General features: G+C 39.7%; 7 protein-coding genes and 1 long non-coding RNA gene across 20 annotated transcripts in view; 1 reads left to right on the top strand and 7 right to left on the bottom strand.

The window, feature by feature from the left end:
- Positions 1–5,865, bottom strand: part of tmem131l (transmembrane 131 like) — a 30,649-nt gene extending 24,784 nt beyond the window's left edge. The window contains exons 1-3 of one of the 2 annotated variants that reach the window (XM_079687691.1): positions 5,665–5,865; positions 4,866–4,930; positions 1,355–1,398 (exon numbers count right to left, since the gene is read on the bottom strand). In XM_079687691.1, coding sequence (XP_079543817.1) covers positions 1,355–1,398; positions 4,866–4,930; positions 5,665–5,788 — 233 coding nt within the window. In that variant the 5' untranslated portion in view covers positions 5,789–5,865. The remainder of the gene's footprint in view (positions 1–1,354; positions 1,399–4,865; positions 4,931–5,664) is intronic. The other variant, XM_079687690.1, reaches the window with a different exon arrangement.
- A 1,944-nt stretch (positions 5,866–7,809) lies between these two features.
- mnd1 (meiotic nuclear divisions 1 homolog) lies at positions 7,810–27,868 on the bottom strand. The gene is made up of 8 exons (XM_079687829.1): positions 27,710–27,868; positions 26,476–26,541; positions 20,353–20,410; positions 18,508–18,656; positions 16,564–16,638; positions 16,323–16,437; positions 10,779–10,823; positions 7,810–8,570 (listed from the first exon to the last, which is right to left on the bottom strand). Exons 1-8 carry the CDS (start codon positions 27,710–27,712, stop codon positions 8,464–8,466), a joined length of 618 nt encoding a protein of 205 aa, XP_079543955.1. The 5' UTR covers positions 27,713–27,868; the 3' UTR covers positions 7,810–8,463.
- A 510-nt stretch (positions 27,869–28,378) lies between these two features.
- On the bottom strand, positions 28,379–46,171 carry trim2a (tripartite motif containing 2a). Of its 4 annotated transcripts, none has more exons than XM_079687746.1 (12): positions 46,016–46,171; positions 36,941–37,119; positions 35,596–35,833; positions 35,159–35,310; positions 34,817–34,997; positions 32,379–33,102; positions 32,201–32,304; positions 31,817–31,984; positions 31,282–31,462; positions 30,863–30,933; positions 30,458–30,598; positions 28,379–29,854 (listed from the first exon to the last, which is right to left on the bottom strand). In XM_079687746.1, exons 2-12 carry the CDS (start codon positions 37,072–37,074, stop codon positions 29,702–29,704), a joined length of 2,247 nt encoding a protein of 748 aa, XP_079543872.1. In that variant the 5' UTR covers positions 37,075–37,119; positions 46,016–46,171; the 3' UTR covers positions 28,379–29,701. The 4 variants fall into 4 exon arrangements, with proteins under 4 accessions (XP_079543872.1, XP_079543875.1, XP_079543874.1 ...); XM_079687749.1 differs by having other exon boundaries at positions 31,294–31,462; XM_079687748.1 differs by lacking the exon at positions 46,016–46,171 and adding an exon at positions 42,815–42,956.
- Positions 46,172–57,890: 11,719 nt separating this feature from the next.
- Positions 57,891–92,931, bottom strand: fhdc1 (FH2 domain containing 1). Of its 2 annotated transcripts, none has more exons than XM_079687705.1 (12): positions 92,628–92,931; positions 74,114–74,916; positions 73,241–73,302; positions 69,569–69,671; positions 69,350–69,435; positions 68,646–68,842; positions 67,341–67,411; positions 66,986–67,093; positions 66,438–66,508; positions 64,847–64,964; positions 64,382–64,546; positions 57,891–63,917 (listed from the first exon to the last, which is right to left on the bottom strand). In XM_079687705.1, exons 2-12 carry the CDS (start codon positions 74,609–74,611, stop codon positions 61,770–61,772), a joined length of 3,627 nt encoding a protein of 1,208 aa, XP_079543831.1. In that variant the 5' UTR covers positions 74,612–74,916; positions 92,628–92,931; the 3' UTR covers positions 57,891–61,769. The 2 variants fall into 2 exon arrangements, with proteins under 2 accessions (XP_079543831.1, XP_079543832.1); XM_079687706.1 differs by having other exon boundaries at positions 57,892–63,917; positions 68,646–68,746.
- Positions 92,932–94,929: 1,998 nt separating this feature from the next.
- On the bottom strand, positions 94,930–108,753 carry arfip1 (ADP-ribosylation factor interacting protein 1 (arfaptin 1)). 3 transcript variants are annotated; one of them, XM_079675463.1, is made up of 10 exons: positions 108,444–108,753; positions 107,293–107,678; positions 101,882–101,977; positions 100,526–100,634; positions 99,856–99,957; positions 98,748–98,860; positions 98,258–98,479; positions 97,387–97,544; positions 97,017–97,191; positions 94,930–96,910 (listed from the first exon to the last, which is right to left on the bottom strand). In XM_079675463.1, the coding sequence occupies exons 2-10, from the start codon at positions 107,674–107,676 to the stop codon at positions 96,755–96,757; spliced, it is 1,515 nt and encodes a 504-aa protein (XP_079531589.1). In that variant the 5' UTR covers positions 107,677–107,678; positions 108,444–108,753; the 3' UTR covers positions 94,930–96,754. The 3 variants fall into 3 exon arrangements, with proteins under 3 accessions (XP_079531589.1, XP_079531590.1, XP_079531591.1); XM_079675464.1 differs by lacking the exon at positions 99,856–99,957 and having other exon boundaries at positions 108,444–108,750; XM_079675465.1 differs by lacking the exon at positions 107,293–107,678 and having other exon boundaries at positions 108,444–108,748.
- Positions 108,754–109,321: 568 nt separating this feature from the next.
- fam193a (family with sequence similarity 193 member A) lies at positions 109,322–128,572 on the top strand. Of its 2 annotated transcripts, none has more exons than XM_079675444.1 (23): positions 109,322–109,765; positions 111,002–111,076; positions 113,115–113,357; positions 116,470–116,645; positions 116,741–116,908; positions 117,380–117,626; positions 117,726–117,850; positions 118,004–118,151; positions 118,261–118,335; positions 118,446–118,520; positions 118,614–118,726; positions 119,077–119,319; positions 119,449–119,605; positions 119,786–119,929; positions 120,193–120,468; positions 121,333–121,555; positions 121,638–122,000; positions 122,438–122,720; positions 122,864–123,050; positions 123,499–123,738; positions 125,652–126,555; positions 127,150–127,231; positions 127,559–128,572. In XM_079675444.1, the coding sequence occupies exons 1-23, from the start codon at positions 109,544–109,546 to the stop codon at positions 127,650–127,652; spliced, it is 4,863 nt and encodes a 1,620-aa protein (XP_079531570.1). In that variant the 5' UTR covers positions 109,322–109,543; the 3' UTR covers positions 127,653–128,572. The 2 variants fall into 2 exon arrangements, with proteins under 2 accessions (XP_079531570.1, XP_079531571.1); XM_079675445.1 differs by having other exon boundaries at positions 109,323–109,765; positions 121,638–121,952.
- On the bottom strand, positions 113,263–115,010 carry LOC307035785. The gene is made up of 3 exons (XR_013807200.1): positions 114,649–115,010; positions 113,495–113,590; positions 113,263–113,373 (listed from the first exon to the last, which is right to left on the bottom strand). It is a non-coding gene; the product is annotated as an uncharacterized lncRNA (long non-coding RNA).
- Positions 128,573–133,789: 5,217 nt separating the features above from the next.
- sfrp2 (secreted frizzled-related protein 2) lies at positions 133,790–143,793 on the bottom strand. 5 transcript variants are annotated; one of them, XM_079683761.1, is made up of 7 exons: positions 141,541–142,256; positions 139,583–139,653; positions 136,107–136,409; positions 135,896–135,985; positions 135,467–135,730; positions 135,236–135,352; positions 133,790–134,864 (listed from the first exon to the last, which is right to left on the bottom strand). In XM_079683761.1, the coding sequence occupies exons 1-7, from the start codon at positions 141,569–141,571 to the stop codon at positions 134,580–134,582; spliced, it is 1,161 nt and encodes a 386-aa protein (XP_079539887.1). In that variant the 5' UTR covers positions 141,572–142,256; the 3' UTR covers positions 133,790–134,579. The 5 variants fall into 5 exon arrangements, 4 of the variants coding, with proteins under 4 accessions (XP_079539887.1, XP_079539886.1, XP_079539885.1 ...); XM_079683760.1 differs by lacking the exons at positions 139,583–139,653; positions 141,541–142,256 and adding an exon at positions 136,964–137,626 and having other exon boundaries at positions 133,790–134,861; XM_079683759.1 differs by lacking the exons at positions 139,583–139,653; positions 141,541–142,256 and adding an exon at positions 136,964–137,622.
- Positions 143,794–144,179: the final 386 nt, after the last annotated feature.

Genomic DNA, 144,179 nt, shown 5'->3' with positions numbered 1-144,179 from the left:
ATATCCTAAGACTGGTAAACAACACATTTTTTAGATGTGCACCCCAAGTTTGAAATGCATTCTTTCTGTTAAATGTGTAGTCTCAAAGCTAAAGTAAAGATAATGTATTATTTCCTTCAGGCTTGTTATGACAGGATGTGTGTGAGGCTCATGTTGTCTTGTTGTTGCCACACCTGCTACATACTATCATGCTGGATTATGCACTATAAAAAAGGCATTGCAATCACCCAGTAATAAAAAAGGTATCATTAAAATCCTGCAGGGCAATACAAACCACTTGCACAGACAAGTTAGCCAAACTTTGTGTATTTTTTCCAGGTAAAAACTTCTATGCAAGGAGCAAATGTAGGACGGGCTGGGCTCTTTACGTTACTGTCATTGCTTCTCTCAAAACATAATCAAGAGGCAGAAGCAAGCACACATGAGTATATAGGACTTTATAAAACTGTTCGCTCAGTATCGATAAGAAGGATAAACAAGCCAATCCATCACTGTTTCTTGATACTGAATTGGTGTTTTTCCATTATTTTCCAGGCCATTTTCTGGGAGAGGAAATACAGCTGGGAAAGACAGACCTACCCTGCCTTTTCTTTCAAGGAGTTCTAAAATTAATCAGGAATTTGGTTCTGTGCCTCTGTAACACACGCCCCCAAAAACTCTCTCCGTCACACACCCCCTCACTCACCAATATAAACAACACTGCCTGCATACAGGGGGAGACCTTTAAAAGCCTTTTAGGAAAACGGCAGTGCTATTAAACTGAAACCACACCTCATCATTTGTCCGTGTGAATGCAAAAACCTGTCGCCCTACAATTACAGTTTAATTCTGCGTATCAAATAAACCATTTTAAAAGAGCTTTACTTTAATTTGTAGTTTGTTGAATGCGTTCACATCTCTATACATACCAAACCATGTTTCTCTGGTGATGGAAGGTTTGTTTTTCCATTTGGTTGATCACAAACCCAACCCACGCTGTTGCCCTGCTTTCATTCTGTGTCTTACAGTATAATTCTACTCTATACTATAAACAGAAAAACACTCCAGTATGATGCAATCTGTAAGCTGTATGGTTTGAGCGGAGGTTTGTTGGTCATTATGTGGCTTGGTGGAAAGTCTCTACATATTCCCAAGTGGCATTCATGAACAGGTGGAAACCTTTCATTATCTCCATACAGCAGATTCTTTTAAAACAGCTGAGAGAAATTGTGTCTTTGTCTGACCGATGTTTGAACTAGCAAAGTGAGATGGTTTAAAGGTCTACTACACCTTGTCATCTAGAGCTGCTGTCATGAATGTGTTTAGTGTACTGCATTTCAAGAGGGTGAAAAACCATAGAAGAAAACCAGCTAACCTGTCTTCCAATGGAAAACCGTCTTTTAGTCGTTCCTTCTCCACCTGAAATAAAAATAAAAATACACTTTAGTCAATATGGTCAAAACAGCAAACTGCAACCTATTTATTCCACATTGACACTGTGGCCTAGAAAGAACCGCATCAAGAGGCTCTGTGGGAGGCAAGATTGTGTGTATGCCAAACTGCCTTCTGGGTTCTATGATTTAAATAACCAAGGGGTTTGATGCCAGTAATACAACATCAATTCCTCTGGTACATTTCTATCTACATCTGTATTTCAGTTCATGTCAAATGTTATTTCACTGTAAAAAAAAAAAATGGTGTTGTAGCTACATACAGGATTACTGAATGAATACAGCCTCTCTGAAGATCAGCTAATTTAACAAAAAATAGTTGTAATGATAATCAGGCTAGATAATGTTGATATGAGTGGTAATTGTATCTTCTACATATTACGCCATTTCTATTCATTGTTGTGTGGTAGGATTGGAATAGTTATACTATCTGAACATCGATACTACATATGTTTAAAATGAGCAGAGGAAAGGGACAGGAGAAAATAAAAAAATGTCTTTTCCATTACTTTGTAGTACTAACAATGCTTTTGTCCAGAGTACAGAGCATCCATCCAGACACAAATTCACACAAATCATGAAGGCTTGAATTATTGGGGAAATCAAGTTACGCAGAACCGTGTGTACACATAAAACTATTGCCTAAACAGATTACACTGTGCATGTCAACATACTGCATGTACCAAGTTTAGGGACATTTGACCAGCAATGCACTCTGTAGTTTATTTACAACTGACTGGGCATTGGTACAACGGAGTGGCTTGGATAAAACCCAGATTTGTGTGATAAAAAGGGTGTAATCTTTTCTGCAGTTCCATGACTAAACAAAGCCAGCCTGCAAAATGAGACTCAATAGGCTACTGCATTAAAGCCATAAACAATGATCATAAACATAGGGTGTTCAATTCAATTTCTACTGATAAGGATTACTAAATAACTGAATTAAAATGACAACAAAGCAGTTCTAACAGCAAAACAAACCATGTTAAATACAGTGCAGTGGGTTATGTGCACCATGCATGGCCTACAGAGATAAGCTGTGGTCTCTAAAAAACGCAGAACATAGTTTCCATAGGAACAAGCGGGCGCAACATCAGGGCTTCGTGATGATACTGATTTGTCAACCAGTAAAAATTATGGATTGTTTCTACGGAGATAGCAGCGGACCCTTTATTGTTGCCGGTTATATTAAGCCATTGCTGGTAATTCTGTATATCAAAGATAATGGTTTATGCAGTATTGGATTTTTTTTCATAAATGTCAAATGGTAAAATCAGACATTCATTCACCTAATAAGACAGATCTAAATTACAGTTTCTCAAGCAGATCTAGTACACACGATAATTTATCCTATAATGGATAGTACGATTTAAAAAATAAACGTATTCTCGCTATAATCTGTTGATAACTTGGCCAAAGTCACAGGTTACAGCTTGAAAAGTCCCAACTGATGGTATGCTTGTGTTATTCTTTATCATATCCTGCAATGCCTCCAGCACCTTTAAAGCTTGGCTAGGTAATGGCTTAAGTGACTGAGACAAAACAGATTTTTCAGCTGATTAAGTACAACAATGACAGAACACATGTTGTTGGCAGGTGAACCATTACAGAACAAGGGGTATTCAAATGCATGCAGGGATTTAAAACATGTGATAATGTTCTGTATCCTAAACACAATAGGCAGTTGAAACCTTAAGTAATCTAACAATCACTAGGACTGGGGGGCACCTATTTATACATGCATTCAATACAAACACATGCTCCTTATATTAATCCAAAACACAAGTCACCGTTTACAAAATAGTAAGATGTATGAGGTGAAGATTGAAACAATTACAAGCTCTAGTTTTGCACACAATATCTGTTTGAGTATGATCTCTGCTTCCTACATTTTTACAACGTACTGTGGCACATGATGCTGTATTTCCTGCCCCAAGACTTCAATGTGCCTGTAGCAACATACATTACGCTACTTATCCAGCTGTCCACCAGCAGCACTGGGAAACAGATAAAAGACATCCATGTCATGCTCTATTTCACATGGCCTATGTAACTGAGACAGTCAGTCCATTCACTGCTGCCTATCTAAACATGACACCCAACAATGTCAACAACATCTGCCAATTGGTCTGCGATGTAGAGATGAATGGGAAAAAAACACTGACATACACTACCTATCCCCTTTATTAAATCCATCGTAAATCTTTAATCCATCCAACATACTCTCTAAGACATGTCTTCAACTCTGAATCATCGCCTTTGGGTTATCTCTCGTCTGGGCATGTCTATGGTAATTACGGCAGTGTACATATTGCACAATTTCAAATACTTTGCGAAACATACCAACAACATCAAAATATTATTTTTCTGAAAGGTTAACCTGCTTTCATTTAATTTATATAATTGTGTAATTTAACAAAAGGACCTCACATTCATCTTCAACAAAAACTTCACTAAATAGTCAACTCTTTGGTGTAAGTGTATATATTTTTTCCGTTATTGTCAAAGCAACCAAATGAGCAACTCTATTGCATTCTGTTTACCAAAGACTGCGGAAATGCCACACCCCCCTCAGGTAGAACTTTTTTTCTTTTTAAAAAAAAAAGGAAATCCTGCTTTTATTTAATTATCACATATAACAAAAGTGTGTACCATTCATCATTAACAAAACACACTCTACTAAATAGTCAAATCTATGGTGTGAATGCATCAGTTTTTGCTTATTTTCAACGCAACCAAATGATCAACTCCAAACGCCATCCGTTTACAAAAGACAGCCGTAAATGCCACACCCCCCTCAGGTAACATGACAGTCAGCTGGTGACCTCATGACAGGTTATCACTTATCACTCAACTCCTGCTGTTTTTGTTTGTTTGCTCAAATTACATAATCATCACACCAGTCATTTGAAAATCATAAGGAAATTGTAACACAGATCCTATAAAAAAAAAACTAAACTAAAAGCATCATATACAGACTACAAAGGTAGGAAGTAATATCTAAGTAGTGTGAAGGAAGTAACTGCCAAGTAGAACAAAGACTGTCTCGCTGCTAACATGCTCTCACAGTGTACTAGTGACTGAACTCCACAATGGACACTATGTACAAAAGAAAATAAGGAGGAGCCACATGGCAGGTGGCCTCCCGCTCTGGGTTGATTTTATAGTTAAACAGTGGATATTAGTTCGATAACTACCAAACTTGCACAATACTATAGCATTATAGTCGTTTAGTGTCAATTACAATTCCTCACATAACAAATGAATATGTACAACTCAAGTAGCTGCAAATTGGAGCCAAACACAATAGGGGTGCACTATCCACACGTGCTCATGAATCATGCTTCATTTTTTGGGGGTGATCTGTGTTTTGCATACAGATGCTCTCAATAATCTTCCACAGCAAACACACAGCAATAATAATAAGATGAGTACCTGAAGTTGGACGAAGGGGTCTGCTTCCTCTGGTTGCCAGACCTCGACCACGCTGGTGGACAGAGCTTTGTGGGAGCAAAGAAATAAAATCATCAGTGAGGTGTAGGTTTGAAAATGGGGCAACATGTACAATGCAAACCACTGCGGATGCATTATGTTTAAACAGTACAACCGCGAACTGGCAGACAACGTGATAAAATACTGATAAATAAAAACAACTGAAGAGTCGTGGATGATAACCCCACAGACAAGTGAAGAAATGACTTCGCCTCGGCAGGCTCACAAAGGCTGTTTGCTAGCTGTATCATTAGCAGAACGGTTAGCTCGGTTGCTAACGAACTTGGAAAACATCTCTGCTGCTGCTGCAGTACAGAAGGCTATTTACCCGTGTATGGTTATACAATTCAGCAATATGTAGCTTTATTGCAGAGTAACCATTACCCACTAAGTGCCCTGTTTAAGACCTGATAATAGGTGACTTCCCTGTCTGAACAAGTTATCATTTAGTTTAACCAAACAGCAACGGGAACTGGCAGCTAGCATGAACTAGCAGGCTGACAAAACATTAGCTCTGCCAGATCAAATAAAAATCATAATAAGCTTACTTAAAAAAAAAAAATTATAACATTTTATTATTACAAGATGTGTAGATAATAAAGCTTGTAATCCCTACCTAGTGTATTAGTTACTGACAAGTCAGTCTAGCTAAATTAACGATTTTACATTTTTTTTTTTCATTTTCTGCCACGGTCGCTTGAACGTTACACCCCCGAAGAGGAGAATAAAGGTGAGCACAAACCTTGCAGCTGAGCCCCTCCGTGCTGTACGCAGGGTAAAAGTAATTGTAGTATTCCTAATAGTATATTGATCCATGTTTTCCTGTGACAGTGGCTGCCTTGTCTGAAGTCCTGAAGCCCCGCCATGCTGCCCTCTCAGCTAGCAGCCTACTTGTGTGTTTCGCTGCGTTGGTCTTTCTTTCTCTTGCTGGAGAGCAGAAGCAGCAGCAGCAGCAGCAGCAGCAGAGCTCCCTCCCTCTGTCCCTCCCCGCTGCTCACACACACATTGAGCAGAGAAGACACACCACTGACACACCACTGACACCAGCAACAAGACTGTTTACGTGTCTGTTGCTAAAGGTAAAACGAAAGAAATTGTGAAGAAAATGCAAAGATATACATGTGCACAAACACGGAGTGATGAAAGGTTACTAAATAGCCACAAATGTGAGGTTCTTAGTATTTGTTTGTGCTACTTCATACTTCTAAAGCATGTTTCATATGCGAATAATGCACTTTTCACACTTGCAGGTGTACTTTAACACAATTAAATGAGTACATTTTGATACGTATAATGAACTTGTGTATTTGCTTCTCATGCTACTTCTTACTTCTACTCCACATTTTGGAGGGAAATGCTGCACTGTTGAAATTGTTGGTCACTTTTTACATTACAAAAGCAAGACATTATTTTATGATATGATTCAGCTCTAGAATAATAATGTAACTTAGTACTGTTATTCAAGCACTGCATTTAAGCACACTTGAGATTCTTACTTTAGTATTTCCATCTCATGCTTTATACTCCTACTCCACCACATTTTGGAGGGAGATTTTCTTTTTTAAAGTGAAAGTATAGCATTAGCTTCAAAATATATTCAAATTGACATTAATACAAGTACATGTTATTAAATGTATATAACGTTTTATATATATAATGTTTGAGGCTCAATATATACTTTTACTAAAGTAGGATTTTGAATGCAGTCCTTATACTTGTAGGACTTTTTCTACATTGTTGTACTGGTACTTTAATATTTATAGCATAACATTTACAAATCTGTATTTACCTTACAGTCAATAAAACCCATTAATTCATAGTGTTATTTAATGATGTCCTTTTACTAAGCCGATACAGCTAGGTTGAGTGAAGGCATTTAGTGGGTTTGCTATTGTATTGTTGGCCTTTTGTGATGATAATACATGTTTAACCAAAGAAGCTGCATTAAACAGTCGTCTTTAAGAGAGCGACAGTGAGGTAAAAACTATGCACATCCCTCCAGGAGAGCTTTGACATTCAGTGTTTTGGACTCGTGAATCAGTCGGGACAGGTTGGGCAGGTACACACATGAACACACACACTCAGGTTACTCTTCTGTGGGTGTGTCAGCTCCACCTTACCATGCTGCAACAAGGCATTTACAAGAATGATTTAGCTGGATCAGTGTTGCTCACCAGTGCACTTCTAAGTTGCTAAGGGTTGCCACAATAAATACACAACATGTGAGAGCAGACATTTAAATCTGCACATTGTTAAGTTTTAGATTATCTTTAGAATTGATAACTTTACTTATGCATTAGGAAGCATTAAACATAACATAAACAGGACACTCATTAGGCTATGGTGAGATTGCAAGGATAGATATATTGGGCACATAACATTTGTTAACAAATACTAACTTCTTCTTTAATGGCTTACAGATAACTTGAATTAAGCAACATATAAATAAAAAGCAAGTCACGATCAACAGATATCAATCATCTACTGGAAAGAAAACTAAACTGATGTATAAGACAGGAAGAGCACGAAGCACATTTAAAAATATTAAGTCAACAAACGCAGACACATTGGTTTCATCAGCTTGGTCACTGAGTGAACACAGAACTGACAACTACCTGTTTTGCATCTGGTTTGACAGAGGAAAGAGGGAGGAAATAAGCAGGGCAGCAGTCATTCTCGACATGTCATGACAACAGTGATCCTTTTTTGGTCATACAGAAAGTGATTGTGCAGCTCTGGAAAATTATGTGGTGCTTTTGTGATAAACATTTGAAATCCCAATGTTTCAGGTGAAATGTATTGAAAAAATTCAAGCAGAAAAATAGGAGGGTGCACATTTACTTGCACTGTGCACAATGTTTTAGAATGAATGTGACTGCCGAAAATGTCTTGTAAAACTCAAAAGGACATTTTATTTGCAGGAAGAGAAAAGAGGTCCTGGAAAAGTAAATGCACTTTAAATATTTACAGCACTTGTTAACATAACATATCCCAAACACATTCTCTGTAGTTTAAATCCCCTTCAGTCCCAGGGTGCTTTTTCTGAACAAATAGGACTGGATGTATAGCCAAAAGCTTTTATACTTTTTTTGTCCCAGCCGAACTAAAACATAAAGAAAAATCACAATCATTTGATTCCTCAACATCTGTTTAAACCATATACATTAGATCAGACGATACACAGATGAGTTAAGGGTTGATTCCTTTTCCATCATCAACTTAGGGCTCTCAGTTTCCATGCAAACAGGTGTCCCGAAAGTCAGGGGGCTAGATTGTGTTCATCACAGAACCCCTTCACCCTGCGGGCCACTAATGGTTGTGCTGCACTTCTCTGGTTTCACCAAAGCAACATATCAGCTGATAAAGTCCATCTGCCACAGCAAAACTACTGATATCCATCCTTCAAGCCCACACAAGGACTTTCATATAACTCTTATACACAGAACATAAACTAGAACTGCTGAGACCGGGGAAACTGCCTTCAAACTGAGGCCTTTGTTCCCTTTTTTGTGATTATGAACCCCTGTAGAAATACTGGCAGTCACTCCATGTAGTCAAAATCCTCTGGGATCCCAAAGGCTTTGTTCATGCGGCTGTCATCAAAGTTGAACTTCTTCTTCGTCCATGACTTAATTGCAAAAACATTGTCTGAAAACAAAAAATAAAATCTTAGTACAATGAGCTGAGAATATACTGTGTATTGTCCACAGTATTGATGTATTACATGTGTAATATATGTAATATAATGTAAAGCGCTTTGAGCACTAGGCATTTATTTGAGAGCTTTTCCAAGAATTATTATTATTATTATTATTATTATTACTGATGCAATGGCCCTTCCAGTGTTTTACATAGTATGTTAGATAGTTTGAATTATAATTAGATGACTGGATTGGAGAATGATGGTCGAGTCCAAGAACAAACCATCTGTAGCAGTAACTCTATGCTGTTTTGATAAAGGTTGAGGTATTTTGGCTGAAATGTGATTAATACCATCTGAACACTTCTGAAGACAGATTGTTTTCCCGGTTATTTGGGTAATTACAGAAGAATGAATGTGGTTGAAGCTGTTAACGTGAGAAGGGGCCCTCTTTGACAGAGCAGTTTTTGTGCTGATTTGATCCCTTTAATCTTTCCAGTAGAGTTATGCATGAATCATTGCCAAACATTTCAGCTACTTCTACTTCAGGGTCATTAAAAAGCGGCAGAGTGTGGATGTGTCACCGGTTGAATGAGGAAAACAAATAGCTCCCTTTAGATTAACACCAGTTTTATCAAGATCTTAAGTCAATAAACTCCTGCTATTAGTAATGCCTTTCGCTTGAGTCCTGAAGGATCACTGTACTCAGGATGTGTGAGTGGGGAAGTGTGTCAGGGCTTGTATGCGAGTCTCTTTGTGTGGGTGTGTCTCAGTGCGACGAGGCTACAGGTAAAGCTGCACAACACCGCTTGTGAAAAGTGGTATAGCCACAGGCACTTCAATACATGAAGGGGGAGTTGTTACATAACACTGCAGGAGTTTGTTGTAATAAGCAAAAATAACACCAGCTATATATTTTTTAAATAAGAGGCACACAAGGACACAGCCTCTTTTTCCAGCAAACGTTATAGACTTGGCTTTTCTGTTTGGATTTTGTTGAAAATGCAACAATAGAGTAAAACAATTGCTAACTACAATGGAATAGTGCAGACCTTCTGTTTAGTTTCCTGGGTTTTCAAAGCTGCTCTACTGACTTTGGTGTGCGCATGGGTTTTAAGTGGTAATGTAGAAAGAACAGGGTTTTACAACGTTTACAACAGACAAAAATCTGCGATTTAAAACACAATATCCTTGGTAGCGGTAAAATCCAGCTGATTGAAAGGACTAAGGAAATTGTGCTTGTAACAGGACAGCTGTGAACTTTACAGCTTGTAGTAAAGCTTGTACTTGTTCTCAGAAAGCTTCTGTGTGAACACTTCATGAATCTGTCTAGCTCTGTCCATGAGGGAAGAACAAATCATGGAAGAGGCACCAATGACTCACAGTGTCTTTAAAGGACTATAATTCTATGGAAGTAAAGACGAAATGTGCCAACAAAAACCGACACCGTGATTTGAAGACCGGTTACAGGCAATGTTGACCCTGAAGAGTCAAAACACCACAGGTCCCGCTGGTAACCATGATCCCTGTGGGTCAGCTGTCGCCAAGGTTACCCCTGAGGTCAATGAATGCACAAAGAGAGCATAAGTGTTGACTGCAGGGAGGTGACGCAAAGTGCCCTTACAGCTAGATGCTCTAAAGAGTAATCAATGGAAATAAACCACTTTCTGTGATAACTGTATTATTGTTGAGTTAAGCGGCAATTGATGATTAGAGGGGCAGAAAATGTATTGTTTTAGGTATTCCTTAAGCAATAATTAAAAAAATTGACAAGGTGCAGCTTCTCAAATGTGACGATTATTTTGGGGTATACAAGATTAACCTGAACACATTTTGATTTTGGACTGTTGGTTCGAACCCTTTGACATTTACCAATGTTTTAAAGAGCATAGGATGAGAAGAGTGTAATCAAACAAATACTCTGCTGATTTGTTTATAATCAGACCATAAATTGCATCCCTAAATATAATTCTGCATATCCATTAATCTGTTCTGAAAATTCAACCACTGGCTGCTGTAAAAAAAAAATCATCACAATTTCCTAAAACCCAAGGTGATGTTATCAAGTCCAAATTACTAATGTACTAATATGCAAGACAGTTAAACCAGCAGCTTTCAGAATCATTGCCAATGAATTGTTCTGAATAACTAATCAACTAATTGCTGCAGCTCAATTCTAGTTGATGTGCTTTTATTAAAAATGTAAAATAACTCACCTGTCCACCTGGAAACAGCATCTTTTGCGACACCATTTGACTTTCCTGCAAAACAAAATGTATGATCAACATGTGCGCTATTCCTTATTTATGCAATGTGTTTTAAGAGTTAATTATTATTTATACTGGACAGAAAATACTACATGCAATCAATTAAAATGTAATGAGACATTTCATGTTATTAGATTCATGTATCTGATTTATTATTATTATTAATATGAAGACTTTTTTTTGTTTTTTTGTTGAATATACAAATATTACCATGAATGTGGATAAATACTGTATTAACAATATGGTATTCTGTTTTTCACATTTGTTGTTTTTTATTTGTTATTTTTTAATCTGTTTGAAATAAAGAATGAAAATGAAAAAATGAAAAGAATAGATGAGAGAAGCAGTGTTCATTTTGGGTTGAAATTCCTTAAGGCATATGTTTGTTTTGTGGACACTGTGCCAATGTGAAAAAAAGCAATGTGGAGTGATTGCCTCATGAGAACACCCAGCTGACATGCTGTTGACCTCAGAGTAGAAAATGTTTTCTACAACAAATTTACTCCACTTCTAGTAAACTCAATTAAACTGCCACAAAACTCTGAACACAGGACAGAAAATACTGGGAACATAAAATGAAAGTTGGCACTAAACAATTCCCTTTATATAGGAACGTGTGGTCGGTGAAGTGATGGTTGGATTGCTACGGTCATACTGTATGAACAAGTTGTGGAGTACTATGAAATCAAAGTGGACAGCTGAGCCTAAACCTCCCCTGCAGCTGCAGCTAGAAAAAACCCATGGAGAAACCTGACGTAGGTCTGAGCAACGTGCTGGGATTGTGTTCAAGCTTTAAGGGAAATATTTAGTGACCAATAAAACTGAATCCTGAGACAACAGCAGGTAACATCATCGAGTGTCTAGGTTTTAAACCAACACTTTTGTGGCTGCTGTGCTATGAAGACTGCAGACGCGCTCAGATTACAGCAGGTTTTGGCTGATTTCTCCTTGATTTGTCTTTCAAGAAAAGCAGAGGAGTGATCTGCTTCAAGGCCTTGAACAGTAGCAGTGTCATTGACTGTCAGCAATGATCATGTCAGCATTCATTGAGATTGAAAGGATAAAAACAAACATTAATAGGAAGACAAATAAAAAGCAGCTGCAAGTGGGAGGGACTCAATTGCATAACTTCTGACTCATAGACCTGGGAATGGGCCTGCGTTTGGCTACATGACTAATGTTCTATTCTGCTTATCTGAACCCGATACATCACGGTAGTTTGCTACAACCTGGGAAGGACAACAAAGACGATCACCAACTATGTTTACCTTTGGTGACTAAGTAATTTAAGAACTCCAAAATCATCCATAAATCTATGTATTGTTGTTGTTCTCCTTCAAAATGGTTGTAAATAAGCTGTTTGAAATCATATCCAACTGTATCACTGCCTCTTCATAACGTGTCATACCCGACACGCCTGTGGCTGTGTTTTCTCTCACGTGTTTTTTGCCCTTCCCATGTTTGGTGTTTTTTTTTTTTAGCCCCACCTTTTGCCACATATGCCTATTGGTATCTGTGGGTGCGATCATCACTGTAAAACAATTTGACACGCCAAATGCAACTTGAATAAAAATGTTATTTGTCAACTTGTTGCCACTTATACTGTATGTTTTGTGGAGCCGACAGTGAGCATGTATGATGTTAAAGCTTTAAATAATACATTGAATAGGATAAGACACAGCGACTAAAGTCAAATACATTCAAATGTTGGACTTGCATATTTGTTTCTATCATTTTAGAAACTGCTGTCAAATCATTCAATCTTTGTCAAACATGCGCACAGTAGAGGTCATCTCAAATAAATCCAATAGCCAATAATTAGTACATAATACATATTTGGTTTTGGTTACATGTGCCGAAGGTGAAATTAAGGAATATTGTTTGTCAAATATTTTATTTATCATTCAAAATCTCAAATACCCATTCTATATATTAAAGGGGTAAGTAGTCAACATGTATGTGTATTATTGTTCGAACAGTGGTGGAAGAAATACTGCATATTAAAATGTCACTAAAATAAAAGTACAGAAGTATTATTTGCTAAATGTACTTTGACCACGGGTTCCAACAAGACATCTACTTCAAAATAGCCTCTGAACAAATGAGTATCACTTCTGGGGGAACAGGTATGAGCCCATCCTGCAAGACGAGTCCAAGCCTCCTCAGCAGCAGACAAAACATAAAGTCACACACAGAAATAGAATCTCTCTGAGCATAACTCAAGCTGCACTGACGGGAGATGTGTGTGTGTGTGTGTGTGTGTGTGTGTGTGTGTGTGTGTGTGTGTGTGTGTGTGTGTGTGTGTGTGTGTGTGTGTGTGTGTGTGTGTGTGTGTGTGTGTGTGTGTGTGTGTGTGTGTGTGTGTGTGTGTGTGTGTGTGTGTGTGTGTGTGTGTGTGTGTGTGTGTGTGTGTGTGTGTGTGTGTGTGTGTGGTGTAGTTATAAAAGAAGAACATATAAGAAAAGCAAAGAACACATGATTTAAAGTAAGAGGAAGTGTGTCTTCTCGCCAACTAATGGGTTTATCTGTTGAATCTCTGTGATTTATCTGTGCACACAGTAGAGCAGAACATTTAGAGAGGTATGTACAGAGAAAGATGAGAGACTGAACTTTCACAATAGCCTCAGCTTACACAGAAGATAAATGACAGGTAATAAATAAGAAGGCCCTGGATTCTACCCTCTGGATGTAAAGATAACATGAATATCTCTGCCCCATTTCCAAACAAGTTCATACCAAAGCCTCGACTTACAGAGGGGATACATTCAAGTTGAATAATATGAAGGCCCTGAAGTCTGTATATACCCTCTGGAAACAAAAAGACAATTCATATCTCTGCCTCCTTTTCTGTGATATGTAAGACTTGCATGTATTATACTTAGCCTAAATGTTTTATCAACGGTTCAATATTTCAAAATAAAAAAATGGCAGTTTTTCCTTTTCCCACTTTTCCTGAGGTTGGGATCTATTATCCAACAGCTGTTGCAGTGATTAAGCTCGGCAATGAATGTATCACAAGCACCAGAGGCCGAGCTCCTGCAGAGTCTCCAACAACGTGATCATGAAGTCATTTCTCTGGGCAGGGAAACAAATATAAATGGTAAAGGAATGGGTGTTTTTCTGGATTTTAGCACGTTTTGGCACCAACCTTAAAAACACATCTTTAATGTATCTACCATAAAGAATAGTTGGCAGACCACAGCTGTCGTAAAATATATCACATTGGCTTTTCTCCTTTTAAAGAGGTACTTTTATACAAATACAAGTACTGTGGTAAATGCTTACATTACTGGAACTTCATCTGAAACTTAGATACAAAACTATAACGGTATCTATGGTAGAACGTCTTCATAGACATTTTTGGTCATAAGTGAATCAAATTAATTGATTTGTAAGATTGCTACAAAAGTTATTTTAATTTGAACTACATTATCCAGGAATGATTTGCCTGCATGTCTCTTTTGTTGTCAGTAGAAGACATAATATTAATGTAATGCCGAAGTGGAAAGAAACAGCAGAAGCGTGTGTGCAGACTAAGTGCATGCTTGGTGAAACAAAGGGAGGTGCAGGCAAACCAAGCAGACATTTTTATGACAGCACACATCTCACATGTGTACATACGGTAACACCCCCCCCTTCTCCACAGGTCAGCTGTAACAAGAACTCAAGGTGGTGTAAGATGTTTGTAATACCACTAATGGCTGTGTGCATTGTGGGGATGTATTATAGAAGAGGTGTGTCAATAAGTCAGGGTCAGTGGCCTTGTCTTCGCCATAAAAAGCTTTTAACTACAAACCCTCAGAGCTGAGAGGTCAGAGGTCACACTGCTCATTTACTGTAGAGAGCAATTCAAACTGACATGCAAATTTAAGAGCTGACCAGAAAGCAGAGGTCTGTGTCTCAGCAGGAAGCTGCTCACCGTTCACACTCGTCGTCTCGTATCTGCATGACACCAGTTTGTGGTTCCAGCTGACGGTTAACTACTGACATCAGAGCGTATTTCAAATGTTGAGCAAAGACCACTTGCAATCAACTTTTCACTTCCTTGTTCTCATTTGATTCAAACCGTGAGAAACTGTGACCCTGCAGACCAAATACATGTTGGTTCTCAGCAGTACGACGTGACATCCTTTAATCAGACCCTGCACAACTAAATCATGTCTTTAGTTATGTCATATTATTATTCATACAACATATAACTGTGGTCCGTCTCTGTTCACAAACACAAGCTTTTCTTTATTTGGATACCTTGGTTAGAGCCTTCTCAACAGCCAGGAACAGCTACATGTTCAATGTAATGTGTGAGGAGAGAATGGTAACACTTCCTGCCTATGTTATTTTTAGCACAATGAGTCAAGGGTTTTTTCACTGGACTCCTTTGCAGTTCTTTTCTGGTACAGTTTTCATTAATGTGCCTACAGTAAGTCTATGTTGAAAAATGTACAAGCTTAACAAATGTCTTCCAACTGTATCATAGTCCTATTTTTATCACTGCTATTTGTGACAATTAGTGGGAGGCTGAACTGAAATCGTCCAGCACCTAAGGCTCAACTCAGGATTCATTATGGGGTGTGAAACCAGCTCCTCGAGTGGTTTGCTTCACTAACGTTGACCACCTTTGCCTCTCTTCTTATAGAGATCATAACTGAATGTAAAAAACACACCATCTGCCTTCATAAGCCACATCATGTTGGAATCAAGTCTCCATATTTGTTTAGAAAAACGTTTTTTTTTAGCATTATTTCACTAGATACAAGCTATATTGTCAGATATTTCTGGTGATTGTCAAAACCTCCACAAATATGTATAGAGATTACAGAATACATGCAGGCTTTTAAATCCAGTGGCAACCATTCATTTGACATTACATGCTCAGGAAAAATTCAACAATGAATTCCTTGTGAATGTGCTTTGCACTGAAGTGGCTGTTAAGCTACGCTGCCTATAGCATGAGTCTCTACATACACTCAACTGGAAGCTTTGTCTGATGCAATGCAGTCCAATGCAGCAGCTATGGTTGTTGTTGATTATATTAAATATAATCCATTCTCACATAACTTCACAACTCACTATTATTATTTATTAAATAATAGATTTGATTTTTATACCCCTGGAAATAATGACTGCACTTTATTCTTTATTCCTAAGTATCTATGCTGCGTGTATTTTTTGTCTTATGTTGTGATGTTTTTTGTTTTGATGGCACCTTTTGAAAGGGAGAAGCATTTATTTACCTCATTGTACATGTGTAATGACATTAAACGATTCTATTCTACTCAGTTCAGTTTCATAGAGGCGAATCACCAGCACTCTGACATGGTCTCACACCGTTAGAGTTTCACTGAGTCACCTTATGAAGCTGGATTGTATTACGTTTTACAGGAAGATATATTTCTCTGTTCAGTGATCAGAGGTGACTTGATTGAAGCGAAATGCTTTAAACAAACTCTTTGAAAATGAAAAAGAAAGCAGTCACGTTGCGTCTGTACTCACTCATCTCCTCGACGACCTCGGGGTCACATTCTCTGTACTTCTCGAGCTCGGCCTGCAGCTGCGTCCGCTCCTCTCTCAGAGCCTGCAGCTCCTTCAGCAGAGAGCCTCTCTCCTTCTACACACACACACATACATCATTTGGCTTTTTATAAGTGTAACTCTAATAGATTCATTATTATTTTTAGCACATTTCATTCACAGCACATCATGATTTTGGTACATTTTATGAAAAGGTTCTTACTGTGTCTTGACGTCCTACTTTCGCTTTTTCAACCGCTTTCTGAACAGACGCTTTTCGCTGTTTTGCTTCAGAAATCTGGAAAGTTAAATAGTCTAACATCAGGCAAATTTTCCACCAAGGAAAACCATGTAAACAGAACACATTTTCCTGTTTCTGGCATGAAATAATATTATGTTTCAACTTCAAAGTGTCAACAGTTGCTGAGGAAACACAATAATGTCCTGAACGATAACAAATCAACATTAGTTAGCGCATCTTTGACAAGAGAGCAGAAGATAATCTGGCTTTTGTAGCTTGTAGTTTGTAGTTTTGTAAACCTCCCAAAAATCTCAGTTTCCTATGATTGCTCACCAGTGCATTAGAGGCTAATGGTTTATTGAGGGTAGAAGCTAATTATGTTGTGCATTAGAGTGTCAAAGCATGCCCTAGTCTGAAAGAAAGGAAGCTGGGTTATTATTTGTTTGTAAATAAGACTTTTTCTAATGTACAATTTAGAGCCATCACTTCATTAGTCATGATATCATTCATACAATTTACATTGCTAGATAATATCACTTCAGTTTAATTCCACATGACCAGACCACACTTATTGTACTGATCATCTGCTGTGATGTCATCCATGTCTGTGTAATGTATAAATGATATGTTATTATTTAGTGACAGATTGCGGCTCGAGATCCTTTAACTTCTGTTGTAGAAATGTGGAGGCCATCGCTCTCTGAGGAGTCGCCACCCTCTCACCATCTGCCTGGCGAGATTACGAGGAGTGGTACTTCAGACACTACCAATCTCCCAGCAAAACCACCAAGTGCAACATGGGAGAATCTCAGTGCTGAGTTATTAATAGGGCTCATTCGTTGTATTGTGTTTATTATCAATAAAGAAATTGAGGAAATAATATGAAACCAAAACACTATGATGAAAGCAGATGTTGTGCTAGACTTTTTCGCTGCCCGTAATTTTGATGGGCAGGATCGTAACATTTCCGTCAAAATCCATTATTACCCGTCGGTCGGCCTGTACACAACTCTGCCGGGGGCCGGAGAGAGCACGTTCAACTGTCAACAGGGGACTGTTAGCGCCGTGTTATGCGTGTTCGCGGGACATTTCAATGATCTGTTCGGCAAAGTTAGGTTTGGAAACGGTATAATTTCCTTTTGGGCTGGCATGCATAACACGGCATAACACCGGAGCCTCGCTGCGGGGAAACAGTGGCGCTGTTTTAAATTTGTTCTAATCCATCAAAATGACGGACGGCTTTCAGATTTTTCCGTCATTGTTAAAAAATGTTCGTCATAGACGGAAAATATTCAGTTAACGCGACCTCTGGATGAAAGATATCCATTATCATTCATCCACTCCCTCTTCTTCCCATCATTCTATTACCAGAAGCACTACAGTAAACTAGGGCTGCTCGATTATGGCAAAAAATCATAATCTCGATTATTTGGGTCAATAATTGTAATTGCGATTATTAAATGTGATTATTCATTGACTTTGAAAACATCCATTTATTGGAGAAAAAAATGTGAACAGTATGTTTTTAACAGTTGATTACCCTGAACTTTAAGTATAATTCAACTGAAAAACCCCAAAAATATATTTTTTAAAATATTTTTTTTAAAAATCATTTTATTTCGATTACATTGTTTTCGTAATCATTGCAATCCATAATCGTAATCGCGATTAAAATACGATTAATTGAGCAGCCCTACGGTAAGCAGAGTCTTCTTGACACAGAGACCACAGCTGTGGTTCAAATCTACCTTATCCACTAATGGAAAACTTGTTTTGATGGAAAAATCTATCATCATCTCTTGTTATGCTATACATAACAGTCTCTGTTCTTTACAGCGCAAGATGTTCTTCATCCATTCTGTTTTGTTTGATATCATCTGCAGCTTTTGAGACATAAGGTTGTTTTTTAACACCGAGCGTCTTCACCTGGTTTTCCAGATCCTCCAGTTTGTTCTTGCGAGCGTGCAGGGCCTTGCTGGGAAAGGCCCAGTAGTAGTTGGATGTACCCACTCTCTCAGAGTCCACCATGTTGTCGTCCACCAGGCTCTGCAGCACGTCCTTCACACTCATGGGAGCTTAAAGCAGCAGAGAGAGGATAACACACCTCCTACATTACACATACACACTCACATTTTCCATCATTCCTCTGACTCTCCAGCAGCTATTTGTGGATTATTGATTTGTGCACGACTGATTCAAACAGGAGGTTTGATTGTTACACGCTGAGAAGACTTAAGGTGATGTTCGGATGTTAGGTTTAACATTGCATTTTACTGAGGATTTGAAAAATACAAGAAGGTCTAATTCTTCCTGTTGGCGAGGCGTACCACTCGAATGCTCGCACATCTTCACCCTCACATCTGCTGCCTATTGGGCCGTGTTATGCTTATCTGAGAGAACATTGCATGAGAGGATGTAACAGTAGAGGAGTTCCTTTTTGAACAGTGTCAGCGGTGAAATGTGATACTCCCACGCTTCACTGTGAAAACAGAAAGCGCCTATCTGCTGTGTTAAGGGCTGAGCTGGATGTTGAACAGGAGCACAAATAAAAACGAGATGCGAAAATGAAAGGCGCTCTGGATGGATCAAACAAGCTCTGTATGTGCCTGACTCCAGTCCTTGGTCTTGTTTCTATGACTCAGATAGCTTTTTGGCCTTTTTTCAACTTCTGCTTTTTAAGGGTTACCGGTATTTTATAACCACTATTTGTTTAGAGTAGCTGAGATTGCTTCCTTGGCCTCTTTTCTCACATGTTCCCCCCCTTCTACAGGAACATGTGCCCATAGTGCAGAACTCTTGTTGCCCCCTCCCCCATCACTTAGTAACTATATCATGCCCAAGTAAGGGGGACAAAAACATGTGCTTTTAATCACAGCAACATGATCGAGTTTCTCTGGATTAATGTTATGTCCACCCAAACATACACAACACAGCTTTGTTCCTCTGCAGCTCTTAAAAATGCAAGATCGTATTTTTCCCCCGCTTTAATCTAAGCTCAATTTTGACAATGAGGAAATGTGTTTCATTTCAAACTAAAAGCTTTCAATGGTTCTCTGCACTGTGAGATTGCTGCTGTCGATAAGGCTGGTTCTGCAGAATAAATACAGTTAAGATGGCAAAAACTAGTCCTGGTTGCCATGGCCATGTTGCAAGCATGTCACCACAACGTTTTCAAGAATGCATGAGGGTGAAGTGCCTGTTCACACTGACTTTGTTGTCTTTGGAGATAATCTGATAGAATGTTACTTATTAAAGACAAAAGTTGGTATCAATGCATCCATACCCCATGTATGACACTTTAAGAACACTACCGTTTTATTATCTATTGTTCACCTGTCGAGAACGTGTTGAAACAGAAAGAAATTCTCTGCTGATCTCACAAACATTGTAGATTAAAAGTCCTTAATGTTTTTTATTTAGATCATATTTGGTATTTACTTAAAATACTCCTTTAGGCTAAAATGCATATTCAAGTAAAGTGTACTGCAACAATTAACAGCTCTGTTCACTGTCAATTACCTCTTAAAAATCTGCAGACTGACTGGATGAAGAATTATGAAAATAAGAGAATAATCTGTTCCAACATGTTTATGCTTTGCCATTAGAAATCCCTCGAGTGTCTCCTGTTCAGACTCAGCTCTGAGAATCATGTTTTTCTTTTCTAAAAATATAGTAATGACTCCACAAACCTTTAAAAACCAGCAAGGGAAACACAAACACAGACAAGAGCAAACCAAAAAGCACCATACGAAGCGGTGGATCAATACTCACTTATGCCTTTTTGCTTGGGGGCGATCTTCTCAATGTCTTTCAGCTGAAACACATCTTTCTGAGAAGAGAATATATTCAAGATTTGTATTCACGGTACAGTCGAAAAAGGAACAATTTAGCATCTATCTGCAACCTTATTTAGTGCTAAAATGTTTTCAACTTTCCCTTTTCAAGCACATTAAAGCCATTGTTAGGCCAGTCCGTTTAGTTATGATATGTGTATGAAAGAGAGTAATCATTTGGTAGCAGTTTGCAAGTTGGCTTTCGTCTTCTTCACGATAAGACAGCCTAATCAATATGAGGGATAATGATTAAATACTTATTCAATTGTGTTAAATTCAATTAAAATGCATAATCATACTGTCCGGCCTGGTACGGCAGCTGCAACGCCCTCAACCGTAAGGCTTTACAGAGGGTGGAGAAAACTGCACAGCACATCACCAGGACGGAGCTGCCATCCATGGAGGACCTTTACTCCCAGCGGCTCAGGAAGAAAGCCCTCAGGATTATCAAAGACCCCCATCACCCCAGCCACAAACTGTACTGTCTGCTGCCGTCTGGCAGGCGCTACCGCAGCATCCGGACTAAAACCACTAGACTCAGGGACAGTTTCATCCCACAGGCAATAAGACTTTTAAACACCTGGGGCCTCATTTATAAAAGGGATATACGCTCAAAAAATGGCGTACGCCGGTTTCTACGCAATTCTTGCGATTTATAAAATACTAACTTGACGGGAAAACTTGTGGTCCTCCACGCAAACTCTAACCCATGCGTACGCACTAAGCACAAAAACGGGAGAGACGAGAAACTGCGACACCGTTGGCTGAAGGAAGAATGGAGAGAAATATGTGGAAATAATACTATAAATAAAATGTTACCTCTCATTTATCATATATGAAGAATTCATTTTTCAAACATTGATCAAAGCCAATCTTAAAATGATTTAACAAACGCCTGTTTGCGACTCCTCAGTGCACACAAAAACATAACTTGGAGAAATAAATAAATACGGATATGTTATTTAAAACTCTTGGAACCCCCCAAAGCCCCTTCACCCTCCTCCTTTCTGTCGAGCGACTTTGTTAACTACTTTGAAAAAAAGGTTGATGATATTCGCTCTTCTTTTTCTGACTCACCTTTACTCACCGCTGGGTCACCAGACCGTCCCTTCACCCTCACACTAACCTCCTTCTCCCCTCTCTCTCCAAGTGAGGTTCTTACCCTCATTACCTCTGCCCGTCCTACCACCTGTCCTCTGGACCCTATCCCCTCAAACCTCCTTCAGACTATCGCTCCTGATATTTTACCGTTTCTCACCCATTTAATCAACACTTCTCTAACTTCTGGTCACTTTCCAAACAGTCTCAAGGAGGCAAGAGTAAACCCTCTCCTTAAGAAACCCACTCTCAATCCGTCTGATGTTATAAACTACAGGCCTGTCTCTCTCCTCCCGTTCCTGTCTAAAACACTTGAACGCGCTGTCTTTAAACAACTCTCCTGTTATCTCCATCAGAACAAACTTCTGGATCCGCACCAGTCTGGTTTCAAGGCAGGTCACTCAACAGAAACTGTCCTCCTTGCTGTCACTGAGGAACTGCACACGGCTAAAGCAGCCTCCCTCTCCTCTGTCATCATCCTTCTGGACCTGTCTGCTGCATTCAATACGGTGAATCATCAGATCCTCCTTCGCACTCTCCAAGAACTTGGAGTTTCAGGCACTGCACTTTCCCTCCTCACCTCATACCTCAAACACCGCACCTACAGGGTAACTTGGAGAGGGTCCGAGTCCGACCCTTGTCAATTAACTACAGGGGTTCCTCAGGGCTCTGTTCTTGGTCCCCTCCTCTTCTCCTTGTACACAAACTCGCTCGGATCTGTCATTAGCCCGCATGGTTTTTCATACCACTGCTACGCTGACGAAACCCAATTAATTCTGTCCTTTCCCCGCTCAGAGACCCAGGTTGTCGCACGCATCTCTGCTTGTCTAGCTGACATTTCTCGGTGGATGTCTGCTCATCACCTCAAGCTCAACCTTGACAAGACTGAACTGCTTTTCCTTCCGGGAAAAGATTGTCCCACTCTTGACCTAACAATCAACATCGGCACCTCTGTTGTCTCCCCGACTCAGACTGCAAGGAATCTGGGTGTGACCCTAGATAACAACCTGTTCTTCACTGCAAACATTGCTGCTACAACCCGCTGCTGCAGATACACTCTTTACAACATCAGGAGGATACGTCCCCAGCTGACCCAGAAAACAGCGCATGTTCTGGTCCAGGCTCTCGTCATCTCACGCCTAGACTACTGCAACTCCCTCCTGGCTGGTCTACCTGCATGTGCCATCCGACTTCTGCAGCGGCTCGTCTGGTCTTCAACCTTCCTAAATTCTCCCACACCACTCCGCTCCTCCGCTCCCTTCACTGGCTTCCAGTAACTGCTAGAATCCACTTCAAGACACTGGTACTTGCGTACCATGCTGCGAATGGATCTGGCCCCTCTTACATCCAGGACATGGTTAAACCGTACACCCCAGCACGTGCACTCCCCTTTGCATCGGCCAAACAGCTCGCTGCACCCGCACTGCGAGGGGGGCCCAAGTTCCCATCAGCAAAAACTAGTGGGTTTGCTATCTTGGCTCCAAAATGGTGGAATGAGCTCCCCATTGAAATGAGGACAGCAGATAGCTTACACATCTTCCGGCGCAGACTGAAAACTCATCTCTTTCGACTCCACTTCGAGCGATAGAATTATTAACAAAGAAACTGCTAACAAAGCACTTATATACTAATAAAGGGCTGGCTTATCTAAAGCCAGTTGAGTAGCACTTGAAATGTTTGGCTCTATGAAACCTGATGTAATTATATGATTCTGTTTTCTTCAAGGTTGTATCTTCCTGGTCGAATGTACTTATTGTAAAGTCGCTTTGGATAAAGTGTCAGCTAAATGTAATGTTTCCTTTTTATTGCGAGATGCAGGGTGTACAGGAGGCTGTCCACTGTGCAAGTGTTTGTCATTGACAGTTTGCTGTCCAATTGTTCCCTCTCCTCCCCAATGTGGACAGCATCCCTTTTGCTTTTCCCTTGCATCTGTTTCAGACAGTTTATACTTTTTTCTCTGAGCAGTTGGAGTAGTGGGGCTGAAGTACGTCGACTTTCTTTTCTGCGCTTTACTTCGCTTCCTCCATGTCTCCTCTTGTGACAGAGGAAGTGTCTCTGGTCCCTCAGATTGTCTTTTGTCTTCAGCGTATGTTTTTGAAGGATGCACCTGTTTTTTTGTTTTTGCAACGCCCTTGAGTCTTCCAACCACAAACTCTTGCTGTAGCTGGAGAAAGTTTCCTGCTCTTCTGTGCAATTTTGATGAAAGGATCACTTTTTGTTGTTGTGCGGAACCAGTTCTCTACAACAGCATTACTGTCACAGGTTTTGCCAAGATCTTTAAGCATCAGACCTGTCCAAAGAGGCACAGTACCAGCGTAATGGAGAATTATTTCCACAAGTGTCTCACAATAATGAGGATTTGGCTGGCATGCTCCGTTTGCGTCATCCTCCATCCCTGCTTCCTCCTGTGCTTGTGTGACCACCTCTTTGATAGGAGCAAAGAAAGGGGATGATTTTGTGAGAGATCTGTGCATGTCTTCAAAATCAGCAGGTGTGTGGTCTTCATCTTCATTTTTGAAATTGATATTTTCTGACTTCTGTGTCCGTATGGCCGCCTGCAGTGCTGAGAGATGTTTCTTGCACCCATTAGTTTCAGTCTTTGATGAAAAAACATGTACCATACACCTTAAAATTGACAATACCTGGCCAAATACAGTAGCATTTTGAAGGAGGGCAAAACAGTACAAAAAAATGGTTGTGTCTCCTTTCTGCACTGAAGCATGGACAACTTCATACTGATCAACTTCAGCATGTGAGCAGCACAGAGGTGTATTACTGTCAGCTGCACTGACCGCTACCCTTGGAATTAAGATAAGGTTTTAAGGTATAAGGTATAAGGTTTTATAGAATAAAGGTTTCACAAATCTGAAACTGTGTTATAAAGAATGTTTAGACCCTCTGGGATAATCCAGTCCAGATTTGATGAGTCTAGGTCTAGTGGTTTTAGATCAGGACCTGGTCTAATGTGGTCTAGATTAAAAAAAAGCTGCAAAATCTCCCTTGTTTGTATTTTCACAAGTAGAATAAAGGTTTCACAAATAATCCAGTCCAGATTTGATGAGTCTAGGTCTAGTGGTTTTAGATCAGGACCTGGTCTAATGTGGTCTACATGTGAAAAAAGCACTGAAATCTCCCTTTTTTGTATTTTCACAAATAGAATAAAGGTTTCACAAATCTCAAACTGGCTTATAAATAATCTTTAGACTCTCTGGGATAATCCAGTCCAAATAAATCGGCTATGCAGCGATTTAAGAGGTTAAAACACGGAGGATTGTTCGCTCAGCGCTGTAAATTAAATTACCGGTACCCTTAACTTTCCCCTTAACTGCTGAATCGGATGCTCTGAATCGGAAGCCAACTTCAGCGTCAAAGTGCGTACAGCACTTCCTACGCCGGTTTTCCTTTATAAATCACAATCGACTCGAAATGCGGTGCAGCTTTTGCGGGCTTAACGCCCATATTTGCCTATAAATAGTCAAAGAAACGCCCATTCATTCATTCATTTTGACTGACTGCATGGAGAAGATCGCAGGAAATGACGACAGAACAGCTAAAAAAGACATCTCACATCGTGTCAGATTTTGGTTATTTTGGGGAGGTCGAGATAAATCATATTGTTTGGTGGATGCAGTTTGAACCAGAGTAGCAGCATGGAGGTCGGATCGTCACCAAAATAAATAAATAAGTGGTCCGAAAAAGGTTCATGACAAAATAAATACACATAGCCTTCCTCAGGCAGTGTGTTTGTACCGGGGACAGGAGACCCCCCCTTGATGAGAAACTGTAAGAAATGATCGGGGAATCCCTCCGGAGTGGAGTCATGACGACTCGATCTGAATTATGTTTTCGTATTTGGTGGTTTTTGTCCCAGCTGTCGATCAGCTGTGCGCAGCGTCTCCACTGCAGCAACTCTATATTCACCAGTTAAAGGAAATACAACTTATGTGTTGTGTTATATCAGCTGTACAATTTACCACATGGTGTTCTTAGTTTCCATGCCTCCTGTGTTTTATGAGCGACTTATCAAGTCTTAGCAAACGGCATGATTAAACATGGTAGTATATAAAACCGTGCTCGTATCTACAGCCTATAGAAATGCAAAACGGCGTCAGTTTAGACGTAATTTTGTCCTCCTGCTTACCGTATCATTTATGAGAAAAAATTTCATAACATTAACACAACATATTGGAGCTGGTTTTAAAAAACACATCCGTATTTATTTATTTCTCCAAGTTATGTTTTTGTGTGCACTGAGGAGTCGCAAACAGGCGTTTTTTTAATCATTTTAAGATTGGCTTTGATCAATGTTTGAAAAGTGAATTATTCATATATGATAAATGAGAGGTAACATTTTATTTATGGTATTATTTCAACATATTTCTCTCCATTCTTCCTTCTGCCAACGGTGTCGCAGTTTCTCGTCTCTCCCGTTTTTGTGGTTAGTGCGCACGCATGGGTTAGAGTTTGCGTGGAGGACCGCACGTTTTCCCGTCAAGTTAGTATTTTATAAATCGCAAACATTGCGTAGAAACTGGTGTACACCATTTTTTGAGCGTATATCCCTTTATAAATGAGGCCCCTGAACAGTTGAAATAACATCCCTAATATTCATCTGGCTGCTACTTAGAAATTATTTATCTATTTACCTATATATCCTATTTCAATAACTTGCATATAGACTCTTATTGCACTATTTAAAAAAAATTTTCTTTTTGTATTACTATTGACTATTTACTTGCACTATTTTTTCTGTGTATCTGTGTTTTTTGTTGCTCTGTTGGAGAAACCTGTGGCATCGGCATAACTACACTGTAGCTATGTTCGTATGACTAAATAAAGAACCTTGAACCTTGAAACTTGACAAGAAAGTCAAGGATCAGCGAGTTTTGTGTGCAAAGTGTATTTGACCAAAAAAGGGAATACTGAGGCCACATATTATGTTAATGTTGTTCTTATTTCTTACCGTTTCAAAGAAAATCTCCATCATGCGACTTCTCTTTTCATCCAAGCTTAGTCCTTTCTTCTTTGACTGTAACAGATAGTTTCATGTCACATCAGGGCAGGGTCATTTAAATAAGCAACTTATATGCAAATTTACTACACAGTCATTTAATAAGTGAAAGTGGCAGTAAAAACAGCATGAGGGACTGATAAACACCATTCAGCAAGGATCAAAACGTTACTATATAGTGAACCGTAAATAACATTAGCAGCACTTTAAAAAGTTCAGGTTTAATAAATGCTGTGTTGTGGGCTCATTAATGCACAGGTCAATGCATTATTATTATTATTATTATTATTATTATTATTATTATTATTCTACTTTGTATTTATTTCTTATTACTCTATCATTTCTCACTGCTATGAGAAAACAAAGGCTACTTTATTATGGGTTGTTTTAACCACTACAGTGCACTAGAATTATCTGCCAACAAATCTGACGTTTTCCTTTCCTTAATTACCATGCATCATATTATATTTTAATTTCAACTCTTAATGAACAATAAAGCATGTTGTCATAGCTAATCCAACACCTGCTTTTAATGTGTTTATAACAAGGGTTGCTTGCAGACCACAATGGACATAAAACTTCGGCGTGCTTTGACCATAGACTGTATATATTGTTTTGAAGTATGTAATGACAATAGTGCAGCGTTATTAGTGAGTTTATCAAATAAATCTTATCAATAAATTGTATCAAATAAAATCATTAAATAAAAGCTATCAGTGTTGTTGTGTTACAGCTTCCGGGCACCAAGGGCAGCACCGAGCCACAGTGTACTCTGCGAGGGAGAAGACATTATGGATTTTACAAGGTTTAAGTTTCTGTAAGCTAATGGACACGACCCAATAAGTCTTGTTTTGATTATTTTACACTTTATTTAATATAGTTTATTTAGTACACCCCATGGATGTATAAAGAGAACCTAATAAGGTCCTAAGTGTGATGGGTGAAGTGCTAGAAGTTAGCACTAAAACGTTAACGCTAAGGTTATTGTGCTAAGTTTATTCATTATAAGTATATGATCAGCTTTAAAACGTTAATGCTAACTCAAAAACATAATGTGATTAAATGTTGACAGGTTATTTCCGGTTGATGGCTGAAGCTGATGTTACCGTTAGCTGGCAGTTTGCTTGGTAATGGTACATTTAACGTCCCTATGAGCACTTGCAGGAAAAGGTAATCGTCTACTTACCATTTTGTAACGTTAGTCGAATCAGAAACAATCACTGACAACAGGATTTTCCGTTACAGGATGCTATAAAGCGCTGTTGTATGTTACTAAAGAAAGAAATCTTCCCAGTACTGAATTTCCCGCGGAACGTTGTCATGGGGCTTCTGCTGCCTTCGCTGATCGTCGTAAACTGGAAAATATACCGCGATGTACACCAGACAAATATATATATGTTGTTTTAACTTAATGTATTCTTTAAGATACAACATACATGTGATCTTTTCCATATTAACATGTTTGAGTGAAAGAAAACCTTGAGAAACGGTCAGGTTTGCCACCGTTTTGGATCATTTGTGTCGTGTTGTGATCAGTAATGGTTATTTCCAACTGCATAGAAGGCAGCATTATTTTAATGGGGAGGAGCGATGTTGTTTGACTTGAACTCGTGATTTTCTGACGCCATCTACGGTCTAATAAAAACATTGTTCAAATAAAAAATTACTTATGCCACTTATTACAACAAATATCACATGCCTCTTCTTTCCTTTCCCTATTTTGTGTTACTTGTTGTAAAATGTATTTGTATGCCAAGACATTTACTGCAACTTTTAAGATGAAAAATAAATACAACTGTCATTCCTGCCCTTACAGATACAGTAGTATACACAACAAAAAACATCAAACACAATATTATTTCTTATGGGCACTTTAATTCCATTTGGCATTACAAATAAAAACAAGACAAAATGACAACAAATAATTTAACAGGATTTTGTAGAAAATGGATGACCAAATTCAGGATAACAAGTACTGAAAACCGTGCTAGGGCTATAGGAGCACAGTGCATTTTGTACAACATACACCAAAACTGTTGGAATACATATTGCATCCTTTTTTGAGGATCAAATTGTTTTTACTACAACATGTTAGTGGTTTTAGAAATGTTTGTAAGACATGAGAGAACATGGATAGGAGTGAGATGATCGCAGCCCTGCTTAATGATGTTTTGATGTTTAATTAAAGCTGCCTATTGCAACATGATGAGCAAACCTTTACATTGATACATCTGAGGACTGAGTCTATCTAAACATGTTTTGTTATTTACTCAAATTCCGCAATAAACAAAATGATGTTTGCACATAATCACAGCATATTTGTAAGTCAATATGTCAAGTGGCTTTTGTTTTATACCTTAACTGATCACAACACAATCACACAAACACACTATAGTACTGTATGTGTCTTTGTTACCAGCATACTGTAATAACCACACGTGTGTTTTAAGTGATGACAAATTACATTGACTTAATTTTCACACATCAATAAAGTATTACAATTGAAACAATGATTCCACTCAAAGTTTGTTTAGGTGATTGTGTTGCCAGCTTGAAACATATGAATATATTGTGCACATTAGCTCTTCTGGTGTTTATTATTAAAAGCAGCATGCTCAACGATGTCTAATCATGCTTTAAATACCCTTCTACCTACAGTAGGTGAAATATTTCTCCTTTATAGCTAACAGGCAAAATGTGAGGACTGTTAAGAGCATTAGACAGAACACCACTATAAATAAAATTCCCATTTTCTGATGACTAAAATACACATTTACTTTAATTTCAATTGTACTAAACACAGTGTCCAACCAGTATGTTTAAGACTGAGTGCAATTGCATTATTTTCCAGTTTTTCTGCCATATCACAGCAAATCAAAGGTCTAACATAAAATACTAAAATGTGGTATCTTTATGAAGATGGAATGTGAAAAAGATTATGGATGACCCCTCAAAGCATCAATCAGTAGCAGACATCTGTGAATATTTTGGATCCTCTCACAAACAATTATGTTTCTTCAGCATTGGAGGTCAAACAGGATGTCACGTCACACAGATGGCACAACGACAGCATGATTCAGAGATGAATGGGTAAGTGCAAATCTGCCGGTCGCTCCACACGAATGAGTGCCTGTGTGTTTATGTACACTGTACAGTTTTGTGCGCTGAGAAAGGAAGGCTACTGCAGGTAGCGGTAGACTTTGAAGCAGTGGTTCCCCGAATCTGCAACCACAACATGTCCATCAGAGGTGAGAGCGAGTCCCTGAGGACCGTACAGAGGGTCGGCTGAGGTGTTGATGTAAGACAGGAAGGAACCGCTGCCGTCAAACACCTGAGAGAGAGAGAGAGAGAGAGAGAGAGAGAGAGAGAGAGAGAGAGAGAGAGAGAGAGAGAGAGAGAGAGAGAGAGAGAGAAAGGTAAACCCTGTGGTATCTTCTTAATGGCATTTGGAATAGCATACATTTTAACATAATAACTTCTATTTTAATCACAGTTTAGAGTAAAATGTTTTACACTGCTTAGGAAAAGGGTTTATTTTCCCCAATGCGTTATCAAGAAACGATTAGTCTTACTTTGTTTTGTTTTTAATCTATTTTATAGTGGAAAATACTAATATTTTATCAAATGGATAGTTTAATGAAGACAAAAATGATGATTCAAATTGGCTGAAGTGGTTGTTCGAAATTTGAAAATGATTGAATTTGGAAAAAAGTTTCACGTACTTACAGTATGTGTATATTTTACCTACATTTGTATGTGAGCTAGAAGACGTCATGGCACTTGAATAACAGATTATTATAATTTTTGACTCAGTGAATATAAACTAACTATGAAGACATACTGAAATTCAGGATGTGAATGCAGCAGTGGGTTTTAGGTTTACTATTACTTGTATTTTCTTAAGAGTTGTTCAGGTGAGCTTTTTTGGACTGACCTGTATCCTGCTGTTGCCCCAGTCTGCCACGATGATGTTTCCGTTGACATCCACTGCCACTCCTGTGGGCGCGTTGAACTGGCCGTTGCCCTCACCATTAGAACCAAACTTCAGCAAGAACTCTCCTTCAGTGTTGAACACCTACATTTGGAATTTCAAGGGTTGATAGTATAGAGACCTTAGAATATATATATTTTTAACAATGATGCCAATGAAAAAAACAACAAAAACAGTAAAACATCAAATAAAGAAAGATGTTAAGGGAGAAATAACTACAATTGAAGAGCAAAATAAAAAAATGTTCCAACATTATTCCTAGTATTAACAAAAGGACTGTTTGTTTTTTTATAGCAGAACATGTTGTTTGCTTGTAATACACTTTCACAGTTCTAGAATCGCACTGACCTTGACTGAGTGGTTGTGGAAATCTGTCACAATGATTTCATTTTTATTGTTGACAGCAGCAAAGTGTGGCCCTTAACAAAAAAAGACAAACAAAATTCAGGCAAGTGTCGTTTTACAAAATCAAATAGTGGTGGTACGGTTTTAGAAATGGACATGAAAATTAGTAAGTAGCCAAATGAATTCAATGATGATAGATACAAAATACTTTTTTTAAAATGACCATTTAAGTTTTTCACGTGTTGTTAATACAGATTATAGGTATTCTTTTCCCGGTTTTATCTTTTTATTGAAAAATAAAAACCTCAGAAGTCAGAGTTTAATGGGTACTTTATGGTTCCTGGTGCGGCATTCTTCTTCATTCCACATGCAGGTGTGAGCTGGTTGGAGAAAGACTGTGAGCGGGGCAGTGCACATATTACCGTTGAGTGTACCTGCAAACTGCCGGTCACCATTGCCACGGTTACCGAACTTTGTGACCAGCTTGCCGTTGACCTGAAAGATGAAGATGCAGCAGGCCTTGTTGTCGACCACGATGATGTGACCGTTCCTGTCCACCGACACGCCTTTAGGGCCCATCAGCTTCCCCGAGCCAATCTTGCTCTGAAGGAGTCAAAGGCTTCCTGTTAGAGGTTTTTAATTGACTAGTTCCTGATAGCACATTTCAGGAGGTATGGGCAAGGTAAATGTAACTGTTTATTAATGCCAGTATGTTTTAATGGGAGTATTATCCTCACAACTCTTTAAAAACTTTTTTTTTATAAATCCCCAAAATAAAAATAAAGGAATATAGAAGTAACTTATATGTTGCTATTACAAGCCTGCTTTAACGATAAGAAGAAAATTAAAACATTTACGCCATATTAATTAATCTTTTATCTGTATATGAGATCAGATTATAGTCTTTGGCCCCTGTCTTGTTATCAAGTTAAGATCACACTTTAGATCTTGACTTACCTTAAACTTGCCTTCACTTGAAAAGATGCTGACCCATTTGTTGTCGTAGTCTGCGATGATGATGTCACCGTTCGGGTGGATGGCCACTCCTGTCGGTCGCTGCAGTTGACCCGGAGTCCGGCCGCGGATACCAAAACGACTTTTGAACTGGCCGTCATTTGTGAAAATCTGCCTCACAAAAAAAAACACATTTAAGATTTTAAAATGAATGTTCTAAATGCAATCATTTGGTGTTTAGTACTTTAACAGTATATTTTCATAGAGATGGAAAAATGCATAGGCAGCATTTAAGGTAACTGAAGAAGTTGTTAAGTTGGTGTTCTCCACCATAACCTCTCCATACACACATACCGCTAAACCAGTAGGCCGAGAGCAGCATCTTACCTGCACACACTGGTTGTTGCTGTCTGCTATCAGCACCCTCCCCAGAGCAGAGGTAGACACTCCCTGCAGGTTAGTGAACTCCCCTTTGTTTCTTCCTTTTGTGCCTGTAAAAACATGATATGTATTAGTAAGTGTGTTTTTGACAGAAACACATCTTATCTTCTGTCAGCATCCCTACCTATTCTGAAGATGAGGTCGTCCTCGATGGGGTTTTCTTTCCTCCGCCCCGTGCTGTACATACTGGCCGGCCTCTTGATGGCCTTCTGCTTGATGTGGCTGCTGCCCGGAGACTTCAGCCTCTTCTTCATGCTGTCTGAACTTTGCGATACATCAATGGATTTGGTGGCCTTTATTTTAAAGGGGCTCCCTTTAATGTGTTGGTCGTACAAACGCAGTGATAGATTAAAAGTCCCCTCTTTAGGGGCTGAGAACAGGTACTCATAAGTGCCATTTTTGTTGTCCAGTATCTCCCCTTCACCTTTGCTTCCATCAGCTGAGGACATTTCAGCAGTGATGACGGCGTTGCCCATCTTACACAGCTCTCCGTCTTTGTCCTTAGTGGTGATGGTGATGGAGGTGGGGACGTCTACAACACAGTGGCGTAACCCTTCACCTGTCGCCACAGTCTCAGAGGCCACTGCATTTGTCGTCAAAATGGTGCCCATGTTGTGGATGGACTTCTTTAGCCCATCCGTCTCCACGATGAAGTCCAGCTGGTCGTTCTCCCCGGGCTGCAGGGGAAGCTCCTGGCTGGCCAGCTCCACGAGACGCTCGCTCATCTGCTTCTTCACCAGCAGCACCTCGGCCTCGGTGCCGTGGCTCAGCGCCTGCTCCGTGAAGTTACAGCTGCTGTTGATGCCGTCCTGGCCCTGCAGCAGAGTGTCCAGCTGGGCTTGGAGCACCTAATACACACACCAGGGGGCAGCAGAGTTAGCTAGAGATAGTGATCACTCCCATGAAAAACACAAGTGCAGTAAACACATATAAAAAGGGTTAAATCCAGTACATAAGAGAAAGCAGAATTCCCCTCAGAGATCAACAACTGCATGAAAATAAAGCATACTGCATACCTTTTCATTAACAAAGGGTTAGGATCTTGTCTTAATTCGGTTTAATGTTGACTTGAACATACCTTACTAACACCTAGCATTATCAACTATAAAAACAAATAAATACATTTCAGATATGGCTCTGTCATACTGTGTTGACTTGTTCTGCTTATCTGTTAATCCACTGTTTGTTGTTGATACACTTAATAATGTACAAGGTTACTTATTCATTGACGATCCATTAAGTGTTACTTTATCACAGAAACAGATGCTTGATTGTATTTTCCTAACAATAGGAATGTGATACATACTGCAGTAATTATTGCATTACATCATCATGACTCATGATAAAGGGGCATTTCTTAAAGTGGTACCACTTCAGCTAATAAAAAAAGCTAAAAACTCACATTCAGATCATTGAATCTTTAAGTATGCTTTACTTGCAATGTTAAAAAAGAGGTTATTAGGTTAAGACAAACTCACCAGCATCTGACCATCACACTGCTCTTCTTCTTCCACAAAAGAAGCCATTAAACCATAAATGTCACATTAAAGGAAAATGTTTCTTCAAAGCACCCTCTAGTATCGCTTTCCCTTTATGCTTACTCACTCTCTGAGCTTTAAAGTGTTCCCTCACTGCACATGACACACCCAAAGTGTAGATACAGTGCGCTGGCTCCATCTACAGTAGCTAGCAGCAACAACAGAACAAGCTACGTCACATATCTGACTTTCCCCTGGGCTCCACTGTTAGTTGGCACTCCACTCTGTGAATTGTAAATCATTAGCTACCAATGAGATGTAGCTCCCTGAGGGGGAGACAGCAGGCTCTTAGCCAGACTGTTGATTGGTGGTCCAGGGTGGGGTGGTGCACCAGCCCACCCGGTCCCCCCTTCCTTCGCCTTGCTAATCTCTTATCAGACCAGCTGAGCCCAGCGACACCAGCCTGATGAGCAGCCTGTGATAGGCTGAATACTTTCCAAATATAGATGATAAATTAGGTCATTGTTACTTTTAATCGTTTATTTTTCCTTTTGTCGAATACTTCAATAACTTTGTATAAGAATAAATATGAATACAGCCCCTTTAAAATGGAATCGACCACTAAGATGACCATTTGTATAAAAGTCACTCCCCTGTGATACCTTGACTTATTAAAGCACTTTTTTTTTTTCTGGCATAAAAAAAACAGAACAAAGTCTTAATAAATTGAGGTCAATTGGTGCCGTGTTTAAGGACACATCTAAACTATATTGAAACATCTGATTAAAATGTTCCCACAGCAGATGCAGTTTAATCAAGTCATATGTATACAGTAATGTGGTCACAACTTATGCGAGAAAAACACTTTTTTTCTTCAGGCATTTAGGGTTACACAGTGTGAGTAATTGATATACATATTCATTTCGTGGGTTAGGTATTCAGTTAGAAAATGACTGATATGTGCTTCAGGTTGATTAAAGAACAATTTATGATTCCAGCCAAAAGTCTAAACCAAACAACCGAGCACAACTCGTTATGGAAACGTTATGTATGTGTGAACTAAATAAAAGCTTTTTAGTTGTACCTTCTGCTTGAGGCCGTAGTTGACCTCCAGCTCCATCAGTAAAACGCTCTTGCGGACATTCAGAGTCTTCTGCAACTCATCAAAGGTAGTATGGATGTTGTCCTCAATAGAACTCTTTTGATTGGTCAGCTGCTGCAGGATCTCTGACAGCATCTGCAGTGCGGAGTCGATCTCTGGCAACCTGTGAGCAACCGAGGAACCGGAGGAATGAGGAGACATTCATACAATGAGCCAACAGTCACATGACAGAGCAAGAACATAAAAGACAAATGTTTTTATTTCATTTGAGCCATTGCGGTACAGTTTGTTGGGCAGTTTCTCTTCATATTGCTGCTGTTGTACCTCTTCTTGACGGAGTTTAGCTGGTCCTGTAATGATGCCTTGTGTTGCTCCACCACGTCTTTAAGAGGTACGGTTGGGTGTTCTCCATGTTCCCCACTCGTACACTCCTGACACATGGCCGTCTCACAAGGCGGACAGTAAAACTCCATGACCTAATCAGCAGGAAAAAAGTAGAGGTTGGACTTAAATATGTTATATAACACTTTAAGCTACACCTGTAGTTTGGTTGATGGCAATAATGGTTGGATCACCACTTTGTTCTACAGTAGATTGAAATATCGTAACAAGTACAAGATAAATTTCAATGACATTTGGTGCACATACTAATGGGCCCTTCAAGATGAATTCTGATAACTTTGGTGATGTGTGTGACAGAGAAGAGGTCAAATGAAAATACAGAAAGAGGCAGACCAAGCTAATGTGTGTGTGAGTCTTACGTTGCCTCCATGGTTGGGGCAGGAGAGCAGTTGTGCAGCAGCCACAGTGGTGATGTCGTTGAGAGCCGCGGCCTCCTGGCTGCAGCTGTCCGGCGCTCGCTGCAGCACGTCCATCAGGTTGGTGATGAAGAAGTTATTCTGTAATGCCGCCACACCTTTCTCCGGCAGGATGGAGGTCTGGCGGCACACGGGGCACGACAGAGTGAGGCTGTGGGCCGGGATGTAATTCTGCAGACACCTGGAGGAGGAAAGGGTGAGGATAAGTTTAGTTATCTACTAAATTGCTAAAGTTATTTACTTATATACAACTTGAGTTACTTTTATCATCTGTACTTGTAGAATCGGCAATACAATACATTAACTATTCCGCTTGCACAGCTTTATATTATGTGTGTGATATGTGGACACTGTCAGAGAAGGTGTTGTGTTGGACAGGATTATATTGAGATGCTTTGTATATTGTCTCCTCTTCCTTTATGTACATGAGGAAAAACATTAGGAACACCTCCAATATAATGCAACATCACCACTGCTATTATTAGAGATCTAATAAAAAAAAAGGTAGAGCAGCAATACATTAGTGAGCCAAGGGTCATAAGTGCACAGACCACACCTAGCATCCTGTTTTATGTGGTCAGAAGTACATTATAGCCAAGGAAGCTTCCGGTCAGAGCAGTAATGCTTTTATGCCATTAAGAATTTACAATATTATATTACACTTTAAACATCGTAAGGTGCCATAAGATAATATATAATAATATGTTTACATAAAGTTTTAGGTAGCTGCTATCTGGCAGATATGTGAAAAATAAATGCCATCAAAAGATGGACAACACTTTACAGAAAAAAACGTTTTCATTGTGTTATTTTTTATTAAAATGTGAGGTATTCTACTGTTCCTCCTAAAACTACAGTAGTTCAGAAAAGTGAACTTATACCACAGCAATATATTTGTGAAGTAGATGTACCAGAAGAGGATTTCTATGTTGTCCAATCTGACAGCGTAATGACTCTTTAGAAGCAACCAGAGTAAAATGGACAGACAGTCCACAGTTTCTCTTTTGTATCAGAAACAAAGGCTGCTTGTCAGAGGATGGCACCAACACACACAAGTTAACAGAAAAGATGCCTCTCATCTGAAACAATACTCAGATTGACAAAAGTCCTATTGATGAGGAGTATTGCTTTCTGCATCTCCAATGTACTGTGAAGCATCCTTCTCTCGAAGAACTTTGTACATTTGAATTTGAGATCTGATAAGTTGTGTTTGCCCACATATTCCTCTTCAGTTAATACAATTCACAGGATAAATACATAAAACACAACATATGTTAACAACACTCACCTCTCACAGAAGGTGTGTAGGCAGGGCAGTACTTTGGGGTTTTCGTAGCGGTCCAGACATATGCTGCAGATCAAGAACTGCTTGTCGATCTGGCGGACAACAGGACTGGGAAGAGTGGAGGCTTCACTGGCCATCCTACAACTCTGACATACAAGTCCTTCTTCCTCTTACCCAGCTCCCTGCAGAGAGACACAGAGGGAGGATGAGACACAGTGAGGACAAAGCTAAAGACACCACGTATGATCAAACACACAGCCCATGGAGGGTGGAAATCTGTGGGTGGTAAAGATCAAAGTTTAAAACAAAAAGCCTTCTTCCTTCCCTCCCCTCACTGAGAGAGGAAATGCCGAATGCACAAACAGACGCACCAATCAACACATGTGGCTACTGGCTTCAACTCAAACTCATAAACAGAACAATTAAAGATTGTATTGAGAGATGGTGTTGCATCCACTCAATCAGGAGGTCACTAACACCATACTGCTGTTCAGTAGATTAAACGCATCTCCATGTAATCTCTTTTTGTCTTTTCATTCATTCATTGGGACTAACAGCCTGGGAGCAGATGCAACATCTGGGAGGTTGTGATGTAAAGAGGGTGGGAGGTCAAGCTAAGGTCAGGGCTTCAAAATAAAATGTCTGCAAGCGCTTATGATCACAACATTCACAGTATTGTTTAATTTTGACAGAGAATGACCGTTGTTCCTAAAATGTTTGGTTCATGACCCACAAGGTCTGCATCCATAGTGAACTCTTGTTAGCGCTGCAGCCACTTAGTATTGCTGCCAACATAAAAATCACCTGCAGCCCAACAAGCATTTATCATAAACCACTCTCATAAAAGAATCGTCTGTAAGACTGTTAACAGGACACCTTCAAAATCATACTTTCTATCATGAAATCAGCACGGTGGTCAATTGACGATCAGGCAACTGCCTGGCGTGACTGATCAACGATAGTTTCTTAGTATATACATATATATATATAAATAAAAGTTTCAGCTATCACATGCATTCATTCAATAATGACTGGCTGCTAGAGCACACATTTTAGATTTGAGATGAACAAGAGCCTGGTATTGGACCAGTACTCGTTAGAATCAGATAATCTGAGTTGAATCAGAATTGGTGTTGGGAGAGAAAAGTATAATCATTACATGCTTACTTGTTAGTAACATAAAAAGGCATAACTATTGTACATGGATTTGAGAAAAATAAACAATTCAGAATATATCTTACTTGGTTCTAGACCACCATGTTTGGAACAAACGCAGTAGTAAAAAGTCAGAGAGAAGCTAGAATCAGAGCTGTGTCTGAAAAGGCACTTTGAGTGATACATATTTGATTAAAAAGGGGAAAGCAAGGTTCTGCGTGGTCAGCACTCAACACTGAATCTACTAAATAAACACTTTAAACCCACTATACATTATATTTACATGCCATACAGATTCTTCAGAACAGTTTCCTGTGAAACGCCCTCTTATTGCTTCCAGTATTTGCTTGTTTGGCTTCTCTGTAACGTTATCTGGCAGCTAACTTAGGCACAGAAAGTGTGTCAGTGCTTTTATTGTCTCTTCACATTCAAGACTGGCACAGAAACAGGCCACCTCTGCCACTGAGAGGAAACCCTCAGGGACGTTCTTCTTTCTACAGTACATGCTCTCCTTCTCCTCTCTTCTCTTAATCCTCTCTCATGCCAGCCTGCTCCTCTCTTTCCTCGCCCTGAAAGCAGATATGAAAGCCTGTAAATACAATGTGGTTTTTTCGATAAGCCTGAAAATGGAGAGCGGTGGATACAATTACTGTCATAAGAAAGCTATCATGCCATCAGTAGGTTATTACCAACCTTTCCAATGTGCGTTTGCTGTCTGCTGAGAAATAGTGATGTGTCGAGCATCTCAGTTCAGCCTGGCAAAGCTTGTCTTGCAAATTAAAAACAGAGTTGCTGTAGCAGCAGAACAATAACTTAGCAAAAACCTCTTAAAGATGATCACAATTCAGCACATTTCACCAACCAAGGAACTAAAACCACTTTAATGGGTATCCATATATGAAAGGGAGGATTTAAATGACAATATATGCCAGCACAGACATGCACAAACACATAAGCTCAGGTCTTAGGCTGGATGTTGATAACTCACCAGCTCCACAGAGGCCAGATTAATCAAATGAACAGAGCATGAGATATGGCAGGGATTAATAAAAGTCAGATTCCTAAATCCTGCAGACAGCCACAACAGAAGCAGCCTGAGCTGACGGTGCACTGAAGGTCGCAGCAGCCTCACATCGCTTCGCTCTTACATAACCAGATATGCACCAGCTAAGCGGAATAATGCCTTCTGGATCTCATACGCACATGAAAAACCCCAAACACTATCAGAGAGTTTCATACTTAAAGCTTGACATTTTTCCCTTTTGACTGTAGAATCTCATATGGAAGTATATGACCATGAAACACAAGCTTTTCAAAAAATAATTGTCTCATGACATTTTAGACAGAAAGACTTACAGTGCTGCATCCAAACGCTGATCAACAGGCGTCATCCACTCCAATACGCAGAATGAAACACTGACTCCATGTGTCTCCAGGCTCTGAACATGCCTTCACGTCAGCGCTGACATGAAACCATGCTTTACTCCAGGTCGCAGCAACCAGCCTAACAGGATGTGTGCTCCTGCGTGTGTTTTTGGGAGTGCACACACACGAAGTTGAGGAGGGATGATTCCGATTGCGTTTCAGTTTTTTTGCATCATCTCTTCCCCCTCCCTCTTTTACTCTCCCTCTCCACTTCCTCTCCTCCTCCCATCACTTGCATTCTTGGCTCAGACTGTCTCATCCATTCATCTCCCTCCTACCTTCCTCTCCCCCCCCCCCCCTCTCTCTCTCTCTCTCTCTCAAATAAATGCTGGCTCACTGCAGTGCCGAGCGTGTGCAGCATCAGGAGTATGTGAGCGAGTACTAGCTGATGGAAGGTGATCTAACAAATAAGGGGAATAAAGGGGGGCAGCAGATTTGGGTCCCCTGGGCCAAGAGTTGAATCAAAAGGCTATTTCTGTGAGGGGGGTGTATGCTGCTGACTCACTGTACATGTAGAGAAAGAGAATACGAACTACAAGTTGGAGGGTAAAATATTAAAGATGAAGTTTAAGGAAATGTTAGTTTCACAGAAAGTGAAGATTTGATCCGAGTGATAACAATCTGGGAAAACCAAATGCTCTCTTATGTGTGTATGTATGTATACATCCTTCATATACCCACACACTTTTCACCATGTCACTCTGATGAATGGCATAGCAAAAGTAGGTCAAGGCTTAATGATAGAGGATGTTGTTATTACTATCTATTCTCTTGACAAAACACTGAGGTCAAACTCATTTCCTTTCCTTTTTTTTGGAGACAAGATGAACAGATGAAGGTCACAGAAGACACATCAGAGACATGGATCTAAATCCCTGCAATGCACTGCTGTCTGTGCGATGAACTGAACTCTGTAAAGCGTTATATACATCTATAGGAATAGATCACTGAAACAAACGCTTTCATCTTCAGACAGCAGTAACACACTAAGCTTCTAAACCAAGCCAATACTTTTTATTTTACATATTGCAATCACACTATGTACTGTGTGACATTAGTATGGTGGAGGGGCTCAGAGGAGGAAGAAGAGATACGAGTCCGAACAAACAAAATGACCACTTTAAAAAATGTCTGGTTGTACAATTAAATGACCAAAACTAGTCCTGTTCCGTCTGAATTTCTCTCCACATCTACACGTTTCAATATTTGAATCAGGTCAAGTGATCATGCACAGCTGTTCCCACTGGTTGGAAAAGTAGATTTTAGAAGACAAGGATTAATAATTTGAACTTTTTTGTATTTAGTACACAACGAGATATACAACTCTTAACCCACTTAACCTAAGTTCTTATTGCAAGTACAAGGTGATCATCAGTAAAAGGGTAACACCAATGACACAAATCTAAACCCTCATATTTTTAAATAATACAATTAATGTAACAACATTTCTAAAGAGTTATCTGTTTCTGTGGCTGGGATTACATTTTTACATGCTGAGGAAATCCTTTTCTCCATCCAACAGCGGAAAACATTGGACTTAAATCCTTTTTAAATTGTATACCTTCTGATCGCAGTTGAACTTGACAGAGCAGTTTTAAACATGTTATTATGCCTGGCAGCTCTGAGGCCAGTACAATGATCTCATCTCTGCCTCTGCCAAACTATGAGTCAGTCAGTGGGAAAACAGAACAAAAGAAACTTATGCAACTCTGGAGGAAAAATGAAAACATCCCGATAGTCATTTGTGTGCCAGTTTCATTAACATGCAGAGGCACGACATGCAGAGGCACGACATGCTCAATCCATTTCAAAAGCATGGCAGTTAAGGATAATGCTGAACGCATATTGAGGGGATTTATCATTTGATAGTCTTTCCATGGGATTCGTCATCATTGGGAAATAAATTGAATATAACCAGCCTTAAGCATCAAACCCTTTTAAACTAAAAACTAAAACACTGTTTCATAGCCAACAAGATGCTCCAAAGCTCGACCTTTATTGAGTGGTCACAGTCTGCCTTCATTTGGATAATGCAAACTTTGTTCCTACACTCACATCAACACATGAACCAGCTTCTATGACAAACATCTCATTGCTTCATCGCTTTGTTTCTGATTTGTTAAAAGCTTAGTCTTCAATCTAAATGTAAACTAAATCATGAACCACTATAAAGCAAAACACAGGACTGGAACATGCTGTGACCTACAAACGGACTGATAGGCTTTTTACTGTTTGTAAACGCAGCAGGATAAAATATGTTATGATATTCTTTAGCTGAGTGCTAATGGTAGCATGCGAACATGCAAACAATTACAACATTCAAAGTATAAGGGATAAGGGAGGCGTGTGGCCCAGTGGATAGTGCGTTGGTGTTCGGATCAGGGGAACACAGGTTCAAACCCCACTGCAGTCAGCATGTCGTTGTCTCCCTGAGACACTTCACCTCAAATTGCTCCTGTGGGGATTGCCCAGAGTATTGAGTATGTAAGTCGCTTTGGATAAAAGTGTCTAACAAGTGACATGTAATGTAATGTGATGTATAATAATGACCTTGCTCACTGTGTTAACTTACTATTGCTAAATGGCTGATGGGAATGAAAGTTATGGCCAAAAACTAACTTTTAAGCAAGCACTTTCTCACATATCTCAAGAATGAGCGTTAATGGGCAGTTCTCAAAATATTCCGGGGCCAAGCTATCGCGCCATTTCAAAAAAGTGTGTGTTTGAAACCACCCTGCACTGCCCTAGTTATACAGCGAATGTGACCTGCCTATGGCTCTACATGAAGTTTCAACAGATCACCAAAGGTATTACTATTCATACTGGGGGAGAGGCAGAGATACTTCAATCAAAACCACAAATCTCAATCTTCCGGTGTAGATGGAAAGGTCATGGGATCCCCAAAGTCATTAGGATTCATCCCCTTGGAATCATGGGTTCTGAACGGATACAAATGAAAAGCTGGGGCTTTAAGTCATAGAGACTAGCAGAAGCATTACATCACCACAGCCAAAGAGACACTCATCGCTCAGGGCCACACACATATTGACACAAACTGAAGAGTAAACCTGTCATTTATTTTTGTTTTTTCAATATTCACGCCCACATAATAATCCCTGATGCTCTAAACACTGAAAAACAGTAATACCAACTGACTCAGATCAGATTAAAAAAACAGCTCTCTCTACTTATCCTCTAACAATGATTACACAACGTTAACCATTGTTAAACTGTACTTTAAGTAAGTAAAAAATCTAGGGCAATCTGTTATTATAAAACCAGCTTGTATCCACTCACCAGTATGAAGAGGAAACAGTTTTTCCAGCAGTTATTTTTGGTTACTTTTAGTTCACATAGTGGCTGTGTGGCTGTATGTGAATCTGGGTCTCCCTCTGGTGTCCGTCACACAGCTCTTTCCAGAGCACTGACCTCAGCTGTTTCACCGTGTCACTTTCACACACACTGTAAAGCCACGTCACACTGCACAATAATGACACTGTCCAGTCAGAACGACCGCCTTTTAAATGTCAACAACCAGGTTGAAGTCAAACCGGTGGATCTGTAACATGTTCATTATGATAATGACGTGTTGGCTTGGCAGCACTGATAGAGATCAGCTGGTTTCTCTCACTTCATCTGCTCTTTATTGAATGTTTTATGATATAATACACAACTTATTAGTTTGTTAGGTCAGAAGTTCAAGAGTCCAGTCACATGCAGGTTCATTGCGTTGCTGCCATGTTTAAAGAGTGACAGGACGGTTTATTGCTGCTCTTTTCCTGCATCCCACTTCATTTTAACACCAGCAAATTGAGATCGAATTGTTTTTGTGACAGTTCAATCATTTTTGATTGTTTTAATTGCCCTTTTATAGAAATAGCTAGTATTGTGTATATTATTTTGTTAGCATATTCTTTAACCAGAAATGTCAGGGAAATGTGCCACTTCCTGCTGCTTCAAGTCCTTATGCTTACATTATTTATATTTCTTTCTAATCACATTTGACATGCTGTGGAGAAAGTGTCTGTACTCTAAATAAAGTAGGATGTCAATACGTCACTTGACTGTACGCCTGCCCACAGTGCATTCTGGGGCCACAAGATAAGACTGACATTACATTTTCAGTCTGGCAGCAACTCAAAAATGTCCACTACACCTGAAATCACCATAATCAGGAGACTGAATGCTACCCTGACACCACTGTGTTGACTGTACACAGAAAATAAAACATATATTCATTATTACTCATGCGCAAGATGACAGCTGCAGTATGTTTGTTTTTAGCCTTGATTGTTTTTCAAATCCTCTCAGCACCTAAAGCCAGATGTCCGTCTAGAAGGCTTATGTCTGTGGCAATCGCACCATTTCACCAACTCTGCAACAGTTTCCTCACAAAATACTTTAATTCAGAGCTCTCCTTACTTCTGATTCTGTCGCGGTATAGCAGCACCTGCAGCTAAATATTTTTATATTCATCCTTATGAAAAACTGTGTATATATTCTGTGCTCTCCAGATTTCATTTTCAGGGGAATCAGGGGCTTTACATGCCTTTATTCTAATATAAAGCACCACTGCACAGGATGATGAGAGATTACAGCGGCAGAACATCCCCTCGTTCAACTCCACATCCCCCCCCCCCCCCCCCCTCCCTCAATTTGAAAGACTAACAGCAGCATCTTTGAAAACCTCCGATGAAAGTCTACTCATCAATGGGGTTTAAACCTCAAATGCGATGTTATAAATACTGTCTGAGGGGCTGTTTTGGTAGCTTTGAAAAAAATACCATAAAACTTTTGATTTTTTTGTGAGAATTGTGTGCCATTCCTGTTGAGAAAAATAATTCCCTACCATTTATTTGGCTTTCTTGGGTTTAATTTGCATGGTTTCAGAGAAAAAGGCGATTCTTCCAGTGAATAAGGACATAATATCACTGCGTCACAGGGATATATATCTGCCGACCGTTCCTTCTGGTGACACGAGATAAGAGGATGCCCTGTCTGGGTGAGTTAGAGCATGCATGTCAACTGACCTCTAATTAAGGCCTATAAATGTGCTAGTGGAGAGCCATTGGAAAACTGTCCATGCTGCACATCTGTCAACCAGAATTTAACCAAGCTAAAACATTGTGTCTCAAAGTCCTGACAAAGTGCACCAATAGAAAATAGTTTTTGTTTTTGCTTTGTTGACCGTTTATCCCTCTATGTTCTTGATGTAGTTATACTAGCAGATAAAGGTAAAAATGTACAAACCTGCAGCTAAAGATTTCATTTATTATTGACTAATCTGCAGATACATTTCTAGATTAAAAAGTAAAAAATTGAGGAAAACTTCTATCCCAGTTTGTCCCAGGTGATATTTTGTTGTGTCCAAAACCCAGAGATATTCAGTTGATATAATATAAAACAATTTAAAAAAGCAGGGAATCTCTACATTCAAGAGGCTGAAGACAGTATTTACTGACATTTTCACATACAAATAATACTTACCGGTAGTTGACTTTTTTTTACGTTTGGTAAAAAAAATTGAAATCTATGAATAGTTGTTTCAATCATATTGCAATAACAAATGGTTTTCTACTGTATGACCCAGCATCTCTTAAATTCACTTTTCATCTAGATGTATGCTTTTAAATGTTGTTACTTTTGTGTTTAGATGGGAACAGCATGAAACTTTGAACATTTTCTGCAGAGATAGCAGCTGTGCAGAGCCTCAGGTGAGAGGAGAAGAGACACATCATGTTTGTTAAGTTTGCTAATAGCTTAATAAAAAATCTGTAATGCAGTAATTTGTTAGTAGTATAAAAGTTACCAGTGTTACAATGTGATAACTCCGTTAACAATGCGTATTGCCTTGACAGGTTAATGATGCAGAGTCAGCTGATACACAGCCTTTTAATTGTTGTCTTATTTTTCTCCTAATATGTATTATATACTTTTTGATTATATGCAATGGATAAAATAGGACTTTTTAACCACATCAAAGGGGCCATATATTGTTTAGTAGACATTGCAAAGCCCTGCAGACAAACATTGGGTTATGTAATAAGTTGACTTAACTTTTTCTTGGGCTTAAGACTGAGGTCACAGAATATGAAGAACAGGAAATGAGAGTAAGGCAAATATTTTCTTTCAAGCGTACAGCACATGCACCTGCAGAGAAAAACATCTGCTGAGAGTGATTTTCCTCAGTGTGTGAACACCTGACACCATGTGAACCAACCTGTATTTCTAGTAGCTTGCAAGACCTCCGGGGTAATCACCGGGATTAACAGACGCATCTTTTAATAATAATAGTTTCCTGCAACAGTAGTCAATTGACTGACGCACAAACAATGCATCAACACTGTACCCTGCATGGGGACTTTCCCAAAACAACATCAGAACAGTTTCCCCCTTCCTTTAATCAGATACTTTCTCTTTCCTTATATACTTTTTCCATCTATTTCTCACTTATTAAAATGCTCCTCTACCTCTTTAAATCCCAAACATTCCACTTACTTCATCTCCATTGCTGCCCTCCTCTCATCCTCTCTTCTCTGTGGTGAAAACAAACGCTCCTCTCACCTAATCCTTTCATCTCTGATAAACAGCACTGTAGTGAGAGCAGTGGGAGACAGTTAGCTGTTACAATAATTCAAACAGACCGACAGAGAGCCACTGGGTGAGCTGAGGTGGAGGGGGAAGGCCCTTTGGTGGTGTAGTAGGGAAAGCACAGACCAATCAGAAGGTTAAGTGAGGCTGGAGGAGGCGGGGCTTAAAGCTTCTGCTGCTCTTTAACCCCAGTGAGTCCCAGAGACATGACGAGCATGGAGGAGAAACTGATAAGCATGAACAGAGGATCTGGCACGAAGACAAGAGCAACTTCAGAGACACATTCTGTTATTATTTGTCTAAGCGCTGACCCTGGTACCATACTGTAGGCATAACATGGTCCATACCTTTGTTTTACATGCCTATACTGTTTTGTCTTGTAAAATACTGCTGGATTAAGTTGAAAACTGAGGTCATGTGCACAATTTTATCTCAAATGCACAGGAGCTGTTCTCTTAAATCAAGCTGCAAATATATGCCATTTTAAAAGCTGAAATTGTCAAAGCCAAAACACATGTCAGCTAAATGCAATGTAATGTAATGTCCCTTAAGCGTTAAACATTGGCATAATCTACTGCACTGTGTTAAACAAACATTGTTTTGACATTGCTGTTCCCCAGAGTTAAAGTTGAAGTGAGAATTCAAGAAAACAACCGGCCACAGTCACTGATTGAAACAAAATGGTCCACAAATGAAAATCCACAATAACCATACCAATCCTCTGAATAATGATCACAGCAGTCATATACTGTACAGAACATGAAAGTTTAAAAGAGTGACATTGAAAATGCATTTATTTGAATGTTTCACCAGTTAACCAAGCATGTGAATATACTATCTGTCCTGTCTGCCCCCTGGGGACTTGGGGCACTGAAGCAGAGCTGGTAAACAAGGTTGAGATGATGCAACCGAACAGATCACCAAAGACTACACAATTCAGGAGACACAAGATGAAGGGAACTCAGGATTAACCAAAACAATACTTTCTTTACTTTGAGAAGCATTTAAGATAGGAGTCCGATGCTTCTGTCCAGACTGAAATATCTCATCAATAATCAGATGGATTGTTATTTCTCAACAGATTTTCAGTGTTCCCTGATCACGTTTCCAGAGATGAAGAGGATTCTTTAAAAAGAAATGTCCTCTGCAGGAGTTAAGCATCATCCAGCAGACTTTGACGGCAAATGAAAACATGAGCTTAGGAGAATGCCAACACAGAGGGAAGCCAAATATTGTTCATTTACCACGCAAAGTGCATCAATACAAAGCCTGCGAAGTATCCCTTCACTTTCTTCACTTTTTTTTTTTTTTGTATCAATAATCATTGTCAGGTCAACATATTAATTTGTCCAAGACTTTGGTTTATTACCAAATATCTGCAAAAATGAGATTCCCACGCAGCTCAGCAGTACTTTGTGTTAAGTGCCAATGATCAAACACAATAAACATTGCACCTGCTGTGTATAACCTCAATGTAACACAAAAAGATACATTGGCCCGTTTTCTAGTCTTACAAATTAGCCAAAATGAAAATTACAATCCAAAGAGCAGTCGTGCCAGAACTTTGCCTTAAAATAACTCTAAAACTGGTATGGCAAAAATGGTGTGTGTTAAAGTGAGTTCTTGACATTGCAGTTGAATTAACAATCTCACCACAGGGTGTGTGTAGTGTCTGTTTCTGAAACCTTTAAATAATATCACATTGTCTTTTGAGCAAACAAAGTGAGATTTGAACATCTATGTCTCATATCAACTGAGCAACAGTGTGGAACAGCTTTCCTCAACCAAATGTGCAATATGTACAATAGCTGATGTGTTAGAATCTCATTACCGAATGTTTCTAGATATTTGTATCAATACCCCAACACATGAAAGCAAAATAACTATTGTTCTGCCACCTGCTGCCATGGGGCCAGCTCTCCCCTTATTGTAACCACGAGTTCATACTTCCATCTAAACAGAGAAACATTGGTGGTTCCACAAAAACAAAAATCACTCATCTGTCTCTTCAGGCTGTACACACCCAACGCAGGCTTTCCTACAGACAGGAACCCATACATCAAACAGACATGTCTGCCCCTAGAGAGTTTCCCAATTTCTTGAAAGCTTCAATCTTATTGGCAGGCCATGAACAATGTTTGTAGTAATTATCTAAATGCATCCGTTTCCCTCTGTACATCCACTCCCACTTAACTGGATTACTGACAGAATAGAAAATGGCTCCGTGTGGACACAGGGATACCATGATTCAATGTATTTTCAACTTAGCTTCATTTAGTCACTAAAACATTCCAAAAAATGAAATCTACAAGCAACCTGGCATTTTGGAGCGTCAGCAATGCACTGTACTTACAATTTACTGGGAGTATGAATAAGAATAAAATAAAACATGGGAAAAGTCCACAGAAAGTGCACAGAAAGAAAAAAACAATGTGGCTAAATATGTTATGGCTTGAGGTTTTATGCTAAAAGAAAAACAAACCAGTTGCTCAGGATGAAGTGTATCAGTACAAGTTTGTCAAAAGCTAACTTAAGGGAGTCGAATGATAGGCGGCTGTGGCTCAGTGGGTAGTGTGCTGGACTGCGAATCAGGGGATAGCAACTTCGAGTCCCACTGCAGTCAGCATGTCGTTGTGTCCCTGAGACACTTCACCCCAAATTGCTCCTGTTGGGATTGTCCACAGTATGTATGTAAGTCGCTTTGGATAAAAGCATCTAACAAGTGACATGTAATGTAATGTAATTACCGGTAGCCATCTGTGTGGAATCAACGACATTGGACCAAGGAAGATTGAAAAAAACACCAGGTCTTTGCTGTTATTTTGACTATTTCTTATCTTTCAACCTTGAGCAAAGAACATAAAGACAAAATAATCAACGTAGATACAAAATAACAGAAATCCCAGAATAATGCAGTCAGTCTGAATAAAAAATAAAGATCGGTGTGGAAACACAATCACACAATTATTGAATGCTATGAGCTACCCGTTTCTTTTTTTTCCAGCATCATCAGCCCAGTTTTTAGGCTTTTGGTAATCATTTGGGTGAGTCATGTTCCTTTGGTGCAGCTCTGATATCCCCTGCTGGCTGGAGCATGACACACACTTTACATCATGATGATGCTTAGTACAGTATTTGTAGATACAGGAAAAAATACGTCTGATGGTTGTTTCAACTTAAAGCAAACTCATCACATCACTTCCAGACATTGTAAAGTTGGATATTTGTTGATTATCTTAGCATTATGACTTGAAAAGGGGACAGAGTTTAGCTGTCTACAGTGTTCAAAAATACAGTTATAGATACCTCTAAAGCTCACCAATAACAAATAGTGTCTTTTCATTTAACCCATCCAGAACCAGTCATGTGCTTTAACTATTTCTTGAGGAAGAAAGCAAACAGTAGCACTTAAAAAACTGTGGTTGACAAGTTGTCCAGTTTGTGTTAGGATTATTTTAAACCTTAGCTTTGAACCAACTAAATTAATTGCAGGCATGATGTCATTTAGTTTGACACCTGATTGTATCTACTAAGGTAATAGCTCAAAATAGCAATAAAGACAACAAGTATAATGTGATGCAAATGACGTTTTAGCCCACCAGATCAATCCCACATACAGTACGTTGTTGAACTTTTACAGTGTGCTCAGCATCCAACATTTATCTTAGTGATGAAGTGACACTCTCAAGTGTGGGAGGTTACTGTTGCTTTCAGTAAATGTTGATCTGTAACACACAAACACACTGTGATTTCTCATAATCCTCTACAGTGACACACTCAGAGATACTACTCTGTAGTAGAGTCACTAAGCTGCCGGACAACCAACAGTAATCACTCAGCTTCAACAGGACGCAGGTCGCTTTGGAGCTCACAGCAGCGAGCCACTGATCCTGGGAGGTTAAATGTTCATAGAGTACTGAGCCTGCAGGACCTTTGGTCATTGTACAAGCTGGAGAAAAATCATGCATACTGCCACCAGTAGACAATGAGCAATGGAAACAGACACTAGCCATTATCTGGGTAATCAATAGCTCACAGCGACCACATTTTTAGTAAGTTCATATACTGAGTTATCGGTTTATTTGCTACACCTTTACAATCTAAGAGGCCTAAATCTGACCTAGCAATTGCAGTGACACTGTGACACATGTGTTTTGATACCAAATCTTTACCTTACTGTGAGAAAGACATTTAAAAAAATGTTTCTAAATAAGCAAAAGTTCTCAGTTATGTCGTACACAAAAAAATCTGAAACTGCCTTATCAAAGAAGTAACAGAGAGTATGCACAGTAGGTATTACACCTATTTCAATACTCAATACTGCAAGTAAAATGTTGTACGTAAAAAAAGTATTGCGGTTTAATACACGCACAAATCCAACATTAGCTGAGCTTTTCCAGTCTTTCAGAAGTCTGTTGATACACCTCAAAGGTACTTTGAGAAAACACTTGAGGGTGATGTTATGTTGGACTGGAATAACAACTAAAAGTTGTTTGGAATATCAAATAACTCCATAAAATTGTGGATGTGAAAAACATCATCAAGTGTGCAATGAGTGAAAACTAATTTGGTTTCTCTTCACAAAGTGGTCTTGATGTATGACATAGGCCTATAAGGCAATGATAATAATTATTTTATGTAACAGAGAAGTGTACATTTTGCGTTGCTTCAGTGCACTGAGTCATCCACATGGCCTTGTTGATCAGCAGGAGAATACTCCCACAGCTGCAGCAACGTGTACTGCAGTGATGGGAGAGTTATGCAGCCTTTACTGCATTACTCTCTACTTCCTGTTCCCAGAATCACTTACTGCATTGGAGCACCTCTAATGTCACAATGACTAAAACAAACAGCTGGCGTAGACAAACTAGGGATCAGACTTCAAAGGAGGACACTCTCACACACAGAGAAAGAGAGGCACCCAGAGAGAGCAGGCAATCGTAATGAGGCGTTAATCCACTTTTTGTTTATGGGGAAGAATAGAGCCAGCTTACGAAATGAATATGGCTCTGTGCTGTTGACACAATTTAATGTAAAGACAAAGTGATGATAACAGCCCTGCAAGGATTGTTCCAATGAATGAATCACTACTATTGAATACTTTTTGGGTCTAATGTGGGTATGTAAACATTTATTTGAAATGCCCGTTACAGTATAGATATCATAGTTTGATAAATAGGTAGTCAAACAAACACTTTGAGAATGTGTTTATAGACTTTTGTGACAAAAATGTAAAGATAGGGTACCAATCTTATATCAAACGTTGGACTGAGACCACCTGTTGTACTTGGTATTAGAAATACCATGTACCTGGATGGCTTTAAGAAAAGAAAAGTGTTTGGGTTCAAAAAAGTATGTTATATTGGTACGTGAAGTAACCTCGCCTACGTCGGTCTAAATAAGTCGATGTTGACATTAAGTTTCACACAGTACACAAACAGCAGCCTCCAATGATAAAGTAATGTGTTTGTTTAGCCCATCCATCCACCCTTTGACGCTCTTTAAAACACATTTAGTTAACGTCCTCCATTGCTAATACCATAATTACAAAAACCGCCAGAGGCCTCTCCTACCATTCAAATCTCCCTCCAGTAATCCAGCTCACAAATGGAGGATGACTGCCTACCGAGCCAATTAGGAGGTACAGTAGAGCCTTATCACATCAAATCTATTGTCCTGGTTGAAGTGAAACGGTAAACGAATTGGCTGATATTATTCAAAGTGGGTGGTGAGAAACAGGATTTGATTAGCCTACCTAAGCAGAAAGATTTAAAGCAGAGAGAAACATCACCAAAAGCACACATTTTACATTTTAAAATGTATGTTTGTCTGCAAAATAAACTCATAAGGCACACAATGCTGTAGGGTTTGGAGTACAATTCTTCAATGTCATACATAGACAACCTTTTCCCCCTGGTAACAGTCTGCTGACTCCAGCTTTACTTATACAAGCCTGGTTCTCCCTAAAGTAAAAAAAAAGACAGTATATGCCCATCAGCTCCTTTCAAGTTCACTAAAGTTGTATATCTTGTCCGTACAGGTGTATGGGTATGAAAATTGTATTTATCTTTTCATTTAACCCTTGGCAAGCAAGAAAATGTGAATAATCCACATTTCAAATGATTTCTTTATACAGCTTTAGTAGTGGAAACTATGCTTTCTCTTATAGAAACAGAAAATAATTCATGTCTTGCTAATATGTAACTTAATATTGATGGACCAAAGAAGAAGCTGTATTCTACATTAGTAAAAAGTGTTGTTGCACTTACTCAAAGTCAACAATGGTTATGAAAATAATGACTAAGAAGTAAATACATTTAACACATACAATAGCAGCTACTTCCACCTCGATAAACCTCCTAAACTTAAAACATCTCTTGTGAATGAATCTATGCATATCGAACTTTAATCATTATGTCAAACCACCAAGCCATGTCACACACAAGATCCTGTTTGACTAATATCTCAGTAAGTGCATCAGCAGGCACAGATAATTTAAGTTTCAACAGATTTAAGATGCTGACACACATGAGCCAGCAACATGGAGGGCACGGGAAATTAACCTGCTGTTAATAGATTATTTAACTAATAAATTAGCAAACCACAGAGGCAGAGTAGAACTTTCAAAGTAAGTCATGAAATGCTATTCCGCATTTTGATAGCTTCTTCTAGCTTCTTCCAAAAGTCACACAAAAAATCAAGTTGGACAAAGTGGCGACATTCATTAAATCTCAGCTCGTTTTCCCCTGAGAACTACATGCAGTAAAATCCGATTCACTCACCAGATGTTATTTTATCTTCCGGTTAGAAAGCTACAGAGACGCATGAGGGTGTATCGCTGATCCTACTGGACTGTTCCCAGTTTGACTCGCTGTGGGGTCCTGCTGCTCTGCTAACACACTGAAGCTGATCTGAGAGCGGCTCGCTCCTACCTCCCTTATTGAAGGGATCCGCCGACAGTAAAAGGGAAAAAAGGGAAAGGCTCCAGCAGCCGTATGCAGTTAGAGCTAATCCAGTCCGAAACACTTCATCAATATAACATCCACGTATAAAAATAGCCTCCGAATCCATGCATCATTTCTGTTTCCCCTTCACTGGCTGCATGTCATGTGCGATGTAGCCCACGTAGGAAAATAATACATAAAACGGGTTATGTTTACAAGACATTCAGCCTACTTTTAAAGTGATATTTATTATTGATTTTTAAATGATTTGAAGTTAAACCGTTGTCCCTGGTATGTGTAGGCTATAGGTTGTTTAAACTGTGTTGTAAGATCAAGGGCTAGATGCGACCACTAAACAAAATGTTATGATGCAGACTAGGGGTAGGCTATAAGCAGTCAGATATTTCATATGAAATATTTGTTAATCTTAATTTATTTCATTTCATTTTTATTTCATATTTATTATTATATGCCATTCTTGTAAATAATATCCCACTTTTACATTACATGTCACTTGTTAGACGCTTTTATCCAAAGTGACTTACATACTCAATACAATTTGGGGTGCTGTGTCTTGCCCAGGGACACAACGACATGCTGACTGCAGTGGGGTTTGAACCTGTGCTCCCCTGATCTCAACACCAACCCACTAAGCCACTGCGCCACAGCCAAAAGCTTCCCCTTTTACATTGTGTTAGCTGTAATTCAGTCTTCCAATCGTTTTTTTTTCTTCTAGTTTACATATTTTTTCTCTTTTAGTTCAATTTTATCTTCTATTTTGAGATGCTTATATCGTATAATTGTTTATTTGTTACTCTTTTTTCATTATGTTCAATACATGTTTTACATGCTGCTGCATTGAAAAAATGTCATCTTATCTTATCTGATATAGATGTAGGCCTACTTCCCAAACGCTCAAACCTTCTAAGTAAACACATCTTCCTAATTACACACACCTCCGAGAAGTAAACAACAAAAAGGAAAGGAAATGATGATCAACCTCAGCACCTTATATAAACAAGAACAAACAAATAAATTCCCAAAAATTGTTTTAAATGACATAATTGGTAAAGACGTTGGCTCTACTCCTGATGGGACGTCCTGGTAAAGTAACTTTGTGTTTCCAGTCATGCCCCTCCCTTCTTATGAGGGAGGATGTTGCCATGACAACCCTACATTATGCAGGAGGCCTTGAAAGACTCTTTTCAGATAAAAAAAAAAGAAAAAGAGAAGAAAGACAGAAACAAGTTATTTGCATTCCTTTTCCATTAAAGATGTTGTGTGATAGAAAAAAGGCGGTATGTGGTGTATTGTCTGTATCTGTGGGGGGGGGGGGGGGGCCTCACAACTATTTTAGAAAACGAATGCGCTGTGTGTCACCGTCAAAGGGCGACTGCTTAGCATTCAGTGCACAAAACGCTGGCTTAGTGCAAAGATTCCTGTTTGTTTCAGCATCCCAACTCCGTTATTTAAATTATTTTACAGTAACTGCTTTAAAACTCAAATTCCTGGTCTATTAAAAATTAAGATACATACCAGTACTTTATGGTGAAATGATCATGCTTTTTCTTTAACTTTAAATGGGGTTTAATCAATAACATATGTTCTGCCTTGAGTAATGTAGACAGTCAATAAATCCTGCTCGAGACGTTTCACAAATGCCTTTTGATACTATATAAACCAAGCAACAACCTGTTCCCCAGTTTAAGGATAAAAACATAATATTCAGAGCAGAGTTTGACCATAATTCCCTCCGCTGTTTGGTCCCAGCTGCCGGCACCTGCTGCTGTTATTAGTCCAGTAGAGCATGGCGGGATTACAGCGAGGGACTGTCAATGGCTGCTGAATAATTGACCGGCTTCTTTTGTCTCATTCATGCTGTTTTGACATTTAACATGTGTTGGTTCCAAATTGCAATGAAAGTTTGATGTGGAAACGGTAATTATGGGGCAGCAGTTATTAGGAAGGATGCTTGCTGTACAATATCATCTCAGTGAAGAGACTGTACAGTAACAGAGAAACAGAAAAATATCACAATCCTCAAGGTCTATACTGTATGGTCTTTAATCTAAAATTGCAATTTCTAAGAATAGTTGGTAAGCCTTTTGTTATCCATTTTTTGTTGTGTTTTTTTTGCTGATCTTTGTCGTTTGCTTTTCTCCTTAAGTAGAGGGTCTGATGTTTAATGCTCTGGTTTCCTGGCCTCTCACATCTATTTTTAAAACTATTATTATTACAACTATTATAATTGGGGTTATCTGCAGTATTATGCGTGTGCAAAACAAGTGTTTAAAAGGCTTTAAAATATATAAACTGGGTCAGATACCCCTTGGGATGCAGTTAGTAATACTTTAGTATTTTATTTGACCTTAAATAGCAGCAATGATAAAACATGGCTAAATGATAGTTGGACTGTTAATGGCTTTTTCTCATCAAGAAGTAGTAAAGACAAACATGCCTTTAACATCTTCCCAAAGTACCTTGACACTTTTTAATATAAAACCCAAAGATATGACATAGAAAAATGCAGGATATCACAGTAAGAACCAGACATTTTTTGATAATCTGATCTAGAAAGAATTAAGTTGCACTACTAAATATTACTAATATGTAAAGAAAAAGACAAACTCTTCAGCATTGTAATCTATACGTAGGAAGCAGTGTGGAAACAGGAAAAGGAAGCACTTTATCACATGAACAGAGTCTGTATAATATGATGTGTCTCACCCCATGTTTACTCCAGTTTCTCCTCCTGTTCTCTCTCGGCTGTGGGGTCAGCACGGGGGCTCTCACGTGTTCATGTAAATCTGAAGACAGAATAAAGACATGTCAGCCTCAAGCAAAGCTTCTCTCTGCCACACACTAACAGATAATGTGAATGTGTTTTGGCATTGAATTCTCGGAAAAGATATCTTGAGCATTTCAAAGTGCATATTCTTATTTGATGGTTATTTGCTACACAGTCAGTGTGGACACCTGTATTTAGATGTACTGCTAATCTAACTGATTTTCTGTTTCTGATAATCCCTGAATCTGTAGTAGAATAAGGCTGGAATCACTGCATGTTGGCGTACATTCATGTGAATATACTGTATCTGGTAAAGGTCAGAGTGAATTGGTGTGACACCGTGTCCTTTAAAGTGACAGGGAGTGAGGTAATCTAACGGACACCGCAGTGAGACTGTCCCCTGGTGTTACAAAGCAAACCATATCTGAAGGATGAACTCTCGTGAATTTAAGATTGCATGATTAAAACATTTAAATAAAAGGTCAGCCTTATTTTGGGGTTGGATTCTTTTCTTTTTACAATTTCACTGCTTTGTCAATGCTTAAAGTCAGAGAAAGTTAGCTCAAAATATACATACATTAGGAGTTGGAGGATTTTTAATTGAGCAGAACAATTACGTCTTATTGCAAGAATATGCACAACAAAATGAAACTCACTCTTTCTAGGAATGCTGCTGCTGAGGCCTCCTTCCTGTCCAGGAGGTTGTCTGATCCCTCTTGTCTGCTTCACGACATGCTTGACATTCAGGAGAACATCCTTCAAACTGCTCTTTAATCCTTCAAAAACATAAGATGTATATGTTGTGGATATAATAAAAGAAAGCCCTGCTCTGCCTCCTGTAGCAGTGTCAGAGTGAAAGTAGAGATCCTCAGGTGTTATGTTGAGCTGCAGGATCAGGAGGATTGAGAGGAGCGTAATCCGTCACACATGACTACAGCAACTTTGATCTACAGATAAACGTGCCAACTCGCACGTAATCTCATCTCATGCTCTACAATTCATAGTACTTTGTCTTGAGCAGTGACTCAAGCAAATAGGCCTGTATACTGTATACAGAGATACGTTGGACATAATCATCCTACACTATGTGCTTTTTGTCCAGTATGGCAATCATGTATGTCCAACCGATCCAAATAGGTTACAATTATGTTTCAATAAGAAGGCTGAACAATTCTGACATGATTATGGTTTGTAACATCTGATCATAAAGCAATTGTTCATGGTATGTGACCTACTTTTTGCAAGCAAGTGCTGTCTAGTCCGCTCTTGAAACTTGCATTGAGCTTCTGAAAACTGAACCTTTTTAAATCTGGAATAAATAGATTGCCCTTAAATGTCTTTAAAAATGGGCACAGCAGAACAGCAGAAGACCAATGATCTATATATCCTACAGAAAATCAAAGAAACGGGCTACAGTGACCTTTACTTCAAAGGGTACTATGCTGCATTTCCATTCAGAGGTTTATCTTGTCTTTTGGACGTAGACATTTCATTCTCCTATCCAATAATAGTACTTATAGCTGCTGTTGTTGTTGATTTGACATGTTTTGCAGTCACGCCACTCTCAAATGATGGTGCCAACATCTGTTCTAAACAAAACCTGTCAAACAGCTAAATTATACATTTTTGGAAAGTATGCTGTTGCTGCATTGTAAAACCATGACTGTCTGAGTCACTCACAGCTCTGCTGACACACGAGACTCTGCCGCCCTCTGGTGGTTCAGAGGCTGAGGTTCAAGGATTATGACCAAATGCTTTTGTACTTATTTTGCAGCCCAGGAGTCTTTCACTATGGATAACTGTGCATTTGGTTTGGGTCACCTTGTTGTTTTTGTTCTTCAAGTTCTTTCATTTCAACAAATGTTCGATTGTGTAGGATCTGCATGTTCTGAAAATCACAGGAATTGTGAATAATCCAGATGATAAACTGTATACACTGAAGCAAAACAATTCTTGTCAAATGAATCACATCATTTATGAATAATTTTTTTTCAAATTGATTATATTTTAAACTATACATACTAATTGTTTGTAGGTAATATAGCTTGACATTATCATCATCATATTCCCCATTGTGTTCTCAAGAGAGCAGAAAACAACCAAATTTAAAAAGACAGAGGTCAGAATCTTAAACATTGTATTTTGTGTCCCTCAACTTGTCTTCTCTTGTCCTGGTATCACTTAATCACACAGTGAAAAAAAAGAGACTAATAATAATATAATACAAAACATTGTTTCTCAAAGAATCACCAAGACCTCGTTTTCAGTTTACACAGCAACATGTGATTTGTATTTATTTCTTGGATATCAGAAATCAGAAATCAGAACTGCAGTCTAGTCACAATGTGCAGCCCGGTGGTGTAGTGATCAGTCCGTTCCTTAATCCATGTGAGGCTTCAGATTGTAATAGACCAGCCGAGTATTCGCCACATCAATGACTTTCTTCACACAGAAAGAAAAAAAACCACTTGTCATTAATGTCCAGTATGCAAAAAACGTACTTGGAGGTAAACGATGCCAAAACAGATCCACATATATTGAAATGTAGGGAATATAAACCTACATTACTCGAAAATCAGACATTCTGAACTAAAGCAAAAGAGTAACTTTAAAAACACAAGGTCACATCCAGTACTGTGCGCTGCTTTGGGGCGAGTGACTTGAAACAAAACCACGTAACGAGACACACGTTTGCAGACAGCAATGACCTATCTGGTTTACAGGCTCTTGAGTCTGAAATTGTCATGGACGTTGGGACTGTAACTATAGTAACCATCCTGTAACAGGGAAGTTGTGGCGAAGAGGAAGAGTGAGTATTCAAATTCCTCAGCCGCTGATCTGAGCCAGTGGGACGAAATGTAAAGGGCAGCCATTGTAAAGCTGGGGCTGTTAAAGGTGGCAGCAGGGGGCATTGTGGGAACACAAAGAATGAGACTGAGGACTGACGGAGAGCACGAGAGAATTTGGGAGAAAAAGCATCTTTATTGCTGTTGAAAAATAACATTTTGTGTATAAAAAAAAGAGAATTCTAAATGCTCAATATGTAAACAAATGTTGCTTCATAATCAAACCTGAGACAAATTAAATGTTATTTAAATTAAACACATTTGTACTTGGTTTGAATTCTCTGTTTGCATGGTTTATAACTTTTAAAATAGAGATTATTTTTCAACAATTTTGGACCTTGTTTACAAATGGATTTACATTAAAATATCTAAAGTCCAATCTTAACTCGTGGACCATAAATTAGCTTCTTATTCAGAGCTCTGGAGCACGGTAAACTGCTGTTTCCAAGGTGATTTTAACGATTTAATTAAAGGCGTTTTACTTCAGGCTGAAAGACAGTGAGAAGCTCTTAGCTGAAGCATTCCCAGACGAATACACGCTACTTATCTTTATAGCTTTCATATCTTTATAGCTGAATCATTTGATACATTGATTTATGAATCAGATAAAAATGACAACAATCATGGGACTTATTTTTCTTCAAATTCTTTACATGATGTTGAAGTAAATGTATGTTGTGTTCTTTTGTTTGAGTGTTGATAAAAAAAAGCCTTTTTGAAGATCCTACCCTGGGCTTTAGGGTGCACTCTCTTATGGACGTTATCACTGTTTTCTGGCTTTTTAATAACTAAAAAGGATTTGTCAGGTTGATTGATAATGAAGGCAGTCATTAGTTGAAACCCTCCATTACTTTACAAAGGGTTTAGATGGAGTCTCCATGCAGGCCACACACACAGCGGCACGTCACACTGGCTCTTTTGTGTCATCGGATCATCGGCTTCATTTGCATCACAAGGAACAGGAAGACACCGAGCGCATGCCAACACACTGCAGGTCAGCATCTGATAGGAGATCTGAACGCTTCAAAACAGCTGTGCAATCACATACTTAATGCTATACCCTTCGTCTTTTTTTACTACTATGTAAACATATTGATAGTCAGAAAAATACTATGTCTTTACATTATGTACAAAGTGTATTACTACAGCTCGGTGTGATGAAATGTAGAAAAAGGAAAACTTTTACAATCAAAGAGTTTCTACCGGTGATGTTGGGCTACATTTAGCTTTAAGGCAATGCAGTGTTGTGAGGCAATGGCACAATGCAGATTGAAAGGCAAGTGGTGTGAAATGGTCAAAAGGGAAACTTTTAGCCCAGGTCTGTGCCTATTGTACTCTTAACACTCAAGTCACAAAGCATGAAATCAAAATGTAATTTTTGAAAAGCTAAAAAGGTTGTTTAAAATAAAAAATATACGTTTTAAAAAATGAAAATATTCCATATGTTATATGATTAAAAAAAAAAAAATGTACCCCTAAGGTGCCATCCAGGTATCCGGCAAGGAAACATGTGACAAGGTTTTTCGTATGAAAATAAAAGCTAATTTAATGAAACATCAATATGGACAAATATAAATTCTATAAAACTTCATTTGGATCACATCGAACAAATTGAGAAGGAACACGCTATTTCCATCCACTTTGGATTAAGAACAATTTGCACAACTTTAGAAAGTCAACACTGCAAGAAACAAAAAGGGTAGCTTAAAAAATATATACATTAAGGCTCAATTTGTTCAACATGAAACAAAATCTATAACTTTTAAAGGTTAAGAGTGTCCACATTGATTAACATTGAATTATTTCCATACAAAATAAAATGTTATTATTATTCTTGTGACAAATGGAATGTCAAATGTAATATTTGCTAAATGCAAAGTTTATGGTCACAACTGGGGAAATCGCCGCAAACATTTTTAACCTACAAAAGGACTGAATATTTCCCTCCACATAATTTGAATTGTTTTAAAAGATTATGATAAATACCTTTAAAGCAGGTATGTTTTTTTACAAGATTCAATAATGGCGGCTCTGTGACTTGAGTGTAAAAGTGATATATGAGAGGCACACACAGAGGCTGGGTTAAATGATGACCAGTTGTTGTTGGAAGGCCTAGAGAACATGAGATGACTACATTCACAGTAGAAACATTAGTGTCAAATAATCCCATGACGATGATTACTTCAGTGTTGTTTCAGGCGTGTTCAATGCTTTCCTTCAAAGCATTATCGTTGCCGGTGTATTAGCCTACAGCATACAGGAAACATCTCCTACGTGCACGTCTGCTCCATGATAATATGGAGGAGTTCTAACACATTTACAATCTACGGACCGATACATACATGAGATACAACAAGTACCACAGTTGATATACACTGATTTATAATCTGTGACGTTATATATTGAACATTAATATACCGAGGATTTGTGAAAAGTGACATTGCAGTTTATACCGATTAATCAGATCTACGTCTTCATCATGCAGAGCCGAGTAATTATATCTACTTCTTTCTGCTGGTGCAAGGCCACTGCGATCGTTCTGAGGTATCAAGCAAAGAAACCAAAAAGCAAATGGAGCGATACTCTACAGGAGGACGCAACCAAACTAAAGGACACCAAAACAGCAGCAAGTTAAGGTACAACAAATCTTGTAACCCTGAATGAAACGGAGACTGAAATTCAGTCTCAAATTGTCAGAGCTAAATAGCAGCATCATATATTCAGTAGAGTTCAACATCATCAAAGACACCAGCATACAGTCACTGAGACAGCTAAGCAGGCCAACGGGCTCCTGTGTAAACACACCAATTTGCCATTTGTCAGTTTAGGTAATCCCGTTCAGAAAGGGAAGTTGCAGAAATAAAAAGCAACCCAACAGGAACACGTGGAGCAGTTCATTGCATCTTGCTCTTTGCAATTCATAAACCTGATACAGATTAAGCTACGGGAGGAACCTTAAGGTGAGATAGCTTAAAATGTTTTTCTGATTCCTGTCTTTTGCATGATATGAGAGGAGAAGTCTGCAAAAGATCCTTTAAAATTAAACTCAGGGAGAGAGCCTTTCTATCTGCAGTCAGTTTGTTTTACTTCCAGCTTGGTTTAGCACCTCTGCTGGGCGTCAGTGAGTCTCTATACTGGAGGGACTTCTCTGAAATGATACTAGTCTTACGGGTGTCTTCACGTGTAGTAGGAGGAGGGGGGGTCTCACTGCGGTAGGCGCTGCGACTGCTAGCTTTCACACTCTGCACCCGTCGCAGGCTGGTCCCGGGTGTCCGCTCCTCGCTGCTGTGCACTGTGGAAGACATCCTGTTCTGCTTCACTGGGGTCTGCCTTCCCCTGAGGGAGGGGCTGCGGGACGGGGTGGAGGGGACGGAGGGGGGCAGCAGCTCAATCTTGGTCCTGGACTGGGAGGCTACGGTGTTGCGGGCAAAGTTTGGGACATCGGAGGTGTTTTTAGCGATGAGCGTGTTACAACAGCTGTTCTCAGGGGACGCTCCACCTTTAGCCTGAGCCTGGGCCAGGGCTCTCATGGTGGAGCGGCACATCTTCTCCTCAGGAGGGGGCTTGGGGATGTTCCTCACGGTTTTGGCACTGGGCTTGTGGATGGAGACCTTTCTCGGAGTCAAATCTCGTGCCCACCTCAAAGCGCCGCCTGTGAGGCTGCTTCCTCTCTGAGTTTTTGATTCCTCTGGAGGCAGGCTGGAGTGGCGGGGAGGTCTCGTGGTCTTCTCGCTCCGCCCCCTCGCCGGGGTGCTCTGGTCACGGAGAGGCCGGATTGACTTTCCGCTGTCGTGCGCCGCAGGTTTTTCTGTTCTCTTGCTGCTTCCTGTCCTGGTGGGCTTGCTGATGGGCACGACCTTCCTCATGCCCTGGCTCTCGCTGCTGTTCAGCGTCCGCACGCTGCTCTTGCTCCTGGTCGCTTTGATAGCTTTGCTCTTAGTTTGAACTGGCTTTCTGCTGCCTCCCTGCGTCTCTTTCTCCTCACCTTGCTTTCCCTCTGCGGTGTCACAGCTCTCTGTGTCCCACTCTTCTGTGGTAGCAGATACGTTCATGGGCGCTGTGTCCCCAGATCTTGACAGCTCATTGGTTGACTGGTCTTTGGGAGACATGGATTTCAAATTCGAGGACAAAGAGCTGTTATCTCGCTGGTTCTCCTGGTCAGATCTCCTGCAGTCAGGCGGCCCCTCTTTCGTTAGAGACGAGCTATCAACCTCTGAGTAATCAGAGGTGACGGAGAAGTCTGTTTCTGTGGAATCTACTATGTAAAGCAAAGGTTTCTTATTGGATACAGAGCTATCCAGGGGGAGGGGCGTGTCACAGGTTGTTGATGACACTGTGCTGTTGTCCTCCTCTTCTTTCTCTCCCTCAAGGGAGACCCCAGCTTGTGTTGAAGGATCTATTTTTCCTCCCCAGGCTGCCTTGGGAAATGCTCCTCTTTCTAAAACTCTATCATGTAGGTGTAGGTTCAGATTTGGGAGCAAAGTCTGTCTTTCCTTCTCCAAATCAGTCACCACGACATCCCCCTGGTTTACAAAGTGTGTATGATTACTGTTGTTGTTAGGACTAGGCAGGTCAAAAGCTTGAGGAACTCGAACTAAAGTGTGTTTCTCCAGACTGACATTCATGTGGCCGGTGATATTTGGGTTGGGAAGGTGGGCAGGCGTCTGAAAGACACAAAAGGGACGAGGCAGAGCGCTGCCCTCTGATATGGATGAGTAGTTATTATTGTTGTAAGGTTCGTTATTGTTTATCCCAGAGGAGGAGTACCTAGCCAGGGGGCTGATGGGCTCAGTCTCGGCTCGGGGGGACGTCACCTGTCTGTCGCAGCCCAGCTCGCGGTTGTCGTCCTGGTCTAAGATCCAGGGGGCCGACTTCCGCTGCACGGCACGGCCCGACCGAGGCAGGCTGTTGAACTTTGAGTAGTCGGTTGGAGTCCCGGCGCCTCCGAACACCTCCAGGTATCCTCTGAGATCTTGGTCTGCTATGGAGGTCATGGTGTGGCGGTGGCGGCGGGCGCTGGCGGAGCGTGCCAGCGGGCTGCTGGGACTCTGAGACCTCTGCTGGAAGAAGTCCAGCAGCCCCTCCTTGGTGAGCATCTCCACGTCGTTCTCACTGCTGCTGCGACCAAACCCCCCACTCTGATCTGCATCCGACCAGGCGAAGCGCTTCTCCTCCAACTCCCGCAGGCGACGCTGTCTGGCTGCTTCCTTCAACTCACGGTCCGCATTGTCCTGAGAAAAAAGAGGAAGGCGGATAAATGACTGTACACTGTATCACTGCAGGAAGGAAAACAGAGATGGAAATATTGACAATAATATTAAAGGTTTCCTATTATACTATTTGTAGGCATATAGTATAGGTCCCAGATGTATAAAAACATGTCTGTGAAGTGTTTTGCTCAAAATACCAAACAGATCACCCATTCTAGCCAAACCTCATACACCTCTATTTCAGCCCTGTTAGAGAAGTGCCAATTCTGGGTCCGTAGCTTTAAAAATGTTTTATAATAATAATAATAATAATAATAATAATAATAATAAAATAAAATAAAAAGAGGGGGAAAATGGACCCAGTTAAAAGAAGAAAAAAAAGTGCATTTTTTTAAGTGACCTTTAAACTGGATGAGAAAAAACTAACATTTCATGCATCAAAGACCTAAAACGATTTACTATCATATCTTTTCTCATAAACTGACCTTGACAGCTTTCTTGAACTTGAGGCAGAAGTCTTGAAAGATGCGGAAGCCCTCGTCCAGCTTGAAGGTGTCCTTGTCTTCACAGAAGAAGTCGATGAGAGCGTTCCCCTCTTTCCGCAGATCCAGCCTGCGCCTCTTCAGGTCCTGCAGCGTCTGCGCTGAACTCTGAGACATCAGGCACATATATTTTTATTATTACTTTCATAAGGGTGTCCTTATCTAAAGCACTTGGGTCAGCAGGGCCAGAAGATGTACAGTGGCCTCGATCCAACTTTCTGTAAGTGTGTGTGTGTGTGTGTGTGTGTGTGTGTGTGTGTGTGTGTGTGTGTGTGTGTGTGTGTGTGTGTGTGTGTGTGTGTGTGTGTGTGTGTGTGTGTGTGTGTGTGTGTGTGTGTGTGTGTGTGTGTGTGTGTGTGTGTGTGTGTATATATATAATGTATTACATAACCACTGCCGGTGCTTCACCTGCAGAAAGGGCTCCAGCTGCTGCAGTAGCTCCGCGTCCCCTTGAACCTTCTCCTCTAGGGATTTAATCCGAACATATAAGGAGGAAAACTCCACCTCAATGTTTTCCACAGAGATTCTACATGGAAACATGAGAGCAGAAAAAAGCAGATCAGGAAAATGGGCTTGATAACATTTTGGTGATTACAAACATAAATCAAAATGCCATCATACTGAGTGACACCATATTTGGCAGCATTTTTCTGAATTCCCTGTCAGACCATCCTCTGCTAAAAGTGTAGATGGGAGCGATGCCTTCATATATCATAGGGAGGGCTCTTTGGTGCAGGAGAAGTACTCTCTCCAAAACAGAGATGACCTTGTGAAGCTCACTGAGCCTGACAGCCAGCAGCATCACACTGCACTTACTGTAAACCAGGTGTTATGTAATGAGGGTGGATACTGTATTCTAATCAGCAACATAACAACTGTTTAAACATCAGTTTTGATCAAATGGTTGTTCACTTTCTTTGATCACTTAAAAGAACACACAATGTATAACTAATTTATGTGATGAGAATTGCCAATGTGCAATATTAGCTTCAAAATATGTTGAATGTTGTCATACAGTAGGAAAAACAAGCTCTTCAGTGAATGTTTGAGTGATGCAGCTTTTGTATTACAGCACCTCAAGTCATTGTTATTTAATGCATTAATGATATCATATTTAACATAATTGTTGATATTTGAACGTTTTATATCTATTGCTAATAATCCGCCAATGGACATAATATTCTGTACTGTTTTGTGAATATGGATTTCACATCTGAAAGCATATGTGAATGTATGATTAGTTCTAGGTGCCATAATGCTACTTAGCCCAAGTTCATTATTTGTATTATTATTATTATTATTTGTTTACGTCACTTTTATTTGTTTGGAAAGCAATTCCGGTAATTGTCACATGGGTGTGGTTTCTCTATTTAAGTCACCTGTTTCATGTCGAGTGCGGATGACAGAGGGTCAGCTTATGCTGTAATTTTTTCTGTTGACCGTTTTGTCCATAGTTACTATTTTATCATTTTGTTTATTAAATATCCTGAAAACTATCTTGCTTCACTATGGACTTTCTCTTCGAAAACGTGTCACAGTTTATAGCCAAGTTTAGCCTCTCTGTGACTCAAACGTAACTGGGGATTGAGCCGCCACACGTACAGAACTTGGAGTGAATGTTTGAGTTTCTGATGCTATTATCGTATATAGAACTGTTACAGTAGCCCTAACTGCTTCAGCAAAGTTTGAATTTAATTACAGCATTATTCTAGCTAATCTGAGTTTTTGAACAGTTCTATAAAACCATCTGTTTTCAATGCTGAAGGTCTGCAAACCAACTAGGTTTGGTCAAACTGAATAACCTTTGGTGGGAAAAAATCCCCAATTTCCTTCATAATAATACAATAGGATTAATTGTAGCCTGCTTGATACCATCATTCCCAACTTCCTTGTGGAGACGTGTATTTACAGCATGTCATGTTTCCCTTTTTTGTACGAGAGGGGGATTCTGATGTGACAACATTTCCAACTTCGCCTCACACTGGGAGAAACGTTTTACCTGGCTGCACTCTGGACATCCTGGAGTTTCTCTGGGAATTTGAGCAGCTCCTCGTCCTTTTTCTTGGCTTCCTGTGTGGAGAAACACATCGCACGGGTTACATTTAACTTGTTGTAGAGGCATAATCTAAGGTTGAAGTATCCCCCTCTTTCCTGTCACCATCTGCTGTCCACCTGTCCTTCTGAAGTCCCTTTACTCAAGGACCCCTCCTGTGAATGATTCTATCAAATTAAATCCCTGCAGCAGACAGTTAACTGTCTCTTAAATACTCACAGTACGCAATACTTTTTACACATATTTGATGTTGTGTGTGCTTCCACTACATTTAACTAGGAAATATTGTTAATATTATTATTATTAATATTTATTGGATGAAATAAGTCTAGTTATCCTTGAGCTTTCAACATTACATTTTATCCTGACATTGTGTGTGAATTGTCGACATGCTAAGTTTCTGACTCTCCTACTTTACAATATCTGATTACGAAATAATACAGCTCTTAAAGTTATTGTGAGCATAATGTTGTAAAACTGAAGCCTTCACTTACCATGGCGACAAAGTGCAGCAGGTTCATCCCTGGTTTGTTGGCCTTGGTGTCGGCCAATGAAAGGAGAGATGACAGCTTGAAGCCAACAGCATTTCCTGCATAGCCGCCCTGAGAAACAAAAAGGATATGATAAAAGATCTTCTTCAAAAGCATAAAAAGACTCCTTAGAGAACACAAGAAAGAAACAACAGCTAGTTAAAGTAAATGACTTGGATTTGTGCACAAATGAATGGGCTTGTGCACGACACTATTATTTGTGTTTGCATTGATCTAAAGTTTAAATATTACCAACTTTACCATACGAGACACAAAGATTGGAGAGTGATGTTAATGTATAAAGTGAATTTATACTCACGGCGTTCATGATGTTTCCGGCCTGCAGCACCAGATGCAGAATGGCATGCAGCTCCTCACAGCTCATCAGCTCTATAGGATGGAATCAATAGAAACTCACTCAGGAGAATTCAGAGTTCAGAGTAACAGCGTCCATTACACCACTTCACTGTACCACCACCACACATAACAACTATCAGCAGTAAGAACGAACGCCTACTTCAAAAGCTTATTTTTATTTGTATTTTTGACCAGCAGTTTTGTACTAACAGTACGGGCAAATGTTTAATACTGTTTAAAGTTGTAATAAAATGCTGTCACAAAAGTTTGATTCATTTATCCCATGCAGTGTTTAAATGTAGCTCTGCAATGCAGTAATAAGGTCACAGTGCTGTTGAAGAGAGTTTAAGAAAAATCCAATAATCCACAGAGAGGCCGAACAGTGTGACTCAGCTAAATGACACAGGCTGAAGTGATGGCTGCGCAAAAAGAACTGTCAAGCAAGTATTTATTTTACAGGTTCTTGGTCAGTTTATTAACACCCATGGTATATGTTTCAGATATGGGGGCAGGTATATGCGTGCTGTGTATGAGTAAACGTGCCTGTTTTTTCCCTGTAATTTACTAACAGCACAGGGCATTTTAAGCTATGAAAGCGGCATTGATCTGGGCTGGCAATGCTTGGCGGACGGACTATTAGATAGATGCCTTTCAATTTGGTTCAGACATCCATTTCCCTCCAACCATTAATACTAACTACTTTTGTGAACCCCTAACTTTTTTTTTTTTTTTTTTTAAATCGGCAATACTTTGGCAAATACCTGCAAAAATAATCTGCTAAACATCAGCACGTTAGCATTTTAACCGAACATGTTAGCATGCTAAATTGGCACCACTTACCCTTAGCATAACCTCACACAGCTCCAAGCATGGCTGTAGACTCTTAGGTTATGTTTAATCAACATTTTACAGAAGGAATTATTTTTGACTAACTTATTTCCTAAATGTTATAATTCAATCATGTACCATCTTCATATATATATAAAAAAAGAACAACATTGCAAAACATTACAAAGATGACTTAGCCTTGTCTTTCCACTCTGTCCTTACATCACCGTTCCTCAGGTGACACATTCCTACTTCTTGTTCAGCTCAAATATCAGGGTCACCTGTCTGAGCGCGTGTATATGTGTGTGTGTGTGTGTGTGTGTGTGTGTGTGTGTGTGTGTGTGTGTGTGTGTGTGTGTGTGTGTGTGTGTGTGTGTGTGTGTGTGTGTGTGTGTGTGTGTGTGTGTGTGTGTGTGTGTGTGTGTGTGTGTGTTACTACCTTTAGTGGCGACGCGGATGACATCGATCTCACGGCTCATTACAGCACAGGAAGGGAAGAACTCCTCGCGGAGGACAATGGCCTCGATCCGAACCACAAACCTGTCAGAGACGAAGCAGAGAGCGGGTACATTTGTGAACTTAGTGTGTAATGAAAAGGAAGAAGAAGTTGACAGGCGTCCTTTATAGGTTAAGGTTCTGCAAGGAAAAAGGAAAAGCATCATTAAAAACACTTGCGGGATAGGGAAGCCTGACACATGTTATACCAGTAATTGGTTACTTCTAATCATACCACCAGTAGTGAATAGTAAAACCAACCACTATTGTTGCCAAAAAAAAAGGAACAATGAAAGGAAAAAAGTTAATAAAATATGGAAACACACGATAAATCCTATAAAATATGATAGTCATATGCTTTCTATAAATACTTTCTAAAAATGTGATCTTTGCAGGTAATAACACTTGATATTGAAGTATTGATATGTTGCAGATGTCCATTTTTGCAAACTCTTTTGTGTTTTTTTTAATTTCGAAATAAAGGCATTCAAATACAACAATTTTATATTAACAAATGTGAATGAGCTAAAAGTCGGACCCCACAACAGCCACCCTATTCCCACCAAAAATGATACAGTGCAGCCCTTTCTATTTCTATCTTCCTTTAACTGAGACAGCACTATATACACAGCATTGAAATCCACTTACTGAGGCACCTGGATCAGGAGGAACATAAAGGAATCAACCAGTGTCAGCTTGTCTGGGTCTCCTTTATATGCATGGAGTTTCTTAATCTGTTGAGGAGGAAAAAGAGACAGAGGAAGCTCAGCAGGCGCCTTCTTTTTCTCTTCATTCAATGTCTTTTGTCATCAGTTTTGGTCTTTGATACAGTTTGCTAAAAGCCACAGATACAGAATAAACACAGACCTCCTCTACGTCAGGCAGGAGCTTCAGCAGGTCTTTGAGCAGCTCTGCTCCATAAGTCTTTCCTTCTCCTTTTAGTATGTCTTCAACAATTGAGCGGTTGGATCTGAAACACAAAAAGGTTTTTTCAATTAAACTTAAAGTGAAGTAGCCCAGGAGCTTCCTTTTAACTATGGCCTTCCTGTGTTTACAAAGGAACTAAATCTGAGCCTTTCAGAATCAGTCACATTTTTAAAACTATTTCTCAAAACTAATTTAAAATAAGATATTAAAGACGACATATTATGCTCATTTTCAGGTTCACATTCTTATTTTGTGACATCTTTAAAGCTTATTTCTCAAAACTCATTTAAAATAAAATATTAAAAGACGACATATTATGCTCATTTTCAGGTTCACATTCTTATTTTGTGCCTCTACTGTGACATGTTTACATGCTTTCATTTTCAAAAACTGTTTTATTTGTGTCACATATTGATGTCTTTATGTTACGGTAGTCAACAAATAATTCCAATGGAGGCGATTCAGGCAGGGAGTGTGTAGGAGAAACTACCTTGGTGTAACATTTGAGATTTTAGTTTTTGCAGACCATTTTCATGCACGCAACATATACTGTATAACACTACAGGAAATGGAAAACCCCCCAAATGCATAAAAGGACCCTTTAATGTTAGCACATTTCCAATATGTGTTTTATTTTTTAATGTTAATGCTTTCTTTTTTTCAAATATTTTTAGGGTGTTTGATTTCTGTTTAAACTTGTATTGTTGTTATTTTTCCTTCATTGCAGGGACTTTTTGTTGTTCCTGTCTTGAAAAGTGCTTTGTAGATGAAGTTCAATTTCATTGTTCAGAAAAACAAAACATACCGACAATATGTGTACATGTTTCCTTCTTTCTACACACAACTTTCACAGATCAACACTTACTCTCAGTCATGTCTCAATACTTATAGTAACATCCAACTCTGACACACCCAAGTCTGTAGTGCTGTAACCTATGGCTGTAACCCAATTCCTGATTACCTCATTGCTATAAAAGAAGCTATGAGAAAAACATGGACAATATCCAGTAAGCGGATACCTTAAAATGTGATGCAACCAAATACAGCGGTTGTAATAAATATCACTGTTACGGGGCTTATAATATTCAACCTTTGTAAAGACTGTATCACAAACATGTTTATCTAACTCCTGAGGCCACAGCTTGATGGTTGTATTGGATTAAAGTAATGTAAATTGAATTGAATTATGTCAGCATAATTTAATTCAAGCACCTCAGCATCAAGGCTAAAACTGGTACAGAATCAAGTCTTTTTGGTATAGGTAGGTACATAATAGTGTTATGCGCCATGTCATTTTTAACCCAAATGTATGGATCACTGCTCCAATACTCCTGATATTTGTGTTTTGGAAACTGACATGAAACATTTGTAAACCATTAAAAAGAAGGTCACCTTTTCAGGTTTTTAGATTCTAAATCATTATCATCTCTTTTCTTTTGTATATTAAGAAACTAGGATTTACCCCGAAATAAACTGTCTTGCTTAACATATTTTCGTCTAGAAAGGGTGTTGTGTTCTTGTATCTCCACCATAGCAATAACAGCTAAGGCTCATGGGTATTATAGTATTTATCCAACATAACATACCAAATAAAATAAGAGATTTCTCCAAAAAAAATTCGGAAAACTAGCCAGAAAATGAAACCTACAGGATCATGTAAATAAACTAGACTCTAATGTTTCTATGTGTGGGAACAAATATGATTTTGTTTAAAAATAAAACTGAAATGGAAATGTACAGTGATTAAAATAATTCTCATAATGAGCTGCTTCTTCCACTTTGAAAGTCTTTTTTCTGAGTCCATGTACAGGAGAAGAGGGTGGATGATAATATATAGGGTAAATGCATATTAGAGTAAAAAAGCAGATGGAAAAATAAACAGTATCTGCGATGATCTCACTGCTCCCCCAGTCCTGTGGCTGACAGTCAAATGTCATTAAAATACAGTGGAGAGCCATGCAAATATACCGTCAGGCAAAAAAACACCCAACACACTTTCTGTACTCTGCTCTGGACGACTTATACAACACAATGCTGAATCCATTCGGGCACATCTTTAGATTGCTTAAACCAACTTATATATAGATTACGAAGAACTGTGGACTTTATAACTAAGAGACATTAAAGGGTTTTCCTTCATGACACAAACTGAGATTTAACATATATTCAAGAGACCAGTAATGTAGGGACTCATATATCTTGAACAGCAACATGAACATCTTAAATCTACTATAACCAAATGTGGTTACACGAAAAAGAAAGAAAGTATCTGTCTTGTTCTTTTCTCAAATTACCGTAGGATCAATATGTGTTTTCCTAAGTGATCGTTAGCCAGCGAGAAAACACTGAAAGTCAATTCACCACCCTGCCTCCTCCCTGACACTCTGTGCTCTCTATTCTTCACTGTTGTGGCCTTGTATTCTGATTTTAAAGACTGTAACATCTGCCAAACTGTTTCACAACAACTTTGTGTTTCTTCACGTTCTCCCAAATAACACAGTATACTGTATCTGCAGACAGGTGACACATTTAAGAGAGCAACGTTAAACACAGATTGTTTGATGGAAAATGTGAGTCACTTCAAAGTCTGCATATCTGATATTCTGATAATCATCCGAGTTCTAATCTATGCAACGCCACATCAGCAGTGTGACATCTACCAGACATAATCTTCATATACATTTACAATTTATCTGATGGACCTCTGCAGTTTTTAGTTCTTAAAAAGATTTTGAGGGACAAACGATGCTGTGCAGACTGTAAAGCACCCTGGTGCAAATGTGTGTTTGTGGGGCTGTGTGGGTCAAATTGACATGACTTAAAAATGACCAGTGTAGTATTTAGGAGAATGAAAAAGCAGATATGTAATATCATATTCACAACTATGTTTTCATTAGCTAAAAAACAAATAGTGTTGTTGTGTTTTCCATTACCTTTGTTTCCTTAGAATCAGCCCTTCGTATCTAAAGTACATAGGGAGCCAGAAATCTGAGATTCCACAGAAAGTTGAAACCAAGCCCTGGCTCTATAGACATCCTGTTGTGTTTCTACATTACTTTTAGGCCTTGGTTCTCTGATACACTTATGAAGGGAGGGATGAGCAAGGGGATATTTCATTGGTTGCAATCTGTAACCTCACTTTCATAACAACATTTCGGTACTCAGACCTTCTCCAGGTAAAATGATATCATGAATAAAGTGAGGACAAGTGATCGACAAAGCCTGCAGGATCATGTTCTGACTCTTAACAGTCAGAGTTTATGGTCCGATGCACCTGTTCAAAAGACTTCTGGAGTACACTACTCTCATCGATGCGTTACCTCTCTCCAAAGTGAACAAAGTAATTTCATCCCATCATATTGGCACAACCCAGCAACTGCACCTGAACTGTTCGCTAAGGTTATCAAGTAACCTGCCGGAAATGACAATTAAAGCAATCTTTACCACCATCATTAGAAAAAAACAGAGACTTGGAGAGTATATAACAAGAAGCATCAAAGCTGTTCTGAAGGCTGACTAAGAAATGTCATGTTTTGTCACATACATGAACAAACTCCCCTGAGCTTTACATAAGCAGCTCTTCCCTCAGGTAGAGAAGCAGCAGAGACTTACCTCTTGAACTGCCTCAGGAAAATGCCCACATTCATCCCTCTTTTGGAGTCAAGGATGCTGATCTGAAAACAAATAAAAGACACTGAGTGATGCATGAATGTGCTGAAGTTTGGGTGGAACACAATAAAACACACACATCCCTCCCTTCTCTTACTACTCCTGGTTGTTGTTGCTTGTGTTATTACCTAGACTACAGCCCCCACCCGCCAACACATTATCACCCTATGGGACATTGAAATTCCACCGGGCCACACGTGGTTCACACCTCCTTCATTAACAATGGCTTGCACAGGTGACTGTACAGTGTGAACATTCATGTAGAGCTTTTAAATAAGTAACTTCTGTAGTCTGAATAAAAGATGATGAGTACAGGTGGGATGCAGAAAGATAGGTAAAGAAATGTAAAATAAATGTACTTCAACATTACCAAAGATGATCAGCAACAATACTGACATCCAACCACTTGTTTTTGTAATTTATTAAAAAAAAAAGCCAAATATGTTCTGGTTCAATGATATTAATCTAACTATAATGTGCATATCTTTGAGTTTTGGAAAAAACAAGTCATTTAAGTATACCACCTTGGGGTCTTAAAGCTTGTGATAATAATTTTGACATTTAATAGACTAAACTTCCAAAAGGGTGTTCAGTAACAAATCTTGGACCAGCTGCAGTCACTGCAACACAACCTAAACATGGGCTCTTTTCATAATAATGTTATTTAACAATCTGTTTGTTCTAAAGGTAAATCCGCGGAATTATTTCCTAGATATTGGCCATTTTTAAGAGGATTGATGTATAATCACTTTGTAAGCATTCTCAATCTGACCCTCACATTAAGTCACAGTTTTTTCATGTATCTCCACCACTCACCTCGCCCTTGCTGCTCTCCTTGAAGGAGCGGGACCTGGAGACCCCGGTTGAGGCTCCAGCAGCCAGCGCGGCCCCCCGTACGCCCGCCATCGCCTCTTCCTGCTGCCCGAAGAGCTCCTCCACCGAGCGAACATCGATCTGGTACTGCTGCTGCCGCACCGACATGGTCCAGATGTTGGGCTTCCCGCGGACCTTCTCCTCCGGTATCGGCTTCCAGAAGAAGCTGCGGACGCGCCGCTTCTTCCTGGCATTGTGGGTGGTGGTCGCTGGTGGTGGAGGAGGGGGCGGAGGTGCCCCTGGAGGTGGGGGCGGCCGGGGAGGAGGAGATTCATTTTTAGAGGTGTCAGGGTCGTCGCTGAGGGAAGGTAGGGTGGTGTTAGTGTGTCCGGACATAGAGGAGGGGTCAGAGGTGGTGATGGAGGAGGCGGGGCAGCTGCTTCCCTCGCTGCAGCAGCTCTCTGGCTCATTGGTTATGGATGGACAACTCATAACAAGCATCACAGGGAGAAAAAGTCAGCACATGAGCTCATGCTGACAGTACAAAAACTAAATATTTATCTGATCAGTAGAGTCTCTTCTTTAAAATGATTTTCTTTTAGGTGCGTCAATGACGAACATCAAACTGCTGCAGGGTCTGTCCCCTCACTGCAGGAAGTCTGAAGGTGTCCCTTCATCTGGTCTCAATGAAGGGAGCTCGTCCTTTGATTCTGTCCATCTCCATCACTCAGCTGGTCATCCATCGCGCTGAGCAGAGCCTTTGAAGGTTACCTCCCAGGGGGAAAGAGCTGGCGATGGCCATGGAGCTATGAGAGCAACAAAAACAACATAGGACAGGATTATACAAAAGTAGTCATGCGTGTTGTCAAGGACAATCTGAAATAAGGGGGAAATTAAGGGGTGTGACAGATCAAAAGGGAAGGGGTACCCAGCTAAAGGGGATCACAATGAGGGAAATGGCAAATCCTATTTTATTCAATTTTTGAAGGGCTTTGAAGTGATGCTCTGGGGTGTGTAATGATCGGAGACATTACACCCACAGCTTAGCTTCTGTTACACTGTTTGGTATCATTTTTAAGAAGTTCTCATGAAACGGGAAAGAAACTAAACAAGTTGTTGCGGGTCAGAACAATAGTCTCATTTAATAATGTTATCGATTAACAATACAGAGGTTACTCTGGTCCTGCATCAGGTGGACATTCATGGCTTTGAGGTAAGAATGCATTTTTCAAATGAATAAATAAGTTGTAGTAAAACTGCCTGATCTGATCTTTTGTGTCTGTTAATTTCATTTCAATAAATTCCACGAACTTCAATCGAGTGAAAAGCAACAAAGACTAAAAGTCAAGCAGATACATTTCCTGATGTAAATCTGAGGAATCAGAATGACTGTATTTGTATGAAAAACAACTGTCAGTCTCTTATGTAATTCAGATCAGCATAATCTGTTGCCATAGTGAAGAGCCCGTCACCTTTAACAAAACAACACAATGCACCGAAAGGAGATTGAGTAATGTTTGTCAGATTGCTTTGCAAGGTTACCCTCGAAAAGAACACAAAACCACCCACAGCCACTGAAGTCATGATGTAGACCAGCAGCAAACTGCTGGATAGCAAAGCTTAATTTGTAAACGTCCTTTTTCCTAGGACCATAAATTCACTTGAACACAGTATTTTAACAAGAAGACTAACTCATGATCTAGAAAGAAGCATCATGCAGTGATAATCTGCAACCAGTTTCATTGTCATACCAGATTTAGGGGGTGACTGTTGCTAAGTGGATAGAGTGCTGGACTTCGAATCAGGGGGTAGTAAGTTCGAGTCCCACTGCAGTCAGCATGTCGTCATGTCCCTCGGTAAGACACTTCACCCCAAATTGCTCCTGTGGGGATTGTCCACAGTACTGAATGTCACTGTACTGAAAGTAAGTCACTTTGGATAAAAGCGTCTAACATGTAATGTAATTTATGGTTTATGTTAAGCATAAATGACAAACTTTCCTCAGTTCTAGATTCTCGTTTGCAAGATGTTGCTGCTTTTTAGTCTTATTTGAAATTCAACTTAATATTGGTGGATTTACGAGTCAGGTTGGACAAATTAAGTGATTTGATGGAATCAGATATTTCATCTATTTTGTAAAATTCATCTCGAAATTAATGAGCAATTATTTAATTTCTTGATTAAACAATCAATAAATATATTTCTCTACAATATTTGAGTCTTAAAATAATTACCAACATATCAGAGTGCCAACTTTTTTTGTTGTTGAAAGAAACAATAACATACAAAAAATAGTAAAAAGTATCCCTGTCAAGTTATTAGTGTAGCTCTATTGCAATATATTTAGAACATAAGTGGTTATTAATGGTGCGGTAAATGAGTATGGGAAAACATAACTAGTCTTCAACCTCTCCGTCTCTTTGTCAAATCAGCGGTGGCACTGCAGCTCTCAGTTGGAGGGAAACTGGTTGTGTTTCAGGACAACACATCACTCACTGCCACTGTTGACCAGGCTGCAGTGATCTGATACTCTACAAGGCGCAAACAAAGAAATGAGCTTCTGACAAAAACAGGACATTAATTAGAGACGTGGGGGTGGGTGCACCATAACAGGGCATTAAGGACATTTCTATCTTTCGATTCAATCAGATAACAGTAATAATAATAATAATAATAATAATAATAATAATACATCGTATCAAACCCTGCATACATGGCTAGTTTCTGCTCGTTTCTAAAAAACATCTTAGTGGTAACCTCCCATAAGTTAGCAGCTTTTTCAACCTGATACCCATTATGATTAATTAATGAGTAGACGTCACAAATGGCCTCATGTTGCTCCGCCCGTCCTCAGAGCTGGACCACACCGTCACTCATGTCTAATTCATAAGTCTGTGAGAACATCTGACCTCTCATCTCCTTCTGTGCTAAAAATGTGGCTACATGGAGTAAACACAAACAAGCCTTTTCTGTTGTCAATCTGTTCATGTCGGCTGCTTTAAAAAGGAATGGTTTTATAACAATCATGTCTGTAGCCTACGCTCAAAATTATGCTACAGCTAATAATATTAATATCCAATAATATTTTATCTAGCAATAAATTATTAAACAAATTGAAGCCATGACTTGAGATAGTCTCTAAGAAGATGGTAAAATAACCGCTGTGAGTGAAGAAATATTGAGTTTCAAACTGGGGTGCAGGATGGCGTTATTTTACCTTCAGAAAGAGCAAAGCTAGCACCTTCTTACAGGCTTTATTGTTTGCTAAGCAAACCGTCCAAGCATTTAAACATGTCACAGTGGAAGCAAAATATATATTGAAAAGGCTATCATTATCATTATCATTACTGCTATCATTTCACATCAAAACTGGACAAAACTGCCCTTAAAAGCGTTACACACCACTATGGGATGTTATTGTGAAAGGAAAGATCATACAGGGACCTGTTAGGCGCTGCCTTGAACGTTGAAAGTAGTAATTTGCGGTTGTGTTTTCGACCGGGTTTTGTAATCCCTTTTATTAAATATGCATGTTCTGCATTACATTATGGGTTTATGCCTTTTTTTTTTATATATATATTTGTTGATGGAAGAATGCAGATGTTTAAGCTAAGTTAGTAATTTTCTTAACATTTTCAAACCAATTATTTAAATGAAACCCAGTTTGAGAAAGCCTGCAAACTTTCTGTCTGCACTGTAACGGTTCAGTAAAACAGAAAAAAGCACTGAGTCAATGTTCTCAGGCACATTACTCCTGCATGTCTAAAGAATTCAACACTGTGACAGTAATTGATTTGTGGCATTGAACATTCCTTTTAACTATATTTCAAACAGCTAACGAGGCTGTGAACTGACATCCGTTGCCTAAAACGATCCACAGAGGAAACACACCTGTCAGTAACACTATACAGAACAGCCCTGAGGGGGAGAAAAGCAGTCGGTGTCCAGATTCCTCACATCCACCTGCTGCCATGAGTGAACACAGACAGACTGTGGGCTTCATCTATAGGTCCACTTGTTGTTAACCCCGAGGCATTCCCCATCAGTCTCCATTAGTGACAGGTAAACCCACCCACTGACAATACTCTTAGACAGGGAACACAGCAGGTCAAAGTTATCCTAGATGTAAAAATGGGCTCCTACAGCAGTAGTCTGCCAATGAATAGCAAGACAAATGTGAGAGGAGACCCCACCCAGGTCAACCTTTTATTCAGACTTATTGTGTCCAGGTCCCATTAACTTGCCATTGTCTTTTGTCTGTGTGCCAGAACTGCAACTAACCATTATTTTCATTGTTGATTTATATACTTATTTTGCCTAGTGATCGATTCATCATTACGTTTTTGAATGGCTTGTTCTGTATTTCCCAGCCAAGGATATATACAGTTCCTGCCACAATGAAGTAAAACATTCAAAAGTAACAATAACATTGGTAAAGCTTTTGCTTATCCAAAATCCTCATTATAATTTCCGATTCTTTTTGGTAAATCATCTACAATTCTGTAAACAGAGGTGTCTAAAAGCACTAAATGAGAGAATATATTTTGGAGGAATGGAGTTCATCCATCCTGTTGGGGTCTAAAGAGAATGTGTGCCAAAAGCATTTTTTTTTTGTCTAATACTTGCATTTTTCAAGGCAAGGCAAGTTTATTTATATAGTACCTTTCAACTCAAGGCAATTCAAAGTGCTTTACAAAAAATGAAAGACATTAAGAAAATGGCATTTAAAATCAGTCATTAAAAAGAAAAGATAATAAAATAAACATTAAAAGAAAAAATACATGGATAAAAGTTACAGTGCAGTTTAAGATGTGAATAGTTCAATTAAGAGCAGCGACAAAAAGAAAAGTCTTCAGCCTGGATTTAAAAGTAGTCAGAGTTGCAGCGGACCTGCAGGTTTCTGGGAGTTTGTTCCAGATATTTGGAGCATAACAACTGAATGCTGCTTCTCCATGTTTAGTTCTGACTCTGGGGACAAAAAGCTGACCCGCCCCTGAAGACCTGAGAGATCTGGATGGTTCATAATTTAGCAGGAGGTCAGAAATGTATTTTGGGCCTGAACCCTTCAAAAGCATGGACAAGTTTTTCCAAATCCTGCTGTGACATCAGTCTTTTAATCCTAGATATATTCTTTAGGTGATAGTAGGCTGATTTAGTAACTGTTTTGATGTGACTGTTGAAACTCAGGTCAGAGTCCATGACTACACCTAGATTTCTGGCTTTATATGTTGTTTTGAGCATTGCAGACTGAAGCTCAGCGCTAACTTTTAAACGTTCTGCCTTGGCTTTAAAAACCATTACCTCAGTTTTATCTTTGTTTAATCGGAGAAAGTTCTGACACATCCAGTCATTGATTTGTTCAATGCACTTACTCAGTGTTTGAATTGGAGCATAGTCTCCTGGGGAAATTGTTACGTAAATTTGTGTGTCATCCGCATAGCTATGGTAACTTATTTTGTTGTTTTTCATTATCTGAGCCAGTGGTAGCATGTAGATGTTAAAGAGAAGAGGCCCCAAGATGGAGCCTTGAGGTACCCCACATGTCATATTTGTCAACTCAGATGTGTATTTACCTATAGAAACAACGTTTTTTCTGTCCTTTAAGTAGGATTCAAACCAATTTAGAACTGTTGCAGAAAGTCCCACCCAGTTTTCTAGTCGGTCGAGTAATATGTTGTGGTCAACAGTGTCAAACGCAGCACTGAGATCTAATAATACTAACACTGAAGTTCTGCCACTGTCTGTGTTTAAGTGGATGTCATTGAAGTCCTTTACAAGAGCAGTCTCAGTGCTGTGGTTTGGACGAAAGCCTGACTGGAACACATCCAAACAGTTATTTAAATGCAAGAAATTACTCAACTGTTAAAAAACAACTTTTTCAATGATTTTACCAAGAAATGGCAGGTTTGATATGGGCCTGTAATTGTTCATTACTGAAGCGTCTAGATTATTCTTTTTTAAGAGCGGTTTAATGACTGCAGTTTTCAACTGTCTCTATAAAAGAAAAACTATGTAGACAGACCTCCGACTGCCTGCCGGATTGTTTTTCTTTCCTTGTTCTATAAAAAACCCTTTTCTGCAAAACTGAAAAAGGATTTTAACCGGAGGTAACTGTCAACAAGGATCCAGGGGGCCACTAAGTCCAAAACAAATAAAATCCGCTCTCACTCATAAATGTGTAATGCTGAAGGTCAAGGCGCCACCGGTGCTATAATAATCCCCTGTTGCTAACTTCTAGTTCAATTTCCTTAGGGTCAGTGAACACCCTGCAGAGCCGGGGTCTTTCACTGACACCGTGGGGGCAAAGAGGTGGGCTCAAGAGGAATTTGGCCGTTCCTACTTCATCATCATTACCATGGAAACTCTCGTTAGCAGAGCGACGTTGTGCGTACGGCTCAGTGGGATGCCGCTGTCGGACCTGTTTGTTTTTGATCTTTCAACCACCTTGATCTCTTCTTGTCCAAACGGTGTTGAGGGGGGAGTCAATTATGGGACTTTGGTGAGTTATTTTAGTACTCTATACTTATTTTAGACCTGCTAGCTATAGACCATTAGTCCTGTTTGTTGATAGATGAGTTGAACACATTTAGAGTTGTATCAGGAGATTAAGGAAGCGTTATGCACAGGTTCAAGCAGGAATAGATCATTATAATTACATCAGATTGGGATTTGATTGTGAGCTTTCCCTTCAACAATCGCAATCCTAGAGATATTTAAACTTGCTGTTTGTACCTCTCCTGCTTCACCCCTTCACCACTTCAAAAGTAAAGGGTTTTATGGCACCCAAAGGGAAACTTTGCATGTACATCCAAATGTACGTCTTACAATTGTAAGGTACGATTCCCAGCCCCTGCAGCCGGCCCTATTGTGGGGAACGGGGTTTCCCCTTTCCTGTAGTGTGTTTATATAAGTTTTTGTGCATGTAAATGGTCTGAAAGAATGAAATTCCTTTGTTCCCACAGATCCCAGAAGTGTTAAAGTGTCCTTGGGGGCATGATACTTAACCCCAAATGTCTGACAGCTATGTAACATGTAATGTAATAATAAAGGGTTCTACACACAAAAAAAACTCACGGATTAAAGTACAACTACATTTTCAAATATTATAAACAAATACATTATCGGTGTATCTTAGCACTAGCTAGAATTGTGGGCCTTCCACAATAAAAAGTACTAAATGTCCATTTGGGACCCTGTTCACAGCTCTGGCTTATCTCTCTGATTGCCATGCCTTGTTTACAATGAAAGGACTCACAATAGACTGAGCGTAGAGCATAGTCTCAGCCTCAAAACACACACAGACACACACTTCCCTGGTGACAAATGCCCAGATACCAAAGACAAAAGGGCTGTGTTGGCAAAAATGCTCTTTTCACACACAGAGGATATTAAATGACACCTTTAAGGAGCGTGCAGCAAACAGACAAACGTTGACAGTACAGCAGCGGTTCTTGGCAACAGCAAAGGGGCTGAGGTTTATCGTTCAGATGTAGCAGAAGGTGACAGACTGCAGTGCTAATGTATTCAAGCCTTATAAATCTGGTCTGTTACATAAATCTCATTAACCTTCCAGCCTTTTGCTCGAACAAGATTTACCAAACTCAGATTAAGTGTATGTTGCTTCTATGTAGAATCTTTAAAAAACATGTGTTTGTGTCTGGACAAATGTGCCAACGTTACAAACTAAATATGAAATATTAGCTTAACTTAAGGCCATTTATCACCTCGAGCCACTGGCTGTGCACCACAATACCCTGATAAAACACAGCAGAAAAAAGATGTCTAATTGGGAAACACTTTGGACAAGGAGTCTATTATTCAGAAAATCCTGGATTTATCATACTTTCAAAGATTGAGCGCATGGTACCGTGATGTCTGTATTTTTCTGTCTGAACTCTGGCAGAACCTGACAGGGTAAATTATTCATGCCCACATGAATAAAGTAACCTCTCTTCTAACCTAACTGCTGCTGTCCTGAGGCCTCTCAAGGCTGCCGACCCGGAGGAACCTCACCTGGGTACCTTTATGGCTTATGGTGACATATTTATAATGCAGGGAGCAACATGTTGTTCAAGGGTAAAATAAATAAAACTCTGTGACTCAAAAACAGATTGTATGCTACTTCAGGTTTTCTGCAGGTACATCTAAATACTTTTTTACGACAAAAAATATAATTTCATCGTCACACCGCCAAACTATTAAAGTTATCAATGAAAACCAGAAGGGTTAATATGGCCATTACATTCTTTACTCAGTGCATTAATGTATATCATTTTCTTTAAGGGTGTCGCAGTAGTATAAATTCTAATCATTAATTAATAATAGAAGACAACCAGGACTCCAGAAAATGTACAATTAAAGGCCACATGTTTTAAAATGTCAGGGGTTTGGAGCATTTGCAATTTCCCAGTCAGATTTTTGCTAAAAAAATTGTTTAAAACCAACATTACTGACTGCTTAAGACAAGAAAGAGTATTTTAGACATTTGAAAATGTAATTAGATTTAAGTTAATTGACAAGAATGCTTTGATGCCTTGCAGACACCCTGTAGCTGGATATTCTTCACCAAACAACTAAATTAGCTCCTAATCACTATCGAGGGATTAATGACTTAAAACACTAAAGCTTTCAGTCCTTGTCCATTGACACAAAGCATTAAAGATTTGGACTCCAGTTGAGCAAATACGCCTCTGAACATGTCAGTACATTGTCTCCGAGCTGTCAGATCAGATAATCCTCGTACTCCCTTCAACTTTTCTTCAAAAGGTTTCAGAGTTCAAAGCACTGCTCCTCCCATGGCCTTTATTTTCTTCACCATCCCTCGTTCAATCCATTATAAAAGCCAGAAGTAATTATAAAGAACCAAAAAGGGTACATTTTAAAACACTGATGTTTGTGAAAAGAAACTTGGTACCACTTTACAATAATACTACCTTTATAAAGGATTCATAAAGGGTTTATAATCAAGTTATTAATTAGGTTGTAAACACTTTATTTAAGAACCATTTATAAACCAGTTCTAACGTAGTTTTCATACATCAACACAGGCTCACTATTTGGCAAGATGACTAAGCCTTATATTGGCACTAGCTTACTTCGTCTTCTTCATCAGTCAGCATCCTTGGTATCTGTTGTTCACTGAGTTGATTCTCCCCCCTTCCATTTTGATGTTTCTTGGCATCTCTTATGACTATTTATTTATGAGTTACTAACATTTATAACTGCCAAAAGGGAGCCTTATTGTAAAGTGTAAAACAAATCACCATGTATTGAGTACTACCATTTATAATTTGTTGAAGCGATATTAAGCCTTAAAGTTATGCATAAATTAGGGCGTGCTCACGTTGAGTTACAGGTCTTTCCAGTGACTTCTGCTGTTAGCTTTCTGCTCTGCTAGCAGCGCCGTGATGCTACAGGGGCTCCGCCTGCTCAGCTCATCCGGGGAACATAACTTGAACTCCGCGTGTTTGTTGTGCTGGTGCCTTGTGGAATATTCTTCATGCTTATATCGGACTATTGTGACTCGCTCTGCGGTTAAAACAGACGGTAAGTGAATGCAGTTTGGCGGTAAGTGAAATTCGAGTACTTTATTTATGTATTGCTTATGTTTTGAGTCAACTAACGTTAATGAATGTTAAGGCTTGGGTTAACATGTAAGCAAGTGGTAGCTACATCTGTGCTAATGATGCTAATCGTAGCCTCCAAGTTAAACCTAATAGAGAAGTGTTAAGCATTAAGTGGGATAATATTGTAGAATAAACGGCTTCTGTTTGAGGTTGGTAAAATAAGGTCATACTTGTTATTCTCACTTATCTCTCAAGTTAGAGATATTTTATTAGGTAGGTAACTTTATGCATCGCTAAGGTTAATTTAAATGTGCTATTATCAATTATGTAGACAAGCTAACGTCAAAGTAGTGTTGAAGAGCGGTGTAGTGTATGTGAAATTAACTTCACAATAAGATGTGTGTATATTACAAATAATAATGTCATATTTCAAGATGATTACTTAGATATTACAATATAGGATAATATAATAATATAATTATATATAATAATTATATATAATATAATATGGTTGGTTGAGCTGGAGTTCATTATTGAGGTTACACGTTAACGTCACAGTCATATCTGAAGAACGAACCCAAACCTTGTTCTTTTTATTAATTGTATTACCAAATTGGTATCAAATAAATAGTAAGCATTAGTAATACCAATGCTGATAAAGTAAACTATTTTATTTGAGTATTTGTGTCTGGGAGAAGGTACTGTACCCAGTTCCTATGTTCGGCAGTTATAGACTGGGCTTTCTTCTACAAGAGAATACAAAAAAAAATCAATATGGACCATTACCGTATAATTATCCTTAAATTATTTTATACAATGCACCTAATAAACAAGTATGGCATTTTGAAACATGATGTGCAACCATTTTTACTGTAATTTGTGTGCATTTTGTTGTTAACTAAGATTATGTCATGATTTAGTTTTTGTTAGTATGCACGTGGACGCTTTGGACATGCCTGGAGAAGGAAGAAATGGGCCTTTGGAATGATGGGAGTTAAAGACAAAAGGTGGAGAGTAGTGTTGAAACTAGTGGAGAAACGATGCCACCTTGCCCCTCTGATTGGACGGCATTAATCAGCTACAGGAAGTGGCATTATTAGGGATGAGTGGAGGGCATACAGGAGAGTGCTGTGTAACATGGGGTACAACCACTACCATAAACCACAGCAGGTGGTTTGTGAACCCCCAGACGGCAGTCATATCCAACATATAGAAAGAGCTTGGTCGACCGTCAAAGGACAGGTCCGTAGACTGAGAGGAAACCGTACAGAGAGTGTGTTGGAGGAACACCTCAAGGTTCTTGAATGGTCATCTTGGCTTGGCTCTGCTCACCCTGATGGACTGCTTTTTCAAGGATATACACAAAGCCTTTCCAGTCTGAGTACCATTATTTCTTACCAAGTCTTTCATTTATGTCTGAGAAAAGCTTTTATGTTTAAATATGTGTATCAGTCATACTAAATAGTCATTATTCTTTTAGTCCTGATTTTCTTGATGTGTGAATAAAGTGTTTTGCTTAGCTCTGTTGCATCTTACTTTGCTTTTCATGTGAAAAATGTGTATTAGGTCAGCGTGAATGTTATAACTCATTCACAAATTGACATGTGTATTAAACTTAAAAACAACGCACCCTTTCAGTAGTTATAAATGGTAGTAACTCATTAATAAATGGCGATATGTTTCACACTTTACAATAAGGCTCCCTTTTGGCAGGTATAAATGTTAGTAACTCATTCATAGATGGTCATAAGAGATGCCAAGAAGCATCACGATGGATGGGGGGAGAATCAACTCAGTGAACAATAGATACCAAGGATGCTGGCTGATAAAGAAGAGGAAGTAAGCTAAGTAGCCAATATAAGGCTTAGCAGTACAGATAAATGTGGGCTCACTATTTGGCAAGCAACCGGTCACAGTTGCCCTGTCTATCTCATGTCTTATACAAGCTTATTAATGATTTAGTGTTCACAACTTAATTAATTAATTACAAACTATTCGTAAACCCTTAGTCTTATTGTAAAGTTGTACCAAAAACTTCAAATAATGTTTCAGAATGACTCAGGTTGAATCTTGAATTAAGGCTGACCTATTTGTTATAAGTACAGGTTTAGCAACCTCAAAACAATGATACAGTGGTCTCTTCAGAGAGGATTAACACGGCTCAAACAAAACCGTACAGTTTCTTCACTCTCAAATCTGCAAACTGGTGTTAAGGGGATTATTACAAGGGTTTATTTGTCTAGAGTAAAGCATACATTCCTATGAGGCCATGGTACAACTTAGCACCCCATGCCATATGGAACTTAACCTTATTGTCTAACATGGATCTTTCCAAAACAACTTAACCTTTGTTTTGTTGGTCAATGATAATTGAATATACCAATTTTACAGAATCTAGTATACAACGTTTCTAATTGTAAGAGGCTGGGAATAGAGAAGTGCTCTGGGAAATGACCTCTCCTGCAAACAGCATATTTTTTAAGTTTTAAAGGTTTTTGTCCTTTTAAAAACAATCAGGTTGGCAATGACTGTAAAAACCACCTAAAAACAGTCCCTGAAGTTCCTCTGCCTGGACTCAAAATTGGCACACAATTCACAAAGGTTACTATAAATAGACTGCAATCACCCTCCATCTCTCTGCATCAAAGTCCCATTCAGTGAGAGTGGGAAGCTGTCAGCTGGACGTGACAGCACAGTCTTTTTAATTCATAAAGCCTCATAGACAGCTTGATTATAAACCTCCCACAACTAATTATTTAGTTATTGTAATTGAGCAACAATGCTAGAAGAATCCATGTGTCACATTTTCCCTCCAAGTGATATCAAAAAAGTGACAATGCAGTTATGATTTATTGTAGGGAGATCAGTCAACATTGAATCTTTTCTAATTGGTAATAGCCAATAATTTGGGTTTCTGGCTTATGTAGTACATTCAGGGAAGACAAGCTTTGGCTATTTTGGGCACTATAAGTTCTGATTAATGTGTCATAAAAAAGAGTTGCATGTTGCTGTACCATCTACTAACTGAGCTTCTAGTGATGATGATGCCCTAAAATTAAAAAGTATATTACCATTAGTTTAAACTGGTAAGAGAATAATAAGCTGTCATTCTTGAACAAATAGTCAGGATGCCATATGAACATTGGGAAGGGTTTTTTTCTTGATGTAATCATTGCTACTTTTCATACTCGACTTTAACAGATTCCTTCCCGATGTGTTTTAATATAAACAATTGGGGGACAGTATCTGCAGTCCTTCTGTGCAAAAATGTATTCAAAAGGTGTGTCTATTACATAGATAACCTATTCTTTTGTAATCTTTTTAATAAAGAGAGGGAAAGAAAGCATTATTCTGCAGACTGCTGAGGCAGAAATTATGTCCAACTTGTATTTTCTATTAGAAGCCTTACTTTCTGTTGACACCAAGAATGATTCATATAGGATATATTGGAATTAAAAGCTGAACATTGCCAAAACACAAGGATTGCCAACACAGTCATATTATAGCTTACGTCAGCTCGTATAGCACAGTATAATAAAAAAGACACTTCTCCCATGCTCAAAAACTGCCTGGAGAATCCAAAGGAGATTAATATTATATAGACATTTTTATTCATTGGGATAAACCCCTTGATAGCAACAATAGCAACAACTTACAAACATACATAAACAAAAAGACAAAATGCAAAACATGACACACAAGACAAACCACATACAGTCTGTTAAGTGAAATTCAAGCAATGCACACAATCATTACAATTTGAGAGTCGAGCAAATCAGTTTCATCAATATCAGTTAATAACAAGTACAGACCAGTTGAAAGTGAGATAACAATGCATGTTTAAATATACCCAATGTTGCAAGAGATCTAATAGCAGCAGGTAAAGTATTCCAGTCAGTTGGGGATTTGAACATGAACGCTCTTCTGCCAATCAATTTTTTAGCAGAGGGGACAGAGAAATAAATCTGAACAGAATGTCTAACTTGATGATTTGGTGAGTAGGGTACAAAATACTGCTTTAAATAAGGGGGATAGTTAAGATAAATGCATTTAAATATCAGCTGAAGCCAATGCATGTGTCTTCTTACATTTAAAGAAGGCCATTTAAGTTGGTTATACATTGTGCAGTGATGTGTACGAAAAGGACAACCAAGAACAAATCTGCATAGTCTATAGGCTATGTTGAGTGGAGCAAGATCTGATTTATGCGCATTTTGGTAGACAACATCACAATAGTCCATAATCGGAAGAATAAGTTGAGAAGCAATTCTCTTTCGGACACTGAGCGTAAAACAATTGCGAGAGCGGTGTAAAACACTGATTCCGTAATTGCCTTTTTGTATTACATGCTTTATATGTAGTTTAAATGAAAGTTCAGAGTCTAGCCATACACCAAGATATTTAAAGCTATCAACTTTATGCAGAGAAGTGCCATCCTTACATGTTATTACTACATTAGGTTTGGATTTGAGCTTCTGCCTGGTACCAAAGACCATGGTATAAGATTTTGTTTTGTTAAGCAGTAGTTTATTGTGTGATAGCCAGTCCTGTAAGATATTAAAATCCGATTGAAGAGAGATCTGAATTTGTGAATAATCTGATTTGGATGAATATATGACAGTGTCATCAGCATAAAGTTGAGTACAACACTTAATGAGACAAGAAGATAAATCATTTATGTAAATAGAGAACAGAAGTGGGCCCAGAGTTGATCCTTGGGGTACACCCTTTTGTTGGATCAACAGGTCAGACTGTTTTCCATTAACAACCACACATTGCTTTCTACTGTGAAGGTACGAGTTAAACCATAACACTGTATTATTAGAAAGGCCAATGCCGTGAAGTTTATCCAAGAGCAGATATCGATCAACGAAATCAAAGGCTTTTGTCAAGTCAATAAAAATGGCACCTGTGAGTTCACTATCATCTGCAGCAGAGTACAAGTCATTCGTAAATTTAAGTAGGGCAGTTGTTGTGGAGTGATTAGGCCTGAAACCAGATTGAACCCGAGAAAAATATTATAAGTATTGAGATAATGTGAAAATTGATTATAAATTATTTTCTCCAAAACTTTGGAAATAGAACAGATTATAGAGATTGGTCTATAATTATTTGTATCAAGTAAATCACCACCTTTATGCAGTGGAATGATGCGTGCACATTTCCAAATAGTCGGCAACTGACAGGTGGACAAAGACAGGTTGAACAAATCAGCAAGTGGGTACATGAGAATATGGGACGCCAACTTTATGAACCTGTTTTCTATACCATCGAGTCCTGCACTGCCATCCACTTTTAATTCTGTAATAGCATTATGAACTTCGTGTGGTAGAATCTTCTTAAAAGAAAAAGAACTGTTGCAGTATGAGTTACTATTAGAAATACCAGTCGTCAAATAGGAGTCAGATAGTAGTGTGGAACATACATATATTGACAAATATTAAACCCCTCAAACTGTGTTGTTACTGCAGTCCCATCACTGTGCCTCCTCGTGCTTCACAAACACCTGCAGAGTCAGGGAAGGAGGGATTTTGTAAAGACTATGTGATGCAGTTGCCCCCAACACAACATATCCCCCCCAGCTTAGCATAAGTCTGGTAATAACAGCCTGTGTCTGAAACGAGGTTTTCAGATTTGAAAGATTAAAGCTGCTAGTTTGCAGAGCACGCGATGCTGCTCTGTCAATGACTGTTTAACCAGGATTCACAGGGGTTCAGCTAAGACTAACATGAAGGACTATACCACCTGTAATACATGTTAAATCACCGCTTTCAGCTAACCTGTAAGTGAGGAGGGAATTCATCTAAGTATATAACCACCAGTAAGACTTTTCTAAACCAAAAGAAACAAGGAATTTGAGTTAACCCTCTTAACAACTAAGCGAGCAAAAACAAAAATCTTTACTGTTAAACAACTGATGATTCAGTACCATGTATGAGGATAAGAAAATACATCTTTCATTTCATGACAAATCACCCCCTAAAATTACTACAGGGAGCATTTTCAATGACGCTGAATATAATAATATGCAGGTTAACTGATAATAAAACAATCATCAGTTGCATGATGATACAAACCATGAGACGCCATTCAGATATTTTACAACAGCATAAACTCAGTTGAGGTTTAGGAACAACTGCATAATACTGAGGTATTTCTAATATATTCTCCAACCTGTTTTTACCAATAAGGATAGACTTAATATTAAACAGCTTTCAGTATAATGCAATGCAAACAAAGAGTGCTGATCGTAAAGTTAAATCAACTTCCCTCTACCAGAGTTTCAACAAGAACTGATCTTTATGGCCTTTATTTTTTTATGGCAGCACTTTTGTACGAGAAAGCTTTTTTTTTGTCTAGCAAATGAGAGTGAATATTATGACTTCAACTCATCAGGTAAACACAAAGATGCTCAGTTGTTGCTTAACTTTATGTCATCGTACCATATGGCCAACTTCTAGGATTGCTTCAAACGTAGTTCACAGAGCCTCTTCAGAAGTAAATTAAACTTCAGATCACAAAACAAACAGTGAATCGCCTAATACAAAGGCACACCCAGAGAAAAGGTAAACCATTAGAAACAGGAAGCCAGTCAGGCGAGATAATGACGAGAAGGAGGGAAGAGATGGGACACACAGAGTACACCATCTGAATGGCTCCGGATCAAAAACAGAGCTTTGAGTCTTCTTCTGTTTGTTCTTTTGTTAGCAGGCGATCAGTGTCTGGCCTGCAGCAGACCACTGCGTCTGTACCACCTCTGGATCTGCTCTCCAATTGTTGCTTCAGAAATCTGAGCCTCGTGCCAGGATCAGCTTTAGGCAAATCTCACTGTACCACCAACGTCTGCCATATACTTACAGATTAATCACAGCCTTTCGAGCAGAATAATACACGTACTGTTTGATTTAGTGAAAGCTCAAGCAACAGATCCTGAGCAGAGTGGTAATGACAAACAAAGGTGGCAAATAAAGCAGGTGTTCACGTCACCATAGTGACAACTGCAGGGAAACGAGAAGGAAATGCAAACATGTTTACATGGCAGTGGGGAAAAGTGTTTGCCCAAGGGCCCGGAGGCATACAACAGGCTTCATTAGAATATCATTTAATACCAATACTTACAGTGTATTTATACGGATCACATTACAGCCTCTTGGAAAACACAACAGGAGCCACTGAGAGAAGTTCCTAAATCCCCTAAAACAATATTTATAAATATAGCATCTGTGGAGGAATTATATGGGTATTTTACCCCAATGTCTTAGGCATAACATACTTTTGGCAGACTCTTAAGTTGTATTTTGGACTTTATTTTATTTATTAGACAGTTTATGGCTGAGAGATATGGGTGGTCACAGGGGTGGGAACTGAGGGCACTTTAATTGTCTTCCTCTTTTCTTTCTTCCTTTGTTATGGATTTTATTTGTTTACCGTTTTTCATTGCAAACTAGGACAGATTTTCAGGCAATAAAAAACACTCCAGTTGACCCAAGTTGGCAACAACTATTCAGCCTCTCTCTTGCTCCCACATACATAAATCAAGACCCCCAACATCTTCCTACTCGGGAATGACGTCAGAGAATGGAGTTTTCCATGCATGTTAGGCTCTGCTTCCACAGCAACCGGACACACACACACACACACACACACACACACACACACACACACACACACACACACACACACACACACACACACACACACACACACACACACACACACACACACACACACACACACACACACACACACACACACACACACACACACACACACACACACACACACACACACACACACACACACACACACACACACACACACACCTCGCTTGGCGTGACCCGGGGAGAAACCCTTTTTTTCCACGGGGGTATTGTTCCCAACACTTGAATGGATTGCCCTCTAATTCATCTCAGCATAGTGTACAAAAGCCAAGGAACCCAGGGTCTGAGGTTCAGAACAAAACCAACAGAGGCAGAGTTATAAAGCCATGCTGAACTAACAGGCTGAGGTTGGGACAGAAAGTTCTGTGAGTGGATCCACAACAACCCCCGCAACACCAAAACAATGCCTACACTCTAACATACGAATACATGTCCATCAGATATGTTGGTTTCTGTTTTATCCTAGCAACCAAAATTCATCTAAAGCAAATTAGCAAAAACTGTCAGATCTGAAACTGCTTTGTTGAAGAAAATAACGATTTTGTGGGAAAAACATGTCCATACTTAGTATTGGTAAAAGTACTAATGTATAAACATATAACACACATATTTGACCATTTCATAAAGAGACTACTAACTGAAAGCAAAAACCAGAAATGATTACCCCAACATGAAAACCCTAATACTTTAGCGACAACAACAGTATCTTTAAAAAAAAAAGTGTGGCTGTATTTACATATTGTGAAAAAAACATGCTGTTTCACGTTTTGTAATACAATAATAACTTCCAATAGCCACCTTTTAAGGCTGCTATGCCTATTAATCTTTTAGATGACAATATGGTCACATGAATAAGGTGTACATGTGTAGGTACAATATTCCTTATTCATTGTGTTATAATCTAAATGTTGAGCCATCTGGTTAAATTGTATGTGATCAGGTTCTTGAATCAAATAGTTAAAACACTGGACAACAAGCCAGTGTTTTGTTTGTGCTTACATTACCAACACACAGCAGAGCAACAGATTCAGGCCTCAAACTACAACAAATCTTCATTATGTAATTGTGGACCTAACTGCATAGCAGGACACCTTCTGTTGTCACCTTGTCACAGGCAGATATAAACAGTACCAGGAAGGTTACATCTCTCTGCTTTTCTTTGCTAAAGAATAAGCCTGCAGACTCCACTCTCCCCCACAATGACTTTCCACAGCACAGTTGTAGCAGGTCGTTACATATTTCCATCCACACACACAGCATGATGCGGCGGTATCGTCCTGCTGGACTTACCGTGGGGTGAGAGGGCTCGCCGGGACACGTATGGCGCTCCGACACCGTTGAAGTTAGTGGTCGATACTTTTCAGAGGAGAAAATCTGTGTTGTTTCAGGTTATTAGCCGGTCAGGTGCACTGGAGCTGGTGTCTTGGCCGAGCTGCAGCACACACAGTGCGGAGACACTCTCCGGCAGACGGCGGTGATGTGAGCGTCCTCGTACGTGATTGGACCAGGTGGAATAGGCGCGGTCCCGCGTCCCCTGCGCGGGCCACACGCAGCTTGTGACCACTGCTGCAACCACAAGGCTACCATCAGAGAAATAAACTCAGGTGGGTTCATGTAACGAGGCTCATTTAATCAGGCTCAAACTGGGCTGGAAAGTACTCAAACACTGCATTTAAGTATATATTTTAAGAAAGTAGTTAGGAACTTTTTCCATTTATACAACTTAACCATTTTTCTTCAATACAGTTTCAAGTGGAAGTACACTGACAGTAGTTCAAATGACCGGCTGCAACAGTAATAACTATGCTAACTACAACAGTAAAATGCTGTTCAAACGTCATTGTAGGCCTATCTGTAATTATATTTGAGATGTTTGTCCATTTATGTGTACACTAAGTTAGGCTACTTGTAATATTGTACATGTGTACTGATCTTGAGATAGTATCACTAGTAGCCTACTTTACTTCCATTCCTCAGGAACATTTTGTTCTTTCAGCACCATATTTATTTCACAAAGTCTGTGCTTTTTCAAAATTACATTTAAAGATCCCATGTCATGGCCATTTCTACTGATCATGATTCCATTGTTGAGGTATAGCCTACTAAAATAAATGTATATTGACCAATTTTCCAAACTCGCATTGGTTTCTCATACTACAGCATCTATTATGTGTATTCCCCCCCTCCCTCTCTGTGAGCCCAGTGGCAATCTGCGAGACAGCGAGACACCGCGGAACTCAGCCTGGGCACACACACCCGCAGCCTGGCTGGGAGTTTGTGTGTGTGCGTGTGCCCAGGCTGAGTTCCGCGGTGTCTCGCTCAGCTGTCTCGCCGACCCCACACCAGTGTACAGCTCCTCGCAGCAGAGAGCCTCGCAACGTCTCGCCGTGTGTGCGTGTGTGCGTGTGTGTGTGTGTGTGAGGAAGTCCCCGGATTGGTCCAAACGTAACGGCTCCACGGACGTTACGTTGCGTCACCATACTCGAAATACGTCACTATACCCAAGAAGTAAACAATGTAATAAGAGAAATCTCCAACGTTCTGGGTCAGCATAGACAGGTATTTTCTGTGTTAGAGTTTTACTCGCTACAGGGTGTACTTTGAGGGTTTGTGACTGCAGACCGTTCACATGCATAAAAAGCTACATAACACACAATGGGACGGGTATAACCAGAAAAGCATGACATGGGACCTTTAACCCCCAATGTTTCTACTTTGAAGGACAAAAGCAGCCTTGTTTTAGCTTGATGACATTTTTGCAATAGGATTAGAACATGTTCACTTAATTGAGATTTCAGTTGAGCGAGATGTATTTTTCTCCAGTATTTATAATCCCTCAGTGCTAGTAAACTCCAGTTTTTTTGCACAAGACACTGAGTTACACAATTATTCAAAACATATAAGTTATTTTTTTTCCATGCTACTGAATACAATTGATTTTGTAATGAAATATTGATAAATTAACATTTCTATATATTCTTAAAACTTTTTCCATGTTGTTTTGCGCTGCGGTCGACTTGACACCCTGCAGTCTTCCATGCCTTTTTACTCAGAAACTTTAGAATGTGGATCTTAGTCTTGTTATCTATTCTTTTTTTGCCTTATTTGATGGACAATGTACAACAGATACAACGCAGCACTGAGTCTGTGATCATCCTCAAAGCTTTTTCAGAGGCTTAACCAGAACCTGTCAAATGTATACCCGTGGGTGTGGTGGGTCTGTGATTATGAAATCCTAAAGGGGAACCTAAAAGCACCTGGACACAGTCCAGTAAACAGTAAACAGTCGACTTGAATCCATAAGTCAACAGAGTGTACACCAGGGCTGTTTATCTGGAAAGAAACAAAAAGCTAGATAAATGCAGAGAAGGTTTACTTGTGATATAATTGTAGTTTTTCGTCATGTCATAAGCTTTTCCTTTCAGTGACAATGTCTGCATCCTTTTTTCTATAGCCTTCGGTTGCCAAATGTTCTACTTTATTTTTCTTTGTTGGCCCCTGGTGATGACATCTCAAGCTGCTACTACAAACACGTTAAGAGATTAAGAAAATAAACTTTTATTTTCCCAAAGAGGTTACACAACATTCAGAATCCTTTTCTTAACTCATGTGTTAATGTTTTATTATTACAAAGGTAGAGTTCCACTAGCACATACTATCACATCATTATGCAAGTTTTCAGGAAAAACAAAAAATCCAAAACTACATACTCAAAGTAAATAGAGAAAATTACAAATATATATCCATCTATTTCCGGGAAACAATAGATTGTTGTACAAGATTCACACTCCCAAACTGCTATGGTAAGCCAAAGGAAAAGTAGAAATCACCCAAACGAGAACAGCTGGTTATCAATACCAGCCTACAGTATGTCCTCTTCCAAAAATAAACTTTTATGTAGCCCAATGAACAAAACTTTAAGAAGCTCAAAGGAAGCTGGTCTTTCAAATTCAAAAAAAAGGTTCCTCAAGTTAATCATATTTTGGTTTTCATATCATATATCATATCATACATTTCTTACAAGTAATTAGTCTCAAATGCATAAATGTGCATGTGCAATATGGATAAATATCTTTGAGAACATCTTAAAATGTCTTTAAACTTCAAATGTTCGTGGAGTATTTTTTAAACACAGACATGTGGAGTGTTTGAACATGTATAATTGTCCTTTGAGAGTGTGTGTTTGGTCCATGCTCTTCCTGCAAGAGTGGGTCCCGAGAATTGGTAGTGAGAGAGCCTGTTTTAAACAACAAGACCAGATATAAAAGCACAGAGAGGAAGAGAAGAATAAATCCAAGGCACATTGAGTCACATACAGTAAGGCTGGTCCTTCAATTTCTCTGAATGCCATGAATGAAGACCAAAGAGGGAAATATCGATAAAAAGAGCAATATCAAAAGCAGCATCTTGTCATTATAATCATATTGCAGAGTGCAGAATTTATTGTGAGCGGCCATCGATATCATTTTAGAATATCAATTTAAAGTAATAGTTGACGTTTTGGGAAAATAGAGTAAGATGAGAAGATCGGTAACACTCTTGTGTGTGTACACTAATTATGAAACTACAGCCTGAGCTGGTTAGCTTAGCCTAGCATAAACACTATAATCAAGGGTAACAGTTAGCCTGCGCTGTCCAAAGGCACATCACCTCCCATAAAACCACAACTCGATTCTTTTTTGTTTAAGTGAGATTTAGAGGTGCTGATACGCACCATGTTATTTACCTTTGGACAGCCGGGCTAGCTGTTTCACCTTGTTTAGGGTCTTTATGCATAGCTAAGCTAACCTGCAACTGAACACAAAACAAGTTGCCAAAAAAGTAAATAAGCGTATTTTCCAATACGTCAATCCATCACTTTAATACGAGTTTGCTGATAGAAGTGACCAATTTTATGCATGACTCAAATCTGAATGCCGCTTTACCCTGTTTTTAACAGTTGTAAAATCAAATCATGATTGAAATCATGTTCAGAATCACATGAAGCTTCTTGATTAGACTTGTATTAAGCATTCACCAAATCTCAGTCATCTGAGAAGAGTTCTGTAAATAGTGATCCGACGGCAGTTGTTTTGATCCCGTTGCTGCCCTTACAGAAACAACATGTCCGCCGTGCTGGGATACAACATTCATATGCTGGAATACAAAAGGTCAGTTACAGTTTTCAAATGTGTTAAATGCAGCAACTCCTGTTCAACAGATTTGCCAAACAGTTTAAAAGTGCATCGATGGATGATTCAACAACAAGAGTAAAACGGATTGTAAGAGTTTTTTTTTTTTCATTTTGTGTAGAGTTAAAAGATTTACAGCTGTGAAAGTTTGAAAGGCAGTGACAGTCGAGTTGAAGGTTTCCTGTAGTTTCTGTAGGATTTGACATTTCCTGTCAAACTGATCCTCTTCGGCTTCAGAGGGAGTGATTAGTGCTCTTCCAGCCAAGATGGACTGTCCCCACCCGGAATTTTCAACTTGATGTGGAACTGCTTGAGTGTCTGTTCCAGCTGCTGTTGGTTTCCGGCATAGTACGCAGCAATGGCATTGTGGAACAGGATGAGCTGGTTGTGCAATACCTTCACCTGTTGCAGGAGAAGAAATGAATAAGATGATGAACAGTGAACACATTTGAAATAAAAGCCATTATTCTGCTCCAGTTATGAGGACTAGAGCAAGCCAATAACCAACCTTGTTCTCTTCCAGGAACTTCAGCTTGACGGAGACGTCGTTTCGCATCCTCTCGTATTTCTCGCGGTAGATCTGGAACTGCTGCTGGGAGAACTCGATCCTGGGCATGGTGGTGGCATCACGTGGTCCCAGATTCAACTCCTCCAAATCTGTACGGTACGCGTCATACTCAACTCTAGAAGTGAGGTTATTTAAACAGCATCAGAAAAATGCATCATGTTAAATTGTTAAAGGCAATGAAAGCAGGAAATCTGATTTCATGACAGCCCTGATCTCCCCAAAACATTTCAGCTGGATTGAAAAATATCCTACCGATTGTTAGATAACCATTTGTGGTAAGGACATGGTGCGCAAACTCAAGCAACCTTACCTTGCAAATTCATACTGTTTGATATTAACCAAGGTGTCTTCAATTGTTTGGTCCACAAGAGTGTTTACACTGCCGATGAAAAAGTTGATGGCAGCCAGCAATGTCTCTCCATTTTTGGACAAAAGCTTTTGGGTCTCAGCGTTGTAACCAAACTCCTCCTGAGAAACAGAGTCAAAGAAATGTTAGTAAGCCCCGGAAATGTTGCTTAATTTGCACTGCAGTTAGAAGAAGAAGCTGCAGGTGCCAGCATTATACAGTTATTTTTGTATATAGATATACACACAGGTGTAACAGTGATTATTAAATATTAATATAAGTAACAATTCATTGTTTCAGGATCTGCATCAATTAAAACACAAACTTTTAAATCTATTATTATCCATTAACCAATATGCAGACTAGGTAAGACATATTAGGACAGCAGTAGCAACAATACATCTACAACAAAATATTCTCAAAAGAATATCTGTGTATAAGATACATAATACATAGATAATAGTTAACAAAATGTAGAATTATTATACTGTATATGCACTGACTCAAATATAAAATAGAAAGAACTCCTTTCATTGAATCATGGAGCACTATTGATAAATCCTGTAACACAATTAGAGGACTTTGAGGAAGTGGAAGATGATCTTAGCTTTATAATGCCTTTTAAGTCATTAACTTTCATGAACCAATATAATAAACATAAACTGTAATCTAAGGGATCAAAGTAGATTCAGGGAAATGTGTTCCCAGCAGATGACCCACAAGGCAGAACATATTATGTGTTACTTTATGGCTCTCTGCTAGGACACTATGTAAGGATGTTAACATGCCGCTTCCTGTTCATCCTTCCTGATCTGATACATTGATATGGACTCACATGCAGTTCTGGTGACTTGAGGCTGAGGTCGGCGAAGGCGTTACCCAGCTGCCTCTGCGTCTGCATTATCTGGGACAGCTGATTGGCCAGCGTCTGAGCCAGTTTGATGACATTCTGGTACTTCTTCTTGTTGTCTCGCAGGACTTCGATTTGGGCCTCCAGATCCAGGTCCACCGTCCTCGAGCCCCGTCCCAGCTTCTCAGACAGGATCTGTCTGGTACACTGCAGAGGACAGCAGAATTTTTCAAAATATTAGGAAGCACTGCTGGGAGACATACTGTAATAGGGACAATCAGAGAGACAGAGTGGAGCCAATTTCATAGTCTAAAACAAGTGAAGATATCAATAATATGCGTTGTCAGTTTGGGGTATAGTCCCGTTTTCAGCCAACATCTTAATAAGCTAACAGATAAAGACTGAGACTTGGGTTGAGAGGAGAAACAGGGTGAGGTAGGACAAAAAAAGAAAAATGAAGGAAAGAGAGGATTACTTTATAAGTGTTGATGCTCCACTTTCTCACTAGGTCCAGTTTCTCCATGGCTGGGCTCTTTAAGTCGTCTGATAGGACCACCGCTCCGCTCTTTGGCTGTTCATTCATCGTGCCTGGACAATTAAAAATCATTCACTTAGTAGGTGATTACGTTATTTGATTTGCAGGCTGTGGTGAAAATTAGGGAGGGTTAGGGTCATGTTAACATTGAAACTGACAAAAGACAACATTAAATCAAATTAGAGGTCTTAGTGGTTGCTGATAACATGTACGATTATTCTAAACAAAATTAAAATTAAAATACAATTAATCATGGACTTACCATTTAAAAAAAACAGTAACAGTGATGAAGTGCTTTTTTGTGGTTTGGGCACAGTGGGGAAATGTTAAAAGATATTGAGCCCTGAAACTGACAATATATCAGTCAGTTCTTAAAATAATTGTTATTATTGTTGATTTAAAAATAAATAAAATAGGTTTAAAGTTTTATTTAGTAAACAAAAATAATTCAAATACTTTTCCTCCAACCAGCTGAATAGAAGTGAAAATGGAGGCAAATTATAAAATGTTTAATTTTTTTAAAGCACTATTTTAAATGTATGTATGTATTATGTTATATTTTTCACTTTTCCGAAAATCTTTAAAAATGTTGTCAGTTTCAGATCTCCATAGATTAAGGCTATGGGAGACTACGAGTGGCAACTTTTGCAAGGACAAAGATTACAAGCATGAAAACCACCTGCGATTAAATGAGAGCAGTTCCCTCCAAGCCGAGCTGATGCTTAGGGCATCGAGAGGTTGCACCAGATCTAGAAATGTGGAGATCTTAGAAAAAAATAGTCTAAGGGTGTGTGTTAACACAGATGGTTAGCCACTGCCAAGCAACAAAACTACTTGAATCAGCCCAGACATACACAAAGACAAAGTTTCAGAAACAAGAGAGGAGGAGAAGAAAGGTTTGATTCTGAATGGAGCACAGCCTGTGGGAACAAGGAGCAGGTAAGAAACTGGTGAAAAACCAAGAGGTACAATAGGACTGCGGTTAATTACAGTGTGCAAAAAGTGACGATTCATTATGATCTGATTCATACTCCACTGCTGCCGGTACCTGTCTCAGCCTGACTATCGCTGGAAGAGCGCGCCAAGCGGCTAGCAACAGTAGAGCTGGGAGCTACAGGAGCCACGGGAGACGTGGGCAGGCTGGCTGACCCTGGGAGATATTCAAAGTTATCATTCATTAGTTTGTCACCATCCAGCCTAAACACGTGGAAAGGGGATTTTTTGATTGAAGTTGATTTCCTGTTTGTTTCCTTTTTTTGGAGAATGAATGTGGTAATGAACAAAAGCCTACCTCCAGCAGTGCAAATAACATGGAAAATATCCATGGCAACATTGTAGTAAACGGGCTACAACAGCTCACCACTCAATGGGGAGATTTTTTATTTGCATTTGTAACAAGGACAGGATGATGAAAAGGAAAGGAGCGTTAAAACCTGGTGATCAGAGGAAACTCATTAAATTCAATTGGAGGTCCACCTTTACAAATTCAAATGTCTGCCTTTCAATTTCACAGAGATTAAAACCCAAAAGTGGAGCACAGTGAATAGATGGAGAGAAAGACTGTTTTTAAACACTGAATGCTGCAAAGCACTCAAGTAACGTAACAAGGCTGGAACATTTCTGATGAGCTGCTCCGTTGCAAATGTCTGATAGTGAGGAAACGGCACATAAACAAAACGAGGACAGCAACAATAAAAACGGGGAGTGAAGTGTTTCACCTTTGTATGGTCCTGATTCGATGATGCCCTCTGTTGTTGAGGCGAAGTTGGCGGAAGTGACACAGGACTCGGAGAGGTTTAGGGCCCTGGGGACACTGGGGTAAGAGTCCTGTGAAACAAATCATACGGGGATTATATCAACAGGTTTAGTAGTTCTTAGCAGACAGGCGGCAAAGACAGGGAGCTTTTTGTTCTTTCTGTATGAGTTTACAGACATTTGGGATACGCCAAGTCGCACATTCTGCTTACAAAGAAAGAAAAGTAGAATAACACATTTGATCAACTTCACAATAAAAAAAGGATATCTTTGAAAGTCTTTTAAATCAGGTGGCAGATACTATATTTTATTAAAATGACCGTAATTGTTTTCGACAAACTTCCCTCATTATTCAGCAGCACTTTGAATCTTGAGAATTCCCCTTAAATATAAAAAAAACATCCAATTGATAGTTGAAAGGGGAATGAAACAGTAGAGAACCATCTGGCATCTCCCGTCTTGTTATGAATTAATGATTGTACAGAAGCAGACACTTCCTAAAATGTACGTCACGTAAGTCTTAAAGTAAACTTGTGGCAAACCTAAAGTAGGGTTGACCAGCAAAGTGGTGCACAGTGGATTGACATGTGTTAGCATGTACATTCAAATGCCTGAGCTAATGTTTAGAAGATGCATATTTTATGCATACATTATTGTGGCTGTGTTGTGTTCCTGGCAACTGTCAGTGTGACAGAGAGCGAGTAAACAGCAGGCCATCTGGAAGCACTGCTGCTCAGTCAGATGGATGATAGGAGGGCACCCTAATGTCTCCATCTAAATGCTTTACTGCAGGGATATCACCTTGAATCCTTGACAGTGGAATATGCCCCTGCTAATAGAATTAAACCTTTTTGTGTAGAGCTGCATAGATTTGTAAAATGTTCCTGTCAATCACTTGGCAAAAAAAAAATCGGTTATTTTTAGTTTATTTAAAACCAAATTGCAAATATTTTATTTTGTTTTAATGTCGAGGTATATGTTTGTAATGTTTTTTTCTTCTCCATATCTAGTTAACTGTATAACATTTTGGATTGTTGGTTGGAGTAAATAAATAAAACATAAATATATAATAAATCTCGCTGTGTTATGAAAAGTCTGTTCTGAATATTCATATATAAAACAATTTAATCTACTTAATAATAAAGATGATTGTTGGTTGCAGGTCTCCTATTTTTTTTAGACTGCCAAAGAAACAACAAAATGAAAGGCATGATTGTTTGCACTGGTATATTTATCCAGGAGTCTTTAATATTTTATGATGAGACAATTCTCCTAGAAAAGTATAGCTTTGAGATGCAGTTCTCCAGACACGGCCTTACCCTCTGGAACACCATGTCCGGGCTCTGCTCCCCGTTGCTGGTGACTGGGATCTCAGCCGCTGAGCTTCTATGGAACTCCTCAGTCATTGTGCTTTCCTGTAATGAGGAGGGTGAAAAGAAGCAGGTTATTCTTTAAAGCTTCACCATATCACTTCAAAGAGAGAGTCCTCTGTTAAGAAACACAACTCAGCATCCACTAGTGGGACACAAGAGATGTGGGCTGCCATCTTGTGGACACAGCCTGGTGGAAATCATGAGCCTGGGCCAGGATAAAATACTGTTATTAGTTATTGTGTCATATTTTGGAAGCTGAGTGCATTGCATAATGTTTCTTTTAATACAGCCTTCAGCTGCCCTTACAACAAAAATACTCTTGCCTGATCGATAGATACAACTGGGACTACTTTGTCATACAGTAGCATTGAAACTGTGACTCCCTTGCAAATATTAGAATAATAAGATAATAATTCATTCTGATTAGAAAATGTTTTGCCAAAATCTTGGTCAAAATTCTTTCCAGGAAAGGATGGGGAGTTTAGTCAGCTACAGAATAAGCAGTTATGTTGCAGCAGTAAAACATGAAGTTATGCAACATCGGACTTCAATTCAACGCTCCCCTATTTTTTAACACAGTTTGGGTCGACTTACTGGACGTAGATGGAGTTTTGTAAACAAAGGATCTGATTCATTACAAAGGTTTAGTATGCAAGTGCCCCACCCATGAAGCTATGCAAAAAAGGGAATCAACCAGTTATCTTCAGGGGGGGTGGTGGTGGTGGTGGTATATACAGTGGGGCAAACAAGTATTTAGTCAGCCACCAATTTTGCAAGTTCTCCCACTTAAAAAGATGAGGCCTGTCATTTTCATCCCCGGTATACCTCAACTATGAGACAAAAAACAAACAAAAAAAAAACAAAAATCCAGTAAATCACATTGTCTGATTTTTAAAGAATTTATTTGCAAATTATGGTGGAAAATAAGTATTTGGTCAATAACAAAAGTTCATCTCAATACTTTGTTATATACCCTTTGTTGGCAATGACAGAGGTCAAACGTTTTCTGTAAGTCTTCACATGGTCTTCAAACACTGTTGCTGGTATTTTGGCCCATTCCTCCATGCAGATCTCCTCTAGAGCAGTGATGTTTTGGGGCTGTCGCTGGGCAACACAGACTTTCAACTCCCTCCACAAGATTTTCTATGCGGTTGAGATCTGGAGACTGGCTAGGCCACTCCAGGCTTGTTACGAAGCCACTCCTTCGTTGCCCGGGCGGTGTGTTTGGGATCATTGTCATGCTGAAAGACCCAGCCACTTTTCATCTTCAATGCCCTTGCTGATGGAAGGAGGTTGTCACTCAAAATCTCACGATACATGGCCCCATTCATTCTTTCCTTTACACGGATCAGTCGTCCTGGTCCCTTTGCAGAAAAATAGCCCCAAAGCATGATGTTTCCACCCCCATGTTTCACAGTAGGTATGGTGTTCTTTGGATGCAACTCAGCATTCTTTCTCCTCCAAACACGTCTAGTTGAGTTTTTACCAAAAAGTTCTATTTTGGTTTCATCTGACCATATGACATTCTCCCAATCCTCTTCTGGATCATCTAAATGCTCTCTAGCAAACTTCAGACGGGCCTGGACATGTACTGGCTTAAGCAGGGGGACACGTCTGGCACTGCAGGATTTGAGTCCCTGGCGGCGTAGTGTGTTACTGATGGTAGCCTTCGTTACTTTGGTCCCAGCTCTCTGCAGGTCATTGACTAGGTCCCCCCGTGTGGTTCTGGGATTTTTGCTCACCGTTCTTGTGATCATTTTGACCCCACGGGGTGAGATCTTGCGTGGAGCCCCAGATCGAGGGAGATTATCAGTGGTCTTGTATGTCTTCCATTTTCTAATAATTGCTCCCACAGTTGATTTCTTCACACCAAGCTGCTTACCTATTGCAGATTCAGTCTTCCCAGCCTGGTGCAGGTCTACAATTTTGTTTCTGGTGTCCTTTGACAGGTCTTTGGTCTTGGCCATAGTGGAGTTTGGAGTGTGACTGTTTGAGGTTGTGGAAAGGTGTCTTTTATACTGATAACGAGTTCAAACAGTTGCCATTAATACAGTTAACGAGTGGAGGACAGAGGAGGCTCTTAAAGAAGAAGTTACAGGTCTGTGAGAGCCAGAAATCTTGTTTGTTTGTCGGTGACCAAATACTTATTTTACAGAGGAATTGACCAATTAATTAATTCAAAATCAGACAATGTGATTTCCTGGATTCTTTCCCCCCCATTCTGTCTCTCATAGTTGAGGTATACCTAGGATGAAAATTACAGGCCTCTCATCTTTTTAAGTGGGAGAACTTGCACAATCGGTGGCTGACTAAATACTTTTTTGCCCCACTGTATATGTTTTTAAATCCTCTGGAGCAGAGAGAGGAGCTGTGGATTACTGTTATTGATTAATGCATCAGTGTTTCTTAGGGTCAAAAACACTACACTCACAACTTAAAATTGCGAAACTTAAAATTAAAAACACCTTGAATTTCAGGGGGGGCGCGGGGCTCCGTTGGCAGGGCGCAGCCAACGGAGAGGAAACACTGATCTTTATCATCTGCTGTTCTCCATAGCAACAACCCTTTCCTTGAAAATATCTGGTTTCTTGTTGCCATGTTCCTCAAAGTCGCTAACTCGCAAATACATGGCTTTATGTTTCACAGTGACATTCAGACCACATTCAACCCTGTGCATCATGTTTTATAACTGCTCATTATGTGGTCCAATGTGGAAAATCCTGTGATGAAAAAACACAAATGGACCAACATTTCCCTTAAGTCAACAATTACAAGGAAATACCTGTTATAGTCTTTGTGAAATACATTTAGTCCCTTTTAATTGATCCTGTTGGTTGAACTGACCAAGGAACACATTTGTTTGAATAGCTTCACATTTCCATCTTGGCTTGTAGAAGGGCCACCCATTGGAGAAAACCGTTTGCAGCATCAGATTTGTTATAGTGCAACTTGTGGCCTAATCACAGTGGACTTTGGAACTAGAACGCTGCCCAAAACACCATAAAAGCTTTACATGTCAGCTATGTGAGGTCCAGCAGTTTAAAGTGGATTAGTGACATGCCTGGCAGAGGAGGTAACAAGGAAACAATGTAGTATAAATCTGAATTTCTCTCTTTGAACAAGATCCTTCAGCTAGAGGTAAACCTTGACCGGTGTCTAAATAATGCAGATAGCTAGCAGGAAACAAGATATGGGTCTTGTCTGAACAAAGCAACAGGTTTCACTGTGTGGGCCAAGAGTCCGTTCAAAACATGGGTTTTTACCAAGAACACATTTAATAACAAAGCTTGCTTGTTTGGTTTTAATGTATTTTGTAAATTAAGTCTTTCTTAACAACCCAGTACAATTCCCTTCATTGTGGAACTAATATATTGTATTCTAGTTCAGACTGTGACTTAAATTAAGGGAAACGCATAGAGAAAAAAAAGATAGATATATAAACATGTGGTTTCCTCTTTTTTCCAAATAAAGAAAGACATTACCATAAAGTAACCTCAGAGTCCAATTGAGAGAATTCACCAATTTCAGACAATCCATTATAAAGTAACCTGATAGGTCTTTTAAAACTAGTTTAACTGATTTTTGTATATTAAAAGAACGTGGGTTATCTATTGCAAATACTACAAGATATAGCCCAGTGTTTTGCTTTGATCACACAATGTGTCATTTGATACGGTATGTATGTTTATAAAGAAAGAAATGGAGAAGAACGCCTTTTGTAAAGAAGTTGCTGTGTTAGGTTAGTAATAATCTTATCAAAAAATATGTTTTAAAAAACCGATAGACTCAACCCTATTATGACATAATAAATATAGACCAAAGTCAAGGTTATATGTAAAAATGCTTGACAAAGACTTTACCTTAGGTGTTGTGTCATTTGACAGTGACATAAATACTTTAAGGCTATAAGACCCCGGCATAGGAACCGATCAGCACAGGTAAGGGTTGGCTTGTCTATCAGCCTACTGCAGATAACAGAGTGCTGCCCAATCACCTCTGAAATCAAGTTTACACAGGCAAGGCACATCTCCGAAAAAAGGGTGTAAATGAAGTTGGATTGCACAACGGTTTTTTCAATGTATTATTTATCCATTTGCAGTTCTTGCACAACTGTATTGATTGTCCCAATACAATCTTTTTTTTGTTATAGGAATGATTAAACCAAGGATCCAGGGATGATCAGGCATCTCAGAGCCAAAATGGTCCAACCCAACATCTGGAAAAACTTTGCAGGAAGCTTGGGAATAGTATGTCAGCCTACAGAGATTAGGAGAGTGGCTGAAAGATAAGTAGGGAAATGAAAAGGCAAGGTATGACAAGTCATCTTGTGTCGTTACCGACGGTATCCTGGATACAAGCAAGCATGACGTGGGAACAACAATAAACTAATTGTCCAATTAGCTGCGTCAGCTGAAGGAATCATGGCTTGACTCTCAAACTACAGAAGAGCAGAAGCCTGTTGAAAATTGCCGGGTTAAGGCTGCAGAAAGGATTAAAGATGTATCTTAAAGTAAGATCTGGAAATTGTGAGTTACAACTGTGATGACTGAGGTTTAGTAAATGAAGAGGGTTTACAAAGAAATAACGATTGTGATTGGACTTGCAATAGTGGCACTGAGCCCGATAGAGAACGTAAATCAAGAGCCTGAGGAGTCACACATTCCAGCGACACAAGAAATGGGACTGGGACTGCCGGAGAATGTGCAGTCAGGAGTCCAAACCCGTTTGACTTTCCCAGCCACGTGACAGCATGTAGAACTCTAGAGCTTTATTTACACCCCACTTACAAAACAGGGAAACATTGTGAAGAAATGTAATCATTAACACATCATGTACACGTAGCAATGGCAACGAGTGTCTAGAAGGCAAAAACAAAAAGTATATACTTACCCACTTACATTTTATACTCAAGTTTGCATTGTAATAAGCAGCAAAAACAAATCTCAGAAATCACTTGAGATAAGCCAGCATGTATACAAAACAAAGGAAACGTAAGACGCCTTGATTATCCCCAGACCCAGACACACAAAGCACCTGACAGAGCAACACACAAGTAAAAGAAAGAAAGCCACCGACTACTGCACCGTCAACACAGAGTAACAGCTACACCAGCTATATTTCATAACCTCCAGCAAAGCAGAATGAAATCTGAAACACATCTACCAGGAGAAACAAACAAGATCTGATGTTGTTGAATAATATGATCAAGCTTCACAGCTAAATCCAATCTTTTAGTAAATTAATTTTTTAATTTGTATAGGAAAGAGATCATCACCATCACAGCAAGTAAAGATCGAAACAACAAGAGCACAGAGAGCAAGTGCTAGAAGATTATCCAAAGTGAATGACAATATCACCTTTGTTTCAGTGTCAGAATCTCCACTTTCCTCTGGTGTTTCAGCAGTTTCAACTTGATGGTTTGCCTCAGGTCCCTCATGTTCTACACTCGCAGACATGTGTGCAGCCTCACTTTCACTGATTATCACCACACCCTCTCTCTGAATGCCCTCATCCTCCTTCTGAATGGCCTTATCACCGTTTTCTGCATTTTCTTCAGCGCTGTCAATATCAATCTCGTCCATCTCATCATCTTGGTAATCTCTTCCACTACTGTCGTCTACACTGTCCTGTCTCACATCCTCACTAACACTTTCTTCTGTTTTGTCTTCCCCCTCACAATCCAGCTGAGGGTCCTCAGGTGAGGTCTTCCCCGATTCAGCCTCAAGACTAACTTCAGACATACCTGAGAACAGACAGATAGAAGGATATAAAAAAAATCCTACCATACCAGCTGACAACTTATGGTTCAGTAAAATATAGGAATGCAATACAAACCGAACCCCAGTATGTGCCTGTAAATAAATGTAATATCATTTTGTTCAACTCGCAGTGCTAAGCATGCAATGAGATAAATCCCTGATAGTCTTGGATACATATATGTGAGCCAAGTGCTGACAAGGCAAAATAAATGTGTGTATTTCCGGATTTCCAGTGTGATTACTGGTATAGGTTTGGTACATGTGTGACATAAAGCAACACAGGAAACGACGTGGGTGCTATTATTTCTAATGCAGACAGTGAAGTATTGCAGCTATAATCACAATGTTTACTCTACTTCTCTCTACACCACACACCGGAACACACTCTCATGGTTTACTTTAGCACAGTTACCTGTTGCAGCACCGTCACGTGACTAACTAGGTGGACAAAAGTGACACAAATACTTATGCTAGTAACGACACATCATATAATGACAAATTGTTATATTTTATGGTTTAGCAAGCATTAAAGAAGCATTGTGTCTAGTTTGACTCTCATTGGTTAGCTTATAGCTGTCTACTAATTTAAGATGTGTCAGACCGTTGACGTGGTGTTTGTTTGCTAACGTCAACCTAGCTAAACCGTAGATAACTTAACATTCTAAAAACTTAATTTAATCATGTTTTCCCTTCATATTTTGTCATATATGCAAGGAAAATGCGATGCTTAAAACTTTAGTTCACATTACCTGTCTGCGGTCGTGGCTAACTCTTTAGCTGAGAGCTGTTAGCCGTTGCTTTGGTTAACCGGACTAGCCGTTGTTGCTGTAGTTAACTGGAATAGCCGTTGTTGCAGTGGTGAGCTGAAGTCGTTGGTGCTTGCTGTTAATTCAAACGTTGCATAGATATGCTACCAAGTTATCATCGATGGTCCTCGACTATCTTTGAGCACACTAGACTTGCTGGGCGAACCCCGGAAAGACTAAACCACTGCGGCCCTCGGCTGTCATCAGAAGCAGACTACATCATTTGAAGCATGCGCTCTCCCCCTGCTGTTAGAACACGGTGCTTGCAGTTTGAGTCCAATGTCTAAAATCAGTTAATTAATTAATCAGAATCGGATTTATTGTCAAGTGGGTTAACACATACGAGGAATTTGCGTTGGTGTTAAAGACACAGAAAGAAGAAAAGGCCTATGTTTTTGGAAAAAGGTTTTTTAAATAATGAAATTATTTACACAAAATATATGTAAGAAACTGAGTAGCGTACGGTAAAATAAAATAAAATATGACAAATAATATATTCAAATACGATAGTCAGAAGGAAGAGCTGTGCATATTTAAAAATATGTAGTGTGGTGAAGAAATGTGCAACATGTTCAAAGCAGCGCCGTATAGACTATACTATACTATATGGCGCTGGTTCAAAGGGTTGTGCAGGTTTTAAGATATTGTTCGCATGAGTATTTAAGGTAAAATTAGGACACTAAAAATAATATTCTGGTCAATTGTTAATCTTTAATGGTTAAATATCCGCCACATCCACGACTTGTTAACTGTAACTTGATTCTTTGCTACGATGCGATTTTACACAACAAACTCAATTTCCCATAAGCCCCGGCAGTAGAGACGCAAAGCTGCGCTGCAACGCAAGCACCAAGGCAGTCCAGCTAGAGGCCATATTGGAATATATGAAGTCGGCTTGCACTTTGATGGAACTGAGTATCTGTCGTTTTTGGAGTCTCTGAATTGCTATCCCGGATTAATACCCTAGTGATTGCGACTGGCATTCCACTCGAGACCCTGCCAAGTGTGGACGGCAAGTTGTCTCGCTTCTTCTGTGGACAAAAATGAGTCCAACCGATGCTAAACGAGGGGCTAAACGAAGGAAGAACAAGCGGGGCGGTGGCAGTAGTTGCAGTGCTGTCTGCAACACCAGCGGTGGCAAGGCCGGGGTTGCCTCGGCCCTTGGCTGTGCGGGAACAGCAACACCTGCCTCCGTCGTCAGCTTTCTAACACCTGGCAGCACAGGCAGCGGGAATATTGGCTCCATCACGGGCCTCAACGGAGAGGTAAGAGTGTCACGCAATGTAACCCAGTGGATGTCAAACCGGGCGACTAGCTAGCAGCGTTATCAACGACACACATCTGATTTGGGCCCGACACTGATGCGAAGAAGGCAGCTAGCTAACTAACGTTGACCAATGTAGCTTCAAATTAACTGGCTTAATTGCCGCTCAGACTTGTTGTTATGCTTTGTGAACGGCTGTGTGGTTAAACTGGCCATATTATAATGCAATAAACTGTCGTAAACATTAGGGCACTTGGGTCTTGGCCGAACGCTGCGACTGCCATCCTTAGCTCAAGTTGAGAGACCGTAGCTGAATCGACAACAACTAGAGACACCATGAAGCATTATTTTTGAGCTAATACAGTCCAGGTAGGTGGAGATTACATTGGCCAAACCAAGATTATTCCCGAGCACAGTTGGTTTCAACACGGCTGGGGCATAGGCTGCTATAACACATATAAACATTAATGCTAGCTAATGCTAACAGTGAAGTGTACCAACAACTCAAGCCCCGGCGGGCCTCGATATGTTTCTGCAAGCTGACCTTACACTTTACTTGCTAATAAGAAGTTTAACTTGGTTATAATGTCCACATAATATCCCAAATCAACTAACTAAGTCCAGTTTACCAAAGTACCCTAGTTATACACCATTTGCACAAAGGTTATGTTAGCTAGTTTCTTCTAACTGGCCCATGTTTAATAATTAACTGTCAGTTCATACGTTTATTATGGTGGGTCACAAATCACACATGTAGCTATAACTTTAGTCATTTTGCATGGCAGTCAACCCTATCTTCTCTATATTTATGTCTGTAATGTATGTAATGTTGGACTATAAAGGTAAACAAAGTCTTTCACTTACTAAGTGTGTGTGTTTATGATACATGCAGCCTAACAAGTACCCATTCCTTGTATGTTGTGACCCCTCCATCCAAACAAATCTTGCACATCATATACTTCCACTATTCATCATAAGAAATGAATGTCCTAAGAAGTGCTTCATGATATTTAAAAACATGGACATGTCCCTTCTTAAATTAATACAAAGTGTATACATGTACGTATTCTTAGTGCCTGACTGTATTAACGACCTTCTGCTTCAAATGGGCATAACCTTTTCTCAGAAAAAACATATCCTACTTCACCCGGTAGATATTTTGATGTGTGATGTTGTCAATAACCAAGCCAATTAGTCAATAGAAGTCATCTCTAATTAAGTTTTTTTGATCCCTCAGGTCAAAGTCAACAACAGTGTTACACCACAGTTTACAGAAGGACCAGTGAATGCTGACTTCTCCGGGGTCCTTCAGGTACATTTATTTACATCAGGTTTCAAAAATGCATTTAAAGCCACTGAAGCCATATACCATGTTTCACACATAATTAACACCTTTATGTAATGAATGCAATTTGGGAACGCACTACATAATTGCTTATGTGGTCTTTAATTTGTCTTTACTCATATCATGTAAAACAATCAGTGAGACAACTGTCACAAATATCATTCATACATTCAATTCTGATGGGCTCCAAACACAGTTGTGCACTCTGCAACAACTGACAAGAAGATGCTCTAACATCTGCCTTCACACTACACATCCTTGTACTGTGCCTGCCCACCCTAAGTGATCAATTAGAACTGTAATTCTAGTCTCTGCAGCGCTCTTTTAAAAGCAGTGTCATAGTGCCGATGACTCAAATGCAGCTTTCCGCATTTAGCCATATTTAAATTGTCTGTCATCGCATCATTTTCTACACGGGAACTATTGCCTAAACCAAACTTTTGATGGTTCTGTTACAAAGATCTTGTGCGGTGAAATAATTTCAATCCGTAGACTGTAAAATAATATTATCATCAGCATTACGAGCTTTACTCGAAAATGGTAAGTTATTATTTGTGCTGTAATTGTTTTTTTGTGTATTGTTTTTTTCCAGCACACACAGTAAATCAATAATTTATTCACCCTAGGCTGGTTCAAATTATGACATTTGGCTGTTACATTTGCTACCTCATGTTTTTGTCCACACAACTGGTTGTTTTTGTTTTGTTGTAAACTCTGTCTATCATATGCTGACAATGTTATCTTAATAGCAAAAAACATATACTTATAAAACATTTAGAAAATGGATTTGATTGGTATACAATCACATTGTATTGATTCAAACTATGTGTCTATTTCAGTTGTTACACCCCAAATCATTGCAGTTTACCAAAAATAAACAGGCAAACTAAAGCATATTGCTTTAGTACTTGCCTTTTGAATGAAATCAGAAAATATCACTGCTGAAGGAGAGAATGCACTTGAGTTACTCACAGCACTGATCAAAACCTCATGGAAACTTAAGCATCTCCTATAACATGTTGCTTAAACAGATGTAAAGCCACCTCCTATTTAAAATCCCTTAAGACTTTTTGCCTTCTGTAAACCGCAGCAATGTGAAGATCATTAATTGAAACTCCTGGCTTCTAATGATGTGTTTGTGCCACTTAGTGGTTCACTCAGTGACAAGGCAGCACATTAAGAAAAGGTTCCAGTGTTTTAATGGAGTGCAGGGGGGCAATTTAAACAGCTGGTGTTCCCAAAGTGCAGTGTGCAATAGCTTGCAGAGGAAGAGAGGTGGATCTGCCTTCCTTTAGCAGAATGTCCATCTGGAGCCTATTTGTTCAACTTGCACATCATTTTCAGGGGAAGGATTTCATTTGACCATATTGATCAATATGGTTTGATGTTTATTACGTTTCCTATACAAAATAACTGCATCATTCCATTGTATTGAATTAAACACTGAATTATTCAGATTCTGTGTCAAAGAAGTCCATTATGTTCTTTAAAGAAATGATTAAAACATTTTTGTATATTTATGTTTTTTCAGGGCTGGGTGAATCGGCCAAAATCTATACCAATATAGGTCATTTCATATCATGATAATATATGTCGCAATATAGCATGTTTTCTTGTATTTCAATACATAAATAGTCCATATGAAATAACTACATGGTAAACTCTTTGGTGAATTAAATTCTTGAGGAATGATTATTTCCTAATTTTACTAAGAACTTTAAATAATTTATAGCGAATAAATAAATATTACCAGCTCTGCACTGAATATATACAAATAAACACAAAATCAAATGAATCAGACAAAACCAAAGTTTAATTGAACCGAGTGTGATCAGATTTTCAGAGAAATACGTTTTGATAACAGATTTCATCACAGTACGATTTAATTGAGTGACGTTAAATAACCAAATAAATTATTGTCCACCCTTAATTGTTTTTGCAAATGCTTAAGTGGCTTATTGTATATCTTTCTCTCCTCTCCCTCCTACCAACATGCTCACCTCAGACCCCATTCACGTTCGGCTTGAACCAACGGGCTCCCTACACGGCCGGCGATCGCTGCCTCTTGTGCCGATGTGAGCGGAAAGACAGCGCGGTGCCTTCAGAGGCGGGGATCCTCGGCCAGAACGGAGCGGCTCAGCCCAACAAAAAACCCAGTGCCCTCGAGCTGCCTCTGTGGGTGTGCTCCGACTGCAGGCGCACAGTGGAGAAGGAGGACCGGCACACTGCTCTGGAGCAGTCGCTGGGGGTAAGGATACCGTTTTCTTTAAAGACAAGCAAAGGTCTTTAAGTTGTGGAAAAGTTGTGAAAGAAAGGATGGTCCTCTGTACAGAGACAGATATTTGGAAACTGAACCAGACGCCATGTATCTGCAGTTTAACTCACACAGCTGCAGTCAGTCATTCACTGGAGGGTGTGGCTCTTCTGTTCACATCCATTTCTTTGCCAGAAAAGAGGAGCAACCAGAAGTAACAGCTGTTTCTGTCAAAATAAATGTTATGAAGGACATACTATCAATTCATATATTGGCTTGGCTTTAAATCATAGCAAGATAACAGTTTCTAGGTCAACACTGAGAAATGCTCCTTTATGTTAGAGCGCATGGACAATACCAATGTAGAGGTAAAAACATCTTGTGATGCAACAAAGCATTTATTTTTTTCAACTGGAATACAAAGCCACCTCTTATCCTCTGGGTTTACAAGGGTGTGATTAGTTATTGTAACTAATAAAGCTGTTTACAACTCTTTTACTATACCCTGAATTTAAAAATGAAGGAACCCCCCCTATTTTTTACATTTGTAGTTTGATGAATTTGAACATAACGGGCAGGTAAATGTGATTTTGTTGTATAGAATCTAAGCAATATTATTTTTACCATTTTGGATTCAAGCTGAAATCTGAATTCATTAATGTTTACACATTTTCGCTGCCACTTCACCATGCTGTGATTTAGCTACATTTCGGTTTGTGTGACCGCTGGGGCTGCTAGTAAACTCTATCAGTAACAATATATAATTTCTCTGGGTATATAATATTTTTGCTAGTACATATTCAGTATCTTGGAACATAAGCTCTAAAACACACTCTTCACTTTCTTCCTTGCTGTACAACCTTGAATCACCAAGTTGTACAGCAAGAAAGAGATTGGTTCACAAATGCAAGTGAACTCACACCCTTATTGAGTACCACAAGCCTTTCTAACTGTTGCATTGTCGAGCTGGTTCATTATTGTTGATGTGTCAGGTGTGCCCGGGGGATTGGTTTTCCTTATTGTGGCCCTCGCTCGGGTTTGTTCTCCTCATAATGTTTTGTTCCACTCTGAATATCAAGTCCCTGTAGTAAGCAGAGCCAAACCACTGGCAAGCTTCTACTGTGAAGTGGCTGCATACAGTTGGATTGAACAGAAAATGTAGCACATAGTTATATGCCAACCGCTTGGCAATTTTTAGATCAGAAACCACCAGCAAGGCTTCCATCTTAGTAACTTTGTGTGAACCTCCAAACTACAACTTGGGATTCAAGTAAGAAACACTCACCCCATAGAAACGTGGTTGGCATCATGTCCGTATTATAAGTTCTCAATCAGGCTTACGACTCAGTCCTGGAATTGGCTGACCCATCTATTGTACCTTGGTTCCTTCTATTGTCAGCTCATAGGACGTCTTCTTTCTGGGCCTTGTACCTGCCACAGTCAATAAGATGAACAGTTATTAAAGGAGTGTATCAGCATGAATCACCAGATTATCACAGTTCAAGCTACATATAGATGGCCTTTGTATAACAGTGATGCAAATTAGTCGCTTTTCGGCGCCTCCCGCTTTTTTAACGCTGCTTTGGGTGACTTGTGTAATTCGTGGAGAACCGAAGAGTTTTCGTTTTGGGGGGGAGGGGGTCCGTCCGTCCGACTGACGGACGGACAACTTCTCACTTCAAAAAGAAGAAGAAATCTAGATCGCAAAATAATTAAACAAGCGAGTGCCTGTTTTTCCTGGCCAAGGACAGGTTCCTTGAACACAACACGAGCGTAACGTGTCTTCACGTGGTTATGTCTCGTCTGAAAGGAGTGTAGACTAGAGTGCTTACGGAGAGCACCGGAACGCCGCTCCAGCTCTTCAAATATTGCAGTACCCATAAGGAGCCGTACACATGCTGCAGTGTTTGCGTGGCTGTGTCTTTAGTTGTAAGCACAGTGGCGATCTGTTGTTATTAGCATCTGGCTAGCTAGCTATGCTAATGAATTTAAAAAGCTTTTCTTCAACCAGGTGGAAGAGAGCTCTCTCCTGAGAGGCTCAAGTAACCTCAGCTCAGTGAGGTTAAGGCACACCTTGATATGATCATTATAGTTATTAATGAGACATTAGAGACTAAATGAAAAACAGGTATAAAATACTATGACAGTAACAAAAAAGTTGTTAAAACTAAGTGATTTGTAAAATATCCAAAAAGAAAAATCTGCTTACAGTTCTGTTTCAAATGGGTGTTGAGAGATGTATCCATAGATCTCCTCATGTTGCTCTCAAAGTGCACCAGATTGATGCTTTTAACTTAAATATTTAAAAAAAAGAAATCTTCCCGGGGGAGCATGCCCCTGGACCCCCCTAGAGGAGGTTAGGTCCCCCCCACTTAAATCATGTTCACATGGATACTAAATACATTTGCACACATCTTGTGTCCATATCTTTCTGTTTTGGTGGTCATGCCACAACGTGCATGCGCGAGTCATGGTGAGATATCTGGATTAAGAGGTTGCTTTTTCTTTGCACAGCATGAAAGAAAGGCCGAATGAATTGGCTGTGATTTTAGTTTTTTTAAGCAGAGGTTGAGTTCAATCATTTGTACGGCCCTCGGAGGATGTTGTAAAAATGTAAAGGAAAAAGGTTCGCCACCCCTGCTGTAAATAATAATAAAAACCCTTGATTTATAACTTAACATCTGTCTCCTATAGATCTGAGTACATTATAAAGAATAGCCAGTTAATTGAAGCATTATAGCACAGGCCTTTGTCAGATGGTATATTACGCTGTTTTTTTCCTGCTTCGAATAGTTGTCTCTTTTTTCACCATACCTGTGTTTGCATCACTGGTATAAGAATTCAACTAAAATACTTAGATATATTATTTAACACATATTTTTGTAGTTTATTGTTAATATTCTAAATGTGTGCTTTCAAAAGTTGTGTTGTTGCAGCATGTATTGGACTTTAGACATCAAAACATGATGCAGAATCAACAAAAACCAATGTGTGATTGAACAAACACATAGTGCTTATTTACTACAAAACGTTGCTCACTATCGTTTTATGTCAAGTGTACACATTGTTCTAAATCTTATTGTGCTGTTTATTATATTTCCCACAGAGCCAGGACTTCCTTTTACACATGCCTGTGGGAAACGGTAACCTGGGCCAGGAGGCGGCGCCGGGGGACAGACTGACAACTGCTGTGCCTACACTACCCATGCTCCCCGCTCCGGACCTCACCGCACCCATGCCTGCTGACACAGTGTGCAGCTGTGAAGCCTGCAATGAGAGACGGTCAGTTCAGAGAGAAGGCCACTAAAGTGTATTAAATCTTAATTTATTTGTTCATTTTTACAGTGATATTAATGAGATTTTGTTCTGGGTAACAGGGAGATTTCAGCAGAATCGGAGAGGGAGTCACAGCAGCTACAGAACCACTGGTCGGAGGTTCGATACCTGGTGCGCTGTATCTACCGTCAGACAGGAACACCGTTGGCAGATGACCATGACCAGCCTCTAGAGAGAGACAAGGAGGGCATGAAGGAGCTGGTGGATAGGTAAAACTACTGCGTCTAATTTCTGTTTCTCATGGTCTTTGTCCACTAGATGTCTCTGTTGAACTGTGGATGCAGAAAAAAAGCCCCGGTTAAAACTATCAAGCCTGACAGCCTTTGACAGGAATGATGTCAACAAGTTGAAACTTCTATAATTGGTCAAATTAAAAGCCCCTTGAAGTTGCATCTTTTCTTCCTTGATGTAATGTATTTCCTGTTCAAACTGGACTTTTGGCTGTGTAATGACTCTGAGGAACAATTTAAAACTTAAGAACTAGGGTGTAATTATGGAAAGAAAAACGGTTTGTTGGTTGGTTTTGGTTTTTAACACAATGTTTCCAGTCTCAATATACTGATGCAGGAATTACGTATGTTTATATCAACCACATACTTTAATCAGGCATATAATAAAAAAAACCTTGAAAAATATTCTTCAGGGGAACTATGTATAAACCCTTTATTTTCCTCCTGTAGACTCTGTGAGAAGGACCCGTACCAGCTGTATCAACGGTTGGAGCAGCAGGCGCGTGAATACGTCCTGGAGATGAAGGTGCGGCTACTGAAATACCTATCTTCAGGACCCAAGACCACAGGACCAGCGGGGAACGTGGCTGCAGCCCTGGGTCCTCCTCAGGCCTACCAGTTCATCTCCATGCTGATGGAGGAGTACCATGCCCTCTGTCAGGCTGCTCGCACCATCAGCAGCTTTCTGCTCACCCTGGTCAGTTTACCCCTTATGTAGCCAGAGCCATATATCCCAACTCAAAGCCATTTTTACTGTATTAGCTTCAACTATTATTCTGACCCCTTTTTAACTCAGGAAAATGAACACCTTCAGAAGTTCCAGGTGACGTGGGAGCTGCACAACAAGCACCTTTTTGAGAATCTAGTGTTCTCAGAACCCATCTTGCACAGCAGTTTACCTGCACTGGTTGCACAGCTGAAGTAAGATATAGTTTTACTAATTGAAACAATAAAAAGATACGCTACTTACCCATCATTATACCTAAATATACAACTCTTGACTCAAAGGTTGACAATCCCTTTCTTAAACCATACAAGTGTTTTTAATGACTGTTCTGCCTCTTGTTTTTTTAGACATGGCACGGCCTCCTATGATTCATACAATGAAGACATGTACAGGACCTTGTTAGAAAGCTACCATCAGCTGCAGCAGGAGATGGCTTCGGTGGCTACTGATTGGCAGGAGTGTGAGAAGAGGATTGACGACTATGTAGATGAACAGGTATACATATCCATGACAACACATTTGATACAGGAAATGACACTACCTTGTCACGGTGGTAATCAATGAATACGCCTGAACTAAAGCCGTTAGTGTGACTTTTTTGCAGCTGCTATTTAAGGTGGAGGGTCAGAGTCTTACCAACCAAAGAACAGAGCCACACAAGTCCTTGATTAGCAAAAACGTAAGAGACTTTTAAAGTATACCTGAACACAGTCACATTTTTATACCTTCAGAAATGTATTTCTGTTATTTTGGAAGTTCATGTTCTTCTAATGATCTGCCCATTACCAGACTTTGAAGACTAAGCAGCGAATGCTGAAGGAGGACTGGGAGTTCTTTAAGCAGAGAAGATTTATAGAAGAACAGGTACACAACAAGAGTAAAAAGCTATCGTGGTAGATTTTAAATGTGCATTTTTGCACTTCAGAGGAGTTTTTAAAAATGCGTTCTCTTTTATAGATACCTAACAGTAAGAAGTCTCCGTCTATCGAAAACAACTTCACAGAGACCATGAGGATGCTCTCATCTCGCCTCAATATTCCAGACTGCCCCAACTGCAATTACCGAAGAAGGTGAGTTTCAACTTTTCACTGCTACGTCATTTTCTGGTCTGAAATCATGTCTCTTCCAACGTAACACATTTAAATACTATTTGAAACTTTGGTTGATAAAAGAAAAAGTATTCTTATTTTCCCTTCTAATAAATTAGGTTTGTTATGATCTTCTTCTTTCAATTGCTTTGAGTTAAAAAAAAGCTAATTTCATTTCCCATCTTTGAGTCGTCAGGGAATTTATTACACTATTATGCCACGGTCTCACCTAATGAGTGAAAGTGAGAAAATGTGTAGTTTTTGTAAGAAATAGATAGTTGCATCTGTAATTAAATCCGTATGACTATTTCCTCGCCCGCCCCGACCAACAGGTGCACGTGTGACGACTGTAGTCTCTCTCACATCCTGACCTGTGGCATCATGGACTCTCCCATCGCTGAGGACCTCCACATCAAGCTGCCGCTGCAGGGGGAGCCCCCCCGCGACTACCTGGCAGAGGTGCACCCCCCCAGCCTCTCCTCCGGCAGCTCAGCATCCGGCTCCAACTCCAGCTCTCCCATCACCATCCAGCAGCACCCGAGGCTCATGCTCCCTGAAGGGGATACCAACACTTTGTAAGTCAGACACTCAGTGCTTTTTGATGTCTGTGACAAATCACATATGCACAGTTTAGTATTGGGTATGTCTGATCATAATTGCACATCTGTTCTTCCCCTAACATGAAGACTCATTTCTATTTTTAGTATCAGTGATGATGATGAAGTGCCTCCATTGTCCAATAAGTTCACGGACATCTACCCTATGAGTGGTTATGAGGATAACAGTGTAGTGACCGCTGCTGTGAACGGCCTCCATAATGACCTCAACGGGGAATGTGAAAACGCGGAACTAAAGGCAGGGGTGAGTTTTGAAACCGTGGTGTTATATCAAAACATTTCATAAGATGAGTTGTGAAATTCCCTGACAAGTTTCTGGATGATGAAACTAAAGTTGATTATGAATGAGCTCGGGGAAATGCTTTGAGTAATGTTCCTCACCTATTTCCTGATTTGTATTCTTTGTTCATTTTCTGTATTTCAGTCTCCTCGTATTACCAGCAGCAGCAGTTCAGAGGGTGACGAGGAGGAAGTCGATGGTGAGGTTGGTGGAGAGCCCCGAGGGCAGCAGGAGGAACTTTCCTCAGGACACACCAACAGTCCTCCACCCTCTTACAGCCACCAACAGGTGTTGTAACACTTTTTAAAATGCTTTCTTACTTCTAATTACTTAAGAAAAATGACTCTTACATCATTTTCATATCCAGTCATTACCTTAAAGTATATTTTCATAATTCCTAAAACGAATGACAAATCGCCCTAGCCTCTTAGTCACATCAACACAAGACTGAACGTTTGTGTTGCAGTATTGGTTACATGTTAGGGCCGGGCAGAGGATCACATTCTCCAAAATAAAACCACATGTTTTGAACTTGCTTGTACCACTCTCAGGTAGAACAGGTCCAGCATGCCTGTGAGTGCCACGTGTGCAACCAGGACCCCAGCTCCTCCGCCCTGGGCCCCGCCTCCTGCCTGCCCCCCAGCCGGCTCCACTCTGCACCCCCTCCCACGGTCGGACACCAGTTCTTCACAGACAGCAAGACACCCCCTGCCCACCCTGCCCTCCACCTGTACCCCCACATCCACGGCCACATGCCCCTTCACAACTTCTCCCGGCCCCTACTGCACCCGACACTCTACCCCCCCAGTCCTCCTCTCACACACAAGGTGAGGAGAATCACGTTTTGAGTCTATACATGTAAAAGCCGGAGATACTTTTATTTTCAAAGTGACGACGTATAGCTATGAGAGTCCCTTTAAGGGAAATTTGATTCATTTCCTTATCACTGGGGATTTTTTAAGTTTCCATGAACAGTACTAAGCTTAGTTGTGTTTAGTTTCACTTGGTTCCATTGACATTTGAATGTCTCCCACTAGGGGTCAGACTAAACCAAATGTCAAGGCAAAGCCATCTTAAAGTGCATTGTAGACCTGCTCATATATATATTTTTTTTATTTATTTATTCTATTTCAACAATTAGACAGTTTTTACATCCGAAAAACCATCAAAATGAGTAGAAGCGGGAGGGCAGAAAGCAAGGCTTATACAGAAGTAGCCCTCCCGTTGGTCATCCAGTTGCAGGACAAAGAAAAAAAAGATAATTCCATAATTAAATACTCACACGGATAAAATAATGATATATATATACATACACATACATATGTACACATATACATACATACACCCATTTCCAGGGTGAAAGTAAAATAATAAAGTAAAAATAAAAGATTCCTACAAGTCCATGTTAAGATAACAAGACAGTTTCATTTCTCATCCTATTTTTATATAAACTATGATAATTAAGATAATTATATAATAGCCATTATAATTATTATAGTATTTATAATTATTTTTATTATCATTATTAAATATCCATTTAATCTTGTTTTATTTATTTTTTAAATTAATCCAAAGTCACAATGGCCGGAAAAAAGTACTAAACTAAAAAAGACAACAAAAAAAAAAGGTCAGTTTCTTATAACCCCAAATTAGTGTCACATTTGTTGTAACTTGTCTTTTCTCTCTTTAAGCCTCTACCCCCAAACCCTACATCAAACCACTCAGCGGCCAAGCAGCCGGCCTTCAGCCCTTCGTTACCGGACCACGTTTACCAGAACTGCTTTGGCGGTGCGGGTGGAGCAGGCGACTGGAACAGCTCGCTGCAGTGCCTCTCACTCAAGTTTGAGAACCTGTGGGATGCTGCCGTGATGAAGAGCTGGAATCCATCTGTGCTGCTCCCCGAGTCCCTGCCAGGTGAGCCGCCATGGCAACTAAAGATAACCGATAGAAACAAACTCCAAGAGTCAAAATAACAACTTGATTTTTCTATAAACAGGTGACATGCTTGGACCACCCCTCGCTGACGTTCCCCTTCCCCCAACATCGTCTATAGGCCCCCAAGGGGAACACCCCTCGCTGCCCACCCCTCTGCCCCCTTCTTGCTCCGCTTCCTCATCTCTGTCATCTTCCTCATCGTCATCCTCGTCGTCGTCATGCTCCTCTTCCGAAGCCAAACAGCAGAAGAAGAGTGGCGCCAAGAAGAAGTGTCTCTACAATTTCCAGGATGCCTTCATGGAGCCCAACCGCGTAGTGATGGCCACCTCCGCCTCCACGTCCTCCGTGTCCTGCACCGCCACCACTGTCCAGTCAAGTAATAACCCCCCCATCCACCTAGCATCTAAAAGACCCAACTCTTTAGGTAAAATAGGCGGTAGGAGCAATGTTAGGTTTGCAATGATGATGATTCAATTATGGGACGTAGTTATTACAGGGGGAGGGGACTGCCATTGTTAAACCGCACATGCACTCTGTCACCGTCCGGATTGAAAGTTGAACTGAAATGAAATGTTTCCTCTCTTTTTGTGTAAGGAAAAGTAACCGTAATGATATAGATGTAAAAAGAGGTTAAACTGTTTTTGCCTTGCATTTTCTAGCTTAGGTGTAAGCATTGATCATAAATGCACTTTGAGACTAATTACATTTGAAAGGAATACATACAAAACTCAAGTCGATTTGAATTTTAAGTGTGACCTTCCTCATTGCTTGAATGCTTTGTGAATGACTCTAACGTTTTAAAGAGTTTGACCTGGAAGAACTGAACCACGCTCTCAACCCACACATCTTTGTCTCCTCTAGACGATGTATTTCACAATCTAGGTAAAGAGGACCATAGGCAACCCGCTCCGGCCCCCCCCAGAAGCTGCCCTGCAGGACTGACCTCCCTCCCTCCGCTCTCGGGCCCCACCCTGCCCCCAGCCCCCACCACGCACCTTCCCACAATGGGCTCCCAGCCCTTTCCAAAGATGGCTGCTCCAGCACCAGACTTCATGGAGGCCCACCAGGGTTTGTGCCTGCCACCCGCCGAGCCTCCGACCTCCTCAGCAGACGGTCCTGTGAGTGCCCCCCCCAGCGTCTGCAGGTGAGACCCCCACCACATCCTGCACACTCCTAATGATGGGCATTATTAAATGTAATGACTGAGACTGATGTATTGAAAGGTCATTTTGTTTTTGTGAGTGTTAATGGAGAAGCCAGTTTGAATTCTCTCTCTCTTTTTTTCAGTGATCCTGACTGTGAAGGCCACCGCTGTGAGGGGAACGGGGCGTACGAGCACCAGCCGTACGACGGGGAGGAGAGTCAGGACGAGGACAGCTGCTCCGAGCATAGCTCCTCCACCTCCACCTCCACCAACCAGAAGGAAGGAAAGTACTGTGACTGCTGCTACTGCGAATTCTTTGGGCACGGCGGGGTAAGACGCACACATTTATTACTCACTGAAATTAGCATAGTCGCCTCATATTTACATGTTTTTAGGGGATGCAAATGGAGGTACTTTTTGAATCCCCTTGAAGAATTTTGAAGAATATTTAAAAACGGTTTGCTTTCGTTCAAAGAAAAGGTGAAATACATTTATTTTATAAAGATAATATCCCCTTTTGAGGATTCAAGAATAATTGATTGTCTTTTTGCAACAAAATGAAACGAGGTCCATTCCCGTTTTGCATTTTTGAATTTGCAATGTAAACAACGGCAACCAAATGAATTGGGAATTACCTGGGACGATAATATGACAATAATCATCTTAACAATATTAATGTACAGAATACAAATAAGGCATTAACGATGCAGTGTGTCATACTATAGTTTATAAGTCAAATGAAATGTCTTATCTTTAACGATCACTCTTTTATGCTCAGCCCCCAGCTGCTCCTACCAGTCGGAACTATGCAGAGATGCGGGAGAAGCTGCGTTTGCGTCTGACAAAACGTAAAGAGGAGCAGCCCAAACGGGAGGAGCAGCAACCAGTGATAGAGCGAGACGGAGGAGTTGAGGACCACAGGCGGGTGGAGGACCTATTGCAGTTCATCAATAGTGCCGACAATAAACCTGCCTCCAGTTCTAAGGCAGCCAAACGGGCCAGGCATAAACAGAAGAAGGTAAACAGCCCTCCCTATAGAGCGCCGCAGTGACGCGTCCTGAAACCCGGAAGTAAGTTAGCATTTTACCACGTCCGGTTCCTTCGACAAAAAGCAATGGGATTTCTCCAGGATTGGTGATTTCTGAAGAGTTTGCGTGTCTGAAAAACGATGGTTGTTAACAAGTGGCTGAATAGGACTACAGAAGTTGTCGAGACCGAACACGTAAACACTCCCGCTAAGTTTGTCTTTCCCCGTGTTCTGCTTGAAAGCAAGAACCTGCCTCCTGCAAACTGTTAAAACAAGCGCTTCAACTTGTACAATTTTGAATCTGTATGTTTGAATATGGATCTTAAAGACCCAATGAAGTGCATGTTTTTGCACCAAAATGAAATGGCAGTTTCATTCCTTACATATCATTGTGCCTGTTCATGGCTAAAATAATTTTTAATAATTCATAATTAATGAATTATTAATTTTGCCGTCCGAGCCTAACGGAAGTTGCAGACGATAGTGGCTGTGACGTCACAAGATGTACCCAGTTGCGATTGTAAACATGGCGGAGACTCTGGAAAGTGATACTAGTGTGAGAGAAATGATTGATTTGGACAGCTTTTCGGACAGGATAGATGAGGAAAGTGATCAATCTGGTGCACTTTGAGGGCAACATTAAGAGATTTATGGATACAGCTCTCAACACTCATATGAAACATATTTCAATAATCAAAAAACATTGGAAGGATTTCTTAACCTATTTTATACAACTAATATTACATAGATGGAAATATTTGTTTACATAGATGACCAAACCCACTGAGATAACTTAGGCTACAGTTTACCTCCCTGAGCTGACGTTATCTCTCTCAGTCCCACAGGAGAGCACTCTCCCTCTCCTTATTGCTGAAACAGCTAATCTCCGTTAGCTCCGAGCTAGCACCAGATGCTAACAACAACCCTGTAACTCTCTCAGTCTCTCTTTCTCTCTCTCTCGAATCGACCAGTGGCCTTTATTTATCATGATCAATCAAAGAATCTCCGAAACAATGACACCAGCCAGGCTCACCTTCATCTTTTGGGAACAGAAACATCGCCACTTCGGCAGACTTGACATTACTACAGCCAGCGGCAATGCATCGTTTCCCCTGTGTTTTTCATCCCTCTTTCTTCACTGTCGCCTCCATTGTCAGGTTTTCTCGATTGGCAATCACTTCCAGTCGACTCCGACACACTTTCCAGGAAAATACTAGCTCAAAAACGTTGAGAAATTCGACTTTGAAAAAGAGAAAAAATGAACGTTGGTGAATGTAAACAGTGCGGCGGCGTCCATCTCGTGACGTCACGCAGTAGATCGCAAGCCACGCCCACGAAGGCGAAGGTCGACTGCAGATTTCCCCGGCAAATTCAAAACTCGTCAAATTCGTTGCTATTCCAACATCTTTTGATATGGGTTCCAATGGACAATTTTGGTCATTACTATACGTATTAGCATAACAGATCATGCACAGGTGCACACTTCACAGGGTCTTTAAGTTGGTGTGACGTTGAAGCAGCGACCCTGCTGTAGTTCCTTTATAGCATAACGTTAGCATTTTGCTTCTGGCGATTAGATTTAAGATTTAGAAAATGATAAAAGTAGACATGTGGATATTATCCGGCTGAACAAAACTTGATCCGTCTCTTAAATGTGTCTCAACCAACCACAGACCTTATTTCCAGCTATTCTCCAAAATCCTATGGAGAAATTGCATTGCGTTTTTGTCGAAGGTCCCGGAAGGAGTTTAGGACGCGTCACTGCGGCTCTCTATTAGTTGAAGTCTTTCAAAAAGAGTTGGTCTTCAGAGTTTGCTAGTATTTAACGCAAAGCTCTTTTTGCAGACGTACTGTGTTTTGAGTCAAAGGTGTCATCGTGCTAAAAGTGTATGTCTCTGCTTCAGATGGAGGAGAAGGCTCGCCTGGAGGCAGAGGCCCGTGAAAGGGAGGAGCTGCAGATGTTGGAAGAGCAGCAGCGGCGACAGCGGCAGGAAGAGGAGGAGGCAGCGCTTCAAAAGGAACTGCTCCGACTGCAAGAGATGCAGCACCATCGTGCTGCCAAGAAGAAAAAGAAAGAGAAGGCAAAGGAAAACACTGCTCCCCCTCAAAACAACCCACAGCCCCTCAAACAGACAGCTCAGAACGTCCTGGACAACCTTCAGAACGGAAAGTCACAGTCACTGCTTCAAAGCCTCATCCGCCTCCCTGACCAGAAGGAGCCCAGGTTTGAGCCCGCACCCCGGGCCCACACGCAGCACAGCCCCAAACACACGAGTGAGAGGGGGACCAGCATCCCCAACTGTCAAGCCCTCCTCCACATTGGCCCGCCGTCATCTCACCTCGAGGTCCATGGGAAAGTGAAGGCCAGGCAGACTGCTAAGGTGGCCCCTTGTGAGGCTGCTGTGAAGAAAGCTCCAGAGCTACCCAAAAGCTCCGATGTGGCAGCAAAGCTAGCTAACGGCACCGCCCCCACCCCCGCCACTACAACAGACACCAAAGCTACGCGGATCAGGCCTGCTGAGGCTCTGGCTCCTCTCCCAAACACTGAACCAAGGAGGGAGGACAGGTGTAATATCAGAAGCAACAGTGGGAAAAGGCATCAGCAGCAGATGCAGCAGCAGCAACAACAACAACAGCTGACCCAAATAAAGGAAGACCGGAGAAGTCCAGCTGTGTCCAACCCTTCCCCGTCTCCCCCTCCAGCCTCGGAGCAGCAGAACGGCAAGCCTCCCAGTGCAGAGTCCCCTCAGCCCAAAGGCAAGAACAAGAAGAACAAGAAGAAGAAGGGGGACAAGAACCCCTCAATAGGTTGGTATTATTGTGATTTACAAAGATTCAGGTGTGTGGTAACGCCCAGTGGTGTTTGTCTAATCTCACTCATGACCAGCTTTACTACTGAAACAGCAGACGGCATGCGAGGTGAGGGAAATACAAACTGTGTCCCTAGCAGAATGTTCTGACCAAGCACAGGTAGATTTCCTCACGGGTCTCTTGGGTATTCTGTGGTATATACGGCATCACAGTGTGATTAGTGAATGTGTGCTCTGTGCAGATTTCTGCTGCCATTTAGGTCATGCCATTAGCAGGAAGTACGGGGAGTTTCTTAAAGTAGTTCTGACAATGTGGCTGCATAAAAGTATTTTCCTTTCACAAGTTGGCAGGGGCGAAAGAGATGTTGACCTAAAAACAAGAAATCCGTATGGCAGGGAAGAAACAACATTATCAACAATCGTAGAATCTACTTATTAAATATGTAGAATTTCTAACTTTGACAACAACCGGCCATTGCTTCCGAAAACGACATGTTTCTTAGGTTTTCTCAGATACATAATCTATAATACACTTACTAATAAATATATTTAAAATGGGAGCAAATAACATACATCCATGTTCTTTTTTCAGATGATGTGTTCTTGCCCAAAGACATCGACTTGGATAGCACTGAACTGGATGAAACAGAGAGAGAGGTGGAATATTTCAAAAGGTATGTGTATTCAAATGTAATAACTAAACGAACTTTACAAATACTGGTGAGATATTTTGAAGCTTTTCTATTTTTGGCTACTTTTAAGGTCCCTTGTGGATTTTGTGGCACTATTGAGACAGTTAAATAGCAGTATGGTAGACATGCATCAATATGCTAGCAAGCAAACATAGACACACAATGTAGGTTTTTAAATCATCCAAATTGTCTACTTTGAAAGGAAATCATGATAACAAGGCCTCGGAAAGTCCACAGATATTTAAAAACATTTACATTTGTAGTAGTATTGCTCCTCAGAAGGTTAATGCTTGGTTTTTGTCCCTGCAGGTTTTGCTTGGATTCTGCCCAGCAGACCCGCCAACGGCTCTCCATCAACTGGTCAAACTTTAGTTTGAAGAAAGCTACATTTGCTGCTCACTGAGGCTGTTAGTGGGTGACTATCAGGACACAATCAGTACCTTAACAGCTGTACCAACCCACACGTTCCCCCCCGCTCATCCCTTTACCTCCACTCAGCTGTTATCCTCCCTGAACTTCTCTCCCGCTGTGCCCGAATCACACCCACGCTGCCTTGCTTTGTTCCTGTCGCTGTGTGGTTCCTACACAGACCCATCCGGACTGATCCACCTGCAGAACTGATACAAAAATTAAAGTAAATGACACAAAAAGAATCACAAAATGCTACTTTGCATCTGATTAATTTTCCTTGCGTGCTTGTGTGCTTTAAGTCTGAGTTGGGCATTTCTCTTGACTGAAAAAGCCATGGTCTGAAATAATTTTGTTCTTATATTGGCTTACCTGTAGTCAAAAAATGCTTACTATGTTTGGATGGTTCCCTTCCAAAAAAAAGAGACAATGGAAACTACAAAAAAAGAGAAATGTATTAAATTAAAAGCTGTATTTGAGATATATTGTGGCTTACTATCCCATCGTTTCCCGCTCCTAGCACGGCATCTCATCCACATGATTCACAAGGGAATGGGCTTGGTCAGCTGGTCTCCACTCCCTTACCCCCTCCACCACCTCCACCCTATTTCACATTAGGGAGGAAAACGTAATACTTGACAATGTTCTTTTTTGGTTTTTAAGTTCTGTTTAACAAACTGTTGAGTAAAATTGTAAGTTACAGTTTTTGTTTTCTTTATTTTTGATCTGTAGCCAGCTTGTATCAGAATACTTTCAGAATGAAAATGAAAAAGAACAATACTCACACTATCAATCTGTTATGGAGTGTATATTGTATTAACACTGAAGCCAAACTGGCTACTTTTAACATATTGTTAAGTAATATTAAATCTTGTCTTTCTTTTTTGAAAGATGGAATACAGTAGTATGGCAGGATTATGCGTCTTGTGTCCAATCTTATTTCCTACATGCAGTAGAAAATTCCACATAAGGGCATTAACACTCACAAACATTTTAAGAAATAGTTGACATGTTGGGAAATAAATGAATTTCCTTTCTGGCGTAGGGTTAGACAAAAAGATACCACTCATGTTTCCTTTATAGGCATCTGCCAGTTAGACCAGCTTAACTTGGCCAAAGAATGGAAACAGGGAAACATCTCATTTAATCTGTAAAAACACAGACATGTTTAAATGACAACGTGCTTTTCCATGGAGAGAGCCATTTAGCGTCGTCAAAACTCTTAAACATATTTTTTTTTAAATACTGATTTTAACCATTATGTTTTTATGGTAAAGTAATATGCTTAAAGTTGAATGTAATTCTTGATAAAATCTAAATGTTCAACATAATTTAGTGTTAAATCTGCAGAGTCTTTTAATATGAAAAGTAACAATCCTTTCATCATATGTTTGTTAACTTATACCAGACATGGAGAGGACTGGAGCTGGAAACATTAAAACTTATGATCTAAAACAATACAATGTTTTATGAAACATAACTAAATTATTCATCATTTTGTAACAATTTAAATGTGACAATATGGGCTTTGAGTCTGGAACTTGTTTTGGTAAAGTGCTTGAAGTCGAGGCTAGGTTGTCTATCTTTTTACATATTAATCTTGTACTGATTAAACCAAACGATGTAGCGTGTTAAGTGGGTTTTAGGTGCTGCTCACACGGGAACGTTTTGCGTTCATGCACAGTATGTACTTCCACACGAGACCGCTCGAAAGCGCTGGACACGCTGTAGTACATATGCCGGGCCTGTAACTGGCGCTGTAACTTCCGCCACAAAATACACCAAAGAAGACCCCGGAGCATGGTTGCCCTTCTGTTTATGCTATGGTTTATGCCCATGGATGTATGTATATGTATACATATATATGTATATTTATATATAGGTATGTATATATATATATGTATATATATGTATGTATATGTGTGTATATATATATATATGTATGTATACGTATATATATATATTTATATATAATATGTATAATTATATATAATATAATATGGATGTTTATGCCCCACAGTGGATTTAGCAACATGTCCATGTCCATGACGAATGTCCACTTGTTGCTGATGGTTGTGGTAGAGGAGCTGTAGATGTTGTACTAACATCTGTAGCATGGTCAGTAGCACTAGCAGTAGCTGACCATGCTACAGCAGTGAGCAGCAGAGGTGGGGAGAGGCGGGGCTCTGGCTTCATCTATCGGGAAATGATCGTATAGGCGATTACACAGAGCCGTTTGACCCCCCAGAGCGTTTCGTTTGCAAATCTATCCACCTTGGGACACGTTATCGTTTGTGGGTTCCGTTTCTATCGTTTTGTTACGGCCTCGTGTAAATGAAAGGGCTATACGCAAGAGAAACTATGCGGATCCAACCCGTTTTGTTCTCGTGTAAACGGGGTCTTAGAGGTGTTGGTATGCCGTTTTCGTTTGGTAACGCTAGCTAGGCTAACAGTTTCTTCCTGTTTTCAGTCTTCGTGCTAACTAACTGGCTGAAACTTCATATTCGACAGATAAACACGAGAATTCTTGAAGTTCTCGTAACTATCAGAAAGCAAAAGCATTTCTTCCCCGATGTTGAATTTAAACTTGATTTGAATTCAAGTTGATTGATACGAGAAAATCCCCTCCAAGATGCTGTCACTTCTATTGTGATCAAGCGCATATATGGTAATGAAAACCGTGAATGCTTGCAGCAAAGCAGGAATTGTACCTGTTGATGCTGTTCTGCATGTCTGTCTGCGGCTACACAAGGTTGCAGAGTGAGTCACACTCTCAAATAAATACCTGTTCCTTTTGGGAAATCCTCTAATTGAAAGTCATAATCAATACAGAAGACCACTGTGAGTCATGTAGATCCCGAGCTTCAGTTTCATTTGCAAAGTTAAACATAAAAGTTAGCTGCCATTGAGCTACTTCAGGTATTTACATACAGTATATAGCCGCATTTCATATATTCACATGAAACTAGGGAAAATTGATTTGAGGCCGTTTTGAAATCAAGTACATTCCCTCAGGGTGAAGAGCCTGAAATGAGGTCATGCTTTGGCTTATCTAGATTTAGATTAGTTAAGAGGTACCGTACACTGAGCAGCACTGACTGGTTATCAGCAGAAACCCAAGCTTTTGCTTTCTGTTTTTCTTTTACCAGTTTTACTTAAAACAAATGAAGGCATAAGGACATTTCTGTCAAGCTTTTGGAAGCCATCATTAGCTGCTGAGCTTCCCTTTCAGCAATATAGTGTTTTAGTTTTATTGACTTAATGTGTTACTGTGGTAGCATGAGAGAACTGAGAACTGATCTTCAGTTGATGAAACTTCATTTAAATGTATTTGCAAAAATACATTGAGATATAAAGTAAAATTCCCAACAATTACAAGATGAAGAACTTTCCATGTGTTCATTATTCAGAAGGAAACTAGAATGGAGCTATTGATGAGGTGTAGAGGAAGTGAGTTACAGTTGTGTGCCTCACAGATTGCTTCCTCTTAGCGTTTCAAGACTGATTGTGTCTTTTAAAACCCAGGGATTTCACAATGAAAAGTTACCACTCCCACAAAGTGTGATCATTGAGAAAACTGGTAAATGCACTTTAAACAAAGGAAGACAAAAGGTTTTGGTTTGTGAGAGCCACCAGAGAAGAAATGACTCATAATTTATTTCAGGTATGAATGGCTGTCTGGCTATTTTGTAGAGCGTGCTCGCTCTCAGTCATCAGTGATGCAACATGGGATATACCACGTTTGAGCAAATGCCCCAAAAACTACGCTAACGTAGACAACCCAAAAACACTGCGCAAAATGTCTGAGAGGGTGAACGTGGGCCGCAATCTAAATAAAACATGAAGTTGGCACAGATTTGGGTTTTTTATTACAGATTCAGCGATAAGAACCACTGATGTAAACCCCCTCCCTTAGTTAATTATACATTCTTATGTTTTATAAAAGTCCATCATGTGCCCTTTCAAAAACGTTTCCCTCTTTTGACCTTTGCTTTGCTAAATGGTGCTCTTAAAGTCTTCTGACAATGACAGGGGCGAGTGCCAATAGGATTATTAGAAGGGATCACAGCATCCGTGTAGCTTGTAATCAGAACGCTGGTCTTTTCATTGTCTACTGCCTGGAGTGCTTCGGGATCCCAAACAATTCCAAAGAGGGAATCCCCCTTTCCTGCAGCTACAATCTCCCAGAATGCTGTTTTTGATAGCGGAAATCTTGGATTCTCTTACCAGGATATTCCAAAACAAAATAGTCAGCATTAATACCAACTTACTCACCCAACCTACAGTAAATCAAAAATGATCTGCTTAAGTCGACAGGGCTCCTTTTTCAAATAAACTTGTCTTCTTTTTTTGGGAATTCCCTCATGATGGCGGGAAATTCCCGTTCTTTTAGGATACACATAAGATTAAAGGCCCTATTTATCCTTTCTGTATTTGTCTGGATAAGTGTCGGACTGAAGTTTTCCCTCTTTGTTAAAGTATACGACGGCTACATCGCTACATCCTGATGCTCTTTTGAAACTGATTTTCAACAGGAACTGATCAACCGTTGTCACCTGACTTTTATTAATGCTTTGGTTTCTTAGAAAAAAGTTCCCAGACACCTAGGTGGGGACTTGTGACCTATTTTTTTCCACTCTCAGATTGGTGGGTAGTGCATTTTACTTTGTGGAAGTTCACTCAGTTATAGACCCTGCTGTAAATGTGTGGGTGTGTGTGTGGCGTGGGGGAGAATCCCCACCACACAGCGCAAGGCCTTTTTAGGGCCTGTGTGTATTTCTACCATGTGGTTGGTTCATATAGACGAGATAGCGAGGTTGCCCTTTAAAGAAAACATTGGAAACAATTGTTCTGTGGGCACATGAGGTGGAGTCAGGCGGTTGTGTAATACAAATGCAAATTAAATAAATGTATTGGAAACGTATTCAGCCACACATATCTTCCCCAGTTAGCTGATGAGTAAGTTAGCATGTGATACTGCATGGTGGCATTTCAAAGGGTTGTGTCAACAGTCAAACCTCGTCATTTTGTTTCCTGTAGCAGTCCTTTTTATAAAGCTTGACAACCTCACTTCTAGTTTTGGTGAAGAGATTTGAAACTGGCCACCAAGGCAGATCTTCCTCCAAAACTTCAGACAGTTAATAAAGATTTAGATATTGCAATATGCATTTATTTTATTCCTGAGAACTAGATTAGAATATCGATTGTTTTCATTTGTAAAGAAGCAAGTGAAAGAATTATCCAGAAATATATTGAATAATATAGTATTTAAAGCAAGCCTAAGCCACTTTACAGTTAGCCCTTGTATGACCCAAAATATTAGTCATAGCCTACAGTTACACCGAAATATCTAGCAACACTTTGCCGAGATTAGCCAACACTAACATAATCTATTGGTCATACCGAATGAAGTAAAGATGTAATATTGATATTATTTTAAACCTGACAATATTGTCTTTGTTACATTAAGCTAATACAGCATATTGAATTGAACAAGTTGTATTGCTTAAATATTTAACTTTTTATTTCTAAGAAGAATTTGTTTCTTCTTTAAACATTTTTACTTTGATCAGATTAAAGACAGCAGCAACAAGTAGTATGTGTTCACTCGCACACAGAGAACACAGTTGTTTGTCTTTTGTGCGCACTGCTACTGCCTACTTCCTTTTTAACAGGGGATGTCCAGCTTCCTGTGCTTACTACACTAAACCCATGACAAGTGAATCACAAACAGTAGCCTACTGCTGGCCTGTTTGTGTCAGAATGAAACAGACTGACGGCACAATTTTTTGGTCACTAATTGATCCGCGGGCTGTTGTTGGATGTAACCTGAGCTAAGTCTTTCTCTGGTCCTCTCCGTACCCTTGTAGTGTTTCTCTACAGCCAACAGCTGGGAATATGGCTGTGACAGTACAGCGTGCCCATTCAGGCAACACTGGGAAGGGGTTTTCCACCGCGCACAAGCACATACACGTGACACAGATGGACACACACACACTAAAAGACATGCACACAGACTTAGATTACGTAGCGCCAACATTTTCGTGGTTAGGCTATGATCTGTGGTTATAGCTCGAGGCTGCAAACTGTTAAAACATCATTAAAACTGTATTAATTCACCTTCAGATAAAGTGTGGTTAAACAGTCTTTTATTACAAAAATAATGTGCCAGCTTCAGAAAAACAGCACAAGATCTCCAAAAATAAGCATATTATTGTCAGTTGGGATGCATCTATTAAAAACATTGTTTTCCAGTTTTATCATATATTTAACAGTATTTATCTCAAAATGGCCACGAACATTTTTTCATGACTTCAGTGGAAAAAAGGCAACACACATTGCTTTGCTGTTTCCCAATTATTTATGCAAAAAATAATAAATATTAATATAATAGTTATATACTTTAAATCTAAGAATATATAATTTACAGTACAGATATGTTAATTTCAACCAAAAATAAACAACTTATAGCACCACATTATCCAAAATAAGAAGCTTATGCGTCATGAATCTGTTCAAAAGTACGATTCAGTTTTTGGCAACATTTTAAGAAAGTGCAACTGGTTTGTAATTTGACACGTTGAGGTATATGGCATTTGATACATTGCATTGGCATCCACTTTCACACCACAATAATCTCCTGCATTGCGACAGGAGAACAGCACGGCCCTGACACTGTTTACTATGCAGATTTAGAGCAGACTGATGAACTCATTTCTCTTTTAAACAGGGGAACTCTGGGTTGTACAGTTTTGCTTCACTATGTACAAACATCTCAAGTCAGTCGTTTCATTTGTAGTCAAGTCTCTGTGAACTTCTGAAACTCCACTCAGGTTTTGTTCTGCCGTGTAGTGCTGCTCTTCAGTCTTCACTTACTGTCAGCAAAAGATAAGTGTCTTGTTCTAAATGAGTGTTGTTCCGTTTATAGTTTGGCACACTCTTCACAATGGTTCAGGTACTCTACAGCGTCCCTGTCTCTATACAGGCGGAGGCAGTGTGGGCACTGTAGCTCTGACAGAGCTGGGGTCTCGTCCCATGCCGGGCCGGGGGGGGCTGCGGCGGGGGCCACAGGCTGCTGCTGCGTCTCAGCAGGGTTCCTCAGGAGAGGCTCGGAGGAGTCCTTGTGTCGCCTCGAGGGGATCATCCTGTGTCCTATGTGCACACGACACGTGGGAACGGCTTCTCTGTTGTCTCTGCTGGCTCCCTGCTGAAGACAATTATGTTCAGAATGTTAGGATTGCAAGACGACATTTATAGTACCAAAAATCACAAGTACCAGTTCGTAAAATTAAGAGTGAGCAATTTATCCGTTCTTTTTGTAATCGTCAACAAACCCGCACTTTGAAATGCAAGTGATTATTTGTTTGTTTCTGTTGCTTTCACTTCAATGCAAGAATGTTGAAAATGTCCCCAATTTTGTATTCAACCATTAATTTCTTAAGTTTCCGCAGAAAGCAGCAGAACTTGTTATAAAATCTATTTGTTTATCTATCCCAAGTAATATCATTGAACTCACTTTGATCAGCCTACTAAAGATACACTCATTTGTTAAAGCACCTTTAAGGACTGTGGTCTCACCTGTTTGTGTAGCTGCTGTTTCAACTGAAGAACCTGCTCCTTCAGGTCTTGGATCTTGCCATGTGCTCGCTCTCGGTCAGCACGCTCCGACTTAAAGTCCTCTTCGTAGATGAGGACCTTATTAGGGAGAATAACCGTTAGTCTTTTTTCTTCATAAAAACCCAAGATGCATACACTCAAAGTCTTCAAAGTAGCAGAATGCTAAAGTGCACTGAAAGGTTTAGCACCAACCTGCTGCTCCAGAGTTTGGATCCGCACTTTATCCTGCCTCCTTGTGTCCTCCACTCCTCTACTCAGCCTCGCACACTCATTCATCTTCTCCTCGAGTAAGCCGTTGAGCCTGGAAATTTCCTTATGAAGCAACTCTGTGCTTATTGAGCCGAGCCCAGGCATCAAACCCTGTCTGGGTGTCTCCTTCAGCCTCTGACACAAACCTCTGATGTAGTCCTCCCTGCTGGAGTCATACTTTTGCCACTGCGTATTCAGACTTTGCACCTAAAAAAGAAATTACAACAATAATGTTAGATCAGACTCTGAACTTCACTCAGATGTTGAATAACAACACCTTAGTATCGTCAATAAAACATTTCTTAGTGCCCGAGACATTAAAGAAATGCCAGTGAACAAAACTTGTAAACTTATTCTGGGGTGAAAACGTACATATGTCACTCTCTGCTTTAGCTGTTGATTCTCCTCCTGAAGTTGACAGATTTGGGCGTTAGAACCACTCATGTCAGATGAGTCTTCCGTCTGTAAAAAATGATGGATGAGAGGTTACAAATGTGCCTTCCCAAAAACAAAAAACGGTGCCAATGATGCCTTTAAAAACACCAAATTCACAATGAATCACCACAGCCAAAGCGTCACACACCTCCTTGGTCTTGTGCTGCTCTGCCACAACCTCCACCTCTCCTCCGTTCTTCTTATCCCTCTCCAGCCGGGCCAGCAGCTCCTGGCACACCTTCACCGTCGCTTCCAGCTGGCTGCGCATCTGGTCAGTCTCCTCGGCCAGCGACGTGCAGAGTACGGCTCTGGTGGCCTCGGACCGCTCCCTCTCCTCCAAGGCCAGGTGCAGCCGGTGGATCTCCCGGTCCTTCTCGTGGTCCGGCTGCCCCCTGACGCCCTCCAGCTCCAGATCCTTCTCCCTGAGCAGGGCATTCACCCTCTGGATCTCCTGGAGGAAGAAGGAGAGATGAATTGCATGACTATCAGTTTGAAATGGGCATATTGTGTGTAGTCAATATGTACAAATACAATATTTTATTCTGATGTTTGATACTGACACATGTTTTGTATTTGATCCTGTTTTAAATAATATCTTCTTACAACTGTCTTTGAACATATTTTGTTGTAAATAAACATTCAATATGTACAAATACAATGTGTTATTCTTGTGTTTATTACCAATACATGTTCTGTATTTGATGATTTTTCAATTCATATTTCTACTTGCATCTCTGAGGATGTCTTAGAACATATTTTTCGGTAAATCATTTAAAATAAAAGGTTTAAAACATAGCCATGACTTCAATTCTATAACTCACAGCAGGATGACAGAAACAAGTGTGTATTCTTAGTTCTTGACAAATACTTATGGAAAGTGTACCTTCATTGAATCAAACAGACCCTTTCCACTGTACTACATGTTTCCCATCAGCTTATTTTGTATGTAGGAACATGTATCGGCAAGGAACAACATCAAATGATCCGTTTTTTTCCTGAATTTACCTCTGTTTGTCGAGTTGCCTTGAACTCCATGTCGTTCTTCTTCTGTTTCAGTTTGCATATTTCTTTACACAGGCTCTCCAGCAGAGACTTGGACGGCCCTATGACTACAGACTGGTTATCTCCCACCGTCACGTAGATCCTCTCATATCTCCCCAGCCTCATTTTTAAGTCTGCGATGATATTATCCTTAACATAAAGCTGCTTTTTCAGGAGGTCTGTTTCCTGGCGCGTCTCGTGATACAGAGTGTTGAGCGTGCTGCAGCTCCGCACGGTCTCTCTACGAAGATCCGAGTTCATACTGACGTTATCCATAGTTTGCTCTGTAGCTTTCACAGTATGATAAGTCTTTTAATAATCCAGCATTTGGCAGCTCTTCTTATCGCCCTGTGTCTTTAGAAATGGACCGAGGAAGTGAATTGTGTCGAAGGTTTTGCGCACCGATGTGGAGAATAATATCCCCCATTGGGGGATTTCCTGGGGAACTTCCCCGCGGACTTTTTTTTAGCTTCGTCAAACTGAGTCTGCTCTCAGACTCACGGTGCACCGTCATTGGAAGGTAATAGGGGTTTTATAGCCTGCTGGCACAAAATGTTAAGAAAATGAAGAGACACAAATCTTCACAATTAGCAAAAAAGTTTAAAGGTAGGCTACCATGAGCAATGGCGATGATGCCTTCACGGCCGTCGTAAATTCGCACTCTCCACACAAGAGGTACATGTGAACGCAAAGGAAAAATGATAACACTGTTTGCAAAACTGTTAACCGCAAAATGAGTGGTGTTGTTTTGTTTTTGCACAGGTGTAAGCAGTTGTGTAAAGTAACTAAGTATATTTACTCAAGTAGGCTACTGTACTTAAGTATTATTTTGTCATACTTGTACTTTACTTGACTATTTTAAATTGAATGCTACTTTATACTTCTACTGCCTCACATTTTGTATTGTATTTTTTAGTCCACTACACTTATTCAACAGTAAAGCAATTAAAAGAAGGAATCCTTTCATATTCTAGAATATACTACTTTCAAAACAGCCATGGTGCATAATGGGTACTTTGACTTGTGATACTTTAAGTACATTTAGCTGCCAATGCTTGTAAACATTTTTAATGCAGGATTTTCACTTGTAATGAAGTATTTCTACATTTGCTTAAGTAAAGGATCTAAATACTACTACCACCACTGGATGTAAGAAGTAGAAGTTCTATAATGCACCTCAACCCCCCATAAGAAACAGAAAGTAGCTTAGACCTTAAATGAAATCCCCTTTGTTTTTAGCTAATATTTTACATGGGATGACACATAATAATTCCTTCAAAAGCATACAATTCGCTCATTGGTAGTTTACAAAATTTCCAGGCATCCCACCCCCTAAACTTTACATTAGTGCATTTGGAGTGTCGCAACAAATTCCCCAAATACTTAAGAGGTATTGATTTGTAGCCTTTAGTGCATATAGGATCATAATACCTGAGTTTACCACACATACTGTTAGTTATATGTTTTTTTAAAACTCACAGCAATATCATACAGTATAGTGAGTATGTTTTTGGAGATTATGCTTGTATTTCAGAAGGGAAAAAGTACATTAGCAAAGCATCTCTTCCCTGAGTTGTTAAATTGACGTATTGACATTTCAGTTAATTCAGTCAGGATTGTTCAATACAAATAAATTGAATTGATTCCAAGTTAAAAAGACAACAGGAAAAAATAAGTAAAATTATTAGTTTAAAAAAAAAGGCACCAACATAATTTATTGCTCCTGATGTTTCACATACACTTGATTTATGATTGAGTATCAATACAACAGTGTAAAGTGTGATTACAATTGAATTAATGTGGTTAAATTAAAAAACTATATTTCCATTTGAAATGTGCTGGAGTAGATGTATAAAGTCACAGATAATGGAGATACTCGGGTCAATTTGTAATTATATATATATAATAATTATTTCAATCACAACTCTGTATCTAAGGCATCTAGATGATTTGCAGGCCCAATTCAGGGTTTATATGAAAACGCGCACAGCCCTTTAACAAACAATGCATACAGATTCATAAACACAACTTGTTTAAAATGAATGTAAATGTTCAAAATCTCCATTCCCTTTAGGATTTTACCCTGCACTACACAAACAAAAATGCATCTAATCATTATCAGGTCAAATTGAATCTGCTGTCTAGACTGTAGGTGTAGAGTTAAACCCCTTTAGGATTCATTAAAGAGCATCATTAGTGCTACTGGCCGGTGGGGAGTCCCAGGTATTTCTGGGTCAACACACCATAATTTCACATAATGGATTTTGAGGTGAGTCATTGAGGCCACATGGCAGTCACGTGACAGTTGACAGAGCCACATGAATCAAGGTGTGAAGTGTGTTAAACCCATGAGGGAATAGTTGTCATGGCAGGAATTTGAGTGAATATTTTAGGCCAGTTTCACTTTTGGTGCGATTCTGAAGCAAGTGTGGCTTCCCACCTCACCTGATACTCTGAAGAGAAGTAGCCTGAATATTTTAAATGCCACCCTGACACTCCCATTTTAATTTCCCTTGTAGGTGCACCTTGATCATGTGACTCCAATAACTCAAGTGACAGTTTGCACGGAGAGGTGGAACTCACCCGGGACTGCCCCACTGATTCAGCCTTTTGGACGAGTGGCAAAACCTCTCTAGTCCAGTAGGTACTTTCACCTGTGGGCATAATGATGAGTCATGACTTAGGTGAAACTACCTGGGCACACTTTACTGCACGAACAAAATGAGTTGATACCTCCAAGTAGTTTGTTGAATTCTGGACATGATAAGTTACAAAACAGATTTCCATTAAAAAAAAAAAAAGATGTGAGACTGTGCTAAATCTCTCCTATAGATTGCATATCATTATATATTTAATCTTTTAACTTGGGACTTTTATGTCACACACAACACGCAAAAGTCCCCATTAACTGAGGGAAACTGACAGACATTACACTATATTTCTGACAAAAAATATAATTATTAAATCAAGTAAAGGCAAATAAATATAAAGTCCAATAGAAGTTCACAAAAAATAAAAGTGGTAAAGGGCACAACCGTAAAATAACAAAATATAATCGAACCAGCGATAACTTGACAAAGCAAACAACAGTTCATATCGGTCATTGTGTTTTTCTATGTAGATAACATGGGATTATCTAAAATATTAGATAAAGTTATGAGAAAAAACAACAAGTTTGCCTTTTAGAATATTTTTCTTGAATTGAATTACCTGTTGGAAAATGTAAAATCCCCAGGTCTTATTCTGACCCACTGTTAGTGCAAAACAAAAGGGTATCAGGAACATAACAAGTTGTTACCATGCGTTTCTCAAATAAATGCTCAGAATATATAACACTAGCTTTAACATACCGCCAAGCATGAACAGCCTATATCAACATGTTCATGACATATAACTGGCACTATCCGGAAAGGCCAAGATTTGTTTGGAACCATAAACCTTTACTTTTTATTATGGTATATGTCATTGGAAAATAAAACTTAAAATGCATTGTATTGCAAAGAAATTATCAAATGCATCATTATGCATCTAATTATTACCGTGAACAGGTATTTTCATCGGATTCCACTAGATGGTGGTATTTCATTACCAATACCATAAACTGTAAATAGAGACTATAAATATGAGAAAGACTTCTGTGGGTTTATTTTCCATCTTACTTTAGCGATGATAATTATATACAGTCCTTTATTCCACGTTTATTTGTGAGTATATTGGTATCCTGCGACACACAACAATGAAATGAGTCATTTCAAAACATGTAGGCAGCTTTTAATTGCTAAAAACTTTACACAAGAATAAAAGGAAGTATTTGATATTTACACAGTAATACTTTTGGAAAATACTTTACATTGCATATACACACACACAACCACTTGATTATTAGTGCCTAACAAGTAACTTCTCATCAAATCAACACTACCAACCAAAAACATCCTCTAATAGTACATATAAACCAACTTGTGTCACTCACCAAACAACAGGATGAAGATGCAATCCGACATAAAAGTTTAAATGAAATATGAAAGTCTGAAGTAGAAAAATATTTGTTTTGTCATACGATTGTAGAAAACTATGCAGTAGCTCAAGTACAAAAAGATAACCAAGAGTATTAAAATATTGAACAGGAAGAGAATATAGCCAGCTATCTCTCATTTTTGCTTGAGAAAACGGTCATACAAAAGCATACACGTTATTGTTTGTCTTTGAACATCACACTACGCACACAGGGATCCAACTTCACTCAATATGCAACACACAATATCAATCAGTTTTGTTTTTGTAGAACTATGATGGACAATAGTTGCAAAATAGATGCGAATAACGTTTTTGTAGGAACAATTCAGTTCCCCCAAACATCTTAACAGAGTTCACTTTAATTTACCATGGGTTACTGTTTCTTGACCTTTGTGATTGTGTGTATTTTGTTTACCTTTAAGGTGTTTTGAATGTTCCTAAGCAGAGGACTGCTGATGATTTAACCCTTGTTGGAGGAATGCCCCATGAACAAAAAAGTTGTATTATCATTTTTTTAAACTCACCCCTCTTGTAGGATTTACCAGTAAGACACATCTGCCTGTGAGTCCATCATTTTAATCCTGGATTTAAAGTGCTGCTAGCTTCCTCTCTAACTGTGTAATTAGTGATTGTATTACACCTTGCACATCAGCTGAGTGTAATAATGAGGTGACAGCAAATGCAGCTCCCCATGGAAACACACAGCACTTTCAAAATGGCCACTAAGGGGCGCCTAATATGCGCAAAATGAATGGGAGTCATTGGAGGAAAACAAAAACCTTACATTTATACAAGTTAGGGTTAGGGTTAGGGTTAGGGTTAGGGACTTCATACCTACTCACTGTAATAGTGTGTACTAGATATAATTGTGTCAAAAGTCATGGCTGTGGAATTTAGCCATGTGTGCTTTTCAAAAATATTGAGGCCTTTTTGATGAATTTAGTTTGAGTGTATATGGGAATTAAACCTTTCAGAACATTACATTTATAGGAATTATAATTATAGAGTTTAGCCAGCAGATATGCTATAAATTGCTTAGATATTGAGCATTTAAAACTATAAACCAATGTGAAACACAGACAATGGTTTGTTTCTATGTCCAATGTCCATGCTACTGTAGACTCTAAATAGGAATCTATGAACCATAATTGCTACTTTTGTGAGACCTGGAGAGAGATAATTAGAAAAGAGCTCAACCAAACCATTTCTTCAACAGTGACACATGCAGTTTCTTCCTTCTTAGCACTGTAGCTTGCGGATGCTGCGGGAAATCCTCTTAAACTCTCGCTGTCCCTTCTGCCAGCGCTTCAGAGAGGTGATGACCAGATGGCCGTCCAGCTTCTGGCCCATGACCAGGTAGGCAGCGTGGATGTCGTTCATCTCCTCACAGATGCACTGCAGGCCGTCCTTCAGCCACAGCACAGTCTTCTTCAGGTCTCGCTCCGTCACCCCATTCAGCTTGTAGATGGTCTTGCTCTTGTTCTCCGGCACTATCTTGGTGTCACCGTTGATGTAGGAGATCTCTTTAACCTTGATCTTTAGAGCTTGATGGAAGCAGGAGAGAAAATTATTAAATAAAGATCATCCTTTTTGACCATGTCCTAATGAAAGCCACATGAGAGGGCATTTGCTTTTTGATACAGTTTGGTGCTGAAATACATACAATAATGGAAGTTCAAGTAAGGAGGGATATACAATATACATGTATTTATTTGTGACAAAGTTGATATACTGGGGCCCCTGATCTCCACTGTGGGAGTTACTACCATAATAAAATAGGTGGGTGAACTTACCAAAGTCATTCTTGCACAGGTTGTCCACAATTTCGTTGTCATTTTCATCTGTTTCCTTGCAAGCATCGCACACTCTTGGCACTAAAAGACAAATACAATGTGTTAAATATTACATAATCAACATAAGATGTGCACAAATAAGTAGAACACAGAGATTCATTTGACTACAGTGCATTCTGGTGCAATAAATTGATCGATTAGTGGATATTACAAATGAAATATTTCTGATCTCATATGCATTTCATGAAGAAGTCCAACAAATGTAGCGTTTACGCACAGCATTGGACATGGTACATTTGCAAAGTAAAATATAGTTTAACGAAACCTCACCTTCTTTAGTGGCTGGCACGAGGTTCTCGGCCCCAGCAGGCGGGATGCACAGGTCATTGTCCATTGGGAAGCGCTCGCATTCCAACATCTTTGGCCAAGGGAAGCCGAACGCGGACATAACGGGCGCGCAGCCGTTCCTGACGCTCTCGCACAGAGACCTGCACGGCTGGATGGGCTCGTCCAGGTCATCCAGACACACGGGCGCGAACAGGGAGCAGAGAAACTTCCTTGTGTCGGGGTGACATTGCTTCTGAATCAGCGGGATCCAAGACGAAGCTTGCTGCAGAACTTCATTCATGGTTTCGTGTCCGAGCAGGTTCGGGAGGCGCATCTCTGTGTACTCTATATCGTGGCACAGCAGGAGGTTTGCAGGAATCGCCTTGCAGTTGTTCTTTTTGTAGAATAAATCATGCTGGCCGAAATTGTATAATCCGTGGATAGCTTCCAAGCAGGGTAGTGATATTACCCACAACACTGTCGAAATAAAGGCCCTCATTTTATATGAGCGTAAAACCTGCGAAATGTAAATGCGCAATCAGGGGTTCTTGAGCATCAGTCAGCGTGGATGGAGTCTCTGTCGGTGGCAAGCTCCTAACAAGAGGTTTTCTTTCAGGCATGTCTGGGAGGAGTCTGTCTGTTGTGCGTAAAGACCGTTTCTCCATTCAGCACTTGGTTTCCTCACATCAGGAGAACCTTTTGAACACATGTGTCTCCTCAGTCTAGAAAAAATACCAAAACCCTCAGTTGTTACTCCTCTGGGTCTGACAGTCATTTTTGATTTCTAATTATACCTCATAGAATTTTATCACCAGGCGTTTTCTCAACTATTTCCCCTTCTATATTTCATCTCCTGCCCTTCATGGAAATCATAACAAAACGTGCCTGACAGGTTTTACTCATTACGCCCAAATCAACAGAAATATATCCTGAGTGATCCCTTAACTGGCTTTTTTTAGCCCCATGCTGTAAATAGTTTGGAAATGTTGTCAGTGGGGGCATTTAGCTCAGCTCAGTGGAGCGTTAATTTTCCATCATTAGGA

This window comes from Notothenia rossii, assembly GCF_949606895.1.
Source record: "Notothenia rossii genome assembly, chromosome: 1".
Lineage (NCBI taxonomy): Eukaryota > Metazoa > Chordata > Actinopteri > Perciformes > Nototheniidae > Notothenia > Notothenia rossii.
Note: the sequence above shows the minus strand (reverse complement) of the source record. Positions and strands in the feature narration are given on the sequence as shown.

Bases quoted from the DNA above. Each gene is read 5' to 3' on its own strand.
- arfip1 (XM_079675463.1), bottom strand. From the start codon at position 107,676: ATGTCTGAAGTTAGTCTTGAGGCTGAATCGGGGAAGACCTCACCTGAG. The intron at 100,635-101,881 runs GTAAGGCCGTGT...TTTGTTTCACAG, and splicing joins CGGACATGGTGTTCCAGAGG to GACTCTTACCCCAGTGTCCC. The intron at 99,958-100,525 runs GTGAAACACTTC...AATATCTCCCAG, and splicing joins CGAATCAGGACCATACAAAG to GGTCAGCCAGCCTGCCCACG.
- fam193a (XM_079675444.1), top strand. From the start codon at position 109,544: ATGAGTCCAACCGATGCTAAACGAGGGGCTAAACGAAGGAAGAACAAG. The intron at 116,646-116,740 runs GTCAGTTCAGAG...TCTGGGTAACAG, and splicing joins GAAGCCTGCAATGAGAGACG to GGAGATTTCAGCAGAATCGG. The intron at 118,336-118,445 runs GTAAGAGACTTT...GCCCATTACCAG, and splicing joins AGTCCTTGATTAGCAAAAAC to ACTTTGAAGACTAAGCAGCG.
- mnd1 (XM_079687829.1), bottom strand. The intron at 20,411-26,475 runs GTAAGAAATAAG...TTCTCTTCTCAG, and splicing joins TGGAGATTTTCTTTGAAACG to AAAGATGTGTTTCAGCTGAA. The intron at 16,639-18,507 runs GTGAAGACGCTC...TTAACTTTCCAG, and splicing joins TGGAGGATCTGGAAAACCAG to ATTTCTGAAGCAAAACAGCG.
- sfrp2 (XM_079683759.1), bottom strand. From the start codon at position 137,275: ATGGATAACGTCAGTATGAACTCGGATCTTCGTAGAGAGACCGTGCGG. The intron at 136,410-136,963 runs GTAAATTCAGGA...TTCTTCCTCCAG, and splicing joins AGGCAACTCGACAAACAGAG to GAGATCCAGAGGGTGAATGC. The intron at 135,353-135,466 runs GTTGGTGCTAAA...CTCCCTAATAAG, and splicing joins TCCAAACTCTGGAGCAGCAG to GTCCTCATCTACGAAGAGGA.
- trim2a (XM_079687746.1), bottom strand. From the start codon at position 37,074: ATGGCCAGTGAAGCCTCCACTCTTCCCAGTCCTGTTGTCCGCCAGATC. The intron at 35,311-35,595 runs GTAAGACTCACA...CCTGCTGATTAG, and splicing joins GCCCCAACCATGGAGGCAAC to GTCATGGAGTTTTACTGTCC. The intron at 33,103-34,816 runs GTACAACTAAAA...TGTGTGTATTAG, and splicing joins ACTACGGCCTCAAGCAGAAG to GTGCTCCAAGCCCAGCTGGA.
- fhdc1 (XM_079687705.1), bottom strand. From the start codon at position 74,611: ATGCTTGTTATGAGTTGTCCATCCATAACCAATGAGCCAGAGAGCTGC. The intron at 69,672-73,240 runs GTAAGTCTCTGC...TTTGTGTTTCAG, and splicing joins TTCCTGAGGCAGTTCAAGAG to ATCCAACCGCTCAATTGTTG. The intron at 67,412-68,645 runs GTAGTAACACAC...TCCATCCTATAG, and splicing joins CATCCGCGTCGCCACTAAAG to AGCTGATGAGCTGTGAGGAG.